Below are 126,703 nucleotides of genomic sequence, written 5' to 3'. Positions count from 1 at the left end.
AGCAAGGGCTGATTAAAGCCGACATAAAAGGAGTCTGAAGGAAAGGAGAAGGAGAACGGAATCTGCAGGTGACAGAGACGGACGCGCTGCCGGGGGAGATGCAGGCGGGGTCCATGCGCCAGGAGGGTGCACAGATGGCCCAGTAAGGAGTATTAGGGCAGAGGAGGAACCTCGCCTGTAAGTAGCGCTCCCCCTCGCTTAAAGCATAAACAGGAATATATCTTCCGAGGGGGTTTTGGCGCGTGGATGCTGGCGTTCTCCTTGCTTCTCTTTTTAGCTGGATCGGTCTGGAAAGGGGTTTGGCACGCCAGGGAGTGGAACAGTGCCGGAACGCCGCAGAGTCAGCTGTGGATCAGCCAGTGGGTGCTGCAGGCTGATCACTCGCACCAGAAGCAGCATAACAAGCCCAACTTCCAGCCTCTGATTTTTAAGGAAAACTCTTGAATTTTAGGTTTTATCAGGAGAAGAAAAAGACTGTTTTATTATGCCACTTTTGCTGTGGCTTTTTGTATAAATAAAACACTTGAACTTGGTGCTTCACGGTTTGGGTCTTTGAGTTTTTTGGGGTTTTTTTACCTCTTCTGTGTGCGGGTAAGGCGAGCGGCGATCAGTCAAGTTAGTAAAACAAAATAAAATATTGTTCACAAGTCGGAAATCACGAGTCTCAGTCGAGTCTGAAGTCCTTTAAATGCAAGTCTAAGTTGAGTCTGAAGTCATTAAATATGCGACTTAAGTGTGACTCGAGTACGAGTCACAAACTCGAGTCCCCATCTCTGATGTTAACAGAGAAAAAACAACTTTAAACAGAGGTGGTGGACTCAGATTCCAGCTTCAAAAAACTAACAATTCAGTAATAGAGATGATCCCTTCCAGATATTACCACAACCCCCACCCCATCACACAGGAACAAAGCACCTAACCGCTCCAGCCGGTGAACAATACCTCCTTAACGACCGACCCTTAAAAAACATAGACAGGTTTCAAATATTACAGGCTAACAATGGAACAAAACGACCCACTCATCGGTTTCCATTTGCATGTTTCCAAGCAATACAAGGCCTTGTCTGTATAAGGCCCCGTCCACACGAAGCCGAACCCTGGCCTAAACGCAAAAATTTTTCACCAAACCAGCCTCTCATCCATACGAAGCCGGCGTTTCGGGGGTCTGTAAACGATCTTTTTTTTATTCAGCCTTCAGAGTGGGAAGATTTTGAAACGCTGTTTTCGCGTTTCCATCTTTAAGCTCTAACCGCATTTTTTTTTACACGCATGCGTCATAGCGTCGCCTCTAAACACGCATGCGCGACACAGTATCACAACAACAATGGCGCCGTACTGTGTTGAATGGTTGCTGCTCATGCTACTCACCCTGCTGTCGGGCTTACAACAGAATCTTCTTCTTCTGGAATATCTCCAGGAAGAACAGAGCAATATCGACGACATAGTTCAGCACCTGAATTTGACTGAACCACAAAAATGGACCCGCAGGGCAACCATGTATAAATATTAGTGCGCATGCCCAACATTTCGTCGCCTATTTTTGCTTTGGCACCACAGCGCCACTTATAGGCCTGGCATACATTTTGCAGCGTTTTCATGCATTCGTGTGGACGATCACATTTATTTTACGTCTCCGTCTTTGCGACAAACGTTCTGGAAAATATTACCGTTTCGTGTTCGTTTTGACTTCGTGTGGACGAAGTCTGAGAAAGCTTTCTGGAGAGGGGGCGAAACATCTTCAAATCTTCGAAACCAAGTCCAGTGGATTTTTTTTTTTACTTTTACGGAATAACAATGACCTGGATGACTGCGAATCTTCATCAGCAATTTCATTATTCATGTATGAATTCATCATAAGGAGTTAACAAGGTCTACATCTTTTCCACATCATGGAGAAATTATATAAATCAGATTCCAAGTATTTATGTCATTTCTACACAGGGTAAAGAATTAATTTTGAAAATCTTGTTTATTTATAGAGTTTTATTCACAGATAACTGGTCCATAGAGAATGAGATTAGATGTGAAATTGAATAAATTCCCAGAGAAACAGAAGCTACCCATTGATGGAGGAGGATAGGTACAAAGAAGTAGAAAATCCCTAGGTAAATATCTGCCTGCATAAATAGTCTAAGTGACGTCTAATATTGATCTTATTTACATTTCTATTTATTCACGTCATATTGATAACTGCTTATGAAATATTTTTTGTGAAAGTGTTACTACACCAACGCTGATTAAAACACAGAATAAAGAAATGTGTATAATTTTTAGTTCATAAAAAACATCACACGTGCAATTCAAAGTGCAAAAAAACAACAGATAAATCCGTTGATGTTTTCCTGCCGGGATCACATCCATCTCACAATCAGTCACTAGGGGTCAGCAGTTTTACTAACTTCCAGTGAGCCGTTGCTCAGCAGGTGTATTTTTATATCAGGTGGCAACCCTTGTTTAATCAGTTGTTTTTTGAGCTGCAGAAAAAAAACACAAGATGTATAAGAGACAAACCAGTGGTGCTTTTTGGATATGATGAAAAGCTTCTATGATTAAAACTAACATCAACAGCTGAGCTAAATTGCATCACTGAGACAAAACTTTTGGGTTATTGTTTAACATTATCAACACATTTGGACTAAACCAGTTAAAAACATCACTCACCGCTTTTACAATTTTGTCCTGATCATCTTTCAGTGACAGTTTAGTCGAGATCTTCAGTCTCACAACAGTAAAATAGCTGGAAGCACAAGAGATCAACATGGTTTACAGGGATACTTTCACTTACTTACCGCTTTAGTTCTACTTACAAGTTTTTGGAGGAGGATTTAAAGTTGTCAAAGGGACAGTGGATGGGACAGTGGTTGAAGTCACTGTTCCTCCTTTGATAGCAGCAAAAGTATAGCTCAGAAAATAAAAATGAAGATTAAATCAAATATGAAAAAAATATATGTATTAATTTACCATTTCCAACTGTTGGCATCACGGTGGTGGGTAGGACAGTGGTGGGCAGGACAATGGTAGGCAAGACAGTGGTGGACGTGACATTGGTGGTTCTAGTAGTTGTTGGTGTGACAGTGGTGGACGTGACAGTGGTGGGCAGGACATTGGTGGTTCTAGTAGTTGTTGATGTGACAGTGGTTGGAGTCACTGTTGGTCCTTAGATAGCAGCAAATACATAATAAAACCACTAAATAAAAAAGAAGATTGAATCAAACATGAATAAGAATTAACTTACTGTCTCCAACTGTCACTACTACACATCGAAACTCAGACTGATACGTAGAACTGCTGATACTGTGGAGGCAGATTTGAAAAAGGAAATTTATTGTTGTTTTAAATTTACAATATAATTGCTTTTAAAAACACATTTGCTGATTTTAGCTGTTTTTAAAACCCTCCTTCAGTTTGCTTTGGGTTACGTTATACTACTGGAGAAATAACTTTAAATGTAGTCTAACACATTTAAAGTTATTTAGCTCATTTACAGCTATGATCTGATTCTTTTAAACCCCCAACTGTATTTTAAAACTGATACAAATTTAGCCCCCCTGCACAGGTAAATAATAAAATGGTCTTTTTATCTTTAATCAGAGCAAAACTATTGCCAAATGAATCACATCTTCTTCCTCAGAATAATGCCTGAAAGATCAAGTTACATGAAATAATCTATTAAGTAATTGAAATGTAATTACAAAAAAAAATATGTCAGTTTGGCCTTTTCATGACAGATATTCAGACAGTTTTGTTTGCATTTTAAAAAATTGTGACCATCAGATCAGATACAGACTTTGCCTGAACAACAAAACAGATGGGGTGGCTCTCGTTATAATCATCTTCAGATGGAGTCCATCTCATGGTGAAATATCCTAAACTAGATGAATTCTTGACCACACCACGCTGAACAGGAGCTCAGTGGTCCTTCAACAAACAGGAAACACATAAAGTCTGTTTGGTGATAATGGAAAAAAAATCCTGAAACCACAAATCATTTCCTGTGACACGCCAGAAATATTACTGCTGGAAAACTGTAAAGAATAAAAAACAGCTTCAATTACATATTATTTCATATTTACATCCCCAAAAAAACTAAAGCAATGTTTTTGCTTTATAGTAAAGAAACCATCTCCTTCTCTTCCTATTAGACGGTATATTTAGTTATTACTTACAAAGCCTGAGTTGCCTCTGCTTTGATGGTGATTTCCAGAGTCTGATGAACATCAATGAAGAACTGAACTCCTGGAGTTGGAGGCATGAATTTGGGCAGATATTCCCCTTCTGTGCAGGATGGTGCTGCAGGATCCACTGGAAAATTGCAGGAAAATGAAGTTAGACATGCTGATATGAACCTCTGATGGAAATTAAATTAGAATGGACTGCTTATAGGATTATGTCAAATAACTCTACAGTTACTGTAAATAAATCTGTCGCTAGTCACTGATTAAAGTTGTTTGATGTATTTTTACTTCCTTTATCATAACAAGATTAAATTCCATGTTTTAATCTGTAGAGGGTCACTGACAGACTTTCTTCGGATACAAAGAAAAAGACAGGGAATTTTCTTAGCTCACCATGGATGTGGAAAAAATAATTAAAGAGTGTAATTTTACCTGTGAAGACAAACTGAACAGGTACAGTGCTGAGATATGAAGTGGTAGATTTAGGACTCTACACCATTATTATCAGTCATAATGATTTCCTCTCTGGGAAAGTCCTCCATCTGCAGCTGCACTGCATATGAACCCTCTGCACTGCTGCTGGTTGGACTGAATGTAACATTACAGGACTGCAAGAAGACAGAAGAAGAATGGTCTAGATTTGGTGAAGGTACTTTGTTAACTTACTTTTTTTTACATAAAGTTTAAATCTGTTTATAGACAAACATCCAGTCCTGTAACACTGCATTGCTGTTGCTGCTGTGCTGTACTGTTATACAATCATTAACTTGATGTACTGTATAAACATTTAAAAAAACCTAAAAAATTCAAATTAAAACTTCATGTCTTTCCAATTTTAACAACTACAAATTTTCTTGTTATATTGTTAGTTTTACAATAATAGAATAAACTGTTGGAAAAAACCTTCAGTTGGTTTTGACCTGAAATTAACTGATATTCAGCTCAGTTGGAGAAGCATCAATATATTATAAACAGATGTTTCTAACCAATAATACTCCACTGGCTGGGAATATCAAATGTTTCCCTTCTTATATCTACCTATTTACTGACCTGACCTTTAATCCTCATTACATTAAAAACATTGTGCTTCAAGTTCCAAACATTGAATCAAAGTCATAGATCAGAGACTTTAGTCCTTAACCCAATAGTAGCACCATGTGGTGGGAAGGAGGCTGAAAGGACAATGGCCACTAATACCAGAGTCACTATTTGATTTGTCTGTTCATTTACAAGTAAAATCAAATAAGGCAAAGTGGAATAGTGGAGCATTTTCCACACCAGATTATGTTGTTTAATCAGGGAAAAATAAATCCACCCTGTTAGGAATCCAGTTTGTGTGGATTGTTTTTTGTGTTTTTCTCTCCCTCCACCACCAGGTGGTGCCCTGTCCTCGTTGGTCCTCATGCACACCTGCGGCTGGTTGGTTCATCACTGAGGAGTATTTAAGCAGTGGACTGTCACTACCTCGACGCCAGAGTGTTTGCCAGTTTTTGGGTACTCTAGCCAAGCTGAGATTAGCTAAACTCTAATCTGAGTTTTGTTTCACTGAGTCTAACGTCTTTTTTGTCTTTGCCTTTCAGCAGGAGGTCTTCCTGCATACTTTTTCCCTGGTTCTCTGAATGGTTCTCTGCATTTGGGTCAGATCCTTAAACATTCATGACACACCCACTAATTATTAGTCATTTATATTCTCTTCCAACAGCATTTTCTCTGCCCTTCTTTCCTCTTTTGTTTCAGTTCAATCTCAATGGATATTTTTAAAGCCTAAGGTCATGCAATAGAGCAGGCATCCCCAAACTCGGTCCTCGAGGGCCGCTGTCCTGCAGGTTTTAGATGTTTCTCTGCTCCAGCACAGCTGATTTTAATTGATAGATGATTAACAGGCTTTTGCTCTACTGCAATCATTATAATCAGCTGTGCTAAATAGGGGAAACCTCTAAAACCTGCAGGACAGCGGCCCTCGAGGACCGAGTTTGGGGATGCCTGCAATAGAGTCTCAGCTTGGTGTAAAGATGTAGACCATAAGTTTTATGGTTATATAATTCTATTTTTTTATGACTTTCTGTCCCTGTCCTCTGATGTGTAGCAATGAAAAAAATCAAAACAAGGATGGAAATCATTATTTGACATCATTCTACTTCTAAAAAAAAACTTATAAAGTTGGTATAAACAACTATTCTTGCTAATATCCATTAATATTTGACATTAGAACTGTTGTTTACAAAAGCAACATGAACTTTTAAAAAACTTGTCTGGTTTTAATGAAAACTGCAGATTGAAAGGTTAAATAAAAACAATGGTGCTATGAAAGATCTTTTTTTTGCCCTTTCACAGACAGATTGATCAGAAATGTGCAGATTGTAGAATTCACCTTTCCAAACCAGGGCAACAGATTAAGTAGGGGAGCTAAATTGTGCAAAACACCAGCAGAGCATTTCAAAGACGAGCCACGCTACACAATACAGTGGCCATAGACAAACAATGGAAGCTTAGTGTCTACAAGGGATTAAAACAAGGATTAAAACATTTGAAAGATTCCTGGAAAGTGACAATGTTAGTCCTGGTTCCAGTCCTTTCTCATAACTTGATGCCCATCCTAACAACAAGAACATTGAAATATCAATCAGGCTGTGGAAATGTAGCGGGATGTTGACAAAGAGAGGAATGGTTATCCACAAAAAGGAATATTACCTTCTATAAGGGAGAATAAAGAGGAGGGGAAGTGTCATACTCTCTGGTCTGGGCACAGGCCCAGGTTCTCTCTCTCTTCTCTGCAGGGCGTGACGGGCAGGTGATCCCCATCACCGCTAATTAAAGCCTTGCTTAAGGAGCAGAAACCAGGAGGAAGGCATTAGTTCTTTCTCTCTTCCAGCATGGTATTAGACTGACCAGCTTTATTTCGAGTAACCACTAAGCCGTTTCCTAAATTCTGTGTCTCTGTTTCCTTTCTAGAAACCATTGATCCAAGCCTGAGGACCTCCAATCCTGGACCCCTTAGGTATCAAAGAAACCTTTGATCACCAGTCTGCTTTGGTCCTCCTACCTGAGCTCACCTGCCTGTCCACCCTCCAACACCATCTGCACAAAATAAATAACCACCGGATTCTCACCAATCTCCCGGACCCCTTAAACCACCCTCTGTGGTCAAGCCAAGCCTCAGCCTCTGTGAGTTTAACCTCCTCCACTCTTCTCATTCAGCATCTTGTTCACCAGTGCTTTCTTTCTTCCCAGCAGAACTAGACACGATCAGTCGGCCAGCACCGTCTCTGATAAACTGCACCTTATCAATAAAACTTCCTGAAACTAATTTTCTGTCTCCATGGTTGCCCTAAATCAGAGTCGATCTTTTCTAAACATGACACTATAAACCTTACCACAGGCTAATGGCAGCTATGGAGAAGGAAAGCAGCTACAGCCAGACCCCTGCAACAAATAGGTAAGTAAACTTTATTTGTATAGCACTTTTCACAGACGAAGTCACAAAGTGCTTTACATGATAACATAAAAACAACACAAGTAAAAACAGATAAAATGCAATAAAAGCTATAATAAATAAGGGAATAAAACAATAAGCTATGTGCTTTGGAAGGCTAGTGAAAACAGGTGTGTTTTTAGCTGCTTTTTAAAGATATCCACCGAGTCCAGAGAGCGCAGGGACAGGGGGAGAATAAGGCCATTTCTGAGAGGTCACCTCAATACTGAGAACAAGGTCTGGGCAATCAGTTATGCTTTTAGAGTAACCAGTTTATTCCTGCTCACCTGGTTACTAATTTACTATAAAAAAATCACCCTTAATACATTGACTGATTAAATTAAATTAAAAAAAATAGATTCTCTGTAGGAACAATAACCTGAACAAAGACAAAAATTCAGACCACAGATTTTAAAGTAAGAGAACTGCTCATCATGTATGATGGTCACTGAATCCAGTCTCCTCAAGCTACAGTGTACATTAAACACAGGGAAGGAAGCAGAGGCCCAGTGACCATCAGACTCATTATCAAAGATGAAACATCCAAACTCCAAGAATCCTTCAGGAATATAATGGCCCCTAGAGATGAAGAGCTCAGTGAATTGCTAAGATAGTGGAAACCTGGAGAGAAGAAGCTTGATGATCCATGGGAGGAAAATGTGCAGGTTTTTTATTGGTTAGTTATAATATCCAAGTTTTCATATTAAACCTGATTGTTTACCTTTGCTGACCGCATGTTGCTTTCAAAAGTATCATGACCGCCATTTTATACTTACTGAGGAGAGGTTGAGGACTGATGGTGTTGTGCAGCGGTCGCACACATAAGAATAAAAAGAAGATGCATATCTGCATTTAACCTCGTCTCCATCAGGGTCAAAGGTCAACAGGTTGATATCTCTCTGACAGTTTGAAGGAACTCTGAGGAAGCAGGAGAAAATATAAATGTTTTATCCTTTGCTACTGAGCAACAGATAATCACTGTCTGGAAGCTCATTTCCATTGATCTAAATAAAATTGTTTTTTTTTTTTTTGCCCTTACATTCACAAGTCAAATATTTCTGGTGTTTATACCTGTTAACTTTCAACTCTGACAAATATCAAAGTTTTCTCCAAAGATTAGCGTAATAAAAAAATAGCAAAAAAAAAGAAAAGCTGTTGTTTGTTTTTAGTAGATGGGAAAAGGCTTAACTTATGTGACATAAAACTGGCAAAATGACCTTAAAACTGGGATGATGGTGGTCTGTGGTGATGAGTTAGGTTTGTTAATATCAGATCGGTTTCTCTTGTCATAGAAACACCCAGCCTTCCAAGATGTAATGCCATTCCTGTTAGTTGTCCAGTTTTGAGAATTCCTGTAAATGAACATATTCAGAGGGTTAAAGGTGTTGTTCAAGATCTCTAATAAAGTGCAAAGGTTATCAAAGTCAACTTGACAAAAAAGACAATTAGGATAACTTATAAAATCTTTATAAGTCAGCCTAATTATTATTTTTATATTATTTTGTTTTTAAAATATTAAAAAACATTAGATCTAAAATTTCTTCGGGGGGAAATTTATTCGTGAAAATATTGCATGAAGTTTATGTTCACTCACTCATAATATGATGAATACATAGAACCACTTAAGCTAATGAAGGTGAACTGCTTCTGACACCATTCACCTCTGCTTTCCTCAATCTTTATACAGCTGCTGTAACAATACACCAAGGAATCAACCTCCTCACATGAACTGAAGCTAACCTTAAATCGATAGATCACCTGAAAATTTAAAACGAAGAGATCAATATATTTTGTAATTAACCAAACTCTTTTTGTAATGCAGAAAAAAAGAAATAAAAAAGAAATGACTTACTTAAAATGTGTCATTCACTAAATCTTTCGTAGTAGAGGTACGAACAAAACCATAATAAGCTGCTTCAGTGCCGCTGATTAACAGCAGCAGCACAGAGAGGAACATGATGAATGAGTGAAAGTCTTGACAAAGTTTAGACACGAGTGAATTTATATCTTTGCAGACAGACTCTCTTTCATTCCCTCTTCGTTCTGCTTTTAACATGGATTATTTTTATTATTATTATTTAAATTAAGGAAGAAGAGTTTATTTGGACATGCAAATGTCTGTTGGCAGAGATGATACATTTAGGTGGAAAAAATGTCCTATACATAAACATTTGGGTAAAAAAAAGGAAAAAAAGTTTCCTAAAGTTACATATATAGTTACATAGTTTTATAATCTGATTCTATTTTAAGTTACTAAATAGTCTGCAGTGATTAATGGATAATTATTTTAACCATATTTCCTGATTTTCTCATTATATGGAAATATCTTGTGTTTAATATATCAATTTTACAGCACTACTATGTAATACCACTAAACAAGAAACGTCTTTGCTGTTTTTTCTATGGTTTGAATAGATGAAATTTGTCAGCTTCAATAATTTTTCTTCCTGCATATTTTTATGCCTTTTATTTAGGTTGTGACTAAACTAAATTTAAAGTTGACATTTCCTCTGAACCTGCAACTTTTCATTTGGCAGTTTTGTCTTCAAGTCTTTTCTATATTGAGAACAAATAAAACCTCTAAATGCAAACATCAATATTCTAATTAAAATCTCTCTAACTTACAATCGGTGCATGTGAGCAGGTAACATAAATATCACTCACATCACTGTTATTTTTCTTTAGTAAAGGGATGATAAACATGCATCAATTTGTTTATCTAAATTGATGCATGTTTATCTAAAGTTATCCTTCTTGATATCAGCTGGTGTGCAGAAACCTCCATTCTCCATCAATGCACACACTGTCCTGCTGCTTTCACTTACTCCTTCTTAGTTTGAATAAATTCATATTTTATAATCCCTATAAGTGATGTGTCTCCCTTGTTTATGGCCTTTGAGACAGGTTGTAATTTCTTTAAACTTTTTAATGTTTGTCTCATCAAACCAGCAGATTTTCATTATGGTCTGAGAGACCTTATGTGTCTTTTGGTAAACCTAAACCTGGGGTGATTTCCAGGGTCTGATGAACATCAATGAAGAACTGAGCACTATGTTCTGGAGTTGGAGGCATGAATTTGGGCAGATATTCCCCCTCTGTGCAGGATGGTGCTGCAGGATCCACTGGAACATTGCAGGAAAATGAAGTTAGACATGCTGATATGAACCTGTGATGAAAAGTCAATTAGGCTGAACTGTTCATAGATTTATGTCAAACAACTTTACTTCAGTGATGTATACTCACTGACTATACCACTGCAGTGGTTGTAACAGTGGTTGGCAGGACATTGGTGGTTCTAACAGTTGTTGGTGTGACAGTGGTTGGAGTCACTGTTGGTCCTTAGATAGCAGCAAAAACATAAGAAATTCACTAAATAAAAAAGAAGATTGAATCAAACATGAAAAAGAAAGAATTAACTTACTGTCTCCAACTGTTACAACTACACATCATTATTCAGACTCATACGTTGAACTGCTCATACTGTGGAGGTAGATTTGAAAAAGTTGCTTTATTGTTTTTTTAAATATACCAACTATAATTTTATAATTTTATATAAAATTATATAAGATTATAAATTATAAATTTAACCCCCTTTGCAAAGGGGGATACATTTATAATTTATAATAATTATTGCTTCAGGTTAGTGTCATGTTGGGATCAAGGTTTCTAACCCACATGCAGAACACACGGACTCAGAGGAAAAAGTTCAACAGTTTATTGAAACACAATGTGAATAAAGTACTGATGTTTGGAAACAGATCCAGGACTGGTCACAACAGGGTTCTCAGCAGAGAGGGACAGTTCGGTTTGCTGAGATCCAAATTCTGTTGCTAGTAAAGTAAATGCAGGTCTGTACCTGTTCAGTGATTTTGGCTGAGCGGCAGAGGGAGGGAACCAGTAGGGTCCAGAGGCAGAAGGTAGGCAGAGGGCTTGGCAGAGGCAGGACTTGACTTCAGACTTTGCAGTGTTCAGATCAGAGTTACTTTCCAGTTCTCTTCTTGAGAGCGGGCAGGCAGGTTCTGATAGTTTGACTTTCCAAGGTTCTTCGGAGATCAGACAAGAGTTCCAGGGTTCAGTCAGGTTCTTCCTAGGAAGCAGAGAGGACAAAACAGGTTAGATTCTGGTTCAGGTTTCAGGGGAATCAGAGAATCAGACAGGTTGGTTGGCTCAGGCTTGCTAACCGTAACTGGCTTAACACTCTGGCACTTGAGTGTTGCTCTGCCACTGCTTAAATGCTGGTCTCCTGATGAGCAAATGAGCCGCAGGTGTGGTAGTCAGCTTCAGCTCCAGGAGACCTAGGGCGCCCTCTGCTGGAGAAAGGTGGACAGACCTCCAGATCCCAACAGTTAGTCCAAATCTCCTTGAGAAACAGAGATCACATCTCTCCTATCCTAGCTTCTCTTTATTGGCTTCCTGTTAAACCCAGAATAGAATTTAAAATCCTCACTCTCACATATAAAGCCTTAATTGGCCAAGCTCTATCTAATATCTATTGTACCAAATGCCATGATCATGGTTTTTGGACATTAAGAACCAGTGTCCATATTTCATCTTGACATGATCACCGGAGAAGAAAATACAGTTTTGGTGAATAAACAGGCAGAGATGTGATTGTCACCCCCCTCTGTGATGAGGACAGTGAAAACCACAGAACACACAAGATGTCTCTTTTTCCCATGAAGCTGCCTGTGGTGCACATCGGAAGTGTCTCCACCAAAATAGAGATCCAGGCCCAGAAAGATCAAGATCTCCAAAATTATCAAGGATAAGTCATCACAGTGACCTTTCAGAACCAAACTGCTGCAAAACAGAATTTTTGCAACACATGTCTCTTGAGTTTCAGAACTTATAGAGCCAGACTGGATGAGAAAGCCTGCCTCGTGTAAGCCACGGAGACAAAGAAACCCTGTTTGCTATGTTAAGATGCTGCTGGATGAAAACTCAACCTTCCAAATGGACAAGGACAAAAAGGTTTGCAGGTCCAGCACAATTAGGGACAGAAAAAAAACATGTCTTTTGATGATTTTGATCATTTCATGTGTTTACTGATGCGTAAATACAAAGTTAACAGGATGAACTGCATGCTACGCTATGCTACACTAAGGATTTAAACACTGATATAACATGAGTGTTCATGTGTTCCTCAGATGCTCATTACATTTCCATTACCAAGTATGACCAAGAATCATTTCATGGAATCCTGATGTCTATTCGCTGCTAGCTATTTCAAGGACGGTAAATAATCATTTGACTAAAGGTTATTGGTTCCCTATTAAGCAAATCATTTAACAAAATATTATTTGGCCAAATAATGTTTTATTCACATCATGGATTTACATTGTGAATTGCTCCGAAAACCTTCCAACTTCTCTAAATTAGTGAAAAGCTCATTTGATCATATCCCAAATTCTTCCAGATAAACTTTGGTTTCAAACTCAAAATCCATCTTAAACTTTAATATAGTTTTCAACCATTTTTCCCCTTCCTCTTTGTACATAGTAGTTTAGTTTAGTTGAGTTTCACTAGTTTTAGTTAAGAGTTTTAAACTGAAATATGTTTGACTTGGAGCTGAATGATTTTTGTTAATAAACCCTTATGTTTTGAACAGAAGTTGTGTATTTATTCCATGTATGTGCAGAATTAACTGTTTGACCATGATTAGTGCTCGAATCACTCTTTCATCTATTGTTCTAACACACAGTTAGTAGGGCTGTGTGTCATAAACAGTATATAACAGCCGAAATAATATCTGATTAAATAAGATATTTACCACCTCTACCGGGGAGGGCAATAAACATGTTAAAGTACCAGAAATATATATTTCCAGCTAGCTGGGAATAGAACACACACAGTCTAAATGCATTCCTGAGGCATTTTTCATCATAAAACCGAAAATTGTACTGTTTTCACTGTATTTGACATCTCTGCGTCAGGGTTTGTTCACATTTATCTGCTACTATTTCAATGCTTTAGAGGTCAGAGGTCCGTAGGCAGAAAATGCAGGAGCTTGCAGCGGTGAGAGTGGCTGCCAAGCGGAAGGAGGCTGGTCGGTAGAGGGTCAGGCAGGGCTCGGCTGATCAGTCTGTGGGGTGGCGGCAAGTGACAACAGCTGGGCATCACACTGATTGAACACTGGCGTGACGGCTTGTATCTCTGAGAGGCTGTGGAACGGACCAGAGGCTTATCGGCTCGGCAGAGATCTGTGACTTGCGGAAGGTGCTCCGAAGTGGAATTCGGAGATGAACAACCACGTATGGCTAACAAGAGAAAAGACTGCGTCGGGACAGAAACCAATGCAGCAACCCGAAAACATTGAAAATACTAAAAAACATATTTTAGATATTTTACATCCAGGTTTTTCTTTCAGCCAGAGGCAATGAATAAACTCCTTTCTATAAATCACTCTTGTTATTCTTCAGGCAAGATCCCTTTCTTGTTTAGAGCAAAAGCCTTAGCTCCAGGACTCTACAAGAGCCTGGGGCCATAAAGCAATATTTTCTTCCAGGTCACATGACCTGGCCAATGAATGTCCATCATCTCCCAACTTACATAGTCGGTGTTTTGAGAGGGGAGACCCGATAATAGTCTGAGGAATAATTTAAAATAACTCATATGCGTCAACTCTTTAAGTAACAAAGTCAGAGGTTGTTTTGAGAAAAAAAAAAAAGAGAAGTTGGCTAGAATTAATAGATCTCATCACATACATTATTCAAATTAAGTTATTTAAGTGGCCCTACATTTTAAACAAGAAACATATTCAGATTATTCTGGATTAGCAACGACTGCCATTGCCTTTAACAGGGAAATAAATTTAAAAATAAGCTGAAGTATCTTACCCATTGGTATCTTACCCCTTTGTTATATGTTCATAGAATGATCTTCATTTTTCTGTGCAAAACTTACTCATGTTTTCCTTGTTCGCCAAAGATAAAGTAAAATATGTCCTTATAGATTTTATTATCAATTTCAAGAGAATTCAGACAAAATAAAAAAAAAACTCAAGATGTTTTGAATGCAGACATTTTCAATGTTAAATTCTCTAAACAAGTTGCTGCACAGTAGTTGACGTTATAAGCGTTGGACTGACCCATGGATACACTGAGTTTTCAGTTTCAGTTTAGCATGGCTCTGTCTGGTGATCCTTATCTGCTCAGATTCTCGCCACAAACTCCGAAACAAAAACACCCAACAAAACAGCTATACATTCTAGTCAGCGGTTAAAAATCAACATTGGAGAAAAAACACATAGGTTTGAATTTGTTTTTGGAAAAACACAAATGATGGTACAGAAATCATTTCCTTGTTCCTTGTGGATTTTTTATGTTTTTGTGCTGAAAGAGGCATAAGTACGATCTTATCAATGTTGTAAATACCATAATTTACATAAATATCCTTTCATACATGATCACAACCAAACCTTTGTTGTGAAAAACTTGGTCTCACTTTCATTAGTCCAGTTTTTAAAAAACAGGGAAAACAGGAATCTGTAAAGCATTAATTCCCAAAGTTTAGGTCATGACCTGACTTGGAGGATCAGCAATTATGGGGTCTTGACATCCTCTTTCTTAATTTTAACTGATTCAGAAAAGATAATGATAAAGCATGTTTAATGGTTTAAAGACATAAAAACGTTACTTACTACATTGGTTGTTAATTCTGACCTTGGCAGTAGGGAACAGCCCAATGAACAGAGGTGCCAGCTCCCTGTTTTTTATCCTCAGGGCAGGTCCTTGGTGGACAGCCAAACCCTTTGACCCTCCCGGTATTCAGGTGCCGAAATCAGCCTGAATCAGCATGAGTTGATCCACAGTTTCTATATATTAGAAAAACATTTTTATTCTTCATCCTCACCTGCTGCCAGAAGAGTTCACCTAAATAGATACATTGATTTACTACCATTCAAGAAAGATTCCCGTAATACTTTCACAGTAACAACCACAATGGGAAGCTGTTTTGATATGTACTAGTTTTACTTAATATGTGTTCCTGTTATATGAAAAAAAAAAACATTTTTTCTTTGTCTACATGAACAGCATTTGTATTATTTTAACTATGAAATAAAGCTTTTTAAATATCATAAATACATTTTCATGTAAGCTGATAAATGTCAGAAGGGCGACTTAAAATGTGTAATAATTTTTAGATATATAAAACTTAATTCTTGCTAGTATATGTTTGTTTTTTACTTTCTAAAATGCAATTTGTGCTTCAAAAATGTAATTTAGAGAATATATTATTACAGTGAGGTCTAGGAGTTTGACTTTGATCAAGAAGAGTCTTATTTTAGTAATGTACAAATGGAACAACTGAGAAGAGTGCTTTTAATTAATTTTAAAATGGCCTGCATAGCCTACTTCATATGAACTTACACAATAACTTGAACATCTTCCTCTGCTTTGTAGCTGTAGCTTTGTTTCTCTGTCATCAAAACACATTCTCTTTTTTTATTTTATTTTTTGCATTTCTGCATTCAAATCTCTGGTTCCAGTGGGGTAAATTAGGCACTTCCTGTTGCCTTTTGTCATGGTGGCTCGTCAAATTGGTGCTCCACTGATAATGGCTTTTCATACCTTACGTTACGCACGACTTTAACTCTGAGTGGACCTAGTTAAAATTGATTGATCTAACTGATAGCAGTCGTTGTGAACCGAACACTCAGAGTTACCGACTTTTGGCTATATCAAATTAGCGTTGCGGATTACAATCTGAATTTGTTGCACCTGCTTTATGAAACGAACCCCAGGTCTTAACGTTCACTACGTCCCCAGAGGGTGAGGTTGGTTCCAGGCTGTGTTGTGAATGTTTACGAGAAGATTATGATTCATCTAATTATGATCATATATATGATTATTATTGTCATGTTTTGGTTCTGTTCAAGTTTTATCTGAATTTTCATTGGACTTATTTCCATTCTTGTGTTCTGTTTTTTTTTATTTTATTTAAGTTTTTAGATATTTTGTCTAAGTCTCCTTTTCCCTAGCTCCCTTCTTGCCTCTGTTCACACCTGCTCCCAATCTGCTAATTAGCCTGGTGTGCTTCTCTCTCCCATTTATTCTCCTCCTATTCAGTCATTCTTGGCTGGTTTGTCATCATTTCTTTGCCCCATTGTTGTGAGTATTCCTGGTCTTCAGTATTTTTTTATTTTTTGGATTTATGTTTTCGATTTTTGCTTCTGTTACCCTTTTATGTTATTAAAACTTCAAATAACCACCTCAAGCTTTTCTGTCTGCATTGGGGCCCTGTCAAACCTCCACCCCTTTGTGACAGTTATGATTAAAAATTATAATGATGATTATATATTAAATTACTAGAACTGGAAGTTATAGTTAATTAATAGGTCTTTCAAATTGAGGGTAAAACTTAAAATTATTAGCAGTTTAATGATTATACCTGTAATTTGCTTAGTAACCAGGGTTCTTAGTCTCTTACCAAAAGGTTTGGACTCCTGAATCTGGCTGTAAAAAATCCATTTGTATTTCACCAATTTATTAATTTAGAATATGGCTCTCAGCAGAGTTACTACGCAGGCGGTAAACACTGCAGACGATAAGCACAAATAAACAAATAAAAGGGGAAGAGGGGTTTAAGAGTTTCTGAGGAATATTCGAGTTTTAATAAACAATCTTAAATATACTCCACCGGTCTCCTCAGTGTGCTCTGCTTGTACGTCAGAAAACAAGGGACCATGACAGATGTTGAGTAGAAGTAAAATACGGCCAGTTACAGGTCTAGCCCCCCTAGTGGCCAAAAGTTACAGAGTGTGGCTTTAAAGGTATAGTGATACTTCTAATTGTCAATCATTCTGGTTATATGTTCCCATAAGGCCGTGTTACGTGCTTGTCCCCAGTTAGCTATGTGTTTCTGCGCATGCGCACTTTCAGCCGTATATCTGTGGTGAGCTACGGTTTCAGACAGTCATTAAATCTCACCTTTTTCACTTCGGTTCTTTGAAAATGGCTGAGGGACATAAGAGAAAAAGTGCCTCTGAAGTGTATGAGAAGAAGATAAAGGCCTCAGAAGAGGCAGATGTATCTTGGATTGCTTTGCGCAGAGAGCTGTCCTCGCAAAGCATTATGGAATTTGCTGTCACAGCGGCTCACTGTTGCTATAGTGGTCCAACAGCAGCGACTGATAACAAAGATGCAATGGCACCGCGCAATGGAGGAGGAGTTACATGACCAACGGGAAGCTAAAAATTGTGATCATCTGTCTGAACGGTCAGTTAACTGAGTTCACTATAAAGTCCACTATATACTCCTTGCTCTATATAGTGATGTAAGCAGAGCATGCATGAGGAAAAATGGGCTTGTGCATGCTCTCGCACCAGTTTAATAGGTGTCTCCTCTAGGGAGCGGGTAGAGGGTTGTACATGTGCTTTTTGATGGTGGAGAGGACAGGTCTTTTTTTTTTTTAAATGCAAAAATCATCCACTATAACTTTAAGTGAAAGAAAGATGTGCTCGTATTTGATTTGCATTGTCAATAAATGTGCTTTAGGAATGACGGTCTAATATGTGTGTGTAATTGTATGAATAACTGAATTTAATATGAGGAGATAATCAAGAGGATCTCCTAATTCTCTCAGTTCCTCAGCACAACTAGAGGAAATCAGGGCTTTAAACAGTGTTCTAATGCCCTGATGATCAAACTCTCCAGGTTTGATTTCAGGGATAGAGCTTAAGGAATTCAACTAACTGTTACTTTCAAAGAACAAAAAAATAGCACATTCTACGCTTTATTGAGGCGGGGCTGACCACATGTTTATCACTGTGATCTATTTCACTCTCATTTGCAAGACAGTCTTTTTTTGCTGTGGTGCAGCGCAAAAGCACAGAGGGAACAGGTTGGTGCAGATGGAGCCGTGTTTGATCTGACATCAGCAAACAGTGGATTTGTAAACACTATTTAATTTCAGAGTGACTTTTTTTTATTCTTTGCACTCATAGAGCACAAAGAACTCTTCTTTTCAGCCCATCTCTGCTCAAACAGCTCCACTGGGGATGAGGAAGAAACAAAACATAGTTGGTGTCATCTTACAACATTTAGACAAGGTAGACAGCACTGTGAGAATCATGTTCTTTAATTTTTCCAGTGCAATTAACATCTAACATGATTAAGCATGCTTTGTTTTGTCAGAAACTCCAGAAGTTTCAGGTGGAGGCATCAACAATGACCTGGATCAAAGACTACCTGACAGACCACAGCTTGTGAAACTGTGTCAACAGTGTCCACAGTGGACAGTACCCTTATTATTCCTTTTTTCTCCGAGTCCCAGTACCAGTGCATCAAAGATGGACAATAAGCTGAGTGCAGGGAGTTAGTGAACTGTGTGAAAATAATAATTGGATCCTGTATGTCAGCAAAACAATGGAAGTGATTGTAGATTTCAGAAGAAACAGGAGTATAAATACCTTAAAAGTTCTACTGGACAACAAACTAAACTAGAGAAGCAACTGTGATGCCGACAAATACAGACAGAGCAGATTTTGCTCCCTCAGGAGGCTGCGGTCCTTTGGCGTTTGCAACAAGTTGTGGAGAGTGTGATCTCTTCATCATCTGCTGTGGTAACGGTTTTAAAACTAATGACTTAAAAAAGCTCAAGTTGATAAAAAAAGGCCAGCCTGTGGTCTAGGAACTAGAGCCTCTGGATATTATTTCACAAAGAATTCTTAATAAAATGAAGACTATGGACAACAGTGAGCATCCTCTTCAGAAGATTTTTAAACATGGTGTCTTGAGTCAAAGGCTTCTCCATGACAGGCCAATAGAGATCATTGCTGCCTACAGCTACTAACATCTACAAGATATTAAGAAGCACAGAGAAGTTACTACATTTAAATTCCCTTTGGACTTAATCAAGTATTTTTAAATTGAATTAAACTTGATGTGATGCACTACTGATATACTGGTATCAAATTATTGGACTTAAGTGTTACCAAGCTCTGCATTCATGGTCATTTTTTAAGCTTAGGGAATTTCTCATTTATCAGTGGCAGTGCCAAATGTAACAAAAACTATATTCTTGAATATGTCCAATTAAGGCTTAAAAAAAAGTTAAATCTTAAAAAGCATTTAGTAAATCTTAAAAACTATATTGAGACTCATTTTAAACAATCTAAAAAATACTGATCTACAGGTAAAGTAAGAGTGCAGTATGTCCACCGTACAAAATAAACACAACAGTAACTGATTATGTCACAGAAAATCCTTTTTTAATGTATCCATGTACACCAGATAAAACATAATACTAACCTCAACTGATCATTAAACTTTTTATAATCAGATTACATAAATAATCCAGTCTAAAAGTAAAACAAAAACAAAGTGAAAACAGTAATATAAGGTAAACAAGAGGAAAATTTTAAGTGGAAAAGTTGTTTTCACTACTTTCCTAAAATGAACCCATCATATATCTTTTGTTCAGCGTTTTCATTTATATATTAAAACTAGCTGGACTTTGGTACCTCTACTCAGGGTTCTTGCAAATCTTTCACATTAAACCTCCAGATTTTTAAAAACTCAAGCTCCTCATGTTCTTGATCCTTTGATTTCAGGTGGAGATGTGGAACACTAAATCTCTCCTTGAATATATGGTTGATATCTCTGGAATTGGCACTTTAAATATGGAACCTCTGAAATTATGAAATGAACAAGGAACGCTACAGGTGGTAGCACGCAAGGCAGTGCAGAGGAACAAGGAAGACAAGGTGGTTAACAACGGAGGAGAAATAAAGGATGTTATATAGAAGGAAAAAGCAGGGAATAAATGCAGGAAAATGACAGTGGAAGAAGAAAAGATAATATAAAGCAGAAATAACCTTAGGAATAAAGAAAAAGACACTGGGAGGGGTAAGGAAGAAATAAATGTAATGCATAAGCTAAGGAAAAGAATGAAGAATACCAAGGAATAAAATAAAAAATTAAATTAAAACAACAGGATTAACAAAGTCTGGAAGTCTTGATAAATACAGACATATAAAACTTAAGAGCAACAAACATCTCTAAGATCTTAAAAATGTAAGAAAAATGATCTCCAAGACATCTCTTCTCCACTAATCGATTCCATCATGACATAGATGACTGAAAACATGGCAGAAGGAAAACCTCTGGTTTCAGATCTTATAGAAATATTAGGTGTAGTTGATCAGTCAGAGCTAATCCTGGATACTTTGCGATGTTGTTCCTGAAGTTTCCTGTTTGAGCTTCTGGTAATGTTTCTGAGAAAGAAGAAGGAATAAAATGAGAAACCAAGAATGAACCAAGAATTCATTATCTGAGTGTGAATGTCTTTGTCCTTTGTGCGTACCACCAGGTTGTTGTAGTGTTTCTGGCTGCTGCAGTGGATTTTCTTGGCGGAGTTTTCATTCATATAAAACATGGAGCAGAGGTTACAGAAAAATCCAGATTTGGGAACGACAAATTCCTCACCTGTAGAGGAATAAAAGAGATGAAAATAGTAACTATGACTTCACTTTTCCAAATGCTGCCTCTTTTTTTTCCAACAAATCAATTCTCACCGAGAGGGTTTTTAGGATTGAATGGTGGCAGCTGGAGGTCAGCGGAGACACATGGAGATTGACAATGTGTTCGCTTTGCATCAGGGGTAGTAGGCTCCTGGTTTTCCTCCTTGACAGCTAAAGAAGAGCAAAGATTATTTAATTTTCTCAGCTTTCTCTTATCTCTAAGCAGATAGTTGCAGTGGAAACTGACTTTAACACACTACTGCTGTAAACGCCCTTAACTAAAAACATAAAGACTAGAATAAATGTGTCTGAGCCCTTCCTTTCATGTGTTGTTTTGAATCTCAAATTATCTAGTTAAGTAAATTAACTCCTATTTCATCTAAAATGCAGTTAACTGTTCAAATATTCTATTGCAGAACATCTCAATCCGTCTAATTTCTCTTTAGTTCCAACCAAGCATATTTTAACAAATTCAGCTCAACTAGTTACTTAAAATCAAACTTGTCTATTATTGCTTTTTTCTGAAATCTGAAGTCAGCACACATCTAAGGTAATACTTTGCTAAAACTAACAATGTAAGTGAAAATCAGATTTTCTTAACCTCATGGTATTGAAGAAACACCAGCTCTAATGCTAACAAATGACACGTCATGTCTTTAGACATCAGGCAGCATGTCACAGCCTTGTTGTTGACCTGGATAAAGTGTTTACCTCTGCTGATCATGAGCCTTTGTTAAAATAGACCTAAAACGTTTCCTTTCAGCAAAACAAAGGAATTTGGAAAATGGTAAAGTGTGTTTTGCAAAAAAAAAATTAAAAAACCAAAAAAAAACAGAAGTCTAGTTTGAAAGGTGTTTCACAAGGCTCAATGTCAGGCTATTTTATATTACAGTTTTATTCTGAAGAATGTGGAAAATGTCCACGGCTTCAATTCAGCCTTAAGAAAAATAGACTTTAGCTTAAAACACATGTTTTAAAGGACACTAAAATTTAACTTTTTTAAACAGCCGTTTAAGTGCATTTGGAACGAGGTTTACATTTGATAATGACATAAAACAAACCTGTGTTATCACTGTGTTTGCGTTTAGAAGGGTTGGACATTTGTATGGTTTCCACTTCATCTGCCTCCTTGGCCTCATCGTGACCAGCTTCATCCAAAGCTGGCAAACTCTAAAATGAAACACGAGGTTGGTGAGATTAAAGCAATAATCTAAACACTTGTGACAAACAAAAGAACAAAAAAAAAAAAACAACCCTTATTGGTTTGTAGTTCAACCACACCTCTGGCTTTAGACGATCCCCCTGATTGACGTTCCCTAGTTTCTCTTTCCATTATTGTTTTATCTTTTTATTTTTTGTTTTCGTAGCAGCAACTTGCCTTTTCTTCAGTTCTAATTCTTTAAAGATATCATCAGCATAATTTTCCTCCTCTGAGCTCACTTGATCTAGGTTTGATAAAGCACTTTTCTCTGCTGTCGCTTTATTTCTTTGATAAATCTTTCCTATTTTCTAAGAATTTCCGTCGTTCTTTATATCTGTTTTGCATGTGTTAATTTCTAAAAAAAATAATAATAATCTCTGTGATCTCTTTAGCCTCCCATGAATTACCTGACAATAACAAATTTTCATTGTTTCCGTTAGATTCTATTGGTGAGAAAACAGACAAACTAATGTTAAATTCTGCAATCACCTTATCTTTCGTGTCACTCTCTTTCTTCAAACTGGATGCTGGTGACTTATTCTCAACAAACGTATCTTCTCCAAGAGCATTTATAATCTGATATACAGGCTCTTCTTCACTGGTTTGTTTTGTACTTGTCTCATTGTCTTTCCCTAGTCTTCCCTTCCCTGGTGTACTTTCCTTCAGAGAAACCCCAACATCTGTTTTCGGAGATTTCTCTGTGTCTTTTTCCTTGGAATCTCTGGCTGGTGTGCGTCTTCTCGGGGTCTTATTGTCCCTTGTTTTGGCATTTTCTTCTAACTTCTTGGTTGCGTTTTCTTTTCTTCTTCTAGTAGATCTTGTTGTCACTGCTTTGTCCTCAGGTCTCTCATCTTCGACAGAGTCTAAAACTGTGAATATTTCCTCTACTTTCTCAGATGTTTTAGGTTCTTCTACCTGAGCTAAGATCTTTTCATCCGTTTTCTTTCCTCTAGCTGACCGTCTCCGACCTGTATTAGTTGAGGTCTCTTCAACAGCATCATCTTCAATAGAGTCCAAAACCTCATAGACCGGCTCCTCCAAATCTTTAACACTCATTTCCCCTTTTTCCGTCTTGCTTGTTGTCGTTGTAGGCTTCTTCGTTGCCTTGTCCAGTTGCTTAGTTGTTTTGTCTTTTTCCTCACTTTTAGATGTTCTGCTCCTTGAGCGACTCTCTCTTGTTCTGTAATCTCCAGATCTGGTTGTTCTTTCTTTCTCCGTTCCTTCTTTCTTCTCAGTTTCAGATTCTGCGGTGGCTTTTGTTGGCGGATCTTCAGGTGAGTCTATGGCTCGATAAACCTCTTCCTTGAATTTGTCCTCTGATTTAGCCAGTTGGTCAGTAGGATCTACAAGCTTCTGGTCTTTTAAAGTGTCTTTGCTGGCACCGGTTTCAAGAGGCTGGTCTTCATTAGATATCTGACCAACCTCTTTGGAGGTTTCACACACTTTCTCTGATAAAAGGATTCCTTCCTTTGGTTTTAGGGTTGATGCAGCACCACCACTATTTGGAGTTGGATTGGTGTCTTCACTTGTTTCTTTATCTCTATCAGATGTAACACTGACTGATGATTCTTCAGGACTGTGGATTTCTTTAGCCTCATCCCTTTCAGACACCTGAATCACTGTGGGACCTTCATCTCCATCATCAGCTGTAGTTGCCTGCTCTACAGATGTAATGTCCTGCGGCTTGGTAGACACATCTATTTCCATTTTATCAGCCCCTTCCACAACCTCAAGACCACACTGATGAATGGTCTGGTCCTTCTCTGGTCCAGGTATTTGGGTTTTAGTCATTTTGCCTTGGTCATCCTCCTTGTTTTCCAGCTCCATTTTGTCACTGACAGAACCGGGGGTTTGTTTACTATTATTGTTTCCTATAGTTGCCTGCTCTACAGGTGTACTGTCCTGCGGCTTGGTAGACACATCCATTTCCATTTCATGGCAATCATCTAACTTGTCAGTATCAGCCATTTCAACAGCAGTGCAGTCCTGCTCTGGTCGAGGTATTTGGGATTCTGTTTTTTTTTCTTGATCCTCCCCATTTTGCTGTTCATCAGCCTCTTTATGAAGGAAACCTAGGACTTCTTTTTTCACATCTCTACCATTCTCCTCTTTGTTTTTGCTATTGGTGTCATTTTCATTTTCTTCTGCTTTCTTTTCAATCATCTCTTGTATGGTTTCATCTTTCAGATCTTTCTCCACATTCCCCTGTAAGATCTGTCCCTCTGCAGATATATCCATCTGTGATGATGCATCAGTAGTAGACTTGGTAACTACAGTATTTGCAGCAACTTTCTCTAGTGACCCCTTGTGGTCTGGCTTTGTTACTGTACTTTCTGCAGGTTTTTTATGCTTCTGATAACCTTGCTGATTTTTTATTGATGTCTTCTGGGCTGTTGCTGATGAACAGTTATTCCCAACTGAGGATGAGGGTCCCAATGATCTGCTAGGAGGCTTCTTCTTAACTGTCTGAGCTTTCTGACCAGAGGAAGATGGCGTTTTTATAGACTTTACAAAAGGGGAGGAAGGAGAAGTTTTATCAACCGTTGCATTGGTTACACATTTCTTAAGTTTTGAGGAGCTTTTTGTGTTTGGGTTTACACCAGCAGACGTGGAACCAGATTGGTTGCCTTTTGCAGATTTGGATGAAGAATAGGAAGACAAGGTCTTTCTGACACCAGTATGAACAGCAGAACCCCCTGCCTCTTTCTCTTCGGATGTCGGCTTAGATGAAAAGGAACGATTTTCAGTTTTGTCAACCATGTCTTCATTAACCTCATCAACTGTCACAAAGTCTCCAGTGCTAAAGTCGAGCTCATTAAATCGTCCTGAGGAAAGCTCTCTCTCTTTATTTTCATCCTGTATGGAAATAAAATTCAACAGGATTAGATAAAAACATGTAAACTGCTGTAATTAAAATAAAATATACTGGGAACACTTTGTGGAGGAAACAAAAGGGGAGAAAGAACTTAAATTTACTTTTAAAATATTTGTATTTCTGTTTAGTATCTTTAAGGGTGGTCCTGCTGTGGTTGGTGCTCTACAAAAGATCCATATTCAACTGTTAGAACCAGATTTTCACAATAAAAACGTATATTTATCCAAGTTTAACAGCTTCCAGTCAAGCTCAGAGAAAATGTGTTTATTGAATGTCGGTTACCATTTTCACAGCTAAGGTTAAGATTTATTTGGAAAACTTCAGATATAAATACAACATCTGGATGAAATGTTAAGCTATGTCTTTCTTTCAGATGCGCCTCCTTTAGTGAGACTGCGCTTGTTAACTGCTGTCCTGAACACCTTGAAAACATTTTTATCCATCTGAAGATATGCAAAATCTTTGCCAGGACTCTTGACGTTTTGGTGGAAATGGATCCAGTAGAAGTGACTGTATCTCTTGGTGACTGCTTGTTCTTTACAGTCCTTACCAACTTTCAAGACATCAGGAATCAATTAATGGTTAAAAAAAAGTTAAAACTTAAAAATATACTGCAAATGGAAGCTCATGTCATAATGCATCTAATATTACTCATCCTGTGCGGTGAAAATTTAGCTTATTAAAGATGAATATTTTTCTTCAAAAAGAGATAGAGGAGATTCTGAATTCTATCTGCTTTAGGTCCCATCATGGCTGACCCTACCGTACCGAAAGAGCTTAAATTCATCTAGAGCTTGATTGTATGGATCCACTATAAAAACAAAAGACATGTTGCGCAGGCTTAAAACATATAGAGTGGGGAAAATAAGTATTTGAACACCCTGCTATTTTGCAAGTTCTCACACTCACACAATCATGGAGGGGTCTGAAATTGTCATTGTAGGTGCATGACCATTGTGAGAGACATAATCTAAAAAAAAAATCAAGAAATCACAATAAATGATTTTTTAAACTATTTATTTGTATGGTACAGCTGCAAATAAGTATTTGATCCCCTGTCTATAAACTAGAATTCTGACCTCCAAAGACCTGTTAGTCTGCCTTCAACATGTCCACCTCCACTCCATTTATTATCCTAAATTAGATGCACCTGTTTGAGATCGTTATCTGCATTCATCCCATACAATCAGTAAGAATCCAACTACTAACATGGCAAAGATCAAAGAGCTGTCCTAAGGACACTAGAGGCTAAATTGTACATCTCCACAAGGATGGAAGAAGCCAAAGAGGGCTGTCATTCTCCCTCTGACTGGGGCTCCATGAAAGATCTCATCTCGTGGGGTATCAATGATCCTGAGAAAGGTGAGAAATCAGCCCAGAACTACACGGGAAGAGCTGGTCAATGACCTGAAAAGAGCTGGGACCACCATTTCCAAGGTTACTGTTGGTATACACTAAGACGTCATGGTTTGATCATGCATGGCACTGAAGGTTCCCCTGCTTAAACCAGCACATGCCAAGGCCCATCTTATGTTTGCCAATTACCATTTGGATAATCCAAAGGAGTCATGGTAGAAAGTCATGTGTTCAGATGAGACCAAAATAGAACTTTCTGGTCATAATTCCTCTAACTGTGTTTGGAGGAAGAATAATTATGGGTTCCATCCCAAGAAAACCATTCCTACTGCGAACCATGGGGGTGTTTTTCTGCACACAGGACAGGACTGTACTGTATTAACGAGAGGATGACCAGGGCCATGTATTGAGAGATTTCTGGGAACAGCCTCTTTCCCTCAGTTAGAGCATTAAAGATGGGACGAGGCGGGGTCTGCCAACATGACAATGAATCGAAGCACACAGCCAGGATAACCAAGAAGTGGTTCTGGAAGAAGCATATGAAGGTTATCACTTGGTCTAGCCAGTCTCCAGACCCAAACCCATTAGAGAATCTTTGGAGGGAACTCAAACTCCATGTTTCTCTGTGACAGCCCAGAAACCTGACTGATCTAGAGAAGATCTGTGTGGAGGAGTGGGCCAAAATCCCTCCTGGCGTGTGTGCAAACCTTGTGAAACACTAATGGAAATTTTTGATGTTTGTTAACAAAGGCTACTGTACCAAATATCAACATTGATTTTATCAGGTGTTCAAATACTTATTTGGAGCTGTATCATACAAATAAAGTTAAAAATAATTTATTGTGAATTCTGGATTTTTTAGATTATGTCTCTCACAGCGGATATGCACCTACCATGACAATCTCAGACCCCTGCATGATTTCTAAGTGGGAGAACTTGCAAAATAACAGTGTTAAAATACTTATTTTCCTCACTGTTGTTTCCACTTAGCCTACATTATATATTCCATGTCCCATCCACAGTTAGCTTGAAGTTTCAACTACAGAGTGACGTTTCTTCAATGTAAATCCTCCTACAAAAAACACTGATAGTAGATAGACAATGTAAGTAGGCATGTATGAGATTTGTTTAACTGTAGCCATTTGGCAAGAATTACATTTCCAGATCTTTGACTCCATCTATGGGGCTCTTGCCTTTCTGACTTTTCTTTCTAAATCAGAGTAGCCTGATGTATATCTCCCTCATGAGGCTAGGTCTGGTGTGCTGCAGCTCAACAGAACCATTGCAGTCGTAAACAGATTCAGGTCCCAGCCCCGATCCACGGAAAAGAACTGCGGTGGTTGTGCATTTTTTGGGTTTAGGGATGACAGTGCGAGACATCTCGTTCAGTGTGAATGCACCTTAACACCAGCTTCGCTAAATCCACCAAAACATTGTTGGTGTTCTCAGGTCAGTTGAGGTTTTTAATCATAAAACGCCTAGAACCGTGAACTACATTATTAGAATCAACCCGTGGAAGCTTACCATTGATGACTTCTCCTTTTTCATCAGCACAGAATCTGTAAAAGAGGTTAAAAAGTAGAAGACTAAATGCATCAAGAAATCTCACGCGGAAAATGATCTAAAGCATCTATAAACTATTTGTTACTGCAGCAGTTTTAGCCTAGGAGATTTGAAGATGTGATTTGAGATGTGAAGCTTTGATACAAAATAAATAAGGGTGGTATAGACCATGCATGGAGCTTCCAGTGTTGCTCTGACAGCATCAGTATCAAAAGGTTGTCCTTTTATCATGCAGGAATTTATTTTCTGTTGTTTTTTTTTTTATTTAGACTACTCCAAAAACAGATTCTGTTTTTTATTCAAACATACTTCCCAAACATAGCCTCTTATTCATGTTTCTATTTCACAGGCTAACGTGACGCAGCAGCAAAAAGTGAAGAAGGTGAAACTATTGAGCAAAATTGCTGATCAATGTGCAAAACACTAAAACAACTTTCCAGTTTTAAAGCGTCAGCAGCTCATTTCTATGAGAATTAAATATCTTTAATTACTGTAAGAAATTCACAACATGAAATAAAATTTTAAAAAACACATTGCATTAAGATTTTAAAGGGTGTAAAAAAAAAAAAAAAAAGTATATGTATATTGGTTGTTTTGGTAGAAACTAACCTTGTAGTGTCTTAGTTTTCTTTGTCGGTTGTTTTTGCTTTTCCACTGCATCAGATTTGGACTCTGAATTGGACGCTGAACTTTGCTGGAGTTCTTTGATGGTGGTTTGGGCCTTGGCAGTTGATGTAGTCTTTGACTGCTGCAATGTCCTCACAGGTTTCGTGTTCTTTACTGTTTTTATCTTATTAGCTTCAGGTTTCTTTCCAGCGGTAGTGGCTTTTGGGACCAACGAAGCTGCCTGTTTCACTCCGATGGATTTAACGCCAGCGCTCTTCCCAGCTGAGGTGGATTTCTTGACAGTTTTAGGTAACTGTTTGGTGGAGATGCTTTTCGCTTTGGAAACCAAGACTTTCGCTTTTGTGACAAGTTTGCTTGTTGCTGTACTTTTTGATATGGTGTGAGAGGTTTGGGATTTGGAGGATGTGGATTTTAAAGACAATCTATAAAGAAGATAATCACAAAGAGTTAGTTCAAAAAGAAGAAACTGAAAATTTTTTGCTGATTTTGATAACCGGCCTTTAAAGAAGTGAAAGTCATTATATACTTGAACTAACCATCAATCAGATCAAACTGGGTCCCCTGGCTTGTTTGCTTTTAAGTACCTCTATGCTTTTGTGTAACCAGAAAGCTTTAGAGCTGCTCATAGTAAAGGTTCAAATATAGGAACATCTCAAAGAAATAAAATATCTGCAAAACTTAAATATTTTTCACTACGGGTGTGGTGGTGGCACATGGGTTGGGCATGAAACGTGCGGAGGTCTTTGCCCTACACGCAGCTCTTTGCAGATTTGTTTTCCAGCCTGTCGACTTTACTGAATTAGCTTTTAGCTAACCTTATAAATATAGGATTTGTTTAAAGACACGTTTTTAATAAACCTGTATATTATATGGATTAAACATTGAGATTATTATTTCAAGACATTTCTCGTAGTTTTGATGATTCTCGTTTCCCAAACACAAAATTCAGAACGTCAGCAAATCAGAATGTTATTTAACATTTAAAAAAGTCAGACTTATGTAAAGTGGGTTATAACCAATGCCCTCAATGTTTAATTGGGACACCCTTTTTGAGAAATTAAATGCATCAGTAGTGTGTGTACTTTAGGTTATCTGCATTAGTGAAGATGGTATTTCTCATCTTCCTCCTGGCAATACTCAATAGATTCACTACGGAGTTGATGTCAGGTCAGTTTGTGTTGGTTGTTCAATCTGTCACTGAAAACAATCACTAAAGGCATATTTTAAACTTTCTAAAGATTTTCAGCAGTTTTTATCTATATTTATGAACATATTTATCAACTTATTTTTAACTAAGACATGAAATCCATACATTTTAAGTAGAACAAGTATTATAGAAAAAGATATTAAATCAAGATCTATATATATTTATATATATATTTTTTTTTACTTGTGGTTTTAACACTGGGTTATACTTTTCAGTCCAGCATGTAGTAGCAATCTGCCCATTTAATCAGCTTTTGGTACTTTTAGCAGTAGAACCACACAAAGTCCAACTAGAAAATTAAAGGAATAGTACACCCAAAACATGATTAGCCTTCATTTTCTACTCACCCCCATGCTGAACAACACTCTGGAGTACTTTTTTGATATCTCAAATGCATCTGGAGATCTGGGAGGCTTCTTGCTGTCTGCTGACATTCAAATAATGGAGGTCTATGACGCCCGAGGCGGAAAGGTCCATAAAAGTCCACAAAAAACGTGTCAATATTCCTCCATACTGCTCGTCCAATTCATTCCAAGTGTCCTGAGTGGGTAGCGTCCATAATTTACTCGAAACGAAGTCATTTAGAATGTTTTTAGAGCATAAACAGTAGTGTATAGGATTTCCTAAAAGCGCGTTCATGAGTCTACGGAAACCGCGGCAGACTAAACCAGATGAAAGTGCGCATTCAGCGTCTGCTCTGCCGATAATGCAAGCGTAGAAGAAGAAATGTGCTGTTTACCTGTGCAAAGAAAGAAAAAACGAAAAAAAAATGTCTGAGGACTTCAGTGTTGAGGAAGAGCATGAGTTCTTTGCCGAGCTGAATGCGCACTTTCGTCTGGTTTGGTCTGCCGCGGTTTCCGTAGAGTCGTGAACGCGCTTTTAGGAAATCCTATACACTACTGTTTATGGTCTAAAAACATTCTAAATGACTTCGTTTCGAGTAAATTATGGACGCTATCCACTCAGGACACTTGGAATACATTGGACGAGCAGTATGGAGGAATATTGACACGTTTTTGTGGACTTTTATGGCCCTTTCTGCCTCGGGCACCATAGACCTCCATTATTTGAATGTCAGCAGACAGCAAGAAGCCTCCCAGATCTCCAGATGCATTTGAGATATCAAAAAAGTACTCCAGAGTGTTGTTCAGCATGGGGGTGAGTAGAAAATGAAGGCTAATCATGTTTTGGGTGTACTATCTCTTTAACCGATAAGTCAAATCAAATTCTTGAGCAGTCTTCATAATCCTCTCAAGGCTGCATGCATCACTTTTCCCTGCCGCAATTGTTCCTTCTTATCAGCTATCAAAACTAACGTTTGGTCACAACAGTCAGTAAACAACCGCCTGGTTTAGCAGTCCTCTCCATAACTGTGTCCGCTACTGACCATTTACAGCCTCAGATTACCTTTACATGCGTTTTGAGTTAATCAGCTGTTTGAAGTGCGACATCCTTCTTTTCTTTTTTCTAACTGCTAACAACCTTCATTATCATCTTTAATCCATACTCAACAAAATCACAAGAAATAAAGCCCTGAAATGTTTTAATCAAGGAGAAATAAATTGTTATATTCATTAGTTTCACAAAAAGGCAATTGACAAAACAACAAAAAAACTGACAAATGTTATGAACTCTTTTTTTTAGTGGGGTCCCCTAAGAGAAAGGTTTTGGAGAACCAGATATTATCCCAATAATCCAAAGAGTAGAAGTTCAATGTATAATAGCTGCCTATTAGGAAACAGTACTGGGATAATCAGACAAAAAAAAGGTCCAAGGAACTTTGTTTTTGCCTCCTCTTCAGGAGAAACACTGGATTTTATGTTAAATATGGGCCACAAATCAACTAACATACTAACGAAAAAAATGTTAGCTTAAATGTGTAATTCTGTTTTTTCCCTTGCCTTTATTATCTACTTTTCTATGGGTTTTTTCTGAAGCAAATAAACTTGTCTTGCCTTTCTAGCAGTTCAACTGTCAAGGTTTTAATATTATGCTTAATCAGTTTATACATGTGTTACAAAATACATTGCAAAATACTACTAAATAATAATACAATATAGCAACCCTTAATCTAAGATGCATTTTCCATTTTCCAACTCTTATTACTCCACATGGACACATTTCTAACCTTGGGAGAACTTTGAATCATAAATATAACTACTTGTAATCTTAATTTATTTTATCAATATCCTCCTAGTACAGCAGCTCTAACAGTTAAACCTTGTGCTTTTCTGAGGTAGAACTTACTTTTTTGGAGCCATTTTCTGCTCTTTTCCTTGGAGTGGTTTGATAGATGCAATACCCTATGAATTAAACAAAAACATTCTCAGTGAGCTGCTGAGAGGGCAAAGTTAGCATAGCCCAGGACAAAGTGAAGTACCGTTGCTCCAGAAACACTGAGTGAATATCCCTTTATATTGCATCCCCCATAAGACACCAGTTTCCTTGCATCTTCTTCTTTCTCAAACCGCACACGTGCCTACAGACAAATTAATAAAACCTGCATGTAAACCAAACATTGATATCCCAACAATCGATTTTGTGGTTTGATCTAGATCACATGTGCAACATTATACAGATTTTCTGCAGGTTAAGGAGATCCCTACCTCTAGTCTGGATCTGAACAATGTCAAATTTTTTACTTTCCCGATTTTCTCCATGGCTTTAAGGATGGCAGAGTGGGAAAGATATTTCAAAACGCCAGAGAGTGTCACTTTGTTGAATCCACTCTGAACAAAGAGGATAAGTGAATGAGAGGAAACATGAAAACCAAGACAAAGTCAGATTATTTTCAAACATGCATCAGGAATCAGGGTTATCTGATTTTTCATTAGTTACATCTGCTCATTAGGCTTGCTAGCTGCCGTAAATGCTTGTTAAATCAAATCACCAACCGAAGAGCTTGTCCTGGTTCTTTGACTGCTGGAGGAAGCTTTTGTTGAGTTGGAGGATGACTTATTTTCTGTCCTCGACGTGGACGAAGATAAGGCAGCATAGGATTTTAAATTAGCCAGCTCAGCCAGTAAGACAGGGGCCAGAGTTTTAACCATGGCCTCCAAGTCCGACTGTGTGGACCGAGAGTGGACAGCTAGAGGTAAGAAAAGAGACAATGGAGTATAACTTTACTGATTATTTGAAATGCTGTAGGGTCAGAAATGTCTTCCATTTATCTAACCAGTTTCTTCCAGCAGCCTCTTAGTCAGTCTGTCTGCGCTTCTGGACCTCTTCTGGTGAGGTTCTGATCCGTCTCCAGAAGACCGCCTTTCATAGTTCCTTCTTGTTGACGAGCGTCTCTCTTCGCTACTCCTTGGAGACGGTCGGTGTTCGTGACTTCTCCTCGGTGAGGACCGTTTGGCCTCCCTCCTACTGGGAGGGGACCTCCTCTCATGACTCCTTGAACGTGAGCGGTGACGAGACGAGACGAGGCGTTCATAGGACCGAGAACGGGACCTGAAGGCAATCATTCAAAAGTTTAAAACCACGGATTTTTGGTCAGTACTTCTTGTAAAGAGTCGTTTTTTTCTACAAGACCTGAAAGTTTGTCTGGAGGTCTGTGATGACTGTGATCTGCTATCGCGTCTTTCTCTTCTACTGTCAGAGGCACGATGAGGATGTGGACTACGGGACCTTTGAGGGCTAAGCCGTCTGTCTCTTCTGTCCTGTCTTTCCTTTCTGTCCTCTGACTCATTTCGGCGGAGAGGGCTGAGTGAACGGGACAGATTTTCATGTACGGACCTCTGGTGGCGGTGTTGCAAATTCTGGCTGGTTGAAGAGGCAGGCTGGGTATCTTTACCTGGACCACTATAGAGAAAGAAGAATGAGTAAATAAGTTAAGCCTTGGAAACATAGATAATACATATTTCTCATGACTACTGTTGCATCAATATGAAAATTTAGGCTCTCACTGATGTCACACATTAATACTGTTTCTATGGACAGTAACCACTATTTCCCTATTTTATGTAATCCCACCTTTTGAGAATGAAAATCAAACATTAAGCTGGAAAACAATCATTAAATACCCCAAGGCCAGCCAAACCTTCCTCCCAAAATGCCAAGAAAATGGAAACAGGTTGGACATACACCGGATGGGACTAATATTACTATGTAAAAGGAAAAAAAGGATTAACATTGACCAGTACTGAGGTTAATGCTGAATTATTATGCGTCCAAATCTACCTCGGGAACTCTGGAGTCTGCCCATCCCACAAAGGGTATCTGTGGAAAGAAAACAAAGCGCACCGAATAAAACCAGAACTTCTGATGGCGGACAAGAACATTTGACACCAAGCCGAGCAGAAAAACAAATATTTCAGGAGCCAAATCGTTGAATTACAAACATGGTAACATTTAACAAACTGCTCCACTTGAGCAGACAAGTAACAATGGCATAAACTTATTTGAAAGAATACCTGTCTCTGATGAGAAAACCTGAACCTTCAGCATCTGGATTGTCTTATTATAATAGACTTTAAACGTATAGTGGAGGATGTTCTATTTTGGGGTGGATCATCAAAATAAGTGGTCCTCCTAATTATCAATCATTCTGGTGATATACGTAACGATATGTTTACGTAAGGCCGCTCTACGTGCTCGTCCACATTTTCCCTTACCGGTGTTTTTTGCCGAGAAGTACCTGCCTGCCTCCCCTCTCGCACACTAATGAGAAAACTGATTAAAATAAGAATAAAAAGATAATTTTTAAACATATCCTTAATGTTTTTTCCATTTCTTATGCATGAATGCCCTAAAACTGAGTTTTGTTGGACAGATAAATTCAAATGAATACGATTTTTACTCGTATGGAGACACTTTCTGTCCGATCTGCTCAGTGGATAGCACTTTCCACTTGCTATTAACACGACTCTATATCATTTCTGACAAAACATTAAGAATATATATCAAAAAAAGTTCCCTTTCACTTCATATTTAAATCCGTTTTCTCATTAATGTGCAAGAGTTTAGGGCGCTTTACGCTCCCGTGATGGAAGTTCTTAGCAGGCAGGTATTTCTCTGCACTTATCTGTCCACCAAAACTCTCAATTTTAGGGTAACCATGCATAAGAAATATGAAAGCATTCAGAATACGTTTAAAAGTTCCTTTTTCATTCATATTTCAATCTGTTTTCTCTTCAGTGTGCGAGAGGTGAGTTAATTATCGGCAGGCAGGTATTTTTTGTCATAACTCCGATGGTGACCCTTACATAGTGATAATTGCAAATCTTCTGTTGGAAAGTACGCTTTTATGAGCGATTCAAACAGCAACTTTTAAATAGAGCATGCACGAGGAGAAATGGGCTAGTACATGCTCTTGCACTTGTTTAATATGCATAAAAAATGCATATGTGCATATGCATTTTTTTTATAAAGTGGAGAGTGCGGGTCTTTTCAAAAATTCACAAAAATTTAGTAAATTATACACATGGGACAGAAAAATTAGCAATTTAAATAAATTGGATCTGCATGGTAAGATAATATAACATGTACATTAACTAATCGAACAACTATGTATCCTGTGTTGATCCAACTCACTATTTAATATTTTACACAAGTTAAGCTCATTATACAGATATAGTCTTTGAAATTTAAAAACTGACCTTTGCCTTAGCTTTATGCAGTTATCAAGATGAATGCCAGTGTTCCAGTGGTACTGCCAGTCCTGATCAGAACAAACATGTTTTATAAACAACATGAAAAAAAATTGAACAGCAAATCCTATAAAAAAAAATTCACCTTCTGTCAAAGGTCAGACATCAGGAAACAAAACCACAAGAAACTTTTAAATATAAAGAAAAGCAAAGCAAACACCAACAAGGCGGTGTGTCATCTGGAACGTAAAGATAATCACATCACCTTTGATGCTAAATACAACTTACAAATGTTGGTCATTGCAACATAAAAACATTTACAAAAAGAAAAAAAGTTTCCTTTTAAGGTTATTAAACTTAAGGGTCCATTTTTAGTCTTGTTGGTTGTCAGAATTTGGGTTTCCAGCTGTAATACAATCCAAGTCGGATCATGACCAAAATATACCAGGCACTATTGTAGCTGGGGGGGGGGAAACCTGAGCCCTGCTGTCAGAAAAGGGAGAAAGTCCATCCGTCCAGCATCTCTCTCCACTTTTCCTTGCGGTTCTGGTGCTCATCATCTTCAGCTGTCCTTTGGGCCAGATGAGGGGTACATCCTGGACAGTTCACCGGTCCATCACAGAACAACACAGTCATACAAGACAAACAGCCATACACTAACTCATACATAGGGGAACTTTGGAGACCAATTTAGAGAATAGGTTAAGAATTTAAAGTACCCAGAGAACCCGTGTATGTGCATTGAGGACATGTAGACTCCATGCAGTCACCCTGGCTTCAGGATTTGGACCAAGCATCCTCTTTCTTTAGGAAAGCAGTCCTACCAACTGCACTGCCGTGCAGCAGAGACAGCATTTCCATTTCAAAAATAGAGTCCCTTGTCCCACGATTCCTCAGCTGTTCCATATTGTTGTTGTTGAAGTCCAATTTCAACAGCCAAGTCCGAACTTGGTTCCACGTCAATTTAAATGTCATTGTAAAAGTCACAGATCATCTGATTAACATTTGTTTCATGGTTAATAAATATCTCTATAAGTCCGTTTAAAGAGCATTTTCCGACAAGTGTAAATCCATCAAATGCAGTGAGCTACATTTTTGTACAAAGCCTCAAGTTTGGAGCACGGTTATTAGCAAATAAGGTTATACAGTAACTACTGAGACTTCATATTTGCATGAAACAGTGCAGGTTTCATTACCATCAGCTTTGATCAACTGATGCCCGATTAGAGAACCATTTCTTAATCAAAAATAAAGGGAAAAAAACTGTTTGCTCAACAATAAAAAGAGATTATCCACAATACATCAACAACAACAGGATAAAATCTGCGGCCTTCCACTCACCTTCATACTGGTACATTCTTTCATACAAAGACAACAGGTATAAGGGAATACTCTTGGTGTTGCTCCAGCGTAGTCTTGCATCATGGCCCATGTTGGTAGCTTCTTAGACGACCCTGAACAAGTCACGGCATCCCTCTGGCTAGGCTCTCGTAGCTGCCGATGCCTCTGGAGTTGCTGCTTTTGTTGAGGGTTGATCTTTTTCTTATCCCTCATTTTAGGGTTATTTGAAGACTGCTCTCCACTTCTTCTCCAATCGCTGTTGTCAGTCTCAGCATTACTGCCGATAAGCACGAGACCAGGACGTCCAGGGTGGACTCCACGCATCAAATTAGAGGATGGTTTGGACGGCTGGGTTTTGGAGGGTTCCTGGTGAGCTGGTGCTGATTTCTTTAATGGATTAGTTTTGGGGGCATTGGACTTGAGTTTTCCAAAACCACGGTCCTTATTCAATGATCCAAAAGAGGACAACTTGGATTTTGAAGTATGTCCATAATCGATCACTTTACTTGATGAAAAATCTTGGGAAGTCACTTCATCTGGATCCGGCACTGAGCTCCTGGGTGTGATCGGCATGTCCAATTCTCCCATACTTCCGATAGTTTGAGATTCATCGTAGGGATTTGAAGTTCTCTTTACCTTCTCCAGATGAATTTGCCTTAGGATGAAAGGAAGGTTCTGGGGAGTCAGCTGGTCTTCCGGATAGGAGGACAGTTGATCCAAGTCTTCTCTGTGAAGTCCAAACTGCAGCAAGATCTTTGTGGCAAATTCTGAAGTGTAACTGGGCTGAATCGTCTCCTGAGGAGTCCCACGTTTGTCCAAAAAAGATGTACCATAATCCCTCAGGCTTCCCGTTGTTTGGATCCTACTGCTTTGAAAGCTTGATGAGACAGCAGGTGAGTGCGCTTTTGGCAACTCTCTCTTTGATGATGTTTGGCATATTGGTAACCAGTCCAGATTGCTTCCACCACTGTCCATATTTAGGGGTCCCACTTGAGCTGGAGCAGACATCAAAAAGGAGTTTTTCCCTGTGAAAGAGGAAGAAAATGTGTCCTTTTGAACATTAGTAAATTTGGGACTCTGGCTGGCAGAATATTGCATCGCTGGCTCCCTGGCTCTGCTGATATTCAGGTCCACATGTCTTTCCATGTCCTTATCCACTGTTGTCCCAATCTTCTCAGGTCTGTATTTCACTGGCAAAGATAGAAGGGACGGTATAGGTCTTCCAGGGGGCCCACAATTGCTGGAGGAAGATCCAGAAGAGGTATAGCTGGAACCAGAGCCACAGTGAGGCTGTCCCCTTTGAGGATCTCTCTCCATTTGTCCACCAGAGGGTCTGTATGGCCCCACGAGGGACATCTGGTTACCAGGGGCAAAGGCATTATACCTCGGATGTGACATGGTGTTAGCAAACTTTGGAAAGTCCAAGAGATTGATGGCCACAGTCAGTAAAGGTAGTTGTGTGGATAATCCCCGAGCGGGTCTGGTGGGAGTTTGCTGTCAAGGTCACAGCACAGCCACAAGCAGCGAGAACATCATTTATATGAAGATGGAGCCTGCCCTCCCGTGACAACCCCCCGGGAAGCCCTCCAACATAGGGGGGCTCCTTAGGTGCGGAGGAGCAGGACACGAGGTGCAGTTCTACAAAAGTAAAAAAAAAAGCTGAAAAGTTTAAATGGACAAAGAATTGGGTTAGTGACTGGAACTTAACTTAAGCTTTGCAGCAAAAAGAAATCCAACATCTGGAGGGTCAAAGCAATTAGCTAACTCCTCTGTTAGCTACACAGATTTCTTTCCACACAAGTTTTAGGTCTTCATTATTAAGAGGCATAAGGGGTAAAGACATTAAAAATAGATCACTGAAAGACTTTCAGAGTGATTAATACATCACTAATTTTTTTTATTTATTATTATTTCAACCCTTTCGGTGGAAAAAAAAACCCTGACTCTCCTAAGGGGCAGTATAGCTATATAAAAAGTGATCTATGGCGATCAATTTCCCTCCAAGGACTTCCTCTCTGGGAAAGCACTAGTTAGACTTAAACTCATTCCCAGCTACATAATTGTTTGAATTTGGAAGTATGTTCTCATTAACGTGTAATTGGGAGGTCAAATGTCCAGTAGCATTGGGCTGTTTGCATGTTAGTTGGTTAGCAAGTTTACAGAAAATACGAATGGAAGAATACTAAGAATTTTTTTAACCAAAAGTGCATCTCAGCCCATATTAGAATACTTTCAATTTTGGGAGGCACTCTTCATTTTCATTACAGATTAAAGTATTCTCCTCGTATCAATAATGGATAAATCATGAGAAGTCGAGATGTGGATACTGACTATCCTGAGCTATCTCTATAGTTATGCTGCTATAGGCTCAGACTTCTGGAGGACATAGGGACCCCTATTTCATCATTCTATCTCTATTCTCCCGCCCTGCAGAATCTGCAAGTTCAATCTCTAATAGGGGTGTGGGAAATAATCGTTTTGGCGATATATCGTGATATTCGGCTGCCCAATATAATATCGATCTTTCACTTCTTAGTATCGATTTTCAAAAAAAAAAAATGGTTACACAAAACATTGATGGGAAAATGGGCTACCTCTGCACCACCACTCTGGCAGAAAGCGCCGTGGAGCCCTTTAACTGTGCGTGCAGCACCAAATCTGTATTTGAGGCAGTCACAGTGGAAGAAAACCCCAAACAACATGGATAATAATACCTAATCAATATTTTCTGATGAAAATATACAGCACTTGCTGTTTTATCTCATCATTTGATTTTGGTAGCTAGGGAAAATATGGCAATATATAGTGATACTGCAATATCGTGATAATATTGTATCGTGACCTAGGGCTGGGCGATAATTCAATAACGATATATATCGATCGATAGACATGTGGCGCAATAGAAAAAAAGAGGGTCGATAAAAGTTCGATAAAAAAGAAACGCAGTTTTCCTTTCTTCTCATTGTAGCCTAGCATGTAGGTTTATGCTAGTCACTGCTTCCTCCCAACCAATCACAATCGCGGACCCAGGCATGCCGTCACCAAGCGCCGCCCTCTCAAACCACAACACAGAGCACATGAAGATGTTGCAGCAAGGAGAGGTGGAGGAAATTGTTTCAAAGAAGGGTTTTTGTAGTTCGGCAGTCTGGCAGTATTTCGGTCATGGCAAGTTGGACAAAAACAAACCACAGTCATCTGTAAAATGTGTCGGGAACCAGTGAAAACGAAGTCTGATAACACAACCAACTTTTTTTTTTTTTTATTATCATCTCAGCCGCCCACACCCGCAGGAGTACGAGCTGTGTAGGCCCCGACGCGGCTCTCCTCCGAGGAATCTTCGGAAAATATATATATATTTTCAGTTCTGGGCAGTTTCCCACGTAGTTCTAACAATTGAGATAAAAATGCTGAGGGGGCCAGAAACTTCAAAGTAATAACTCAGGTTAAAGCAGGAAACGGGGGTGGCGGCGGCGGTGGGGGGGCATTTATTTATTTGTTATATTTATTTTGGTTACTTTTCTGATCACTTTAGTTTATTCTTTGTCAGTATTTAATAACATAACTCAGGTCTCTTAAGTTATTTTTCCTTAAAACAATTCTGTTATGGTTAAAAAAGTTGGTTAAATAAAGATTTAATTCGAAGTCTGTGTTTGTGTTTTTTATTAAAATTAAATCATTTAGCAATATTATAAAAAGTCCAGGCAGAGCTGCACATAAAATATGGTTTCAAATCTTTTCAATAATTATCGATATCGATCAATATGCATTTTTTTTTTAATCGATAAGCTTTTTTTCTATATCGCCCAGCCCTATCGTGACCCAGGGCTCTCTAATGTTCTGCTCTCTCTGCTTTTTCTCATCATAGTAGCTATGCCTCATCTTTTCCTGTTTGGCTGTGACTCCATCGTGCTGAGAAATATCAGCTGTGCTGCTGCCATCAACACCTTTGTTTAGATGTTCGAAATTCTCCTGTTTTTCAGCGTAGCCCTGTTTCTTTGACTGTGACTGGCTGGATGTGCTCTCTTCATCCTGTGACATGGGAGCTGACTCGGAGCTCGTCTGCCTGGCTGTGTTTCCTGCCTTTTACAGCTGCCTCTTGTATCTCTGCTTCTGTCTCCTTGAACCCCAATCGGCCTCAGCAGATGACTGCTTACACTGAGCTGCTTACACTGCTACTCTGCTGGAGGTTTCTTCCTGTTAAAAGGGAGTTTTTCCTCTCCATTGTCACCAAAAGCATGCTTAGTTATAAGGGACTGTATGATCTGGTGAACTGTTAAGTGCTTTGAGATGACATGTCTTGTGAATTGGCGCTATTTAAGTAAACTGAATTTAATTGACTCACTCTGGTTAAGACTAAATGCTAAAATTAAAATAAAAAAGTAGTGGCAAAACTAATACATGTTCAAAAATAAGAACAAAAACAATTAAATTAATCTGTACAGTAGAAGAAAAAAGAAACCCTTTCCTTGAAGGAAAAAAAAATTGTGCAGTCGTTAAGAAAAAGGGCTTTTCAAAGTAAATTAAAAAAATGGACAAAATAGAAAAAAAATTGTAACTATGCTGTGCAATAAACACAGTTATTAATTTGAGGCTGTGTGGACTTAATGTAATTGTGATACTTTTATTCTGTAATAATTTTATCATAGAATAAAACTGTGTTTTCAGGTAAACAAAACAATGTATGTCCTCATAAATAATAAAGGTGTTTTAAAAGACTAAATTGTGGTCATATTTTGCTGAAAATTAGAAAAGAAAAGATTTGGTTGTTGGTTCAGTCTTTTGATCGCCATTAGCCTGATGTCTGGTGAACTCTGGTTTTTCTTTATCCTGGAAATGTACCTGTGGATTCTTTACCACTTGCTAAAAACCAGTACTGAAAGTTTGGTACATTTGGCATGATCACACAACTGCTCTTTGAAATTTCAACAGGCAATGAAAATTGATCTTTGGGGGAAAAAATAAATAAATCTCATGGCATTTTCAAATACCTTGATTCCTTATTATATCAGTATTTTTTCTGTGTAAACCTCTCTCTTTAAGGTATTAATAAGTAACCGGTTTAAAAATGTGAGAAATGCTTTTGTTTTTAGTTGTTTGCTAAATGATAGTGAACGGTATAACTAACACAAAAACAAAAATCGAATTAATTATAGTAATTTCTTCTGTAACGCTTATTAGCCATTTCGTTGATAGTGTTATGTATCATTGGAGGTCTTTGTTTTCCAGGTAAAATATGAAGGGAATTGTTGTTGGGGTTTTTTGGGCAGGCAGCACTATGGTCAGCTAGATGGGTCCTCATGTGACAGGGAGAAGAAGAAGAAAAAACAGGTTGGTAATCCCCTGTATCAGCCCAGTGCTGTCGGGGAGCACCGAGGAAGAAATAAAGCTCCGGGGTTTATGTTAAGCATCACAAGAGGCTGTGTTAGAAACCAGTCGATGTAATAAACTCTATTCGGCAGTATAAACAACTCTCAAAATATCAGCAAAATTACCGAGAAATGCGATAAAAACAAATACAAAAAATAAAAACAAAAATCACGCAATCCAACGGAAATGTCGCATCATCTCAGTTTTAAATTGCAGTAAGAACGGAGTCATTTCCCTTCGGTTATATGGTATATGCACCAATGTTAAAAATGTATAATATATTAAGCTTAAGACACAAGCTAATGCTAAAACTTGTTTTAGCAACTGGTCTAAAAATCGTCACATGCAAAACCGATGACTTCTCATCAATCCCAGCTTTTACATCCACGTTAGTTACATACCGCTCAGCCTTTGGGTAAATATTCCACTTATGGCCAACTAAAGCAGCTCCAGAGGTTGATTAAATAGTTTTATTAGTAGCTCCTCAGTTAGCTTCCTCGGTGGTTAGCTTCCTGACACAGATGAACCCAAACGACTTCCCTGTATTTCCGGTTTGGGAACCTTCACTGTAAAAGCCCAAATGATCGAGTTCAAACCATTTGAATTTATCAATTTCTACTGAGTGGTTTATAAAGCTGAACAAACAGTCTTTATCTTGTGTACGGAAGAGGATTATGGCCACTGAAAAAAAGAAAAGTGAACAAATTTTTAATATACAGGTGCTGGTCATAAAATTAGAATATCATGAAAAAGTAGATTGATTTCAATTCAATTCAATTCAGTTTATTTATATAGCGTCAAATTCACAACACATGTCATCTCAAGGCACTTTACAGTTCAACCAGATCAAATTGATACAAAGTTTTCTATCTAAGGAAAACCAGTTGATTGCATTGACTCATTGACTCAAATACAATCCCCCACACTAAGCATGCTTGTAGCGACAGTGGAGAGGAAAAACTCCCTTTTAACAGGAAGAAACCTCCAGCAGAACCAGGCTCAGTGTGAGCGGCCATCTGCCGAGGCCGACTGGGGTTCAAGGAGACAGAAGCAGAGATACAAAAAGCAGCTGTAAAAGGCGGCCCCGTCCAGGAAACACACAGCCAGGCAGACGAGCTCCAAGGCAGCTCCCATGCCAGAGGACGAAGAAAGCACATCCACTCAGTCACGGTCAGAGAAACAGGACCACACTGGAAAACAGGCCGATCTCCAACATCTATAAACAAGGGTGTTGATAGAAGCAGCACAGCTGATGTTTCTTTCCAGGATGACGTCACAGCCAAACAGGAACAGACGAGGCAAAGCTACTCTGAGGAAAAGCAGAGAGAGCAGAAGGTTAGAGATTGAACTAACAGATTCTGCAGAATAGGAGAACAGAGAGAGAATGAAGCAGAATGATGAAATGGGGGTCCCTATGTCCTCCAAAAGTCTAAGCCTATAGCAGCATAACTATAGAGATAGCTCAGGATAACCTGAGCCACTCTAACTATAAGCTTTATCAAAAAGGAAAGTTTTAAGCCTAGCCTTAAAAGTAGACAGGGTGTCTGCCTCACGGACTAAAACTGGTAGTTGGTTCCACAGGAGAGGAGCCTGATAACTAAAAGATCTGCCTCCCATTCTACTTTTAGAAATTCTAGGAACCACTAGTAAACCTGCAGATTGAGAGCGAAGTGCTCTGTTAGGAACATAAGGAACAATCAGATCTCTGATATAAGATGGAGCTTGGCCATTTAAGGCTTTATATGTGAGAAGGAGGATTTTAAATTCTATTCTTGATTTTACAGGAAGCCAATGAAGAGAAGCCAGGATAGGCGAGATATGATCTCTCTTTTTAATTTTCATTAGAACTCTGGCTGCAGCATTTTGGATCAGCTGAAGGCTTTTAACTACAGTTTGTGGACTTCCTGATAGTAAAGAATTACAATAGTCCAGCCTTGAAGTAACAAATGCATGGACTAGTTTCTCAGCATCACCCCTGGACAGGATATTTCTAATTTTTGCAATGTTCCTCAGATGAAAGAAGGAAATTCTAGAAACCTCTTTGATGTGGGATTTAAATGACAGGTCCTGATCAAAAACAACACCAAGATTTTTTACTTTATTATCTGAAATCAGTTTAATCCCATCCAAATGAAGTGACTGGCTAATCAGTTTCTTTTTCAGAGACTCTGGTCCAAAGACTATAACTTCTGTTTTGTCTGCATTCAGAAGCAGAAAGTTAAGAGTCATCCAGGTTTTTATGTCTTCAAGACATGCCTGTAATCTATGTAATGGGTTAGCTTCATCTGGATTTATAGACAGATATAGCTGGGTATCATCAGCATAACAGTGGAAATTAATCCCATGCTGTCTAATAATTCTACCAATTGGGAGCATGTATAAAGTAAAGAGAATTGGTCCTAGCACTGATCCCTGTGGTACTCCACAGGTAACCTTTGAGCGTGTTGAAGATCTATCATTAACATGGACAAACTGAATTCGATCAGATAGATAAGATTTAAACCAGTCTAGTGCTGTTCCTTTAATTCCAACAAAATATTCAAGTCTTTCTAAAAGAATATTATGGTCAACTGTATCAAATGCAGCACTAAGATCCAACAGGACGAGCACAGATACAAGTCCATTATCTGAGGCCATGAGAATATCATTAGTGACTTTCACCAGAGCTGTTTCAGTGCTATGATGAGCTCTAAAGCCAGACTGAAACTCTTCAAAAAGTTCATTATGGTGGAAGTGATCGCAAACTTGTTTGGCAACTACTTTCTCAAGAATTTTGGATAAGAAAGGAAGATTGGATATAGGTCTATAATTGACCAAGTCATCTGGGTCAAGAGACGGTTTCTTAAGCAGAGGTTTAATTACAGCAACCTTAAAAGCTTTAGGTACATATCCCTGTAACAGAGATAGATTAATCACATCTAAAATGGAGGAGGAGATCAAAGGGAATACCTCCTTAAATAACCTGGTTGGAACTGGATCTAACATACAAGTTGAAGGCTTAGATGAAGACAATAATTTTGCTAATTCAGAGAGTTCAACTGGATCAAAGCAGTCTAAACCCAGTTCAGATTCCATGACTACCTCAGGTACAATCGCGGATAGAGGAGTGCTTATGATCTTATTTTTAATAAGATCAATCTTATTTATAAAGAATCCCATAAAGTCATTGCTGCTAAGAGCAGGTGGAATGGACGGTTCAACAGAGCTATGGCTCTGGGTGAGTTTGGCAACTGTATTAAAAAGAAATCTAGGATTATTCTTATTCTCCTCTATTAATGAGGAGAAGTATGCTGCTCTTGCTTTACAAAGGGTCCTCTTATACAGCAGTAAACCATTTTTCCAGACTAGGAAGGACTCTCGCAGGCCTGTGGAGCGATATTTTCTCTCCAGTTTCCTAGATTTCAGTAATTCCATTTAAAAAGTGAAACTTGTATATTATATTCATACATTACATACAAACTCATATATTTCAGATGTTTATTTTGTTTAATTTTGATGATTACAAATGACAACAAATGAAAATCTCAAATTCATCATATCAGAAAATTAGAATATTGTGAAAAGGTTCAAAATTGATGGCCCCTGGTGCCACACTCTAATCAGCTAATTAACTCAAACCACCTGCAAAAGCCTTTAAATGGTCTTTCAGTCTAGTTCTATAGGCTACACAATCATGGGGAAGACTGCTGACTTGACAGTTGTCCAAAAGACGACCATCGACACCTTGCACAAGGAGGGCAAGACACAAAAGGTCATCGCTAAAGAGGCTGGCTGTTCACAGAGCTCAGTGTCCAAGCACATTAATAGAGAGGCGAAGGGAAGGAAAAGATGTGGTCGAAAAAAGTGTACAAGCAAGAGAGATAACCGCACCCTGGAGAGGATTGTGAAACAAAACCCATTCAAAAATGTGGGGGAGATTCACAAAGAGTGGACTGCAGCTGGAGTGAGTGCTTCAAGAACCACCACACACAGACGTATGAAAGACATGGGTTTCTGCTGTCGCATTCCTTGTGTCAAGCCACTCTTGAACCACAGACAGCGTCAGAAGCGTCTTGCCTGGGCTAAAGAGAAACAGGACTGGACTGCTGGTGAGTGGTCCAAAGTCATGTTCTCTGATGAAAGTAAATTTTGCATTTCCTTTGGAAATCAAGGTCCCAGAGTCTGGAGGAAAAGAAGAGAGGCACTTCATCCACGTTGCTTGAAGTCCAGTGTAAAGTTTCCACAGTCAGTGATGGTTTGGGGTGCCATGTCATCTGCTGGTGTTGGTCCATTGTGTTTTCTGAGGTCCAGGGTCAACGCAGCCACATACCAGGAAGTTTTAGAGCACTTCATGCTTCCTGCAGCTGACCAACTTTTTGGAGATGCAGATTTCATTTTCCAACAGGACTTGGCACCTGCACACAGTGCCAAAGCTACCAGTACCTGGTTGAAGGACCATGGTATCCCTGTTCTTAATTGGCCAGCAAACTCTCCTGACCTTAACCCCATAGAAAATCTATGGGGTATTGTGAAGAAGAAGATGCAATACACCAGACCCAACAATTCAGAAGAGCTAAAAGCCACTATTAGAGCAACCTGGGCTATCATAACACCTGAGCAGTGCCACAGACTGATCGACTCCATGCCACGCCGCATTGCTGCAGTAATACAGGCCAAAGGAGGCCCAACTAAATACTGAGTGCTGTACATGCTCATACTTTTCATGTTCATACTTTTCAGTTGGCCAACATTTCTATAAATCCTTTGTTTTTATTGGTCTTCAGTAATATTCTAATTTTCTGATATGATGAATTTGAGATTTTCATTTGTTGTCATTTGTAATCATCAAAATTAAACCAAATAAACATCTGAAATATATGAGTTTGTATGTAATGTATGAATATAATATACAAGTTTCACTTTTTAAATGGAATTACTGAAATCAATCTACTTTTTCATGATATTCTAATTTTATGACCAGCACCTGTATTTCAGTTTAATATTCTGACTTTAACCTCAGAGTTCTGAGGTTAAAGTCATGTCTAGAGACTAAATTGACTGCTCTTATTTTAATGAAATGGCCTCAACAGGGACCCCTCAGGCACGTAAAAAGTGCCTAATTCCATAATTTTCATTCAATGTTACTGGCCCTCCCAAACAACTCGCATCTTTTTAGTGAAGCTGAGTGCTCCTACGTGTCTTCCTTCGGGATTCCCTTTAAGATTAAGATCCAAAAATATGAGATTAAAGTCAACATTCTGAGATTAAATTTAGCATTCTAAAATTATAGTCAGAATTTTGTGAAAAAAAGTCAGATTTCGGAATTCTGAGAGAAAAAAAAGACAATTCTGAGATTAAAGTCAGAATTCTGAGAACAAAAAGTCAGATTTCTGAGGTTTAAGTCAGCATTCTGAGATTAAAATCAGAATCATGAGATTAAAGTCAGAATTCTGAGATTAAAGTCAAAATTCTGAGAAAAAAAGTCAGCATTCTGAGATTAAAGTCAGAATCATGAGATTAAAGTCAGAATTCTGAGATTTAAGTCAAAATTCTGAGATTAAAGTCAAAATTCTGAGAAAAAAAGTCAGCATTCTGAGATTAAAGTCAGAATCATGAGATTAAAGTCAGCATTCTGAGATTAAAGTCAGCATTCTGAGATTAAAGTCAGAATTCTGAGATTAAAGTCAAAATTCTGAGAAAAAAAGTCAGCATTCTGAGATTAAAGTCAGAATCATGAGATTAAAGTCAGCATTCTGAGATTAAAGTCAAAATTCTGAGATTTATGTCAGCATTCTGAGATTATAATCAGAATCATGAGATTAAAGTCAGAATTCTGAGATTAAAGTCAGAATCATGAGATTAAAGTCAGAATTCTGAGATTTAAGTCAGCATTCTGAGATTAAAGTCAGAATTCTGAGATTAAAGTCAAAATTCTGAGAAAAAAAGTCAGCATTCTGAGATTAAAGTCAGAATCATGAGATTAAAGTCAGAATTCTGAGATTTAAGTCAAAATTCTGAGATTAAAGTCAAAATTCTGAGAAAAAAAGTCAGCATTCTGAGATTAAAGTCAGAATCATGAGATTAAAGTCAGCATTCTGAGATTAAAGTCAGCATTCTGAGATTAAAGTCAGAATTCTGAGATTAAAGTCAAAATTCTGAGAAAAAAAGTCAGCATTCTGAGATTAAAGTCAGAATCATGAGATTAAAGTCAGCATTCTGAGATTAAAGTCAAAATTCTGAGATTTATGTCAGCATTCTGAGATTATAATCAGAATCATGAGATTAAAGTCAGAATTCTGAGATTAAAGTCAGAATCATGAGATTAAAGTCAGAATTCTGAGATTTAAGTCAGCATTCTGAGATTAAAGTCAGAATTCTGAGATTAAAGTCAAAATTCTGAGAAAAAAAGTCAGCATTCTGAGATTAAAGTCAGAATCATGAGATTAAAGTCAGCATTCTGAGATTAAAGTCAAAATTCTGAGATTTATGTCAGCATTCTGAGATTATAATCAGAATCATGAGATTAAAGTCAGAATTCTGAGATTAAAGTCAGAATCATGAGATTAAAGTCAGAATTCTGAGATTTAAGTCAGCATTCTGAGATTAAAGTCAGAATTCTGAGATTAAAGTCAAAATTCTGAGAAAAAAAGTCAGCATTCTGAGATTAAAGTCAGAATCATGAGATTAAAGTCAGAATTCTGAGATTTAAGTCAAAATTCTGAGATTAAAGTCAAAATTCTGAGAAAAAAAGTCAGCATTCTGAGATTAAAGTCAGAATCATGAGATTAAAGTCAGCATTCTGAGATTAAAGTCAGCATTCTGAGATTAAAGTCAGAATTCTGAGATTAAAGTCAAAATTCTGAGAAAAAAAGTCAGCATTCTGAGATTAAAGTCAGAATCATGAGATTAAAGTCAGCATTCTGAGATTAAAGTCAAAATTCTGAGATTTATGTCAGCATTCTGAGATTATAATCAGAATCATGAGATTAAAGTCAGAATTCTGAGATTAAAGTCAGAATCATGAGATTAAAGTCAGAATTCTGAGATTTAAGTCAGCATTCTGAGATTAAAGTCAGAATTCTGAGATTAAAGTCAAAATTCTGAGAAAAAAAGTCAGCATTCTGAGATTAAAGTCAGAATCATGAGATTAAAGTCAGAATCATGAGATTAAAGTCAGCATTCTGAGATTAAAGTCAGAATTCTGAGATTAAAGTCAAAATTCTGAGAAAAAAAGTCAGCATTCTGAGATTAAAGTCAGAATCATGAGATTAAAGTCAGCATTCTGAGATTAAAGTCAAAATTCTGAGATTTATGTCAGCATTCTGAGATTAAAATCAGAATCATGAGATTAAAGTCAGAATTCTGAGATTAAAGTCAGAATCATGAGATTAAAGTCAGAATTCTGAGATTTAAGTCAGCATTCTGAGATTAAAGTCAGAATTCTGAGATTTAAGTCAGCATTCTGAGATTAAAGACAGAATTCTGAGAAAAAAGTCATAATTTTATTTTTTTTCCCATATTAGACAATTTAAAAATCTTTTTTTTTTTTTTTGGCCCTAATACTCTTCCCTACTTGTGAGAACAACATTTCTGCAAATTTTCCTGGAACTGTAGTGTAGAAAATGGGGCAAGCTGTGGCAATCCGTCTTGTCTAAAGGGTCAAAATAACTTTGGGGCAGGTTTTATCAAAGTGGTTCTACCTGGTGTTTTGTTATTCTGGTTTTGATAAGACACAACTGTCATCAAAACAGTTTTACATATAAATTAGCGTTTCTTTGAGCACACACACCTTTTAATAATGCATAATGGCTATAGATATGTATGCAAGTAAGCATAGACTGTAGGAAATTGCTTCACAGAAAAAATACAACCTGCTGAAAGCAAACTGGAGGGACCTGCTGCACTGCTGGTTTTACAATAAATTAGATGTTCAATGGCAAATGCATCCGCTCTTCTTAGAGGTCTCCTATTCTCACCACATGGTCTATCAGATATTTTTTACAAATATTTAACCAAATTGTATGTTTTCCTCATACTGTATTTTTTCCCCCAAATCCAAAAATAATATTAAGACTATAGAAGATATCAACCGAATCATATAACCAGACTTGGATAGAAAGCATCATTTAAGGAACGTCTACAGACTACTGCATAAACCATGAGGTTACCATCAGCCTTTAATGTTTATAATAGTAAATAGCCAGGATGCAGTTATACAATTATTTTATATGAAAGTAGTATTTAGGCAACAGGTAATATTTGATATCTTTTTTAATTCAACCATTATACACGTTTTATTTGCAAGGAAAGGGATATATTGCTCCCCCACCTTATAATCTGCAGCATCGTTTCAATTGGAAACCGCATTCCTCCAGTCGTATGCCACAGTTTTGACAAAGGTCTTCTGGGTTGAGGAATAATAGAGGCTTAAACTCTTCCAAAAGTAGCAAAAATAAATAACTCCCACTACATATAAGAAGTAACTTTAAAGGAAAGATATGCATAGCGCCAGTACAGACAAACCTGTTTTTTTGTTTTTTTTTTTACACACACTGATGACATTTTAGACCCATTTTAATCCATTCCCACCATTTTTAAATAATCTCCGTCATCAACAAAACAAACAAAATGTTTAACGTGTTTAAACCTTTACTTTATCTCACACTGACAGCAAAAAAACAAAACGCTTTGTATAAAAGCGTCTGCTAAATACATAAACATGGATTTCCTTAGCTGAAACTATAAATTTTAAATGTAAAGAAATTAGTGAAACAACACATTGGACCCTCCATTAAAGAGAAAATCGACCGTATGAACAACCGAAAGGACTCAACACAATTACTTCTCTCTAAGAAACTGAATATTATCAGTTTTCTTCATCAAATCAAGTACCTTTTGCATTTTTATGTTATGCTAACAAAGCTGAAAGTATTTCAACAGAAAAGTTAAGAACTACTGATACTCTGAGCATCAAATTAATGTGGAAAAGTTAAATCTTAAAGTTGTAGAATAAAGCCATCAGTTTAGCTCAAAAGAAAATATCCCACATTCTGTTTGTGTAACTTAAATTGTCAATAATTATTTGCACAAGTAAGGAACAAAATTAGTCTATATTTGCAACTCTTGTCAAATATAAAACTTAAACCCAAGAAGGCACGAATACTAAAGAAACACAGAACAGTTTAAGACAAAAAAAAAATAATAATTAAGGATCTCAATTTTCCAGCTCAGATATCGATACCATCATGGCTCATTCCAGTGATAGGTAAAGCTTTAATGTTTTCACATAATAGGAAAGTAATCTGAAGTCTAAGCTCCTCAGTCAGAGAGGGAAGCTTCCACATCTTGAGCTGAAGTTAGCTGAGGTGTCTGTTGAAGTCTTTGATTATGTTTCTGGGGAAAAAAGAAGAAGAAGGAAGAATAAGGGACCAGATATGAATTGATATTATGAACAGTGTGAAGCCAAGGACATGTTTGTTTGTACCAGCAGGTTGTCATAATGTTTCTGGCTGCTGCAGTGGACTTCCATGGCAGTGGTCTCATTAAAGTAAAAGATGGAGCACAAATTACAGTAAAATCCGGACTTTGGAACCACATATTCCTGACCTGGAGAGAAGGGAAAAAAAACCTGTATGAATAGGTTTACATTTTGGTTTGGCGTCTTAGTTTTTAATGGCTTTTTTTTTGTAAAATCTGTGCGTTTCTCACCACAAGGGCCTTTGGAATTAGAAGGCGTAAGATGGAGGTCCACAGGGACACCTGGAGACTGAGAACGTGAACGCTTGGCTTCAGGTCCAGAAACCTCCTGCTTCCGTTTATCCCCGACTAAAAAAAGAAAAAGGGAATGAAGACACTGCACCATTTTGCATAATTTTCTATAAAATGTATATCTAATTAGTAGGGTTGTCACGATACTAAACTTTTCAACTCGATACCGATACTAAGGAAAATATTCGATACTCGATACCATTTTTCGATACCACAAGAATAAAAACAAAGACTCTAAAATTCAACAGAAATATTTTCATTAATAAATAAAATACAATAAATAAATACAATAAACAATAAGAACAATATTTTGAGGTTGTTTGCTGTGCACAATATTAAGCAAGCTTGATAAAAACTTACAAAACTAAAATTAAGCGTTCCTTCCTTGGCTATGCTTTGCACACATAACAATGGCACCTCTTACAAAAAACAGTCTGAAACTGAAAAGTGCGTAGAATTATTCAATCACAGTGTTCTGAAAGTGCATTGTGCTCTAATCTGCACTTTAGATCAGTGGTTCTCAACCGGTGGGGCGCGCCCCCCCGGGGGGGCCCCGACACTCTCCCGGGGGGGCGCGAGTAGGCTACAGGATGGGAGTGGAAAAAAACTGGAAAAAAAAAAATTTACACTTTTTTTTTATCTTTTTTTTTTATCTTTTTTTTTTAACTTTTTATTTCATAAAAAGTTAAAGTTTTGTATATACATAACTCCTGAATAAAAATTAAAATGTGTTTGGACTGATTAAAAAAAAAAAGTTTTGAACAAATTTGATTGTTTTGTCGATAGTGAGCGCAAATGCGGTGATAAGCGGGTGGTTGATCATGGCGCCGAGACAGGGCGCCGTAGCAAGAGCTCTCCTGTGTGCTGGCTGTTTTATGTTTGTTTTTGTCTTTGATGTATTTACCACTTTAAATTATGGCCGTGAGACACTTCTGAGGATCCGTGAGGAAGTTTGTGGTCTGTCTTTTGCCAATACTGGACTGAGGTGTGCTGATTTCGATGCGTGCCCCACTCGAGGTAAACAAGGCCAGGAGTCGGGCCGCGGAAGTCGGGAGCAGAGCGAAAGGACTGGGCGGAGGTATCGCCACATACGCCGTACAGCTGAGCCCCTGAGTGGGGACGCTACAGGCTTCCAGCGGCGTGCTGGATTCTTCTTTCCAGCCGCCGGGCTTCTCTGTCCATCGCTCGGACAGGGTGAAGGAGCGTACCGGAAAATCGAAGGGTGGAGGTGAGTGTTTTTTAATTAACGAACTTTGGTGCACTGATTGTGTCATCGTGAACAAAACTTGCAACGTCAACTTGGAATGTCTTATTTTGAAATGCCGCCCCTTTTTTCTCCCATGGGAGTTTTCGGTGATGTTCCTGTGTGGAGTTTACACTCATCCTCGGGCGGACATTTCTGTTGCCTTGAGTGAACTAAGCGACATTGTATACAAATTATTTTTTGTCAAAATATCCCGCGACTTTTACTGGTGTTTTTGGAGACTTTTGTGGTGTTTGGAGACTCGAAAGCACGAATCACTCTGCAGTTAGGCATACTGTGCTCAACGAGCAGCGGGTGCTGCCATGAGCCCCTCTCCCGTCCAAAGGCACTCACAGGCGGTCAGTCTCTCAGTAACCTCGCGCAGCAGTCCCAGCCTGCAGCAGAAAGGAGACACACACCCCTCTGTGTCCAGGCTGCAAATGAATCGCGCATGCGCATGGTCGCCGCCGTTCCCGCCTTGACTTACAGAGCGGGGTGTAAATGTTCACTCACTCTCACAAAAATAAATCACTGCATTTAAATTGACTCACGACATAGCTCTCCATTCACTCTAGTCTAGTCTCTTGCCAAGTTCGCTTGTGCCAGCTCTCGCTAGTCTGTTATCAATCTCGATTTACATAGGCCTTTACTACACAAACCCCAACAGTCTTTTTAAAGACTAAACCCAGAAACATTCTTTAAGATTAGATCATATCTCAGCCCTAGCCAGTAATTTTGTTAAACTGCTAGGCAGTAGTTACTTAGCTAACTACCCAAACGATACACACACACACACACACACACACACACACACACACACACACACACACACACACACACACATACGAGGACTACAATCGTTAAGAATTAAAATAAAATCTGAATTGTCTGCAAAATAATTATTTTGTTTGGTTTTAATGAAAGATTGTGCCTAAGTCCTGACTGATTAGCCCCTGATACGTCTCTCAACATACACCACACATAGTTACATATTGCCATAGTTTAAACTTTATTGAAAACAAATTAAAATGGAGAAATTTCTTGTGAGGACCAACAAGCCAACCAACGCACCACCAGCTGCAAAAAAGCTTCGCAAGTACGATGAAGCATACCTGCAGTTTGGGTTTACAGTCACGGCTGAACTGAGACCTCAGTGTGTCGTATGTGCCGAGGTGCTGGCAAATGACAGTATGAAGCCCTGCAAATTAAAAAGACACCTCGAAACAAAGCATGCTGGCATTAAAAATAAACCGGTCGAATATTTTAAAAGAAAGCTTGATGGCCTCCATCAGCAACAGGCAACCATTTCAGTGCACAGCACTGTGTCTAAACAGTGTTTGGAGGCATCATATGTAGTGGCCAAAAGGATCGGTAAACTGGGTAAACCGCATACAATCGCAGAGACTCTCATTTTGCCGGCAGCGCAAGACATGTGCAGAATAATGATAGGCGATAGTGCAGCAGCCAAACTCGGTGCAGTACCACTGTCCAATGACACAGTCGCTAGGAGAATTGTAGACATGTCCAACGATATCAGAGAGCAACTGATAGAGTTTGTAAAAAAGAGTCCTTACTACGCGCTGCAGCTGGACGAATCCACTGATGTTGCTGGGCAGGCACAGCTCCTCACCTATGTCAGGTATCTGCGGGACAAGGTGATTGAGGAGGATGTCCTGTTTTGCCGGCCTCTTCAGTCACACACTACAGGAGAAGCCATTTTCAATGTCCTTGACATTTTTATCCGCGAAAATGGTTTGGCTTGGGACCGATGCGTTGGCCTATGCACGGATGGTGCGCAGGCAATGACGGGGCATGAGCGTGGCCTAGCTGCTCGCGTTCAGCAAGTAGCTCCACTTGTGAAATGGACACACTGCATGGTCCATCGCGAAGCACTAGCTGCTAAAAAAATGCCGGTTCTCTTTGACTCTGTGCTGAACCAATCCGTCAAAATAATAAATCTCATAAAATCACGGCCGCTAAACTCTCGCTTGTTTGGGGTCCTCTGCCAGGAGATGGGGTCAGGGCACGAACAGCTGCTTCTGCACACTGAAGTTCGCTGGCTCTCCAGGGGGCGGGTGTTACAGCGGTTGTATGAGCTGCGAGAGGAGGTGAAGTGGTTTTTGACAGAAATTAAATCAGATCTGGCGAAGCATCTGGATGACACTATGTGGCTTGCGTCTCTGTCCTATTTGGTCGATATATTTGACCGCTTGAATGGCCTCAACTTGTCTTTGCAAGGCCGCGAAACTCATATTTTGCTCCTTGCAGACAAAGTGCAGGCCTTCACACAAAAACTAGACCTCTGGCATGGCCGCATCAGTCGAGGGAACTGTGACATGTTCCCCTGCCTTACAGACTTTATAACTGATGCAGGCGCGTCACACGATTTCTCCTCCCTATTTCAATCAGCGTCTGAGCACCTGTCAGCAATGAGAAAACAATTTGCGACGTACTTTAAAGAGGATTATCGCTCTTTTGCATGGGTTCGAGATCCGTTTGTGTGCACAGCAAACGAGCTATCAATTGATTTGCAGGAACAGCTTATTGAGCTGAAGAGTGACAGTAGACTGAAGGAACTCTTTAGCTCCTGTCCTCTTTCGTCATTCTGGGCAGCATTGATGCAGGAATACCCGGAACTCTGTGACGTCGCCTTGAAGATTCTCCTTCCTTTCGCGTCGACATATTTGTGTGAGGCAGGATTCTCAAAAATGACTGCACTCAAAACAAAACACCGCAATCGTGCACAAATCGAGGATGATTTGAGGCTATGCTTATCAAACATTGAGCCAAGAATTGAGGATCTTTGCAAGGCAAAGCAGGCTCAGGTCTCACATTAACATCACCTAATTATATAGCAATAGCCTAGTATTGATAATAGGCCAACTGATGATAATAATAATAACAACAACAATAAAGCATGTAACCTCATAATTATATAGCAATAGCCTTGTAATAATGATAGGCATATACTACTCATAATAATAATAATAATAATAATAATAATAATAATAATAATAATAACAATAATAATGCCTGCAAGCTCACATTAGAAGTCTGGTGCTACTGCCAATTATAACAATAGCCTAGAAATGATAATAGGCCTACCTACCGCTACTGATGATGGTAATAATAATAATGTGGGCCTAAAAATAATAGCCTAGGGCTATCTATCTATCTATCTATCTATCTATCTATCTATCTATCTATCTATCTATCTATCTATCTATCTATCTATCTATCTATCTATCTATGCAAGGTAGAGCGGGGCGGGGCGGGGGGATGGGGGATCTGGGCGGGGGGCACTGGGGCCCCAACTGCAATGAACCAGCTTTGGGGGGGCCCAGCTTGCAAAAGGTTGAGAACCCCTGCTTTAGATGAATGACTGCTTAGGTGCCACTGGTGGTAGCACTGTATCGATACATTTAAAAACAAGTATTGTATCCGGATACAACGTCTCAGTATCGATACTTTTTTGAGTATCGATACTTTTGACAACCCTACTAATTAGTAATACGCATTTGTTATTAACTGGGTATACCAGGTAGCTGCAGATTAACTCGTCTAGGGTAAAAAAAAACAAAACAAAAAAAAACAAAACAAAAAAAACAAAACAAAAAAAAAACACATCTACAGGGATCGAAGTATCCCAGCTCATAGCGATTGCCTGTGGGTTAAAAAAATTAAAATAACTCGAAAATAAATTGACGGAAAATAAATAAAAAAGACAATCGAAATCCCTCTTGCGTTAGACAGCCAATGGTAGCAAAGCTGTGCTCTGAAACTAAATGTTAAATAGCATGTACTTATATAGCGCCTTTATTCAAGTTAGGAGACTTGACCAAAGCGCTTTACACTACATTCATTCAACCATTCACGCACACACTGATGGTGGCAAGCTACATTGTAGCCACAGCTGCCCTGGGGCTCACTGACAAAAGCGGGGCTGCCGTACACTGGCGCCACCGGGCCCTCTGACCACCATCAGTAGACAATGCAGGTGAAGTGTCTTGCCCAAGGACACAACGACACTGAAAGTCAGAGTCGGGGCTTGAACCGTCAACCCTTCGATTTCAGGGCAAACTCCTACATCCAACGCCACTGTCGCCCTAAACTGAAACTAACAGTATTAGCCAATCAGAAGAAGAAGGGGGTGGGTCTTAGGAAAGCGTGTCCCTCCTCTCGTTTCTTGCTCAAGTCGCCAGATAGATTGTGGTGCAGCGCTGATGTTCTACACTGAAAGTCACCTTGCGCCATTTACGGCTCCATTCAATGGAGAGACGTGTAAAAAGTCAAAGAAATTAAATAAATGAAACTTTGTGTTTGGAGAGAAGGAAGATGGAGTGAACAGAATTAAATGGAGTGGTCACAATGCAGTGAACTACGGAGAAGATGCCACAACCATAAAGATAAAGGTCTCAAAATAAATGGCACAGGGCACGGCTTGAAAATACACACACATACATATATATATATTTATTTTTTTGGTAGTAATTACTCAAAGTACCATTATGATAACGTAAAGTTGTAAAGTTAAATAACTTGTATTTGAATAGTTCTGTTTCTTTCTAGCAATGTGTGGAGCCTTATTGACAATTCATTCATATTCTATAGATATATTTCTGAGTAAAACCTCTTAAGTTGTGTCCATTTTATTTTTGAATTATCAAATTAAAGACCTAGTAAATCTGAGTAAATCTAAGTGAATTGTTCGATGTAAGAAAATTGAGAAACTTCTAAGAGTGATACTTTACAGCATGAACGTTTGCGTAATAATAATAGGAATCTATAGAACAGTACTCTGTGGCGTTTATAAGACAACACAACATATCACAGATATATCACCACTGCAGCATGCAAATATTATATCTCTCAAATAAATTGTTGGATAATATATATTCTGTTTTATGAACTTGGATTTTTCATGTCAATATAATACTAAGAGTGAGTAGGGAGCAGAAGCTCACCCAGACACTTATGTTACCCAAAAGGTGCACGAGGGAAGAAAAAAAGCACAACTGATGTGGTTATAGAAAGCTTTTCTTATATTATGCAGTCCCTAAAGTTGAGCTTTTTGTGTACCTTTAACACTGGGTCTGCTGTGCTCTTGCTTCACTTCCTCGATTCCTTCTGCTTTCTGTCCATCAGGACCGTCTGTAAGGGGCTGAGATTCTGCAGAAGCAGCTTCGGAGTGATTTTCCTCATCTATGTTCTGGCTCTCAGGCTGATGGTCACCAGACGGACCAGGCGTGGATTCTTCCACAATTGGGGAGGAATCCAGTGAAGCAGGTGGGAGGGATTTGTTTTCTTCTTCTTGCCTATGATGTTCTTCCTTCACCCCTTTTCCTCTGGTAGATTTTCTACCTATTAAAACAAAAACAGAAAATGAATCGAGTTTCATATTTTAGGCCCTGATGAAATAATAGCCTTCTATTTTCTGCTACCAGGAGTCTGTCGACTTCTCTTCCTGGGTCGACCTCTTGTTACTGTTTCCTTTTCTTCCTTTTCAACCTCTCCCAGCTCATCGACAGTCACAAAGTTGCCACTTTCCTCTAAAACGAAAGAATAAAAACAGCTTCAGGCTCCAGTTCCGACCATGTTCTTGCCTGTACACACCGTTTTGTCCAAAAATGTAACTAAGAACAAAATTTAAATTAAGAACAAAGTTATATGAAACAGTAATAATAGAAGCACTTGATTGAATGGCACAGATTTAAGAAATATTACATTGTACAGCTTAAGATAGAACACAAGTAGGCAGTTTTGTCAGCAGTTGTGATAGCTGTTCTATCATGAGGCAATTAAACCTCACTCCTTCAAATAGACTTAGGTTTAAGTTAGACTTTATGAATAATTAAGATATTATACCAAGCCAGAGCAGCACTAATACAAAACATATTCAACACAAACCTAAACCAAAAGACTGAAGATAAAGTCTAAAGTGTTTGATAAAGTATGATACAAACCTGTGTTGTCACTGTGTTTGCGTTTAGAAGAGCTTGGAGGTTGTTTTGTTTCCTCATTGTCATCTTTCTTGTCCTCAGTTTGGACCGTTTCTGTCAAAGCTGACAAGGTCTGAGAGGAGACAAGCTAGTGAGATTCGATATGCTATCTGTTAAACTTAATTTGAATTTGCTCGATCTCAACCCCACCTCTGGCTTCACAGAGTCCACTGGCTGGTTTTCCGGACTCTGAAGCAGGGTTTCAACCTGTCCGTCCTCTTCCTCAGCGATCTCATCCAGGGTAACCAGCTCCAGCAGTTCAGCCTCACTGATCTCCCTGTGCCACGTTGTAGCCTCTGGCAGAACCTCCTCTCCGACCTCATCCTCTCCCACCTCATCCAGAGTCACGAGATCCTGCTTGTCTAAATCCACCTTTTCCAGATCCTCCTGACACTTCTTCTCCGTTTGACTGCTGGGTTTCCCGCTCCCTCCTCCTCTGCTACTGCTGCCGCTGCGACTTCTTCGCTCCCTAGCTTCTCTTTCCCTGGACCTTTTCTCCTCTCTGTCAGTTTCTCGTTTCCTAGCAGCGGCTTGCCTTTTCATAAGTTCTTTTTCCTCAGCGGCATCATCAGGATAATCTTCCTCCTCTTCGCTAACTTGATCCAGGTTCACAAGAACATTTTCCTTTGATTTTGCCTCATCTCTCTTTGCTGACTTTAACATCTTGCCTGATGCTCCAAGGTTTCTATCCGGCTTATTTAAAGGTGGCCTGTCTACTTTCTGAACATCTGCTTTTGATGTAATTCCCTTCTTCTTGGTTTCAGGTTTTTTAACAGATGGATCCTCTTTAACTTCCGATGGTTTGTCGGGTGACTGCAGCAGCGTGTTCTCCCGTCCACCAGTTTGTTCTGATAGTTCTACAGTTGAGCTACCAGACGGTAAGTGTTCAGTATTCTTTACCATATCGTCCTTTGTCTCGCTCTCCTTCTGCATGGATGTTTCCGTCATCAGCCCATCTTGGAACTGCTCTTCTTCCAGTGAATCTACAACCTGGTAAATTGGCTCTTCTTCCTCCTCATTTAAAGGTAACCCTACTAATTTCTTAGCTGTGTCCAACTGAGGAACATCTGATTTTGTTGCACTTTCAGACTCGTCTAGACGAGTTAGGTCATCAACCACCTCATCCTCAACAGAGTCAAGAATTTTAAATGACTCTTCTTCAACAGTGTTGATCGGTGAGTCACCCTTCTTCAAATCCGCCGTTTGTTGTTTAGTTGCGTTATTGTCTTTCTTCGGTCTTCCTCTCCTTGAGGTTTGTTTCTTGACAATCTCTTTCTTAACAGCACCCAATGTTTTATGAGCAGTGCTCTCTTCACTTTTGTGCCTTGTGTCGCTCATCTTTGTCGGTGTACTTTCCTTCGAAGAAACTCCAACATCTGTTTTCGTGGATTTCTCTGTCTCCTTTTCCTTGGAATCTCTGGCTGGTGTGCGTCTTCTCGGGGTCTTATTGTCCCTTGTTTTGGCATTTTCTTCCACCTTTTTGGCTGCATTTTCTTTTCTTCCTCTAGTAGATCTTGTTGTCACTGCTTTGTCCTCAGGTCTCTCATCTTCCACAGAGTCTAAAACTGTGAATATTTCCTCTACTTTCTCAGATGTTTTAGGTTCTTCTACCTGAGCTAAGATCTTTTCATCCGTTTTCTTTCCTCTAGCTGACCGTCTCCGACCTGTATTGGTTGAGGTCTCTTCAACAGCATCATCTTCAATGGAGTCCAAAACCTCATAGACCGGCTCCTCCAAATCTTTAACACTCATTTCCTCTTTTTTCGTCTTGCTTGTTTTCGTTGTAGGCTTCTTCGTTGCCTTGTCCAGTTGCTTAGTTGGTTTGTCTTTTTCCTCACTTTTAGATGTTCTGCTCCTTGAGCGACTTTCTCTTGTTCTGTAATCTCCAGATCTGGTTGTTCTTTCTTTCTCTGTTCCTTCTTTCTTCTCAGGTTCAGATTCTACAGTGGCTTTTGTTGGTGGATCTTCAGATGAGTCTAAGGCTCGATAAACCTCTTCCTGTAATTTGTCCTTTGATTTAGCCAGTACGTCGGTGGGATCTACAAGCTTCTGATCTTTTAAAGTGTCTTTGCTGGCACCGGTTTCAAGAGGCTGGTCTTCATTAGATATCTGACCAACCTCTTTGGAGGTTTCCCACACTTTCTCTGATAAAAGGATTCCTTCCTTTGGTTTTAGGGTTGATGCAGCACAACCACTATTTGGAGTTGGATTGGTGTCCTCACTTGTTTCTTTATCTCTATCAGATGTAACACTGACTGATGATTCTTCAGGACTGTGGACTTCTTTAGCCTCATCCCTTTCAGACACCTGCATCACTGTGGGACCTTCATCTCCATCATCAGCTGTAGTTGCCTGCTCTACAGGTGTAATGTCCTGCGGCTTGGTAGACACATCTATTTCCATTTTATCAGCCCCTTCCACAACTTCAAGACCACATTGATGAATGGTCTGGTCCTTCTCTGGTCTAGGTATTTGGGTTTTAGTCTTTTTTCCTTGGTCATCCTCCTTGTTTTCCAGATCCAATTTTTCACTGACAGAACCAAGGGTTTGTTTACTATTATTGTTACCTCCCTTTTCCTCTGTTTTTTTCATATTGGTGTCAATCTTCTTACCCTTCGCTTTGCCTTTCTTCATCTCTTTGACAGATTTTTCCTTAGGATCAGTCTTCAGATTCTGGATTTGTAAGCCTTCTCCCTCTGTAAGCTGATTCTTCTCTGATGGTTTTATTTCCGATTGTGACTCAACATTATTTGCAGCACAGTTCTCTGCTGACACCGTGTGGTCAGACTTCGCTACTGAACTCTCTGCCGGTTTTGAATCCTTTTCATGCACCCGATGAGGTTCTACAGATGATTTGATGGCTGCTGCTAATGAACGGGTATTTTGACCTGATGAGGAGGGTTCTGATGATTTGCTAACAATCTTTCTCTTGTTTGACTTAGCTTTCTGACCAGAGGTAGAAGGAGTTTCTACAGATTTGGAACTGGTGGAAGCTTTACAGCTATTAGCAGGTGAAGTTTTGGTTTCAGATTTGTTGGATTCAGAGTTTGTTTGTTTGTTTGCAGACACAGAGCTGGAACTCTGGGATACATTCTCTTTTTCAGACTTGGATGAGGAAGAGGCTGAGTTGGATTCTTTTGAAGACTTTGAGGGTTTTCTAATATCAGAGGACACATTATTTGCCTGACCTTCTGTTTCACTCAAGGTAGTTGGCTCTAATGAAGAGGAGTAACTTTCTACAGTCACTTCATCCATTTCTTCATTAATTTCATCAACAGTCACAAAGTCTGCAAAGTCGAAGGGAAGCTCATCATAAAAATCAGAACTATCATCCACATCTTGGCTTTCATCCTGAATGGAGAAGAAATGATGACAGTTTGACATTTTATTCACAATAAGAGAAAGTCGAATATATAATAAAAAAAAGAAAAACACAACTGATTGTAAATTTTTTTTTAGTAAAATGATAATCAAAATATTAGGCAGAACGTGAGGAAGATTATTTCAGCAGTAGTAAGCAGTGTATTACCTTTGTGAGTGGTGCCCTTTCCTCCTCATCACCTTCAGAGGCAGTTCTTCTGAATGTAGCCCTCTAAAAAGTAAAAGCTTAATTATTTTATCAATTACTTTAGGACTTTTGAACCAAAATTATTTTAAGTTTCCTGTTGGGTTGACTAAAAAAGCAGCTTTACAGTTCTGTACTAAGAGAAAGTATTCTAATATGATACTTTTAACTCAGTGTTTCTTATTAAAGTATAATTCTACTACAGGATTGCCAAATTAGCTGTACGTAAGTAAACATCTAGATGGAGTTAATAGCCTCACCTCCTTTTCCTCGCTTGTCTTTTTTTTGATAAGTCTGTGTTCTTGAAGTGCTGTGGTGAGTGCCTTAAAAATCTCTTCATCGATATGAGGAAGTTCAGCAGCAAGTTCCTCCGATTTGCCAGATTCTATGACTGACATGGTGGTCATGGAGGGAGCAGGCGTGGCTTTCTTTGAAGCAGTGCTGACTGGAGTACTTTGTGACCGCCTCTTCTCTGTATTCTTATTGGGCTTTTGAGACGCAGTCAAGAGGGCAACATTCTCCTTTAAGTGTGTTTCAGCCTTTGAGTCTGAAACAGTTGATCCTACTTTGACAGGATGTGATGAGCTGGGTTCGGTAGAGACTACTGGAGATGGAGAAACTGGGGCGGGGGTTTGCAGCGTAGGTTGTTCATCAGTAGCAGAATATTCTGAAGGAGGCTGTAAAGAAAACAGGAAGCTAACATTAACAATCCAAAGATACAAAGGGACAAACTAAACCTTTAAAGTAACTAAATCTGTCTAAAATGTATTGTTAAGAAAACCTATTAAGGTTTACCATGAACACATATGGTGAAAGAGTCCAGATCAGCTTTACGTCATACTTAAATATGTCCATTTTATCCACGTAGAAAGGCTATTGAACCATTTAGAGCCATGAGGCTATTATTTTGGTATTAAAACCTTACCTGTTTCACAAACACTGTAACTTTTGAAATAGGTTCAGATGTCCTTTAATATTTGTGCTTTTATTTACATATGTTGCTAATAAAACCACCTGATCAGGGTCTACTGGTGACTAACTGTAACGCATCTATCCATTTTACAAATGGTGCATCGTCTCTAGCTAAATAAATATCCAATTAGTCATACTGGCAAATAATTTCACTATAAGCATTAAAGTTGACATTATTGATCATGTACAAAATGGAACCTATGATTTTTAAAATAAAACAAATGCAAACAACAGTTGGGTGTTCCCTTCCATGTGTTTCGTAAACACAGTCCTAAAAAACGTAAAATAAAACGCTTACCTTTGACGAAGCGCCAGTTTCCATCGGTGTGCATTCTGCAAATTAAGTTATTTAGCAAAATATTAAATACAGTCCAAACTATATAATGATCAAATGTAGGAGTTATTTCATAGGGATCCTACTTATTTCTTCTAGCGGCTCCTGCTTTTCCATCTTCACCACGACTGTTGGGGAGGAAACGTCGGCTTCTGTTTCTGCTGCCTCTGCAGGGTTTGCTTCAGCAGGTCTGGGTTCATCAGACTTCACAGCCTGAATGTTGCCCACAGGTTCTGGTGCTGGACGGCTTTCTGCATCTGTTAAAGAATTTAGAAAATAAAATTAAGTCAAACAATGATATTTTCAGACCATACTGCTAATAATTAAGAAAACAAAAAAAAAAAAACCCAAATTAATATTCAGGAACATGTTTAACCTTTTTTTAACCTTCCGAATGTTTTCCTCTGTCTACCTACTAGTTTGGTCGAATAAAGCAAAGCTTAGATCCACAGCAAATAGATCCAATAGAACCATTCATTTACAGATATTTTATGTAAATAATTCATTTTCTAAATTATCTTTATTCAAGCAGAAATGCTAGAAAAATAGAATTATTGAATATTTAACCGTATTATTATTTTGTTTTCTTTTTCTACAAAATCTAAGTGTTGCAAAGAACTGTTTTGGGGTTTCCTAGAAATGCTTTTTTTGATTAGCAATTAAAAGGAGATTTGCTAAATAAAGCTACGGTAAATCAAAACAATACAAAAACAAAGATTAAACCATTTGTAATTCCATTCAGTCCTTCGCAATTTAATCATCCAGGTAAAAAAAAATAAATAAATTAATAAAAGTTTAGTAAGTCTTCTAAATGGGTTCCCCTTTGTTGGAATAGTTTGTCTCTTTTCCAAGTAAAAATGAACCAGTTTGAAGCACCGCGCAAAATGTACGGCTTCTAAGGATGAATTTACTTCTAACTCCTCAGACTGAAGAGGATTCTTGGAGAAGAGATGTAACTTTTTAACACATAAAACCCATCCAAAAGACTTTCTAAACCTTATCAGATAAAAGTACATACATGTCCTTTTTTAACAATCCCATCTTTGTGTCACTGGGGGCACATTTAGAAGAAAATTACAAGAAATCTTTAAAGTAACCGTTTAGAATCTACCCACCCGTCTCTAACATGGCCTCCTGCTTTGTCTCCGTCCCGTCTGATGACTCCTGTTGCTCAGTTTTTGTCTCTATCTTCTCTGTGGGGATCTCCGACTCCTGGACCTGAGGCGGGTCCTCCACAGCCATTTCTTCAACTTTAATTGAAGTTTGAGGCACCTCAGGTGGATCAGTTTCAGTTGGAGAAATGGAGGGTGGGCTTTTAACGCCAGCTGCTGGTTGACACTCTGTTGGTTTTTGCAGAGCTTCTGAAACTTGGTCTTTGGACTCGGCAGAACTAATAACCTCCAATTGCTCTGCTGGTTCAGTTTTATCAGGTTCAACATTTTCGATTTGTATTCTTTCCGGTTCCACTTTTTCACACTCTTCTGGCTGCTCCTCTTTAGAAGCTCCTTCTGCGTCCACAGTTTTGGTGATGTTCTCTGGAACTGAGGTTTGTTCTTCACCTTCTGCTACGGCATCAACAGGCGGTTGTTCAGAAGCTGTAGATTCAGGTACCGACTCCTTTTCAGTCAGGGTGTCTGGTTGGGTTCCAGCTTCCTCAATGTTTGGTGTTGGTTCTGCTTCAGGAGCTGCATCCATAGGCTCAGCAGCTATGTTCTCCTCTTGAGTTTTTTCAGCAGTTTTATCCGACTCCTCCGCGATTTCAGCTGCTTTGCTCGGTGCAGCTGCAGGTTTCGCTGCATCACTTTCAGGTTTTGTCGTCATTTTGTCTTTAGGATCATCAGATTGGGGTACATTTACTGGACGTTGGGGTTTTTGCACCGCTGGGCCCTTCTTTTTAACTTGAACAGACGTCCCAGCATTTTTTCCACCTGTGTTGGATTTTACCTGCTTGGGGGCGACACCCTTCCCTGTAGTGAGAGGTTGTCCTGTTGTGAGGTTTGTAGCCCCAGATGATTTAGGTGTTTGAACTTTTTTAGTCAGGGGGGATTTTTCAGCCGGGGATTTTGCACTGAGCTCTGGAGACTCTCTGAAGAAGACATTTGTGGATTTTGGAAGAAAGAAAGAAAAGCTTAAATAAGAAGGATGATCCTTTTTTTCAAGCTCAATTAACAGATCACAAGCCTTTTTATGATGTAATATCAGGTTTAAGAATCTGGGTGTGCATTAGAGACTGAAATTTTTTCAGGAATCCCACGGGTCACGGGATTCCCGTGGGATGGGAGTCAGTATTAGTAATGATCACGTGATTGGGACGGTACAGGATTAAACATTAACGGGAGCAGACGGGAGCGGGAGCAAACCAATAGTAACTAAAAAAAACTAGGATCGATGCCAAAAAATAAAATAAAATAGAAAGAAAAAAAAATCCAGTACTGGCGCCGCCAATTTTTAGTTTTTTTCCTTGAAGCCTAAACTATAATGCGAGTCAAAAAAACTACACGACCCAAAAACCAACAGTGCTTCCGCTCTTAGTTTTTCACCCAAGCTCAAAAACAATGGAGGGACCAACAGTTACTACAGTTAGAAACAGGAACTTAACTGACCCTTCATAGAAATTCAGATTCAATGTTTTGGCAGAAATCTTATTGAAGACAACAAGAATGGGAGTGGTGCAGGAGCGGGAGTCATTCTGAATGGGAGCGGGATGGGAGTGGGAGTAATTTCACCAGGAGTGGGACGGGACAGGATTTAGATCTCTACTCTCGCCCGGGATTGGGACGGGACACATTTTTTTTCTGTGGGAGTGGGACGGGACAGGAGTGAAAATCCACTCCTGTGTCAGTCTCTAGTGTGCATTAGGTTATCTATAGCATTAATATTTAGACAAGCAATGACAATCCTTCTGGCAACAACTAACAATTGAAACAATGAACAAATGCTTTGATTAAATACGAACATTTGCAAGTGTCCTAGACTCCCCTTTTCAATAGGATTGCTCTTATTATTCAAGAAATGGTTTCCTTTTTCTGTCCCATCACATCTGAAAGGTCCTCAAAAGGAAGAGATCTAGCGACTATGGACCATATGTGAGATCATCTGGCTCTCTTTAATGGAGCAGTAACCTTTAGGAGGTAGCATCAAACAGCACTGCAGTCAGAAGGGGATCAACATATCTAGCAACAATACTTAGCAGTATGTTAAATTTGAACTGCACTATTTGCACTTTAGGGAAGCTCACTATGAGAATATATCTTAATCTATTAAACCATCAGGATCTCTAAATCTTTTATCAACCAGGTTGGATCTAGGGCTGAAACAATTCATCGGATGAATCAATTACAGAAATTATCGTTAATGATTGATTAATCATTAACTGGAGTATAGAGACATACCTTTAGCTGACAGCAGAATTGTAAAAATTTAGAAACATTTGCATTTAAGATGAAAAAAAAAAGTGTTTCATCTGTAAATGTGCTCTATCCAGACCCCTCGGGTGGAAGTTTTAGTTTCACCTGGTTTGATTCTGTTAAAAAAATGTTCTTTAAGGAACCTTTTGCTTTCCGATTATTACTCAACTGTATAGAAAAAAAAAAGAATTTAAAAAAGATAAACAGATTAATTGATTAGCATCAATTGATTAGTGGAACTGAGTCAACCACAGCATCAATCCTCAGAGGATAATGGGGATGGAAACCAGTGTGGTCTAAGCTTCTGTAGCTCATCTCTGGATGGTGCCTTAACTATAACTTTAAGCTACTCTGGTTTCCTTATTAGGTCCTAAATCCGCTGCTCATCGGATACTTTCTCATTTGTAAACCCGAGAAAGGTTTACAGTTCAATCGCTAGTAATACTCAGACTGGGCCATGTTTGGATGCCTGAATTTCTGCCACAAATAACTAATATATTTTATTAGTATATGTTCCCCGACCATAAAAGAGGGTATCCAAGTAGGTCTGCAACAACGAATCAATAAAATCGATAAAAATCGACTTTTAAAAGCGTTTGCAACGAATTTCATCATTGATTAGTTGTGTCGCGCGATTAATGCGTCATCCGCCTTGACTGAAACAGGGGAAGAAAAAAAAATATGGCAGAGCGAGCCAGCGCTGCAGGTGCAGTGTTGCCAACTCAGCGACTTTGTCGCTATATTTAGCGACTTTTCAGACCCCTCCAGCGACTATTTTTCAAAAAAGCGACTGGCGACTTTTTACGGTGTCACTGGCGGCTTTTGGAGACTCTTACGTGAAAGCATGCTGCTGCCGTGGGACGCCTCCCCCATCCTAACCCCGTTCTCCCGCAGGAGTCCCTCTCAGCGCTGCATTCAGAGCCGCAGGATGTTTACCCTCAGCGTCCAGACTGCAAATGAAGCGCGCATGCACCGGGATTGACGGCGCAAATTGATCACAATAATTAAAATATATAAATAAAAAAAATAAACATTAATGGACAGAAAAAAGTAGCTCTATATATTGTACAGTAATATGTCAATTATATGCCACATTCCCATGTAAATATCTGTCTTTGGAGGATGTGTTTTTTAGCACCCCTAGTTCTCTCATTTTTATTCCAAATACAATTTATAATTTGAATCACAGGGCTATTTTTATCTCTATGGTTCAGTATTTCCTCAAGTAGCATCTTTAACTGCTATACTTTCCTGTCTTAAAAGGCAGAACTCTTCTAGTCTAAAAAAAACCTCATTAGAAATGGGGGGACCTATTGTTTGAACCCCTTAGGGGCTTTTAAAAACAAAAATGTCTTTTTTTGCGCTTTATGAAACAAAGTACCCTATATTTTGTGGATGTACAGCTACATTTCTCATGTAAGTTTGCGTAGTTTTAACAAACATTTATTTTTCATATTGCACCAGTACAGTTAATGAGCAACCTGTACTTGTGTGCTTGTTTGTTCTGTCTAAAATGTTTATTTTGGAAAAAAGTTCATATAAAAAATATTTTTTGTCCGATTCATCGATTAATTGAAAAAAATTATCGGCCGATTAATCGATTTGTAAAATAATCGTTAGTTGCAGCCCTATATCCAAGTACTTTACTGTAGTCCAGCTGATGTTCCCTTATATTTCAGCAAATTTTAAGCAATTCTTGATTTTGATACTAAAAAACTAACTCAATTAGTGTAAATCAACAATCCAACCTATAAACTAGCCTTCAAACTTTACAATAGTTTCCCCACAGTAATACTGCAAGCAATGCCTTACTTCTGGGAAGCCGGTTTCTGCTCCTTCTTCGTTGGAGGCTTCTTGGTGGCAGCAGTCTATAAACAAAGCAAATGCATTATGATCCAATGTTATAATCCACTGTGTGAAGTCAGTGTAGATAAAAAGCAACTTACCGGGTTGTTTTCAACAAAGATGGGCAATCCCTTCACTTTGAAGCTTTTTAAGCTCCTCAGTTTATCTGCGTCTTCCTTCTTCTCAAAATGCACGATGGCCTATATTTACAAACAGAAATAAAAAATAAATCAAGCCCACCTGCTTAATTATCATCACTTATTTATGTATATCTGACCAAAACATGCAAAAGGAAAAGAAGACTGTTAACATACTTCTAGTGTGGATCTGAATAAAACCAAGTCCTTGACTTTTCCAAATTTCTCCAAGCTTTCCATGATGATACTGTAGGAAAGTGAGGAATAAACACTAGACAGCCTCACTTTGTCCAGAGGTAAGGGCTGAAGAAATGGACATGAAAAGATTAAAACACAGGAAGATCCGTTTGTTGGTCTTTTTAACAGATTAAATGGGCTTATGGAGTTAAACCAACCGGTTTTGGTGAAGTGGTTATCTCGCTCTTTGGACAGCTGGATGAGGCTTTAGCTGATTTAGAGGAAGGAGTATTCTTTTCCGTCTTTGAAGAGGAGGATGACTTCATTTTAGCCAGCTCAGCCAGCAATGCGGGGGCCAGAGTTTTAACCATGGCTTCCAGGTCTGATTTTCTGGACAGAGACTGAACAGCTAGAAGAACAATGAGATTTTCTAATTAACTAGAGCGATTACTCGTTTAGCACAAATTGAAGGGAAAAAATTTTCATTCTTCAAACCTGTTGTTTCCAGAAGCCTCTTAGCCAGGATGTCTGCGCTTCTGGACCTCTTACACTGAGGTTCTGATCTCTCTGGAGGTGACCGCCTCTCATGGCTTCCCCTCTCCTCACTTCGCCTCTCCTCACTTCTCCTCGCTGAGGACCGCCTGGCCTCCCTCCTCCTGGGCGGGGACCGTCTCTCATAGCTCCTTGAACGTGAGCGCTGACGAGACGAGGTGGGGCGTTCATAGGACCGAGAGCGGGACCTGAAGGCAAACATCAATCGTAACTAGATAAGGTAAAACTGTTGTTGCATTTACCCCAATAAAAAATTAAAGTTGTATTTTTTTAAAGACCTGCGAGAGTGTCTGGAGGCGTAAGGCGATTTGCTACTTCTTCTTTCTCTTTGCCCTTCTGAGGTGTAACGGCGCTGTGGGCTACGGGATCGAGAACGGCTGATGCGTTTCTGCCTTCTACTCTCTGCTCCGTAGCGGCGGTGTGGACTGCGCGATCGTGAGCGGCTAACCCGCTTTTCCCTTTTATCTTCCGATCCACGCTGGCGCTGAGGGCTGAGCGAATGGGAACCGGTATCAGGCGTGGACTTCTGCTGGCGGTTCTGCAACTTCTGGCCGACGGATGTGGGCGAGGGTTGGGTACCTTTATCTGAATGACTACAGAGAATCATAGCAAGGAAAATAAGGTTAAAAATAGAGCTCATAGGGTGACTGAATCATAACTGGATATAATCCAGCAGCAAAACCCAGAGGTACCTCAACAAAACTAGTGGATTCCCATCCCAATCAGGGTATCTGGAAAGAAAACACAACCAATTACTAATTAAAACCAAAACAAACCCTGTTTTCTACTGTTTTTCTGTCACATAGAAGCAATTTAAAAATCTGATGTAGGTTTAGGGAAATGGTTTCACTATTCCTTTAAGAGGAGATCATACGTTTAATTTGTACCTTTATTATTCACCTCCTTTGATTTATTGTTATACTTCCTGTTTTATAATTATTTCTGTTAAATTAAACACATTATGTTTAGATGCACAACAAAAACTAAGCATGTTACATGAGCAGCATATTAACAATGAAGGTCTCCTTAACTTCGACTAAGATAAGACACTAGTTACTTTTAAGAAAGTTACTGAAGTTTAAAGTTCATTAGTGAAACATCATATAAACGTAAACCATTTCAAACTTATTAAAGTAGTGCTGGTTAAGCTATGGTGATTTGTTTAGAGCCAGATCTTGTAGTTATCAGGCTCATCCCCTGTGGAACCAACTACCAGTTTTAGTTGGTGAGGCAGATATCCTGTCTACTTTTAAGGCAAGGCTTAAAACTTTCCTTTTTGATAAAGCTTATAGTTAGAGTGGCTCAGGTTATCTAGATCGACCTCTATAGTTATGCTGCTATAGGCTTAGACTGCAGGAGGACCTAGGAACCCCCATTTCATCATTCCATCTCTGTTCTCCTACTCTGCAAAATGTGTTAGTTCAATCTCTTAACGTAACTCTCTCTCTGCTTTTTCTCATCATAGTAGCATCATCTGGCTGGTTTGTGTTTGGCTGTAACACCATCCTGGAGAGAAATATCAGCTGTGCTGCTGACATCAACACCGTTGTTTATAGATGTCAGAGCTTGACCTGTTTTTTAGTGTAGTCCTGTTTCTCTGACTGTCACTAACTGGATGTGCTCTCTTCATCCTCTGACATTAGAGCTGGCTTGAAGCTCGTCTGCCTGGCTGTGCGTTTCCTGGAAGTGGAGTCTTGTGCAGCTAGTTGACAGTTGCCTTTTGTATCTCTGCTTCTGTCTCTTTTTTTCTGTTCTGCTGGAGGTTTCTTCCTGTTAAAAAGGAGTTTTCCTCTCCACTGTCGCTACAAGTATGCAATTGCCTTTGAGTCAATGAGTTGATGCAATCAGCTGTTTTTTTTTTTTTAGATAGAAAACTTTAAATCAATTTGACTGTATAATCTGGTTGAATTTTCTTTGTAAAGTGCCTTTGTTGTGAATTGGCGCTATATAAATAAACTGAATTGAAATTAATTTAGACGTTTGTCTCCGAATAGGAAAAATGATTCTCACTTGGATATTCCTAAGAAAGGACGGTCATTTATACCTTATAGGCTACAGCAAATTATTTAACAAACACATGGTAAGATTATGCAAATGTAAACTCGGTAAACTGATAAATTAAATGTCTATTTTTATGCACTCACTTTTGGGTAAGAATTTGTCTTATCTACTTTATAACTGAACTGTTTGTTTTTTGGGATGTAATTTTTAGAAATCCAGAGGTGAGCAAACCCAGTCTACAAAACACCACACATTTATGATGCAGCTGGTGTTTAAAACATGGATTCCTAAGTAAACAATGAGGTGGAAGCCAAGTTAAACCAAAACTCACTGCCCTCTCAGCAGTCTGCAGCTCTCCAGATGAAGGCTGGTGTTCTGGTGGGAGAGCCAGTCCTGATCAGAACAACAAACAGGGCAATTAAAAAACATGCTCTTCAAATTTTCCTAATTCCTCAGACAACCACAAAAAAATAAAAATAAATCATGTGTATATATATATATATATATATATATATATATATATATGTACACACACACACACACACACAAATAGCCAATTTTAAGGCATTTTTCTGAACTCAAATAAATATATCATTAAAGCTGAAATAAAATGTTTATGACAAAGAGGGTTTTTTACAGGATTGATACAAAAAATAATGTTTAAGAAGGTTCCAGCGTCGAGCTCTTCAGTCTTTGTGGTGTTGAAAAAAATCTGAGGTCTTTCCTGAATGCCGATAGGAATCTAGCAAGGTTGAGAACAAGGAAGGAAGAAAATCCAACAGAAAAATCAAACTTGATTCTATCTGAGGAAGCTTTCAATTTAAAAAAAAAAGGTACATCATGAAAACTGTAAAACAACAACAGAAATTATGTGTACCTTCCTCAGTTAAAATCATTTCATAAAAAAAAAAAACTATGTCTCCAACAGGTCCTATAAAAAAATAAATATGTTGGGGAGGGGATGGGGTCAGCATCTCATCATGTCCGGTCGATCCTTTATTTCTGCAGTGGCCCGCCTCGTTCTTTAAAACGTCCAATAATATTCTTATTACCCGAATATTCAAGAGATATCGCATACAACGGTCATCACACTTAAATACCTTTACCAATCTAATACAACACATTTACTGACTAGTTTCAGGTCATCACATTAGTAGCAAACCCCCCAAAAAAATATTGAACTGCAGTTTAGTACATAACCTTTAGTTCTAACATGGCTGTTAGAAACCTGAACAATGATTTCCCAGAGTGGATATTCACAAAACCTCATGTTTGATTACAGTCTATGTGAAACAATTAATTAAGGTTTGTATGTTTTTAAAACACAAACATGTGAGTTGAATTTATATTGAAAATTAGGACAATTATGTCCAGGACTCACCTTCATACTGGTACATTCTTTCATACAAAGACAACAGGTATGAGGAAATATTCTTGGTGTTGCTGCAGCGTAGTCTTGCATCATGGCCGGCGTTGGGAGGACTTTGGACGGACCAGTCTTCGCTACTGACGTCTGGCCCTTGAAAGCTGGAGCTGGCAAACGCGGCATGGCGTGCATCGCGCCGGGCGCTGGCATCGGTGGGGCGGGGCGAATTGTGATGAGAGCCGACGGGGTCGTATTTGCAGGAGGGACGGCTCTGGGTTGTGTGGGCTGTTGCATTTGTTTAAATGGTGGAAATGGCTGTTGATGCATCTGGGGCTGCTGCTGCTGCTGCAGTGTTGGCGGCGGCGCTCGCTGTTGGGCCAGTTGCTTCGGCTGTTGTGTCTTCTGCATCTGATCAGGCAGTTTGTTCGTCTGCTCAGGGACCTTTAAGCCTTGACCTTGAGTGTTGCTCTGAGTATCATTTCTGTTAATAAGCACGAGGCCAGGCCGCCCAGGGTGAACTCCACGGACTAAATTACAGGCTGTGTTGGATGGCTGGGCTTTGGAAGTAGCTTGGCAGGCCAGTTCTGGTTGCTTCGGAGGAGTTTGAGGGACTTCTGACTTGAGTTGCCTCATCCCAATGTCCTTGTTCAATGCGAAGGATGGGAAGATTGATTTTGAGGTCTGGTTTATTTGGACTTGGATATTTTTAGCCGGTTCACTGCTGGATGGAGCAACAGAGGTTCTCAATGAGTCAACGCTGGAGGAAGAACTCACCAGGCCACGTGACGAGACAGGCGATTGGGTCTTCAGCTCCGTCATCCCTCTTTGCGGTGGCTGTCTGCTACTTTTGAAAGCATCCGTGTGTAGCACATTTCCACTCGCACCAGTCCTCGCTGAACTGCCCATAGCTCTTCCGGCCTTGTCTCCGACCGGAGCGGTATATTTGCCAGTGTGTCCATAATCGATAACTTTACTGGGTTTAAGAACCGCGGATGATATCTGATCTGGAGTCAATGCTGGCTCCCTGGAGGTAATCGACTTGTCCGTTTCCCCCTTACTTCTGTTAGACTGAGCTTCACTGTAGGGTTTTGACTGAACTGTAGCTGAGACTCGCTTTTCCTTATTTTGTCGGATCTGCCTTAAGATAAAGGGCAGGTTGTCAGGTGTGATCTGGTCCTCTGGGTATGAGATTAAGCTTTCCAAGTCTTCCTGTTCAAGACCAAAGTGCAGAAGGATGTTGGAAGCCGATTCTGAATTGTACTTGGGGCGAGTACTCTCCAAAGGAGGCGTAGGCTGAGGTGGTGTACCCCTGGCGTATTCACCCAACCCTGGAATGGATGACACATCACGTTTTTCATTACTGGAGGTACTGAACCAACTGTTGCCACTGCCCTGAAAGGTGGAGGAAGCAGGTGAAAATGTGTTTGACAGCTCTTTCTGTGAAGCCCTTTGGCAGATTGGCAACCAGTCCAGACTGCTGCTAGCACTGTCCGCAGTGAAGGAACTCTTCTCCTGAATGGGGGTAGAAGTCAGATATGAGGGCTGGCTTGTGTTTGAGGAACGAAACGTGTCTTTTTGAAGATTGGTAAATTGGGAGTTTTGGTTGGCAGAGTTTTGCTTTGCCTCTTCTCTGGCTCTGCTGATATTCAGGTCCAGACATCTGTCTACGTCTTCGTCCACTGTTATGTTATTCCTCTCAGTCCTGTAGTTCGCTGGCAAAGACATAAGGGATGGCATAGGTCCTCCGGTGGGCCCAAGATTGCTTGAAGAAGGTCCAGAAGAGATGAAGTTTGAACTAGCGCCAAGCTGAGGGAGTCCCCTCTGAGGGTCTCTCTGCATTTGTCCACCGGAAGGTCCATAAGGCCCCTGGGGAGACATCTGGTTACCAGGGGCAAAGGGATTATACCTGGGATGTGACATGGTGTTGGCAATCTTCAGAAGATTGAGGAGATTAATGGCCACAGCAGTGGGCGAAGGTGGTTTTCCAGGTAACCCCTGAGCAGGTGTGTTTGGGTTTGCTGTTAAGGTTGCAGCGCAGCCACCCACAGCGAAAACATTGTTCATCTGCGTAAATGCTAGCTGAGCCTTCAGCTGGGCTAACTGCAAAGAAGCAGCCTGCCTTCCTGTCAGTGACGAGCTCCCAGGAAGCCGGCTGAGAAGTGGGCTCGTTAGGGGCCCTGGAGCAGGACACGGGCCACAATTCTCCAAAAGCAAAGAAAAGCTGAAAAGTTTGAAAGAACAAAGAAAGAGGTTAATGACTGGGGATATTTGGCTTTGCAGCCCAATGACTCCATCACTTGGAAGGTTGCTGTCCATTAGCTTCTGTTCTGTTAGCTACATAGAAACTTGGACAATACATTTTTAAGGTTTTGCGAAAATAGAGAAGCCTCAACATCAAACAAATGGAAGGAAGTCATATGTTGCAGTAAAAAATATATTTGTTTTCTGGGGATCATGTCTGTAGCAGAATACAAAGCAGCAAAAGGCAAAGCTCATCACTACACAAGTAAAGAGTAGGAGGAGGACAAAAAGTTTCATCTTTTCTTAATTCAACACAAAATGCAAAAGCAAACATCCTATGTTTATTTTCCATCGAAGGGGAAACCTAAAACCCACAGGAAACGGATCAAAACGTCCAGGAAGCGGATTTTCAGAGTAAATGCTCAACGTCACAGAAATATACAGACAGCAGGGTTGTCCTTAAAAAGTAAAATACAAATTTAAATTTGTTTCTTTCAATTATATTAAAGCTCATCTAAAAAGAACAAATACATACATTCTTGATCTAAATCAAAAATAGGTCTCCTGAAGCACTAGACATTTTGAGGATATAAATTAAAAGCGGCTCTGAAGTGTGGATGCCCCTCATCGATGCTGATGATGACGTGCCATGTCCACTTCATCTTTAGGAGCTCAGACGTCAAAAAAAAAGAAGTTTGTGTGAACTTGGAGAAGTAGGAAAGTGGATTGATGTCCTTTCTTCTTTGGATCGCCACGAGCCGCATTTCGGATGCCATCTTCACCGTTTCTTCTCCATCTCAGCGATGTATCTGCAACTCTGTTTCATTCACTAAATGACAACAATGGGCACCCTATGGATAACAGTGCAGGTCAAGGACTCGTAGGAGGGCTACTTTGGCTAGAATTGCTTTATCTCATGTAATGAATTCAATTAAATTAGCAGCAGAAAAACTGCAGCTAGGCAACTCCTCTCACAACCGATTGACGCCGAATGGCACATATTATCAAACAAATTTGAAATATTTGTGAATTAATTTATTCTTTTTTTTAATTTATTTAACTAAGCTTTTAATTGTTGTTACTCAAGCCGTCCTGTGGGGTACTGGAGTATAAAACAAATCTCACTAAACTAATAGAAGTTGTGTTTACAACAATAGTAACAGCAATAAATGAATCAATATTCAATATATATTCAAATAAAGTGTCTGTATTGTTGCATTCTTTCACCATTTCAAACACGTTTTGGTAATTTTGTGTATTTATTTATGCTACAAAGATGGGGAAAAGGTCTGGACAGTTTTGGCAGGGGTCAGTGAAGAGTTTGGTGGTAAGATGAAATAGGAAAACTGATCTGCTGCCATGGTAACCAGTGGCGCAGCATCGAGGGGGTCAGATGAGGAAAGCAAGGAGTTGTCACACGGGTGGTGGGGGAATCCGGGTCTGTATTTTAGTCTCCACTGAATACAAATACTATAAAACAATATTTACAGCACTAACAAGCGACACTTTGCAACAACAGCGGAGCAAAAATACCTGCCACGTTTAGAAAAATAATAATAAACCACTGGGAAACACTCGATGCTACGTCGCAACGGAATCAGTTTTTCCCTTAAACCTTATAAACAAATCGATGTTTTTTCCATCTCCTAATCAAGAGTCATCGTGTTTCGCTGCTAACCTTTGATAGGTTAGCCGCTTGTACAGGCTACTAGGCCTGTACAAGCGGCTCCAGTTCAACGCGGAGCACAACGACTCCCCGTCGTTCAACATATTGTCATCAAAATGAGGTACATACCACTCTTTATTGGAGTACAGTTCCCACTTTTTTACGAACTTAAAACGGGTTCTCTGGTCGATTTATGCGTTCACTTTAGCATCTTCCGTTAGCATTCCCGTCCATAACAGACAAGCCAACTGCAGCCAAGAGCAAACGGACATGCGCAGTACGAGAAACTTCCGCTTTGGTGGCCTTCAGAATAAAGGCAAAAAAGGACATGCGCAGTACGAATAACTTCCGATTTGGTGGCCTTCAGAATAAAATAAAAAAAATATTAATGAAGACATTAAATACAAAAATCAGACAATCTTTTACAGAAAATGGTTTGATAGGGGAATATTACTTGTAATGCAATTACTAAATCCAAATGGTCATTTATTGTCTTATTCTGACTTTATGTCCCTTTTCCAATTTCCTTTTTACCCCTAAAGAATATGCTGTTGTGTTTTGGCAGAATTCCCAGTGGGTCATTAAAGCTTTTATCATCTTTACCCACACGTCAAATTTACTCAGTGCAAAGTTTTGATCCAAACTCGAATTTTATTGATTATGATTGTCTTCTTATATGTATGAAAACAACCAACAAAAGGTTAAGAAATATTCTATACCGAAATTTTTTTTCACCAGCCTGTATATTTTATTGGTCCAACACTTTTGAAAATATAAATTGGAATTGGACTTGGTTGCTCCTTAAAAAAATATTTAATGAACAATAAAATAAGATAAATCTCTTATAAAATGTAGCATAAGCCTCGGTCTATTGATGTAAGCAGTGAGAAAGTAAAGCCCTGACTGGTTAACACGCAAAAATACGTCACTTCAAGGCTAAACCAGGGGCTGTTGGTGAAGTTGCTTGATGCCGATTGGGAAAAATACTAAGGATTTTTGACAGTGCTAGGTGGTTTTCATCATCATCATGGAGTCGAGAGGGAGAAGTGATCATTCAGTCAGAACAGCCATCTTGTGCTAAACTCTGGAGTTACTGGAGTTTATTATTTTATTTTATTTCAGTATACTTCACAACAGCCATTTACATTTAAAATGTAATTTTCCCTTTGGGATCAATAATATTTTTGAATTGAACTGAATTTAATTTGTTATATAAAAACCTTAAATGCCTTAAATGCCTTTCTGTTCTCAAATTGCATCTTTCAAAATAACCTAAAATTTGCAAAGGCATTTCAGTCTGATGCACTTTGCTGTGGATTCCTTTAAGACTGAATAATTTTCCTCTAAATACGATTCCTCAAGATTCAACATATTTACACCTGAGCCACCTGTCAAACATACGATATATGATTCGACTGGTATTAAGAAAAATAAATACACACATTTAAACAGTCACCTACCCAAGGAATAGTTGTTATTCTTTATTTCATATGCTGTTAGTTTTACCCTTTTTTAGTAAAATCAAAGCCCTGAGGCTAAGCTTACTAAGATGGCTGAACATACACAAAAGTAATGTCTGTTAAAAACAATCTGGTTTAATCCAATAATACTAAGAGACAAAGAATAATATTCATTATCTATATTATGTAACATGTTAAGGTAAAAAAAAAAACAAAAACAAAGCATGCTGTCACTAGAACCATTTGGCTGAAAGTATATTAAATTAGGTTTTCCTGGATTTAAAGCTTTGAATTAGAGGAAGATATTGAAAAGCTTGTGTTTTACACGTTAACAGTCCTTAAAGTTACGATGTCTGACTTGTGGTAATCCAGACACTTATTAATCCTCCAGACATTGCCAGATTTCCAAGCCGTATTTAGTAACACATCAAGACATGTGTTGTACCCAGGGCCCGCCCTATGAGCTTCATATCTTTGAGAATTAACTGCTATCCACTTTATAGACTGTTGAGTCATCAGTTAATCAAAAGGTGTTGATGAATATTTTCATTAACAGATCGTTCGCTGATGGGTATTGCTGCAAATTACTAATATATCCCCTTCATCCCCTCTCCTGGACCACAGGGCTTTACACCTGACCACAGAGCAACAGCTGACTGGCAGATATCCTGCAGTGTGTGCCGCTGTGGGTCTGGAAGGAGAGGTGGAGCCAAGAGAAGCTGAGTTTATTTTCAGCTGTCATCGCTACTCTGACTGAGGTTCATATCTGTGACCTCAGAGCAGGCTGCACACATGTATGGACATACAGGCGTGACATACATCGAGTTGGACTAATCCGTCCAAGTGGTAAAACAGGCATCAAACCGTTTTTTGTATCAAAACTTTCCTCACAACATTTTCCAACATTTGCATAATATTTACCTAAATAAATCACTCTAGGTATCTGGTTTATCTTCATGCAAAATCATACGTGGTTTAAAAACTCTTTACCACATAAAGAACATTTCTAGGATTAAAGAAATAATGTCCAAGCAGAATCTAGAAAAACTCATTGATGTATTTATCTTTAGTAGAATTGATTACTGCAACAGTGTCGTCACAGGTTTCCATCAGACAGCTGCAGCTGATCCAAAACGCTGCTGCCTGTGTTCTCACTAGAACTAAAAAAGTAGAGCACATCACTTCTGAAGTCCATCCACTGGCTCCCTTTAGCTCAGAGAATAGACTTTAAAATCCTTCTGCTAGTCTATAAATCACTGAATAGATCAACACTTGAATACATAACAGATCTGTTGTCAGTATATCAACCTCCCAGATCGCTCAGGTCTTCTGGTTCCAGTTTACTCTGTCCACCAAGAACTAGAACCAAACATAGAGAAGCAGCATTTAGTTCCTGTGCTCCACTGATCTCATCAAACTCCAAGAAAACTGTAAAAGTGCTAAAAGCCTGAGTTCTTTAAAGGCATAGAGGGTGATCTATTATTTCTTGGTGGATCATCTAAATAAGCGGCCCTCCTAATTGTCAATCATTTTGGTTACATGTTTACATAAGGCCGTCCTGCGTGCTCGTCCCTTTAGCTATATGTTTGTATGCATGCGCACTTTTAGGTGTATATCTATGGTGAACTATGGTTTCAGACAGTCATTGAAGCTCACCTTTCTCACTGCGGTTCGTTGAAAATGACCGCGGGTCGTGAGAGAAAAGGTGTCTAACCTCTTAAAACCCACCAGGTCGCCGGCGACCCGGTGGGGGTAATAATTCAGAATGCATTAAATTCTACCGGTAAAATCTTTACCAGCAGGTGGAGCCATTGCACTCAGCTCCAAGCTGACACCAAAAGTTCCAAATCCTACAGCTCTGGAACTGTTATAGCTAAAGGTCTAAAATTTTGGTTGACATGATGTAGAACAAATATAATACAATAAAACCTGCTTTTTCTCAAGAATGTCTTAATTATTGCTGTTCAAAAAAGACCTATCAGATCCGAGAATAAAAAACAACAACTTTGAGTCATATTTGAATTGATGCAGGTTGGTCTGTGTTCTACTCACCCAATTTTAATTTATATATTAGGAAACAAGAGGGTGTTAGCTTTCAAATATTGTATTGCACATGTAATTTGGGCTTACAGTTCATAAGTTATTTGCTTTTCCATTTGGGTATGCAAAATAGGCGAGGAATACCCAAAATGACATGGATGTTAAGAGGCTAAGAAGTGTATGAGAAGAAAGGAAAGGCCTCAGAAGAGGCAGATATATCCCAGAATGCTTTGCATGGAGAGCTCTCCTCGCAAAGCATTATGGGATTTGCTGTAACAGCGGCCCGCTGTCGCTATTAACAGCTTTCAATAAACATTTTGATAAATCTGTTTGTCCGCTTTGAATACTGAATCCTTTTGTTCAGCCTGACACTACATTCATATTTCAAGCCTGAGTGCTAAGGTTGTGGTCCAAAAATGATCATTTCAGTTTTGATTTGTTTCAGCTGTAAAAATATATTTGCATATCCATGCGTTGATTTCTTCTAGGCTTTTACTCAGCACTTTGGTGACATCCTAATGTACAGTAGTGAGGCATCTCCATATTTATGTGACTTATATCGTCTTCGTTCAAAATCTGACTTTAGGAGAGCATGTAGATATTGATTACGAAGGACCCTACAATGGACCCCTGGGGAATGCCACAGGTGATTTTTTTTTTTTTTTACTTTTAGTTGTTTTGGGTTTTTTTTGGCTGCCTACTGACTCAAAAACAAATCACTGTCTTTCAAGTTGGATTTAAACCAGTCCAGTTCTGATCCAGAACTGTAGATAAATTAAGTAAAATTCTGATAAAAAAAATATGTCAGAGTCTGCAAAAGAGTAGGATATTACCACCTTTTTTTATACCTAGAAGTATAGCAACCCTTAACATACGTCCAGAGCTTGATTTGTAAGGATGGCTTTTAAGTTCAGATTTAAATCTCTGTGGCTGACTGAGTTTGAGCTATTTTACATAGAGGAAATGGCCAAAGCCTGAATTCTCAGAGAATGTAAATTTACTTACTTTTGCATTAGAGCCAAAGGTGTCTAGAGGTTATTGACTCATGGAATTAAAGAATACAAAGAACTATCTTTGGTTGGTCAAACACGTCAAATGCTAATTGAATACATTCAAATGTGCGGTTGTTAATTTAATAACATACAAAAAAATAAAGGAGTGTATGTGTAACTACATAAAGAATAGTCAAATGTTGTTTTTTGAGGCATTTGAGAAGCAAATGTCATGTTGGGACAAATTCTTAATTTGCATAAAGGATATTCCCTTTTCTATGGACAATATACAGCTAGTATTTAAAAAAGGAGATGATAAAGATGTCAGCCACTGTGCTTTGGTGGTTATATTATATTTAACAGGTAATGTTATGGATATACAAATAATAAACACGCAAAGTTTGCATGGATGCCATCCAACTCATCACAGTTCCACTTTTGTTGTTTTCTCTACCCATCACACCCTGCCCCAAGAGTTCCCAGCTCATGTCCCATGGGTATGTTGTTACTTCAGCACTTTCTTGGAGTCCACATGCCCAGCAACAGGCAGAATGGTTTAAATTGTCACGCAGTCAGGACACAAAGTCCAAACTGAAATCCAAACCAGACCAGCCCTTCTGCTACACATGTCTTTGTCGTAAATCTTTCTGCGGCTCTGGCAGTTTATCACCCACCCTGCTTACATATTCTTGACAGATGACTGGAGAATATGCATGTCTAATTTTAAATTATGGATTGACAGTTAAATGTGGAAATATAAAAGTGAGGTTTGATGGGTCCCGCTGAGTAGTCTAACCCTCACAAAGCCACATAATGAAGAATATTTAGCCTTTCGGTCTAATCAGTGCTGATGAAAATAAATCATGTCTGGCTCAGACATAGAGCTGCAGTCACTCAGCACCATAGTGCCTCGATATACAAGTCTGGATCAGATGGAAACTGTTTATTAGCCCTTTGACATCACAGTGATAAATCTTTATGAATTATCAATTAATCATTTTTTATTATTATTATTTGTTTAATGTATGTCTTTGTTTAAATTTTATTTGACATTGCTATATGAGGACATCAAAGGTTAAGATGTTGAAACTAATAGAAAACACTCAAAGTTTACATCCAAACCTGAACAATAAATTAAGGTGAATATGTTTAATTTATTTGAATATAAATCTAAAGGTCAAGTGTTGCTACATTCAAGTCAAAGTGACATTTCCAGTCCTCTTCTCTGTCACAAGGCAGCATCTCTGGGGCTGTATGTGGCAGCGGCTCAGGTTTCACTTACAGTCCAAGCCTTTACAAGGCGCAAATTTCTACTGCACCAAAAAAAGATTCATCAAATAGTGAAAGTTTTACATTAAGATGAACGCTGGTTAAATAAACATACCAGAGGATATTTGGACTACATTGTTGCAGCCTATCTAAATTGTTAGCTAAAGTAGCTAACAGGGCTATTCTAAACTAGCTAAAGCAGCTAACAGGGCTAATTCTAAGATACGTAATGTAGCCAAAAGTGTTATTTCTAAGCTAACTAAAGTAGCTAACTAGGCTAATGCTAAGCTAGCTACAGTAGCTAACAGGACTAATTCTAAGCTACCTAAAGTAGCTAACAGTAGTGTCAATACTAAGCTAGCTAAGTAGCTAACAGGGCTTATTCTAAGCTGGCGGGTAGTTTAGAGCTAGGGTAAACAAGAGATTGCATTGATTTTAAAAACAGGCATACACAACAGGTACACTGCTAAGCAATAAATACTGATAAAAGCTTTGACAACATTAAAATAATGTTGGCAAAAATTGCAAAAGCATGTAATAATAGTTATTTATATTTATTAATTTGTAAATTTCGTGGACACAACTTAGCAGTTTAACATGCACACATAGATCCTCTATAATAACGTGAAAAAAAAAATTTTAAGATTAAATGTTTTCTTGATCTTTAAAGCATTGAATTTCCGTGTGTCGTTTAAAAAGAAAATTAATCTTAACATAAGCCAATTACAAACACCTGATCCTTTACATCTTTTTTTTCGTTAGCTTTATGCATACACTTCAATTAAATAAAACACACCACTTACAACAATTTCCATCAAAGTGTTATTTTGAGGATACAAAATATATTGTTTTTTGTTTTTTGTATTTTCATCTCTTTTTATTTATTTTTTTGTATAATTTGTAAAGTGACCTTGAGTGTCAAGATGGCGCTGTTAAATAAAATGTATTATTATTATTATTATATATGCCAGCTGCTGAGCCTTTTAAATCAAAATTGCATACAATGTGTTAAAAACAAAAATATTTGGTTGTGTGTAATAGGACTTAAGCTTTTTTTTATTTTATGTATTTTGTCAAAAACTACCTTTAAACGGAATAAATTCTTGATTATATTGAAATGATCCACAATGAAAATTGGAAAATATAATCAAAGCTTGAAAATAATATCAATCAATTGTCCAATTTTTATTAAAATAATGTATCTTAAGTCATCAGACTATAAACACTTTCCCCAACAAGTCTTCACTGCTGAATATATTTATTTATTTATTATTACTATATTGAGAGGACAAACTCTCCCTCACTAATGACAAAGAAAAACTCCTATCCAACTTCACAGGGAGCTAGAATGATGTGTACAGCGGAAAATGAGAGTCACACACGATAACGTAACGGCAGCTTGTGCCTATTTGAGTTACATCATCCAGCCAGAGCTCTGCTTACAGCTGAGACTTTTCATCACATCCAGCTCCATGTCATATCTCAGACACACTGACACTCTTAAAATTGTTTGGACTGATATGGTGAGGAAGTCTTTAGACATTTGATATTTTAAGAGGCTAAAAATATAGATGAATAAAGGAAGATTTTATATTCCAAATGAGGCTGTCGAGCATTAAACCTATCTCTAACTCTCTTGTCAAATAGTCTGACACAGAGTAATTCTTTCAGATAACAGAATCAAAACATGATTAACAATCTCCTTTTTTTTCCTCATCCAAGCACCATTTTAAAGGCTCTGTTATAAATATTTGCATGGGCAGTTCTAGACCGGGGCCAACAGGGGCCAGTGCCCCTGTAGATTATGTCCTGGCCCCTGTTAAGACCCCTGTACTGAAGACATAATACTCAAAGAAATTCTAATTATGATATGCGCTGGAACAGACATGGGTACTGATAGTTCTTTTGGATCTATTTCATTTTTTTCCTTACAAATTCTGTTTTACTAATTAAAAAAAAAAGGTGATAGCTTTAGTGAAATTGAGATGGGATCCTCGTTTTCATCTGCTAAAGGTTTTTTCAAAACAAATTGCTCTAATTTTTACGGCTAAATTTATCGGTTTTTCTTGAGTTTTGATTCTGATTACCGTAAATTCTCTAATATAGGCCCGGGCCTTTATTTCACTCAAGTGCATCGCGGTCCAGGCCTTTATTGGATAGAGGCCAGAATTAGAGACAGGCCTCTATTGCTATTTGAGCAAAACAGACTACCAGTGGAATGAATAAAAATGAGATTTTGTGTCTATTTGAACCTATAAAACACTAGGTTCATTTATTGAAAAAGTACAGTTACCATGTCTCGCTTGGTTTGAAGTAAAAAAAAAAAAAAATCCTCCAATTCTGTTTAATTCTCCTCCTCAGTTTCCTCCTCCTCTTCATCTCTCCCTTTAATCTCCTCATCACTCGCGCTCCTCCTCCTGTTCTGCTGCGTGTCTGTTCTCTTCCTCGCGCAGACGGGCAGCAGTCAGGGCCTGTCGTCCAGCTGCGCAGGGCTGTGGTACTTGTATGTTACTACCACAAGTATAATGTTGAGGTATGCCCAGAAAAAACGTTTATAGCCCCGGCCTGTATTAGAGACCGGCCATTATTTACCTCCTCTGACAGCGAGACCGGCCAATGTTAGAGTCCCGGCCGCTATTGGAATACAGGCCAATATTAGAGAATTTACGGTATACAGTTTGAACCAGGTATAAAGGTTCAAAATTGATGGCCCCTGGTGCCACACTCTAATCAGCTAATTAACTCAAACCACCTGCAAAAGCCTTTAAATGGTCTTTCAGTCTAGTTCTATAGGCTACACAATCGTGGGGAAGACTGCTGACTTGACAGTTGTCCAAAAGACGACCATCGACACCTTGCACAAGGAGGGCAAGACACAAAAGGTCATCGCTAAAGAGGCTGGCTGTTCACAGAGCTCAGTGTCCAAGCACATTAATAGAGAGGCGAAGGGAAGGAAAAGATGTGGTCGAAAAAAGTGTACAAGCAAGAGAGATAACCGCACCCTGGAGAGGATTGTGAAACAAAACCCATTCAAAAATGTGGGGGAGATTCACAAAGAGTGGACTGCAGCTGGAGTGAGTGCTTCAAGAACCACCACACACAGACGTATGAAAGACATGGGTTTCTGCTGTCGCATTCCTTGTGTCAAGCCACTCTTGAACCACAGACAGCGTCAGAAGCGTCTTGCCTGGGCTAAAGAGAAACAGGACTGGACTGCTGGTGAGTGGTCCAAAGTCATGTTCTCTGATGAAAGTAAATTTTGCATTTCCTTTGGAAATCAAGGTCCCAGAGTCTGGAGGAAAAGAAGAGAGGCACTTCATCCACGTTGCTTGAAGTCCAGTGTAAAGTTTCCACAGTCAGTGATGGTTTGGGGTGCCATGTCATCTGCTGGTGTTGGTCCATTGTGTTTTCTGAGGTCCAGGGTCAACGCAGCCACATACCAGGAAGTTTTAGAGCACTTCATGCTTCCTGCAGCTGACCAACTTTTTGGAGATGCAGATTTCATTTTCCAACAGGACTTGGCACCTGCACACAGTGCCAAAGCTACCAGTACCTGGTTGAAGGACCATGGTATCCCTGTTCTTAATTGGCCAGCAAACTCTCCTGACCTTAACCCCATAGAAAATCTATGGGGTATTGTGAAGAAGAAGATGCAATACACCAGACCCAACAATTCAGAAGAGCTAAAAGCCACTATTAGAGCAACCTGGGCTATCATAACACCTGAGCAGTGCCACAGACTGATCGACTCCATGCCACGCCGCATTGCTGCAGTAATACAGGCCAAAGGAGGCCCAACTAAATACTGAGTGCTGTACATGCTCATACTTTTCATGTTCATACTTTTCAGTTGGCCAACATTTCTATAAATCCTTTGTTTTTATTGGTCTTCAGTAATATTCTAATTTTCTGATATGATGAATTTGAGATTTTCATTTGTTGTCATTTGTAATCATCAAAATTAAACAAAATAAACATCTGAAATATATGAGTTTGTATGTAATGTATGAATATAATATACAAGTTTCACTTTTAAATGGAATTACTGAAATCAATCTACTTTTTCATGATATTCTAATTTTATGACCAGCACCTGTATAGAAAACTGTAATTTTAACTTAAATTAAGTCCAAAATATGTAAAATTCCTAAATTATTAGTGTATATTGACCTAATAAGTCATAGAATTTTAATTAGTCCTAACTGAGTAGATATTTCCCCTCATGCAGCTATTTTAATATAGTTCAATACCTTGCACTGTTTTTTATTTTATGCTTTTCTGGGCCCCCATTAAAACACGTTGGCCCCCTCCTGGCCCTCTGGTACATTTGGTCTAGAAACGCCACTGAATATTTGGCTTCATAATATTAACAATTGTCCAGTTTGATCACACTTTACAACATAATTCTGTGGTTGTTCACATTGGTTGACCCGGAAACCCTTTTTACAACTGGATGAACAAATGTACTAAAACACAAAGTGACCAGTTCCCTGTTGCATCACTGAACTTCATAGTCATGATATTCTTGTATGGATTTGCTGTTTCTAATGTTATTCATTAACCTTTAAAATGTTCAATTATGTTTTTTTTTTTTTACATAGCAAGCACAAAAATAAATCCTTATCGGGGTAATGTACTCTTGTGACTTTATTCTTTGGTGTGACTGAAATTTATTGGTGTTAAATGTAAAAAAAAAAAAAAAAAAAAAATAATAAATTTTTTTTTTAGATGTAGAAAGGATCTAGCCACCGAGAGCATTATTCATAGTGAAGACGTCGAGCTGGTCTCCACTTTGCGCAACCAGCATAAGGTTGATGTTACCGTAATACTGCAACTTTTGTGAAACAATCTCAACAAAGAATGTACTTTCTGAGAAAACTAAACTCTTTTTTTCAGTCATTCAGTCATTTTCTGACCATTTCATGAAGACTATGGATTGCAGCCGGCTGGTGAAGGTAAAAAATGTGGAAATGTTTGACTAAGGTTTTGCTTATAAAACAATAAATGACGGTTTGATGAATTTCCAGAGCAATGTCAATTTCTTCACCTGCTAAATAGAAGGACTTAGACAGCGTTTACAATCATTACTATCATATAGAGTGTATACAAAACAAAATATCGTTGAGTACAGCTTTCAGACACTAAATGGACATTTCCTTTTCTTAAAGTTCAGCAGTGATCAAATGTAAACATTATGGAAGTAAAACATGGTGAAAAAAATGCATTGATATGCTCAGTTTGATGCAGAGTCTGTGGAATTATCAGTCAGAGGGCAGCAGGGAGAACAGTCCATGGTCGGGGTGTGAGGGGTCATTGATGATTATTAATTAGTTATTAATTCAAATAAATTATATAAGCATCCAATCAAAGTCATGTACTTTGTAAATCTGACCTTTCACTAAAGTGACAATGATCCCACTGTTGAGGAAAAGTCATAATCAGTCCAGTTTGCAACAAACCATTTAGGTTTTTCTATGTACTTTTTGCCACTGTGACGACCAAAATGCCCATTGCAGTCAACTCTATTCTATTCTTTTCTTTTCTATTCTATTTTATTATGTTCTATTCGATTCTATCCAAGTCTATTGTTTTCTGTTATTTTCTATTATGTTCTTTTCTTTTCTGTTCTGTTTTATTCTTTTCTATTCTGTTCTTTTGTATCCTATTCTGTGCTTTTCTGTTCTATTCGTTTGTATTGTATTCTGTTCTATTCTATTCTAATCTGTTCTGTCCTATTCTGTTCTATTCTATTATTTTCTATTATGTTCTATTCTGTTCTAATCTGTTGTGTCATATTCTGTTCTATTCTTATCTTTTCTATTCTGTTCTATTCTGTTCTATTGTATTCTGTTCTATTTTACTCTTTTCTATTTTGTTCTGTTGTATCCTATTCTGTGCTATCTTGTTCATTTCTATTCTGTTCTGTTTTATTCATTATATTCTGTTCTATTTGATTCTATTCAAGTCTATTCTGTTCTGTTATTTTCTATTCTGTTCTGGTCTATTCTATTCTGTTCTATTCTATTTGTTTTTGATCGTACCCGCTCCTGAGATGTCCCATTAACCATTAGCACAATGCCATGTTACCTTTGCAAAAGAATAATTTCTGTCTCTGCTATATTTAATGTCTAATGCTCCTGCTCTGACACCCAAAGAGATTATTATTAGGCTGTGATAATGTTGTCACATCAGAAAAAAGATCCAATCAGTCAGCTGACCAGAGCCCTTCATTAGGCTCTTATGATGCATGATGCTAAACTTAAACCAGTCTAACCAGTAACATCAGCCAGGCTGAGCGAAGACCGCCAGGAACGCCATGCTAAGGTGTTTACGGTCGACAGGTGGAAGACGGCGAAGCAGCAGGAGAGAAACAGGACACCTATAAACAATGGTGTGAACTGGAGAAAGAAGACTTGGTAGATTAGGGAAAACAAATTGATGAAGTTATTCAATTTCAAGCAACCGGAATTCAAAAGGAAGAGCAAAATGAGCAAAAGTGACTTTTGCTCAGCTGAATTTATGGTTACAGCTGCTCACTAGCAGCCATGGAGGTTCAACCGAAACCCTATAAAAACTTTTACGAGCTGAGCGGTCATATGTTGTGTGTAGGCTAAATGTGTGAGACAAGGGCAAAGTCATTTCAATGTCAGGGACTTTTTAAGATGGAGTAACCAGTCCTCTTTAATTACAATAAACCCAATTAAGGTACCAATAATTATATATAAATAACAATAATCAAGCACAGTTTTAATATTTTTAAAGTTGTTTTTATATTTTGTTTTTCTCACCATAACAGCAACAGCACACACACCAGTATATATATCTATATATCTATATATATATATATATATATATATAGATATATATATGTAGATATAGATATAGATATAGATATAGATAAACGATACAATACTCTACTGTAAAGTGTTTTAACAATATAAAAACTGCGCACCTGGAGAATAAATAACCATTATACAGCTATGGACATTTTTACAGCAATGGATATTTGAAAATAGCAGCAACATCAGAGATGTGCAAAATGACAGCAGCATGTTATTTAACTAACTAACATAGAAACTTTGGGAAATCAGCATGAATGTAAAAACTTATTGAGGTTGTTGGAAGCAGTGATGGCTGCTGGGAGGGAGGATCTGTAATAACACTCCCTGGTGCATTTAAGGTGCAGCAGTCTGTCTATAAAGGAGTTAGGATCCTTTTCTTTCCCACCTCCTGCACTGAGTCTAGAGGACATCCAATCTTATATCCAATCCAAATGTACATTTGTATATCTTCCACCCATGATTTAGCATGGTTTACTTATTACAATATCATCCGCGTATTCATGACAGAATACATGCAGAAACTGTTCATATGCCGTTCCACTGAACGTACACTATAATAGAAACTACACCTGCTTTGATAATCAGATTACACACAAAACTTTTAAAGATTAGGCCCTTTGAGTTCTATGTCAGCCCTCTATGTGTTAATAAGGGACCCTCTCCCAGCTTCTCTGTATTCATTCTGCCATCTACCCCTGCTTCAGTATTAAATCTCCTGTTTTCCTTTATCCTTCCTGAATTCTTCTGATATGCTGCTGTAATGTTTGCCCAGTTCAAGACCTGCAAGTTCATGGTTTCATTTTGAAAGCATTCAACAGACACATTCCCATTTCCTGTGTTAATGTTGGTTTAATTCACAATCCACAGAACAAAACAACTAAATATTGCTAGTGATTGAAAGCCAATTTACTGTAGCCTCTCCATCTGTTGGCCATCAGCACCTTACATGTATGTGGCTGGTTTGGTTTCGCTGCTCCACTGGTGTAAGTTTAGCGCCATCAATACGTTTCAGTTTCACTCCACGTGTTTTGGGTGTGAAAATGTAACGTTATCCTTCTGCAGCTAGAGAACATAAAACCACCTCCAGGAGTTATGGCTGCTTGTAGTTTGAGTGAAAACAGAAAGAATCCCATCACACAATTAATCCAGTTTTATTGCTAAAAATATACAGAGTTAAACCAAAGCATTACATCAAACATTTATATATTTAACTCTATTACAAAGGCCAGTTGTTTTAAGCAGACAGTGACAGTAGATTTGTTTGTATTGGTCAATTAAAGCACTTCTTCTTGTGTTTACTTGCCTTAATACTTTCATCCCCTATGAGGCTAAGGGATGATGACTCCACCACAGTCATAAATGCCTTTCTAAAGCCCTCTAAACCTACAGAGAATTGCTTTGGGTCTCATACCCCACATCACGGCTTATACCTGCACAGAAATCAGCACCCTAAACTAAATCAGGGCTTTTACTGTTAACCTTTTAAAGCCTGGACCATAAAATAATTAAAAGAAAATTATATTTTCTTTATTACAGTTGTCCTTGAAGTTTCTGACAAATGGAATATGCACCATACATTTTGTATAAGTTAAATTAGATCATTTATTTCCATAAATTTTGATAAATTAGGCATTTCTGTATAACCTTTAATAGGCTTTTTGTTCTGATTGTGTAAGTAAGGGTTTTCAAGAACATCAACATCAGACCTATGATGCAAAGGTCTCAAAAACCGTTTATTAAATATGATACATTTGGCTCTAAAGGGTTAAAGGTAGGATGATTTCCACCGACTGTGAGGCGACTTCATCTCATCAAATGCATGTCTTAACAATTATCAATATCATTCATACATTTTTTGAGTGGAAAACAAGTGAAACAGTAACTAAGATTATTGCAGCACTTTCAGGAAACAAAAAAGTGGTGCTGATGTGAAATTTCTTAACAAAAAAGTATAAACAACGTCGGAACACATCCAAAATATAACTACTTAATGTAGATTACAGCGATTTGTATAGCAGTCAATAATACAGTGGCCCACTCATCCACTCTCTACCACTGACCCTCCAACAGGTGAGTGATATCCCCGATTACAAAACTCCACCCTCATCTAGTTGATCCGTTTCTCTACAATCAACCAAACAAACAAAAAACACAAATAAAAACAAAACCAAAACAAATGAACATCAAAACATCTTTTCATGTATGGCTCCTACAAAGATGCATGAATAAATGTATAGAGTTTAGATTGATTTGGTTGTTTAATTTATGGGTAAATTAACAGGGGAATGGATGAACAAATGGACTGACAGATGGGTGATTATAGGGTGGAAAAATCCATGGATGGACAGATGACAGACTGATGTGTATTTATTTGTTTTGTGTTGAAATAAAACTGATTTATTTCTTACATTAAATAATTATTTAGGTTGAGGTTTTAAAAAAAAATCTGCATTAAGTACAGAAATTTTGACTATCGGACGATCAGTTTCAAATCATGAGGCTCTTTCGGTCTAAACCATGACAGGTTTATCCTTTTCCCCCAAACTAGTTCAAATAAAGACAAAAATAAAGCAGATCTGGTCAATTTCTGAGACATTCAACAGGTTTAGGAAAGGAAGTCATCCATTTTCAGCTCATTGTGTGACAGCAGCTGTTATATTATTTGACAGTTTAGAATTAGCTGATTCGTTCTACTAGTTTTCCACGCTGCACAGCAGCAGTAATGGACTCTAAAACGCTTTGTAAAAGCAAGCTGCATTCATGCATTCCTCCATTTTCCTATAAGAAATACATTTCATTTCTCACCTCTGTGGAGGATTGAGCCCGTTGCTGTAGGTTGGTGTGCTGGTGCGCTCTGCTATGGAGCTCTGGGTTTGGTTTCTGCTAATATTGGAAGCTTTGCTCTGCTGTGGTGATCCGGGTTTCCTCTTTTCATCCAACATTTCCAAAAGCCAAGCAGAAAGATTAACCCAAACCAACACGGACGTCAGGTTATTTCTGCATTTAGCTGTAACCTTCACACCTCTTCAGTGTTTGTTTGGCTGAAGCAGATATTTACTTTAAAGTTTGAATGAATCCTGAAAGCCCAGAACAGGTAAATACAGGAAGGATGTTTGCTGGAGCACCAAAGAAATTCTTGAATTAATTCAGTCATAAAATCCCAAATTTAGTCCAAAAATGTCTCCTACAGAGAAGAATCCAACACTTTAAGAAGGAATGAGTAAAAAAAGCACTACTCTCCTAACTAAATGATTAAATCTCTACACATTTACTTGCATTATAAGTTCAAATCCTTGTCTCCCATGAGCAAGGCTCTTCTAAAACTTCAGCAGCTCTTTTGGAGGAACTCAAAGCAGTCCAGACCACAAGAGGCAACTGGGAAAACTGCTTCTCTACATTACAGCCATCCCTCTGAGGCAGCAGCTGGATGGGGGTGGAGGTAGGTGGGGGTGGCTGGGTGGAGTCAGGAAATAGTCTTGGAGAAATTATATTTAAAACAGACAAGTTACAATCATAACAGAACTAAGTAAATTCTATTAAACAAGAGAGAAATATGTATGGGAGATCAAATCAATAGATGAAGGTTAAAGCATTATCTATAATGGAGTATATCTGATTTAAACTAACAACAAAAACTCCAAATCAACCTTTACTTTGCTGCTTTCACCATCAGTCTGGATGGATCAACAGTTTCATGCATGTTCAGTTTTTATAATTAGCAGGTATTGCAACATTACTTCTACATTATGGAAACTAGAAATAAACCAATATGTCGTCTGGCCGATATTTTTGGCCAATTTTAGATTGTTTTTCTTATTGGTATCAGCCAACATGTGCATGTTTTCACTGAATCACAGCAGCTGTGCCTTAAGGTCATGTGAAGCGCGTGGATTATCGCTTCCATTTTCTATTCATTGTTAATGTTTCTTTTGATCTATTAATAAATGTTTCATTTATACTTAAATTAAAAGGTTTAACATGTGTTATCGTGTAATTTTTATGATATAACTGGAGAAACAAAACATAATATTGGCTTAAAACATCGACCCCAAAATGTCCACTGAATATATACAGTATCGTCATGAGCCTTAAATTAATAAAAAAAAAAAGGTGTATTGTTTGATCTCTGATGGAAACCATATTTTTCAGGGGTTTTTGCTAAACAGCATCAAGGTGTAAAGCAATAAAAAAAATTAAAAATAGAGAGGAGTTACAGCACAAAAACAGAAAGGGATTTTTAGACAGAGGCTTATGATTATATACAGTTTATTCTAAAAAAAAATAATAACAATATTACAAAATATTAAGAGAGTTGATGATTATTACTTATTTTGGAACATGATCAATTTGGTTATCCAATCTCTGCTTTCCCGAAATTCTCTTAAAACTAAATCTTTTTCTAGATAAAACTTAATTTCTTTTTCTAGAACATAGCTACTCAGATTTAATACGCCTTTTTTATTAATTCTTATAAACCACATTTTTGATCTAGATGACATTTTTAGTTCACTCGGCGCAAAAAATTGGTTTCTTTTATTTTCTACTGAATGTTTTAACAAGTTCTTTGATAACAAACTTTAGTAAAGGATAAAATGTGTTTGTCTACAAAACAAGCCCATTGAAAGATCAGATATGTTGCATTTTAAATCTAAACACAATCGTTTCCATAATAATTAATAGGCCTAATCATGAGAATGACTCCACAGATGATGGAGATGAGGTCAGCCCAACTTCTATTAAAACAAGCAAGAAAAAAGAAGACATCAAAGTGAAAAATTCAAAGCAGTAGAAATAAACTTTACCATTTATGCAAAAACAAATAAACAGAGGCTGGTGTGATGGCATAGATCAATCATTTTATAAAGGGATCAAGTGCATTTAATAATTTACTATAACAGGTCTTAATTTTCCTCCTCTCTGCTGACCTCTTGTGGCTATGAGAAGTATAACCTCTGTAGATGTTACTGCCATGGTAAAGCTTTCCGTTTCATGTGTGCAGGGATGGTTAAATAATCAGAGCCTCTGTGATGAAACGCCTCTTGCTCCATGACCGATGAAGATAGAAACCTTGACACTCTGTGCTTGTTTGGACCTGATTATGAATGAATTACTGCATCCAGGTGACGTAGCATCAAGCTGAGGAGTACTAATCCCAGGTTGTGTTAAGAATAATCCTAATATATTAGGATTAAATATACTTGTTAAACCCTAAATACCTAAATTGTTTATAATATTGAGGTTTATTCTTATCTTTTAGTGATATCGTTTTTTTTTTTTCTACCTGTTGTATCATATATAAATTCTAATGTTTTATATCATCTTCCACAGAAGTCAGATTAGTTGCAGCAGAGATCCATTTTCTCAGTAGAAATGCAACCAAATTCATTGCTAAATCAAAGTTAGGAGAATAGAATGGGAGGATACTGAGCAGCCAATGCAGATATACCAGTCTATATAGATAATAACAGTTACTATTCTAGGCTTAATAAGGGGGTGTGTATGTCAGTGGCTGGGATACTTAACAGCAGTTATCAGTTCTACACCAACTTAGTGTGACACTTTGTTCACTGAGGTATAAGAACCCACATAAAATGTTTTTCATTGTTTTGTGACGCTGGTGAACACTTCCAATTATTATATGTGTATATATATATATATATATATATATATATTTTTTTTTTTTTTTTTTTTTTTTTTTTTACCAATCCTCTGCTAATCTTAGATTAAATCATATTGTAGTTTAATGCCTGGTTACAACAATTTCTCTGCTTTAACAAGAAATGCTATTAAAAGAGTGATCACTCCAGGCAAAAGAACTGGAAATACAAGCCCTGAGGTGTGACTTCAGGAAGCAGTAACCTTCATCACAGCTCCTTCTAGGTCATCTAAATTTGTTCTTATGTCATCTCTTCTATACACTGGGGGGGGAAAAATCTAAATCTAGATGTCATTTTTTTCCCTTAAAATAAGTGCATTTGTTCTTGTATTGAGGAGGTAAAAGAAAAAAATTGCATATGGAATAAGACAATTTACATTTAAAAGAAGAAAACACAACTGTATTTTCTTATTTCAAGTGCATTTTATCAAATTATCGTATTTTAAGAGTAATAAAAACTCATTCCATTGGCAAACTACCTCATTTACCAACACAAATTAAGGGCAAATACCCTTAATTTAAATTTTTTTTACTTATTTTTCCAGCATGGATTCTCTATATGCAGCTGAGATTAGCCCAGTTTCTGTTGGAAAATCAAGTCATCATCACTCAGCTCATCAGCATGAGGCACTCCGATGTTTCCTGGTAAAGGAATTACTGGATTGGACTTCAAGCAACATTGCTTCTGCTCCTCTCCACTCCAGGACGCTTGATCTCTAAATAATAAAAAAAATAAAAAAGTACTTTCTTTTGGAGAGAGGATTTTAGATCACTGAGCAGCAGTCACTTCATTTTTCCCCCTCCTTAGCGTAGGGACAGATAGTTTCTGTTTAGCGATGGCTTGAGAAGGAAAGTTGTGTGTGTGGGACTCTAGATGCACCGACTCCAGCCTCAGGCCAATACTTCCTTTAAATCCTACTTACCCTCTAAAGGCTGCAGTTAACCCAGAGACACTTTTCCATCCATTCATCTTTCTCTAAAGATGCATAGATACAGCACTCTGAACATCCAGCTTCTTTAGCAATGACCTTATGTACCTTATCTTCTTTGGTGGAAGGTTTTAATGGCTGCTGAACATCTATTTAGTCAACAGTCTTCCCAGTTGTTGGCCATATCGCTGGCTGTTACATAACACCTGTATGTTAAAATACTTTTAGAATTTATTTTATGAAATCTCCTGAGCCGGTAAACTTTATGTTTTCATTGTCTGTGAGCTTTAATTGTGAATATAAGGGCTATACATAAAGGCTCGGAATATTTCATTCTATGTGTAATTAACCATATGGATTTTTACTTTCTCAATTTAAAGACCACCCAAAGAATACTAAATGTTCATTCTACAAAATATTTTTTAAGATATCTGGATTCACCCTTTCTTTGGAGAATTGTATTTAACTCCAGAAACTGGGTTTCCAAATTACTTTGGTGTCTCTGTTTTCCGACATCATGAGGTTTTTAAGTTTTTTTGTTTTGTTTGAAAGCCTCATCCTACAAATCTGAAAAGAATTAAAAACGGTAACAACTAACTGAAAAAACTGAAAAAAGAACCTGAAAAAAAGAAATGGAGAAACGAGTAAATGTACAAATTGATACTATAGATGTATTTTAAAACTTGCCACGGAATATAAGACTATTTTTTAAACTTTAAGGCCTAGAATTTAAGAATTACATTTTTTAAGATCAGGAAGAAATCCTTGTTTTCAAAAACAGACCATGAGAGAAAAGAAATCACGTTCAAATGAGGGCTCTGTTAAAGATATTACTTTGTTTCACAAAATGCAAAATAAAACATCCATCCACCAAAAGTACAGTGAAACATCCAAACAGCAGTAGTACTTCAGTACAATGTAGTGCAACATGTCACAGTCAGCAGGTACATGTATTAACCAATCACAAGGAGGCAGCAGAAACCTCTGGAATATTTACATTTTTATCCAAATATAAGAGGATTTCATTAGATTCCGGGATGTTTATAACTAAAGCGATTTCAGCAAAATTCAAAAACTTATAGTTGGGAAGTTAAAACAAAAATTAGGTTTGTTATTTTACAAATAAACAAATGCACAATAAAGAGGAAAAAAAGGACAAGTAAATCAGATATGTTCGAAAGTCCCTGTATGATTCTGTCGCTGACATGCTAATCGACACAAAGAGATGATCAACTTTAAAGCCTCGCAAAAATCATTCACCCATAAATTATCCATCTTATTTACACATTAAATAAACTGTGATTGAAGTAATATATATATATATATTTATATCTCATAGGCACACTCTAAACTAAGCAAGGCCTTCAGTTGGAAGCAAAACGTTTTATTACTCTTAACCCACAGAATAAACCTGTTTCCATGGTTACACGATTAAAAACAATGCCTCTAAAGGGAATGCTTCATGCTCAAAATGTTCGTTTAGGCTTCATGAGGAAAAAAAAGATGCTTCTATGGTTTTTATTTCAGACATCATCTTGTTATTGTAGAAGCTACACCCGCAGGTGGAGCTGGTGGATTCAAGTCATCTGAAACTCATTAAACCTTCACTTCTTTAAGTTTGACTCACAGTGAGTCGTCTGACGCTTCTTAGATTCTGGATAAACAATTGATGATGCCATTTCATTAATTCTGTTTTAAAACTAGCTGTAGATCTGAAATGAAGAGAAACATAGACAGCTTAAGTCCATTCAAAGCCAATAATAGTGCTAGAAAATAAATGCTTTAACAACCTGTAAGATTGATCCATTTATATTTCATTTTTAGAGCCATTTCACTTTACTGTTTGTTTGTTAGCTCTTTTTATTGCAATTAGACTCTGATGCAGAGTTTCATAGAGGTACAGCATAAAAAGATCGAAATAATTATTTTAGGAGTGGAGTAATAATCCAAATTTGATCTCCCAGATATTGAAGTTAGGATTAAAATGTTGCTTTAAACATGATCGATTTTAAAACGGATAAGGATAACGAGTGGACTGCATGACACGCCATCAGTTCCAGTCTGTCAGTTCTAAACAATGGAGCTCAGCAAAACTTCACTTAGTTCCTATTTTCAGTTCATTTTTCCTTCGAAGTCCCAGCAGTCTTGCAGGGGGAAATACTGCTGACATTTTAACAGACTCCTGGCTTGTAGAAACAGTCCAAAAATGGAGCAGAATGGAATCTTACTACCTGTAGCACTCAGTAACCGCAAAGCAGGCTCAACAGATCTGCAGTAAGTGGCTACATTAACATGAACTACTCAGATTTGAGAAGGTTTAACCACCAGCTGTCCGCATTAATAGATGAGTTGTGGATCTGAGGCCTCATATTCATTAAAAATATAACCCTGATCTGGGAATCCTTTGGTTTTAGGAAAGCAGAGGATTCTGTGGAAGAAGGAAAACTGGGGAATGAAATGTGAAGCTGATCGACTTCTGAGCAATTTCCTCCCCTAAGCTCGCCTGTATCTCCTCTTTCATGATCAGCGATTCTTATAGATTCATTTACTGAACCTCATCAAGAACGCAGGAAAAAGTGTTTGATCTCATTAGAAGTGCAAAACACTACATAAAAGTGCAAGTTTATGCAATGCGTTTCTTAGTCATTTTAAAAGCATTTTAGAAGATTAAGAATCTAGTTTTACTTAATGCTAAAAAAAAAAATAGAAAAGAAAATCTTTATGCTTTTTTTTTTATAGACAAATCAAAACCCTTCAAATGCTAAATTGTTGTTATCTCCATTTAGAAGTTAATGCCATATAAACACAGATTTATGCAAAGAATAGTTCAATTTCCAAACCCGCTCTGAGCGGGTCTATAGAACAGATCAGGAGCTGGAGACGGTCTCCAATAGGTTCTGAGCACCATGATTAAACTCTGTCGGCTCGTATTTATAAATGCTGACATTATAAACACTGTCAGCTGTTTATAGATTCAGCTTGAAGCTGTATTTCTAACAATATTTTGTTTTGCTTTTTAAAAAGAAATACTAACAGGATGCTGAAGATGCTTGTTTCAACTGCCAGGAACATTTATAAATACAACTGTTGTTTAAAACTGTCTTTATAAAGTTTGTGAGTTTAAGACACTGAGATTAAATTATAAAGCCCTTAATAGAAACGCAAACTGCAACAAAGACAGAATGAGATGTTTTTTTCCAGGGATATAATGACATCGGTCTGACATGGCTTTAGCTGAGGAAAAAAATAAACACACAGGTACTTTGCTGTGTCTTCAGGAAATAAACCCAAAATTGGTCTCAGCTCCAGTCATAGTTGGAACTGCTTTGGTCCAAACTTGGTGTTTAAGCAGTGATCAAGGATTTAGCTTTGTTGATAGTTTTATGGCTTAAATCTGTGATAGTAAAAAGCTCTGAGCCACCTGAGGTTAGCATAACAAGATGCTGATTCTGCTTTGTGGTTCAGATTCATTTTGCTTCGCTACTAATTTTTTTTTTTTTTAAACTATAGGATGGAAAAGAAAAAAAACTCCATAAGATCTGAGTGTTGCTTTTGGACAACTAGCAGCTGTCATTTCTTTAAATCCAGTATAGAACAGGAAAAATATTTATTTCCTTCTATTAGTTTTCCCTTCTGCGTAACTTCTGAGGTTAACAGACCAACTCTCAGATCGTTTACCAGATCTCTTGTGTGCTCATATTCATCTACTTGATCTCTGACTTTCTCTCTTTTTTCCTTCCATCTGTCTCTCTATGAGATGTTGGACACGGGGTCACTGATCCTCAGACATCTCCAGTACAAGGTTCTTATCAGGGCGAACAGGGAGAGCAGGATCAGGAGAACCCAGGAAACATAGATGCCTTTTGAGTTCTGCGCCGGTTTCCATGTTCCAACCTTTAACACACAGACACACACATTTGTTTAATCCAGATACGTAATCATAAAAGATTTGTATAAGTATGATTATGTTTTTTAGAACATATAAAAACAACCTGTACTCAAAAAAAAAAAACTTAACCAAATAGACAAACCATTTCTGTTCATCTCTTACAGGAGTATCGGACATGGAGTTCACAAGCTTTAGCAGAGATGTTTATATTAGCTTTTCAATTATTGTTAGAATTTTAGCCTACAATACATACATTAACTCGCTATCAGATGACTTAGCTCATTATTTAATTGTTTATTCTGTTGGTTCAGCAGCATCAGAGAAGTGAACTTAAAGAAGCTCAACAGAATATAAATCATTCCAGCAGTGTTCTAGAAACTCCTATAAAACCACTAGAAATTCTTCATAAAACGAAAAATAATACTCTTCTAAAGACTGTGGAACAACACGGTGTCTTCAGTCAGAGGCTCCTCCAGACCAGGAGACAGACCACTACAGGAGATCCTTTCTTTCTAAGGCTACTAATATCCACAATAAACAAATCAAATGGATAAGGAAGCACCTAGAAGAGTTGGAAACACATTTTAAATTACCTCTGAGAGTTTTTTTTTTAAAGAAATTTTGCATTTTAGATTAATATAACCTAAAATTAGGATATGAACATAGTTTCCTAATGCGAGTTATCTTTCTAGCGTTAGCAAATGTGCATATATGTGTGTGTTTTAGCTAACAAACCTTATTAGCATTCTAAAGTAATGAGATCATTTAGCCAACGGTTTATCAACATGCTAGCAATAGCATAGAGGCAAACGTTTAAGTTTCATTGTAATGAATTAAAAAATCCTCTATAGGAATACTGGCTAATTTATGTCAGCTAACATAAAATAGTTGGCAGTTAGCCAAAGTTAACTTCTTTACAAGTTGAAGGAGGTGTGGATTTAGCCCAGATTACATGAAAATACAGCTGCCATTATTGTTTTAACCTAGAGAAACTAAATCTTATCAACTAAATAAATTCTTTTGATCTCTCTACGCCGGTAATTGTTACAATAAAAATCCTACATAATTGGAAATTGGACAAATTTATTCATAATCAATAAATTAGAATATAAGTTTATTTACTTCAGGATCTTAATTAAGTACATAAAACACATGATGTAGGTTAAACATATAGACTGATCTTCCAAAACTATAATCATCTTAGCAAAACATATTATCTGCTTACAGCTAATAAAAACAATATTTATAATTAGAACATTAAATCAGAGCAACTGCTGGCGTATTCATATTCTATTTTTGTGTTTTGTTTTGCTCCATTTGTTCGTAAACTCAAGCAAGACAACATGACCAGAGGTAGGATAGTTTTCATGTTCACCATGAGTAAATAAGGAAGTTATGGAGCGAAGCACGTCAGCATTTCCCCAACAGAGGCGTTAGAAGAAAGAGGTGAGTCTAAAATCAAATGTAAAAAGCAAAAAAAAAAAAAAAAAAAGATACTGAATGCCCTGACTTATCAGAAAGGAGTAGTAGCCATGAACATGATAAATGATAAGAACTTTGGTGTTCACTACAGCAGGAGCTACAGCTGTGGAAGCTGGTAGGATGAAGTACTGCCAGCAGATGGCGACAGAGTACAAATACCTTCATGTCTGTTGACAGCTAATTTTCTGGGGTTTAAAATGACTTTGTTGCTTTGTTTGCATACATGGCTTTAAAGGGACACTATGCAACATTTTTCAGTTAATTAATGTGTTCCATAACGTTATGGATGACTAAATGAGTCATTTCAGGTTGAACAAAGGTATTCTCGGCCGCCCTGGTGGTCTGTGGGGGAAATACTGCACTTGCAACTGCAGGAGCACCGACCCGCACCCACAGGCTCAGAAGTCTTGTGAGAGTCAGTCTTGCTTTACGGCGAGAACTGCTACACCCCCCAGTTAAAAGCATTCTCGTTGCTAGCACAGTGGCAATCTTTGTGCAGTTATGCTACGTTCACGCAGCAAAAGCAGCAAAATTGCGTCTGCTGCTTCCTTTTTGCTGCTTGTACCAGTTAGTTCTGACGTGAGGCTGAAGCAGCTTTGCTGCTCTGGCAGCGGGGTGCAAAAGTGTGTCTGACGCGCGTTGGGCGGAGCTTCACTATCCTTTCTCTGCCTTGTAGCTATATTTGCTGTGAACAGTGGGAATAAAGTAGTTTTAATATGTGTTTAAGTGAGAAAATACACCTGAAAACGTAATCAGTGCAGTCAGTTCATCCAGATTATTATCCTGCCTTCAATATTTTTTCTGTCGGAGCCGCTCAGACCCCCACATACCAGGGATGCGCCGACAGTATGGATCCCTTCATCAGCAGCGGTTCACCGCGGCAGCTGGTAGGTGTTTTTCATCTAAATAATCCAAACTGCATATTCTGCCGGCAGATTTCTGCATTTTAAGTTAATTTAGGCGTCAATAAACTGTTTAAGAGGAGTGATCATCAGCGCTGTGTCTCTCTCCCTGCGTTAAACGCACCCGATGCGCTGCTTCAGCTGCTCAGACGTGCTGCGCCTGGTGCTCAAAACGCGCCGCGGGACCTTTTGCTGCGCCTTGACGCGCGTCAACCATCGACTTTGCATGTAAACTCGCTGCTTCTGTCGCGCCAGCTACGTCCAGTGTGAACGCAGCGTTAGTCATTCGCTGCTAAGCTCAAAACAACCGCGCCTGGCTTGACGGAGAAACCAGGAGAACAGCTGTGCATATTTACGACAGTGCACTTTTACTTTCGCCCTCTGGAGGGAGCCTCACTGGAAAATCAACACCGGTTGCATAGTGTACCTTTAATAAGCACAGTACTCACCATGCCCCCTTTAAAGTTTGTTTAAACCCTCAATAATTACTGCCGTCACTACTTTTCTGGTTTCCAGTTTGTATTTGATCAAAGCTATGATCAGCCCCATCATGTTTAATTATTTTTATTTCATAGTACAATGTACAATAAGTCATCAGTCAACCATAAATGTTGTTTTCCAGGATTTTTTTTTGTTATTTTCATATAAGATTGTCAAAGATTTTATCTGACTAACTTTCTAATTTAAACAATATAAATGATTTTGGATCCCACAGAAATGTGTGTCATGTCCCCTTTAGGATGGCATGACCCCTTCAGATGAGATCAATGTTTAATGAAAATAACCAGGGTTTATACAGGAATGAGTAACTCTAATTTAATGCTGTTAGAAATCATCTTAATGCCATCAACGAGTATCCATGACTTCCATATATAACACGGTAAAATCCTTCATCATCTTTTCTGTCGACAGGATGCATTAATGTCCCAAATTCCTCGTTTTCCAGTCATTTTTGTTAAAATTAGCATTTTCCCCATTCTCTAGCTTGTTCACTTCTTTTCCGAAAATACGGCTTTACGATCAACCTGAAGCAGTTCTGCGCAAATATATCGCGACATATCTGACAAAGTTGTTTTTATAAACTTTCTTTTTTAATAAGACATTTAAAATACCACAATAATCAAATTTTAATGAATTTTAATGCCAATTCAGGCCTTAATTAAAAAAAATAATAATTTATTGACTTTTAATGATCTGCGGAAACCCTGACAACAAAAGAACTCTATCAAAAAATCATAGTCTCCTTTAAACAAATCCGTCACTCAGACATCAGTTTCAGATACAAACTCACCAGAAGTCCTGCAGTGGCTGCTACCAACACAACAAAGAACAGGAAACACAGCAAGCTTCTCCTCCTCGGGTATCGCCGACCAACTGAAGAACTGATGAGGAAAGCAGGAAAACAAAACTTAACCCCTTCAACAATCAAAGCCACAGAGGTATGGATCAGTCCAACTCTGATACATAGAAGGGCAGAAATGCTTACACTTTTCGACAGTGCGGACATCGGGCTAAAGTCCGGTCTGAGATCTCTGTCCACTGGAGGAGATGAATAAAGAAAGTAAAAATCTACAGAACTGGAAAAGTCTGTGCTTCCAGTAACAGTGAGAGTGATTTCTGCTTCACCAGGAATGTGTTGGAGCAGTGTCCACAGATGACCCTGAGCCCCACAGGTTGGCGCTGCGGTTCTGGACTGTCGCTGCCGATGTGGACCGGTCCCAGGTTGATGATGCGTTTACTGCAAGAAAACATTGAAACATCAACAGAAAGCCTCCCAGAACCTCCTACAGTGACATTACCCAAATCATCCCTCTGTTTGCTCATTTTCACAGCATAGAAGTCTATTCTAATAAATCAGTACATTGTTAAAATTTATTTTAGTAACCCAATACACTTTACTTTTTACTTTAGATATGATTTTTTTTATTACAACTGCTGAAAAAGACCACTAAAATAAAATTTCAATAAAATATGAGCTTAATAAAATTATTTTTAAATTCGTAGGGAAGCAGCCGTTCCAGCCGTTGCATTTCCAAATTCTCCCGAGTGGTGCCTGAATTTACACGAGTGAATAACTTGAATGTGATTGGTCGATTATCAAGGGGGCGGGGTTGTTGTGGTGGAAGTTTTGCAAGCAGGTTTGGTTGTGGCCGGTGTCTCTGAAGCATCTTGCTAACCAGTTAGCAACTTAGTGCTAGTAGGTTCCCAATGGGAATTTACATTGGGACCAAGTAACACTTCGCAACGACACCATCAAGGAACACTATGGACAGAGGAAACATGCAAGAGGAGGAGAGTTTTGTGTCAGAGGTCGTGGATGAGTCTCCTCCGTCATCCATTTTTTATTTAGAGGAGGAAAGCGGGGACGAAGATGTTGTGTATTCGTATTTCTTATTTCAACCGCTGCATATATTAGATGCGACATATGAATCAAGATGCTATGACCGAATCAATTTGATTGACAGATGACCGTTGATATGCATGTTTTTTTAAATAGAAATGTTCTAAACTTTGGGACAATATGGTCTGATAAAGAATACATTTATATATTTACATGTTTAAGCCAGAATGATTTGAAATTTAAATATGACTTCTCTATGACTTTAATAACTACTCAAAGGATTTTATTTTAAAACGGTTAATTTGATCAGAAAAATGAGCCACATTAGGGTGCAAATGCTAACTTATTGAATGTTACTGCATACTACATATTTTCCAGTCTTACCAGTAGGGCCTGGGACAGGCGATCCTCTGGGATGTCACTTTGCAGATCAGCAGACAGTTACAAGGGCAGCGGACATACTTCTTCCCGACAGGAGCGTTCTTTATCGGCTACGGACAAAAACAGAAACAAACTGCTTTCATTTTGACCACATCAGCAGAAACCAAGAGAGGTCAGATGAACTCTGCCTCCATGGCTGTTAGGGACTAACAGGCAGTCCTCCAGCTCCACATGGCTCTTATGATCAAACATGGGGTTAAATTTGCTCCTTTATCACTTACTGTAGCTTCGTTGCAGATGTTGCATTTCACCACATGTTGGTGCGCCTTCCCCTCCACAGAGATGGCGCTCTGACAGACCCGACAGCTGATGACCGGGGCACTGCTGCTGTCCGGGCTGCCCTGAGGCGAGTACGGAGGTGGCGCTTCATTGGGTGCCACAAAGCTTGGGAACGGCACTATACCTAAATACAAGAATAAAGAGGCACAAATAACGTTTAAATTACTAAGATGTGATTGCTTTTTTTTTTTAAACATTAAAATATAACAGCTAAGAACACCAAAGTGGACCGTTTTCTTTGTGTTTTAACACACTACTTGTATAGTAAATCTTTACACAACGGGGGAAAAAAACGGCCCACTTGCTTAGCATTAAACATTGTTATATATTACATATACTGTTGATGACTGCAAGAAAAAATATTACTATTACTTGGATAAAGCACTGCTCCTCCCACGATCACACAGTACGTACAGAAAATAAAACATGTTCATGATGATATGACTGCCCAATTACAGCTAAAAGTACCTGTTTTATGAGAAGCTGGACCCCAGCTACTGAATATCTTGCTTTGGACTCATACACATATTATATCCATGTATTATTATTGTTATTACCGCTTTTTCTAAATCTAAAATATCCTTTTTTGCGGTACAGAAATAGATAAGATATGTGCTTTACCCTTTATTTCTGTTGTTTCTATTTGTGTGACACATTAGATTCAATTAGTTTTTTGGGTTTTTTTTCTCTGTCTGTTTTGCCCAATTTTTCTTTGTGATGCTAATTGCCTGTTAATCTGAATTTAAGGCAATAAAGTTCAAAAAAAGAAAGGCAAATGACAGACAAATTGTGACTACAGCCTTCTGAAAAGAACTAAAAAAGCACTAAGTTAAAACAGCTGAATCTCTGTTATAAAACCAAAAACATTTGTAAGCATGTACATTAGCATGTGATGAATGTGTTTATTTTTGTTCATTTCCTTAAGGTGGGCTGCGCCTGTATGTCCCATCATGCTAAGGATTGTGGGAAAACCGTATAGCTTTTAGGAACCAGATGCTGAATGAACTATGATAGGAAACCAGGCCTTGACTGGTCTTTGGGCATCCCAGTTATATATCATAATGTATTCCAAATTATATTTATCATTAATTATGTTATATAGTCATCTATATAATATAAATCCATGAATTTACCAAATGATAATCAAATTAAAGGATTAAAAAATGAATTATATTATAAAGCAGCACATGTTTTGTTTAGATGCCAAACCCTCCTCAGCTCGGCCCTCCCCTCACTGACTGAGCTAATCAAACCTTTGAGGCGTCCAGATTTGGAGAGGCCAGCTTCTTTTACCCTCTAAAAATATAATAAACCATATGACACATGGAAAATCTGACAGAAAAGTAAAGAAAGGCTCCAAAGCCTTCAAGCAGCCCGCCAAATATTTCAAAATAACACGTTTGTTTTGTTCCACAGGTACGACTGGAGCAGCAGGAAGGAGCAGAAGGCTAATGCAGGTGGATTTAGAGGAGGAGGAGAGAGGAGTGACCCAGCAGGGACAGACTGAGCAGATCAGAATAGCTACTAAGAGTCCAGTAAGAAACATTTGCACTAGTGAACACTCATTTGCCCCAAAAGAGAAATTTCCCTCTTATAAGCAAACTAGTAAGAAACAGGAAGGAAACGGAGGCAGTGCTGGAATGCTGTAACAAAAACATTTACATTTCCATAAAACATGCAACTTACACTATTTTAACTAGTCATTTAGTTTGGTTTTTTTTCAATAACATGATATAGTTAGCATTAGTAAGACATTGCTTTGGCAAAATGAACAACTTAAAACATAGTGGGGTTTAGTAACTAGTTACATACTTGACTAATCATTAGAAAAAAATATGTTTTTCTGCACCTATTATTAAAACAAACACAAGTATGTCTCTAAAAACAAATATATTACTGTAGGAATGTGTATTCTTTGGAATACTCCCACTTATAGTTAAGTAAATATCCGGTTGATCATCAGTAGCTTTGCTGAATGAAGAACTGACTGATATAAACAGAAATGCTGACATCTACACTTGTGTTGAAATGAGAAACAGTGAACACAAGATTTTTTTGTTTAACTTTTTTCTATCTGCTCAGTCTACATCAAGTTATTTTTGGTATATTTTCTATTTTGGTTTTAACATACCAACAGTTTTATATCTGGTTGAATACATATTCTTAATATTTAAGTAACCTATTTACCAATTTTTATGTAATGTATTTTCTATCCCTGTGTATTCATGTTTTAAACCACACAATGTGACACATGTCCTCTGGTATGCTGAATGTCTCTCCGTATTATCGAACTAATCATGATGCCAAAAATGCCCAGGCCATTTTTTCAGACACAGTCCAGCTCTGTAGGAAGCTTCCTGTTTCCTTCATCCTACCTGCCCACTTACTGCCAGCACACATGGCCAACTCTGTCCAGTTCCTAGGAGTCTTAACCAATTTGCTGCATTGGGATTAAGCCTCAGTCTCAATACTGTGTGAAGTGATGCACACAGCAGAGACCCAGCAGATGCATGACTACCAGCAGTCGACAGAGTTTAATAGAGGTCACACTGGGGCTTTGTAGAAAGGCGGTTGATCAAATTTAACGAGGTTTGGTTGTGGCTGGTTTCTCGGAAGCATCTTTGCTAACCAGTTAGCAACTTAGTGCTAGTAGGTTCCCAATGGGAAATTCCATTGGGACCATGTAGCAATAAATTGGTGACTTAGCAACGACACTTTCAAGGAATGTTATGGACAGAGGAAACATGCAAGAGGAGGAGAGTTTTAAGTCGGAGGTCGTGGATGAGTCTCCTCAGTCATACATTTTTTTATTTAGAGGAGGAAAGTGGGGACAAAGTTGTTGTGGAAGAGGACGCCAGGGCAGCAGAAGCTTGGTTTGGTGTAGAAGGCTTACAGCCGTACATGTTTGAGCCCTTGCCTCGCAACGCTGCCAGTTTTGTTAGCTCTACGCCTGCTGAAGACACAGACGTCCATCCCCGTGAACACTGGGATGAAACTCAATGGGAAATTATTCTTATTTATTATTTCAACCGTTGCGTATATTAGCTGGGACATATGAATCCAGATGCTATGACCGAAAAAATTTGATTGACAGATGACCGTTGATATATGATTGGCCGAATTTAGATGTTCAGGCTGACGTATAACTAACTGGCTATATAAAGATAACGAAAGAAAAACTGATTTTAAGACAGGATTTTTTTTTAAATAGAAACTTTTGGGACAATATAGTCTGATAAAGAGTACATTTATTTACATGTTTAAGCCAGAAATGATTTGACATTTAAATATGACTTCCCTACAACCAGCTGACTGAAGCAATCGTTATCACTATAAATAACAGTCATATATTTACGGATAATAAAACTAAAGTCTTGCGCATTAACAAAAGCATTTTTTAGGTTTAGATTTTTTTTTTGTTTATGTTTACCTTTTCATATGATGCCATCTGCAAAAAAAATGTCAATTTCACAGTTATCAAGAATGAGCTCCCCAACACAGTTATATCTTGAAAGTATTAATATCAGTATAGATGTAGGCTCCTCTTACTCTGTTGTTATCTGTCATTTAGTCATATACTGTACTTAACAACATGGCGGAGACAACCAGAGAGCCGGAGCAGAGGCCAAAACACAACTGAGAGTGAAAGAGGAAGTACAAACATGAAAAGTAGTTTTGCAGACAGAGAAAATGAAAGTTTTGGAGTATATATATTAAAAGAAAAAAAATTACATATAAAGCATTTAACATAATCTACCGCTAATTGCTTACCATTTTCATAAATAACAGAAATGTACTGCTATTTTTATTTTGTGTTTTAGCTAACTGAATATTAGACAATTTGTTTCTTGCTGATAAGCCAGCCAGATGACCTGCAATACACAGCAATAGGTGGAGGAGGGGCTGCAGTTACCTTGTAGTAGCTGCTATTTGTTTGGGCACTTTAAAATGAAGAGGTTTAACTCTTTGTAATGAGAGCGACCCTGGTTTCAGCCCTGATCTCATCCATCCAGGAGATCCTGCATAAAAACTTGCTGGACTTTCTATTGTGAGATCAATAAAATTCAATTATAATTTTTTTATTATTATGATTCCCTGTTTAACAGCGGCTCATGCATACCGTAAAATATCAATAGGTGGGTTTAAAATGCTGCTTTACTCTCATTAGTACATGAGTTACATTCATTTAACAAGATACTACAACATCAAAAAGCAAAAGATAAATAATCTCTGATGTCATAAATTCAAAATATCTAAATGTCACCTTACAAAGTTAAAATAACCGTTTTTAATCACTGTCACTTTAGTGTTGTAGCTTTAAGAAGTTGAAAAGCATCTAAAAGGAGACATATGTGAATGCTAAGGGGTTTATCACATGTGAACCCTTTGCTAGGTGTGTCTTCACTATAATCCAAACTCAAGGCTACAACGGTTATAAGCTTGCTAGCACGTTCAAGGCTAATACAGGCGCGTGAATGTTTTAAAGGGATTTAAATTGATTTAACGCACATCTTTGAATCTGGCTGTGGTAGCTAACATAAAAACAAGGAACTGTGGACATACTCTGTGGATATCCATCCGAGCCTTCCCGCGGGAAGAAGCCGTTGGTCCCATATTGCTGCTCTGACAGAAGCGGTGACCGCTCCTCGTCCGCCATGGCTGACCGCCTTGGAACCGGAGTCTTCTTTCTCAGCGGCCGCTGGAGTGACCTTAACAGCGGAGGGGAGTCTCCTCGATACCGATAAAGATTCTGGGGTTGTTTAAATTAACCCCGGAGTTTTTTGTTCACATGACACTGCGAAAATCGCTCCCCGAATGCGGAAACGACTCAACAAAACATTGGTCACATGACAGGGATTTGAGTCACGAATGTGTTAGGCACAGAGCTCGACCAATGAAAACACTCGCTGCGCAAATGGGCGGGTTAAAAGAAAACGTTCGAGTTGTGCGGCATTCACGTTACGTTGATGAGACGGATTTTTTTAAACGGATAGGAGATAAATTAACCCGCCGAAAACGGGTGCTCTTTTTCACCACGTTTAAAATACAGACTAAATTTTTAACTCGACTTAGTGTTAACCACAGTCCGATCAAGTAAGACGGATGCATAAAAATAGACAGCAAAAAATGGGGTAGCTCATATGTCGTAGTGGCCTTGAAAGCAGCAGATCACCTCTTATTTACATACATTTATTGGGAATGCAAATCCCATCCGAGGATTTGCAACACTAATATAACATTGAGCCATCTCTGTCTTTTTCTATAAGGCATAGACCAGAACAGAATGTTTAAAAGAACAGAGTTAAAGTAAATAGAATACTCAACATTAGCTGAAATGTTTAGAATAGAATATAATAGAATAGAATAGAATAGAATAGAATAGAATAGAATAGAATAGAATAGAATAGAATAGAATAGAATAGAATAGAATACAAATTCACTATATTGTCCCACAATGGGGAAATTTTGGTCTTTACAACAGCAAATTTTCCCGTAAGCATTGTAATCACTGGTTTCGTTAAACTGAATGTAATTAGTAATTATTTGTACTGCGTCCAATACAATTTTAAGTAACAACATTCCCAATTTTTCTATCCTAAAAAAAATAAAAAACAACTATGTTTTTTTTATGCACTAATTCAAGTAAAATACACCGTTCATGTACCGTTCTTAGTGTGCAGATTGTTGTATCCAATAATTAGCTATGTTGAGAGATGAGATTTTTTTCACTTATTTAAACCAGATTGTTGTTGCCCAGCTTTGATGACACAAAAAAGTGGAAATCCACAAAGGCCACAGATTCACCATGGACTAACAACACCATTATCATCCAGTGTTTTTATCAATAAATCATAACTACTGTCAACAGTCTTTTTTTAAGCCCACAAAAACTCCAAGAGAAGTTTTATCTTTATAAATAACATTTTATTTCCTTTAATGTAAGGAAATATGTGGGAAAGGGAATTTTCCTCATCAGCTGTTCCTTATTATTTAGCTTTATCTACATTATTAAAGAGTTTATACAGTTTTACAATATAGAGTAATTCTTTTCAGTTACATTGAGCCTGGATATCTGGTTAGTACTCTGATTATGTTTTTACCATATTCAGATATAATCAAAAATATTAACTATTTCACTCATGTTGTAGTTTTCATTGTCTCTGAAATATTTCGGTTACACTTATTTGTGCATGTTGTTTTTTATTTGCTTTTAATCATATGAGAGTTTGTTTACTGAGCACAACAACCTTCTGGTTTTTAGTGCACCTTACTAGGATGTGATTACAGACCAACTCCGAATATAGAAAAAAATATATCAAAAAAGAAATCACAAAACATTATCTTTTAGACACGATACCAGTCATATTTGGAGCTGGTACTCACTGATCTCTATTCACTGGATTGCTAATAGCCCATTGGTAGCACTGGGTGGAGTGAAGCCGCTTGCCGTCATATTGGTACTGGTAAACAATATGTGCGCTACAGCATAAGAATTAAAATAAAGAGGAATTAATCACCTTGACACACACTTACTTTTTCATAGCATAGGCACGTCACATTACATATTCAGTATGAAGTCCATGAAGTCTATAAATCATATGTACGGTATTATGAAATATTATTCAAATCCATCACAACAAAATGAGTGTGTTAGTGGAGTGTAATAATAATTTAGTCAGATATAAAGAATATTACACATGCACACACACACACTGATGATAAAAAGTAAAAAGTACTAAATTGATGATGTATACGTAGTATACCGGTACATGTATTGATTACATTGTCATGGTAATTACATATTGAATTACAGGTATTTTCATGGTGTGACTCCGTGAAAGTGGGGAGTACCAAGATGGCGAAAGGTGACTTCAGTTTCTTCGGTCTATCTCCAATCCAGTGAATAAATAGTAATCAGTGGCTGTACTTTAGTAGTACGACGGAGTATTAGAGCCAGGCTAGAGGTTGTTGTTTTTTGTTTTTGTTTTTTGTTTTAGAATAAAGTCGTAACATTACAAGAATAAAGTCATAACATTACGAGAATAAAGTCATCATACAACAACCCGTTTTAGAAAGAAAGCTTTGAGCTCTGACCAGCAGATGACGGCTGACCATCAATCAGCAATCTGAGCCCACTTTGACATGCTGCCCAATTTGATGCTGGTGTACTAAAAGATTTCCTTATTTGTCAAACCATAGCCAAAGTATAACTTCACATAATGCTCGACATTCTTCATTTTAGTGAAGAAAGTGCTTCCTTTAAGAGCTGTCATAAAATACAACTTTATTCTCGCAATTCTATTACGTTATTCTGTTAATATGAATGGTTGAACTCTAAAGTGCTTTGAGAAGACTTCTGTTGTGAATTGGCGCTATATAAATAAACTGAATTGAATTGAATTAATATTACAACTTTATTCTCATAATTTTACGACTTTATTGTCATAATTTTACGAATTTATCCTTGGAATTTTATGACTTTTTTCTCTGAATTCTACGACTTTATTCTCATAATTTTACAAATTTATTCTCTGAATTTTACGACTTTTTTCTCTGAATTTTACGACTTTATTCTCATAATTTCATGACTTTATTCTCGTAATGTTATGACTTTATTTTCGTAATTTTACGACTTTATTCTTGGAATTTTACGACTTTATTCTCGGAATTTTATGACTTTATTCTCGGAGTTTTATGACTTTATTCTCTGAATTTTACGGCTTTATTCTTATAATTTCATTACTTTATTCTCGGAATGTTATGACTTTATTCTCATAATTTTACGAATTTATTCTTGGAATTTTACGACTTTATTCTCGTAATGTTATGACTTTATTCTCATAATTTTACGAATTTATTCTTGGAATTTTACGACTTTATTCTCATAATTTTACGACTTTATTCTCATAATTTTACAAATTTATTCTCGGAATTTTACGACTTATTCTCTGAATTTTACGGCTTTATTCTTATAATTTCATGACTTTATTCTCGTAATGTTACGACTTTTTTCTCATAAGTTCATGACTTTATTCTCGTAAAGTTATGACTTTATTCTCGTAATTTTACGACTTTATTCTTGGAATTTTACGACTTTCTTCTCGGAATTTTATGACTTTATTCTCTTAATTTCATTACTTTATTCTTGGAATGTTATGACTTTATTCTCGTAATTTTACGACTTTATTCCCATAATGTTACTTTATTCTCAAATAGAAGAAAAAATCTCTACCCTGGCCCTAAAACTCCGGCGTACTTTAGAGATCAGAGGCGTAGGCAGAAAATGTTTCTACTGTAAGGGTGGCCAGGCAATAACCAACGTACACTGAGGGGTGGCCGAAAGCGGATCGGCACCAGAACCTCAGGGTCAATCTACGCTGTTCCAACAGGAAAAGTAACAAGAAAAGCATCCATATTTTCTAAATAAAGACAAACTATACTTTCCTACTAGCATGACGTAGTCCTACTCAATTCTAGTCAGAATATGAGTCTGATACTGCTCCATAGAGCTGTGATTATGGGGCGTGTTTTGAACGAACCAGGAAAAAAATGCCTCTGCACTCAATTGGATAGACCTACAACCAATAAGAGCAACGGAGTGCGTGACGTATGTTAAGCCAGACACAGTTGTTGTCAACAAAAATCAAAGCGTGCAGTTGCACGCCTAGAATAAGATCGCGTTTCTCTGTTCCTCTTTTAAAATTAATTTGCTGTCGATATCTTCTAGAACAGACCTAATAGCAGAATCTACACACCTCAACTCTCCAGCAGCAGCCATTGTTGTTGTCACCCATGCGCGCTTTGGTCACATGGTTGATAACGTTACTGTTGATCATCTGTCCATCATCGTATAAAGCCCGCCCTGACAATTTGATTGGCCCGCCAGATATTGTGCGAGCATACTCGCGCTACTACTGAGCAATGCCAGACCGAACTTCCCGACCTCAAACGTTGTGGGCGGGACTAAGTTCGGAATGGCTCCCAGGCTACTTTCCTACAGCCTTTGCTAACAAATAGACACATATATCTAAACATCCGTAATTTATAGATAAAAGATATAATGGATAAAACTCACTTTTGAGTTCGTGGGTGTAAGTCTTTTCCATTGTCATTACCTACCTACCTGCATCAATAAACATTCTGCATAAAAATAATATTTACAACATTAATATCTACATAAATTGATTATTTGATATTTTTTATTAAAATTGTTATTTATCTTTAAATTCACTGAAGACACCCAGATAACTTGCAGAGACACATATTTTTCTCTTTACCCCATATAAAACAAAATTTTACTCTAAAATGAGCATGAATTCTGTACTTATCATCTTTGATGTTATTTTATTCATGTGTATAATTAACCACAAAAAATTAAAATGTTTTGAATATTCCACTTGAGAGTATTACTGTTGCCACCATCTGTATTAAAGGGGAAAAAATGGTAGGGGTGGCCACAGATTGGTGGCCGAGGGCCAACCCAGGCCCCCCATCTAGTTCCTTCCCTGTGAGACATTTCGATTTACAGATAGAAAAGTGATGCACCATTTCCCCCTCCATCCAGGCGGTGGCAGTAGAGAGGCATTCGTTCCTTTCAATTTAGGCGTAGAAGAAGACAATGCCTCGCTGCGTCGCTCAAAGTGAGATCACGCCTTCTGCAGGCAGCGTGTGCCTACAGCTCCACATGAACCAAACAAAACACAAGGTAAGACACAACCAAACGTCCGAGTAAAACAATAAACGACATTAAAATGTTTGATTCTCAAGCACTTCTATAACACTTTATCATTGTTTTAAACGTCGTTATATTTGTCCTGTATTATTAGTTGAGAAATCCATGAAGTTTGTGAAAAAAGTTTGTATTTTAACCATGTAAACAGCAGATATGTCCCTCGTGATTAGTTTTTAGAGGATTTGTTGCACGATTTTGTTGCATTTTTACAGGTCAGATCAATGCATTTGAGAGTAATGTTATTTTAATGGTTGTATGTAGATTTACTCATTTAAAGTGTGTTCTGCAGTGAAACATACTTCAACTGTATCACCATCTGCACATAAAAAGCATGCTCACTGCTACTTAACAAATGCAACCTGCTCCTTTTTTTAATGAAGGGTGAGCACAAACTATATCTCTGTTTTGCAGGATATTTTAGTGACCATATATAGTGTTTATAAAATCAATTTCTGTGTTTTTGAGAACTTAAACATTTGCAAATAGTCAGCTTTTATCCCCCCCCCCCCCCCCCCCCTGTGCAGTAAACAGTGGGGGTGGGGTGGGGGTAGTTGCTACTTAGATCAGCAAAGGTATGTAGGTAAAGTTCCTCGGGTTTTAACAATAACTGTTCAACACCTTACTATACTTTAGCTCTGACAATGTACCGAATGCTTTATAGGTGATTATATAACCATCTTAATGTTCTAGTTTGATTCCTTTTCTATTGATAGTTTCTCTCGAACAAAAAAACCCAAAGTGATCTCAGATTTATCTTTATACAGTAAATGTAGCCAAAGGCTCTAAGCAGGGTTGAAAAGTCTCCGTCTAAGGGGTCAAGGCCCTGCCTTCAGCCATTAAACAGTCATTTTCTAGAGTTACCGCCTCTTTTCTGATGGTTTTCACCTCCAACAAGAGTCTTCTTAATCACTCATTCATATGCACAACTGTAACTTATGTGCTAACAAAAATCAATATGAAAGAAACAAGAAGAAGCAGGTTTAAACACAACGTGGATAAAATCCGAGGCTCTGCATCAGTGTATGTTTTAAAAACCTGCCCTAATAAAAGAAAAAAAGGTGAAATTTGATCTAAAAAAAAATAATAAAAAATCGGCTATTGATCAAAAATCTGTGTCTTTTTACAAATCAAGTGTATTGCTGGGTTCGAGGTGAGGCCGCAGTAAAACCTCTATCACCACAAGGTCGTCTGTGGAACGGTAAGAACATTTTGTCCTTCCGGTCTCCAAGCCTGGCTACGAATTGGATAGATTTGAACATTTTGATACAGATGGGAATCAGCTTTAGTTAAAAAAAAAAAAAAGGGGGCACATTGTGTTCCTGTCTGGGAGCAGCTGATACAGCTTTTAGTGCACTGGTTAGTTAACTGCACAGGAACTGTCTTGTTTTAACAAATATAAGAAAATTAACAAAGAAGGCAAAGTTAAATTTCATTTAGACAGCATAAGTAAATGTGAGGATTGCAGAAAATGGTGTGTTCTTAATTTGAAGAGTTATAAAGTCTTTACGCTCCTGTATTGGTACTTGCATAATGCAAAAAGAAAAAACTGAGAGCTCTCTCATTTTAAAACCTCTATTTTCATCAGCAGTTATCTAACTCTTTGATGCACATTGTGTTAAGTTCACAAAAAAAAAAAAAAAATCAGAAAATGATTAGTTATATAGGTTTTAAATGACAATCATTTAGTCAAATCTTATTATCTCTTATATTAAGAAAGCAAATAATTCCAAAAAAAATCTATTCTTTAGGCTAAATGGCTTTAACGACCGACCCCTAGAATCATAGACAGGTTCAGGTATTACAGGCAAACGATGGAACTAACGACCCATTCATCGGTTTCCATTGCATGTTTCCAAGCGATACAAGGCGTTGTCTATATAAGACTCAAACTCACTGCGGATCCAGACATTTGAATTGAGAAAGCTTCCTGGAGAGGTGGCGAAACGTCTTCAAATCTTGAAAACCAAGTCCAGTGGATATTTTTTGAATTTTTACGGAATTTAGGCTAAATGCTGTCTAATTTAATTTGGTGCAAATTTTTATGTTTTTAGAATGAAAAAACATAAAAACCGTACACAGTTATTCAACTTTACCTTTTACTTGGACTGGACAATTAATTGCATTTGCAATATAATCATAACTCAATGCAATTTTCAAATTGAAGAGGCATTTAATGTTGGTCACATTACATTTAACAAGAGAAAGACACTACAATTATCTCTGCAGACATTTAGGTATTACACTTATAGTGGGTTTGCCTGCACACAGAAAGATAGAAAGAGTTAAACAAGCAAGCACCTTTTCTTGCAAAGTCTTTAAATAATGGGCTCTGGATAAGCAAGCTTTTTCCAAAGTCAAACCATAGAAATAGTCCTCTACAAGCTTGTGGTTAGTGCAAAGGAAAATCAAAGTTAAAAGGCAATGGCAATACTGGTTCAAATAATCCCAATTTATTTTTTTTGTCTGCAAAATCTTGCAGTCCTACCTTTTACCGCTTTTCATTTCCTATTGGAAGTCTGACTAAATTTTGATGGTTTAAGCTTTGTTACAAGGAAACCCTTAGTGGTTCTTAGCCTTCCTCTTTGTGAGAACATTTAGCCCCTTTTTAGGAAGCCCCATCCATTACAGATTAACAACTAACAGGGGAAAGAGCTACAGTAAAACAATGCAAATGTGCACAACAAAAGAATCCTCCCCTAATTTTTACTAGTGCTGTGTTTGTAATCCTAGAAGAGCAGAAACGAGGCAAGGTAAATGCAGATTCAGTTGCATCACAGGAAGCTCTGCATTTCTTCCTCTTTTTCTACCAGTCCTTTAAAAAAGAATAATGTTGATTTGTGCTTGAATATTACAATACAGAAAAGAAGTTGGTACAAGCCTGAAACTACAGAGAAACTGTCTGTTTTTGTGGTTAAATTGTCCGAACATCAGTTTTATTGGGAAGAATAAATTGTGACCAAGCAACATATCTTGTATAAATGCAGTTGGTTAGTGCTGAAACTTAGCTATACTGTGCTGTTCTAATCTCTGTGGAGGTTTAATGTTTGGAAAAGTAACAATCATCAGTCACAATCATTCATCTGTGAACAAATCAGTAAAAAATATTACTATGTTTTTTTATTTCTTATGTTATTCTCTTTTTTGCTAGATGAGTTAGCTGATCAATGAAGATTATTTGATGTTGGTACTTAGTCCTATTTAACAGCCATTCTTTATTCCTTTGTTTTCAGCCTTTCCTGCTGATGGAGTACGATGCCTCCTGTCTTACCTATTGAGGGAAGGTAAAGGACCACTCTATGGGCCACGCAGGCTCATCCGTGGGTTTTGTGGAACGGATATAACCTTTTACCCGACTCATCTGAAGCCTCAGCCTGCACTGGCTGCAAAACCACGTCAATAAATACTGTTGCCATAAATCTTCCTAAACATCGGACAAACATCTGTCTCCCAATGTCTTATGTCATAAACAACTCATTTGGGAAACCCAGTGCTGCCCAGGGGCAAGATAGATTCTTTGGTGGGCAAGCTGACATAGATAATTGGAGGACGGCACAAAATCTTGGACCTGGGACTCATGCATCATATTCCGGAAGAAATACTGAATGCTCTTCTTTATCGACTGCAAACGTGCCTGAAAAAACTTTGACAACTATGGATAACAGCTCGCAGAATACCGTCAACATTCCCCCCAGAGAGGTGGTTGGACATCAGCCTGCAGACCCGTTCTTTACCATCACTCAGAAAGACAACCTTTCCATTTCGGCCCAGAAGGTGACTGCCGGTCATGTCTTTTCAGCTTCCTACGAATATCAACACTCAAGCACCGGCAGTAGCAGTAATTTCTACAACTGGTTGTCAGGGCAGAAAACTACTCCTGGAGATCTTTTGAAATCTACATCAAATGCACCCACGTGCGGCTCTGCCGCAGTAGGCCAAAGACTTCCTTCTGAGCCTAGTTATCAAAGTCGTAATCCTCAAATGGCTGAAAACATCTTAAAAAATTACGGACTTGAAAAATCAGACTTGGAAGAACTTCTAAATTACTCTGAAGAACAGACCACTGCTCAGAACTTGCCTTACCTCTTAAACAACCTTCGTATGAAGAAAGCTATGGGTGCTGCATCTGCAGTTCAGTCTAACTCCAACCCAACAAGCTTAAGTGGAATAGATACATGTGTTCGCTTTGGACACCCGGGATTATCGCAGGATAAGATGTCAGCTTCTCTTCAGCCACTTAAAGTGACAAATTATGAAGGCACTGCGGCATGCCCTGCCAAGGTTGATGCCATAACTGGCAGGGGTACTCTGAGTAAAGCAGTGAGCTGCATAAACTCCTTGCAGACAGAAAGTTTTACAGGTAGCAACCTAAGTAAAGATTTGCGTTCTTCAGATGATCAGATGGGGTCATCTCTGGTGGTGCCTTCTTACCAAATTGGACAAAGTATAGGACTTCAAACCCAACTAAATCATACATGCCCAAGTGGAATTACCCAGTTTAGTTTTGGGCAAGCAGGAATGCCTGAAGATCAAAGGCCCAATAATAATTTCCAACCAGTTGAAGCGATTGGATGTGCATATACAGGAGAGCATATTGCAGAGAAAGAGAACATTCGTAATACAACCTGGATTCCTGAGAAGTCTTTTTCTATGGATAGTTTTCAGAGCAGTGGCTTAGGTGAAGAAGCAAAACAACAAAGTTTGACAACGTTAAAGAACAGAAGTTTGGTCTGTCCAGATGACCAAATGGTATCTGTTGCCAGTCTAAACTCAGTCTGTAATGTTTTGGCGCGTCCAAGCAGTAATCCAGCTGAAAACATGGATCCCCAGCAAAAACATACGTCTCAGCCATTACCTCCACAGCATAAAAAAAGAGCTACCATATCTGGTGGTGAGAAAACAGCCCAAGAGCAAGGATCGAATATTGAAGACCCAATAGAGAATCAGCAAAAGTCCCAGAAAGCCAATTTTCTCAAAGTATTGCAGATTCTTCTAAGTTTGCAACCCCCGGAGTCTTCTGCTGCAAAACAGGATTCTGCATCTTCTTTAAATCCTGCAAAGCCAGTTGTCTCAACAGTTGTTTTGCCTGATCCGGTTACCTCTAATGATTCTGTCTCCAACGTGTCTCTGACTATCATAAATGATGACAACACTACTAAGGTGTCACCTCCTAAATCTCAATCCCCAGCCAAGACCGAGTCCTCTAAGGACCTACCATCTCTGGCTATGATGCGTGATTATGCCGCACATATGCCAACAAAATTTCCACACACCTGCATTTTATGCAAGAAAGAATGTGCTGAATTTAAGGTGAGTTGGTTAATGTAGCATTATCTTATTTTAGAGAAAACGCTTTATTTTTTGGCTTTTGAGGCAGCAGTTTATTATAGATCTTGAACTTTTTAAGCTGAATTTGTGAAGATAAGACATTAAAATTGAATAGATAATTTCCCCGCTGCATTTTCAGTTTGTGTAGCCAGTTCTGATTCTCTGTTTTGATAATCAAATTTAATCCCGTCATTTTTCCATGCACCAATCATCACTGTTAGTACATCCTGAGTTTAAGAGAACCTACATACATCTAAGTTAGTGTCTTTGCTTACAGTCCAGTTTTTTTAAAACTGCCATACATTGAAGTAAATGCCCTTTAAATATTAGCTTTATTTTTTCCATTATATTTACATTTTAATTTTATGGTTCAAAAATGTATTGGTCTTTCAAAGAGACCCTTTGTTTCCTGTAATTAATTTAATCATTTTTTTTTAGGATTGGGTTGACCACCTAAACAGCACCTTTCACAATGTGAACTGCCTACGCCTTCAACACCAGTTAGTACATTACATTTCTTTACAAGATTTTTTGTATTCAACTATAATGTAATGTTTTCTCTGTTAGTGTACATAATGTAGTTTAATCAATAGTGGTGAAGCTTCAAAAGGGAAGAAGGCAGTTTAAGAAAACTCTTTTTCGGAAAATTTCTTGCTCTTGAATTACACCTTAGAAATCAAAGTTAAGTTAAAGTTTTTATAACGTTTTTTTTTTTTTTCTTGAACCTGAAATCAGACTGGGCTTAATGGACTATATGTTGCTACAAGAAAGGGATTTAATGTACTTAAGATATTTAAAAAAAATTTCTACAGATACCCTAATTGGGATGGACAGGTACCATCGTTGAAAAGGTAAATTACTGTCTTCCAAATATAAATACTAATAGCAGGTAGATGCAAATAGTCTTCTCACTATTACCAAGTTTTTTTTTTTTTTTGGGTAATTTGTTTTTCTCTTATTGTTCAATGTTCTTTTCAGTGGTTCAACGATAAGGGATAAATCCCTGCCCCCAACCTCCTCTAATCGTCTCCAATACACCATTTGTGATAGTCGCTCCCGCTCCAACAGCTCCAGCTCAAGAGGGAGAGTGGAAAGATCCCGCCGTCAGACATCTTCCCGCTCTCGTAGTCCATGTCATCGGAGCAACTCAAGAGATGGAATGAAAAAATCCAATAGTAGCTCAAGAGATGCAAAGCACAAATCAAGCAGTCGTGTTGGTTTATATACCTCATGCCACAGCAGACCAAGACATAGTGAAAACGGATCCAGCACGAGCTCGTTGTCTCATCGCCATTCCCCTGACCACCACAGCTCTAGAGATGGAAAAAATAGATCAAACAGTCCTTCCTCTCGGCACCTCCAACACCCTGTCTCAAGGTCTAGGTCAAGGTCTTGGTCCCAGTGTAGTGACCATTCAGCTCTCACCCGTTCAAGAAGCTATGAGAAGCACTCTTCACCAAAGAGAATTCATAAAAAAAATGTTTCACCAAGGAGGAATCGCAAGCCGCAACTGTCAAGCGGAAGCAGCCCTGTGCGGCGGTCATCATTGAGAAGCAGCCCTGTGGGGCGGCCGTCATGGGGAAGCAGCCCTGTGCGGCGGCCATCATTGGGAAGCAGCCCTGTGCGGCGGCCATCATTGGGAAGCAGCCCTGTGGGGCGGCCGTCATTGGGAAGCAGCCCTGTGGGGCGGCCGTCATTGGGAAGGAGCCTTGTGCGGCGGTCGTCATTGGGAAGGAGCCCAGTGCGACGGTCGTCGCGGGGAAGGAGCCCGGTGCGACGGTCGTCGAGGGGAAGGAGCCCAGTGCGACGGTCGTCGAGGGGAAGGAGCTCAGTGCGACGGTCGTCGATGGGAAGGAGCCCAGTGCGATGGTCGTCGAGGGGAAGGAGCCCAGTGCGACGCCCGTCATTGGGAAGGAGCCCTGTGCGCCGGTCATCGAGGGGAAGGAGCCCTGTGCGCCGGTCGTCATTGGGAAGGAGCCCTGTGCGCCGGTCGTCATTGGGAAGGAGCCCTGTGCGCCGGTCGTCGAGGGGAAGGAGCCCTGTGCGCCGGTCGTCGAGGGGAAGGAGCCCTGTGCGCCGGTCGTCATTGGGAAGGAGCCCTGTGCGCCGGTCGTCATTGGGAAGGAGCCCTGTGCGCCGGTCGTCATTGGGAAGGAGCCCTGTGTGCCGGTCGTCATTGGGAAGGAGCCCTGTGCGCCGGTCGTCGAGGGGAAGGAGCCCTGTGCGACGCCCGTCATTGGGAAGGAGCCCTGTGCGCCGGTCGTCGAGGGGAAGGAGCCCTGTGCGCCGGTCGTCATTGGGAAGGAGCCCTGTGCGCCGGTCGTCGAGGGGAAGGAGCCCTGTGCGCCGGTCGTCGAGGGGAAGGAGCCCTGTGCGCCGGTCGTCGAGGGGAAGGAGCCCTGTGCGCCGGTCGTCGAGGGGAAGGAGCCCTGTGCGCCGGTCGTCGAGGGGAAGGAGCCCTGTCAATTTTCAATTTTCTCCGAGTACTGACTACAGACGGTTGTCACCAATAAATAGCCTCATGAGTCTGTCTGTCCCACAAAAGTATTGTAGTAAAAGATGGTCACCAACAACAAAATGTAAAAGACTGTCATCTCCAAGAAATGGTTCTGATAAGAGATGTTCACCACCAAGAGCAAATGATGACAAACAGTTGTCGCCAACAAGAACCAGTGAGAGATGGAGATCTCCCAAGACTGATGACAAACAGGGGATGCCACAAAAGAACCACAGACCACAATCATTACCAAGACGAGATGAGGAACAATCATTGCCTAAGAAGGGAGATGAAGAAATTTCATTGGTTATTAGAAAGCGCAAAAGAAGTGCATCCCTTGAAGAAGAACTATATTCTCAGAAAAAGAAGTCTGGCAGTATTCAAATTCTGAAAAAGCAGCTGCTGGATGATTCAGGTTTGATCTGGGAAATTTTCTGAATTTCTTTTTTTTTCTCTAAACATTACATACAGTGAGGAAAATGAATATTTGAACACCTGAGAAAATCAATGTTGATATTTGGTACAGTAGCCTTTGTTTGCCATTCCAGAGGTCAAACGTTTCCATTAGTTTTTCATCGGTTTTGCACACACTGCAGGAGGGATTTTGGCCCACTCCTCCACACAGATCTTCTCTAGATCAGTCAGGTTTCTGGGCTGTCACTGAGAAACATCGAGTTTTAGCTCCCTCTAAAGAGTCTCTACTGGGTTTAGGTCTGGAGACTGGCTAGACCAAGTGATAACCTTCATATGCTTCTTAGAGAGCCCCTCCTTGGTTATCCTGGTTGTTTGCTTTGGGTCATTGTCATGTTGGCAGACCCAGCCTCCACCTATCTTCATTGCTCTAACTAAGGGGAGGAGGTTGTTCCACAAAACCTTGCAATACATGGCCCCGGTCATCCTCTCCTTATTACAGTGCAGTTGCCCTGTCCTATGTACAGAAAAGCACCCCCAAAGCATGATGCTACCACCCCATGCTTCACAGTAGGAATGGTGCTCTTTGGATGGTACTCAACAATTTTCTTGATTTCATGATTTCAAACCATGAAGTCTTAGTGTATTACAGTAACCTTGGAAACAGTGGTCCAAGCTCTTTTCAGGTCATTGACCAGCTCCTCTTGTGTAGTTCTTGGCTGATTTATCACCCTTTTCAGGATTATTGATACCCCACGAGGTGTGTCCTTGCATGGAGCCCCAGTCAGAGGGAGAGTGACCGTCAAGTTTGGCTTCTTCCATTTTCTAATGATTGCTCCAACAGTGGACCATTTTTTCCACCAAGCTGCTTGGCGATTTCCCTGTAGCCCTTTCCGTCCTTTTGGAGGTGTACAATTTAGTCTGTAGTGTCTTGGCACAGCTCGTTGGTCTTGGCAATGTAAGTAGTTGGATTCTGACTCATTGAATGGGGTGGACAGGTGTCTTTACTCAGCTAATGACCTCAAACAAGTGCATCTAATTAAAGATAACTAATGGAGTGGCGCTGGACATTTTGAAGGCAGACTAACAGGTCTTTGAGTTTCATAATACAATTACTTTAAAAATCATATATTGTGATTTCTGGATTATTTTATTTTTAGATTATGTCTCTCACAGTAGAAATGCACCTACGATGACATTTCAGACCCCTCTATGATTTCTAAGTGGGAGAACTTGCAAAATGGCAGGGTGTTCAAATACTTATTTTCCTCACTGTATGTGTCAGTAACTTTTTATTTTGTGGAATGTCTGTATGTTGTGCTAATAATTTACTCCTATTTTTTATCTTTTAGCTGTCCAATCGTTGTCAAGACAGTCCAACATTGAAGAAGTTGTAAATTTGGTGGTTCCTGCCTTACTGGCAAAACTAGCCGAAAACGAGGATTCGTCAACGAAGTCTTCATTACCCTCACAGGACAAAAAAGTCAGAAAAGTTCTAAAAAAATTATCTGGTAGAAGCACTTCGTCATCTTCTTCTAAACAGGCAAAATCTTCTATAAGACCCAAGGTTGGTATGCATTTTGAGTTTAACTTTCAGTTTCTACGGTATATTGCAAAACCCAGAAACCTTGTTTCTAGGTTTTGCAGTGGGGAGTGGTGGCTTAGTGGTTAGAGCAGGGGTCGGCAATTCCAGTTCCTTAGGGTCGGTATCCTGCAACTTTTAGATGTGCCTTTGGTTCAACAAATGTGAATCAAATAAATAGATTGAGAGGACGCTGGAGGAACTGACTGCATACTGAGAAGGTAACAGCTATTTGAATCAGGTGTGTTGGACCAAGGATGGATCTAAAAGTTGCAGGATATCGGCCCCCAGGAACTGGAATTGCCCACCCCTGGGTTAGACCATAGAGCCTGGAATTCTGAGGTTGTGAGTTCGAAACCCACTACCAGTCAAGGTCCCTGATCAAAGACTTTTAGCCCCACACTGCTCCCGGGCGCCGCATACGGCAGCCCACTGCTAATTTAAGGGGATTGTTTAAATGAGAGGGTGAATTTCGTTGAGCATGCTTGTGAGAGCGTAATGACAATAAAACGCTGGGGAAAAAATAAACTTTGAAGCCCTAATAAACTGCTAAAATGTTAGCTGTAATGTAGATCTTTTAAACTTAAGGAGCAGAGATTTGGTTTTGCCTGTTTCTATTATCTCAGAGTATAACTTCATTTTCCATCAATGCATTTTCTTCTGCTTTATCAAGGGGCCGGGTCGCGGGGCAGCAGTCTAAGCAGAGATGCTCATACTTCCCGATCCACAAGATTTGAGCAAACCTAATTTCAGTCTAGTATGATAACCAGAACAAATGCTGATTACCATGAAAAGGAGTTGTGCTTAAAGTCTTTCTCTGAATAAGTTATCAGTATGAAATTGATAAAACAGATTCAGCATCATGAATTGATGGAGAGAGGCTCAGCTGTTGTGATTATAAACAAAAACTGATCCCACATTTGCACAACTTGTTTAGAATTAGCAGCAATTAGGGAAAAAGTGTATTTGCACACACGGGGAGAATGATTTCTTGATTAAGAGTAAGATTTATTGTAGGATTTCAGTGTCCTTTTCCAGATAAAAAGGACAAGGACACTGAAATTCTACAATAAATAAAATGAAAATAAAAGCTTGTATGTTAGAAATTACTGGATCCATTTCACTCAACCTGTGATTGGCTTCCAGT

General features: G+C 38.4%; 4 protein-coding genes and 1 long non-coding RNA gene across 7 annotated transcripts; 1 reads left to right on the top strand and 4 right to left on the bottom strand.

Moving 5' to 3' along the window:
* Positions 1–3,070: 3,070 nt before the first annotated feature.
* LOC119784402 lies at positions 3,071–3,887 on the bottom strand. Its single transcript, XR_005280930.1, has 3 exons — positions 3,788–3,887; positions 3,236–3,294; positions 3,071–3,156 (listed from the first exon to the last, which is right to left on the bottom strand). It is a non-coding gene; the product is annotated as an uncharacterized LOC119784402 (long non-coding RNA).
* Positions 3,888–19,833: 15,946 nt separating this feature from the next.
* On the bottom strand, positions 19,834–42,785 carry LOC119784417 (zinc finger protein 638-like). 3 transcript variants are annotated; one of them, XM_038286462.1, is made up of 19 exons: positions 42,636–42,785; positions 36,868–38,505; positions 35,536–35,597; positions 34,118–34,156; positions 33,470–33,739; positions 33,114–33,388; positions 32,833–33,026; positions 32,545–32,667; positions 32,319–32,417; positions 32,186–32,241; positions 28,714–29,153; positions 28,066–28,100; positions 24,192–25,166; positions 22,898–23,966; positions 22,800–22,843; positions 22,171–22,279; positions 21,164–21,280; positions 20,953–21,074; positions 19,834–20,863 (listed from the first exon to the last, which is right to left on the bottom strand). In XM_038286462.1, exons 2-19 carry the CDS (start codon positions 38,263–38,265, stop codon positions 20,801–20,803), a joined length of 5,490 nt encoding a protein of 1,829 aa, XP_038142390.1. In that variant the 5' UTR covers positions 38,266–38,505; positions 42,636–42,785; the 3' UTR covers positions 19,834–20,800. The 3 variants fall into 3 exon arrangements, with proteins under 3 accessions (XP_038142390.1, XP_038142388.1, XP_038142389.1); XM_038286460.1 differs by having other exon boundaries at positions 22,898–25,166; positions 42,636–42,784; XM_038286461.1 differs by lacking the exon at positions 42,636–42,785 and having other exon boundaries at positions 22,898–25,166; positions 36,868–39,417.
* A 7,681-nt stretch (positions 42,786–50,466) lies between these two features.
* On the bottom strand, positions 50,467–93,452 carry LOC119784404 (zinc finger protein 638-like). Its single transcript, XM_038286441.1, has 22 exons — positions 92,895–93,452; positions 73,595–75,800; positions 72,545–72,606; positions 70,905–70,943; positions 70,491–70,805; positions 70,156–70,400; positions 69,879–70,069; positions 69,661–69,786; positions 69,448–69,546; positions 69,314–69,369; positions 65,210–66,180; positions 64,181–64,351; positions 64,059–64,093; positions 63,049–63,465; positions 62,753–62,815; positions 59,374–62,574; positions 59,188–59,296; positions 58,666–58,773; positions 58,304–58,585; positions 51,922–52,038; positions 51,698–51,819; positions 50,467–51,606 (listed from the first exon to the last, which is right to left on the bottom strand). The coding sequence occupies exons 1-22, from the start codon at positions 93,029–93,031 to the stop codon at positions 51,532–51,534; spliced, it is 9,147 nt and encodes a 3,048-aa protein (XP_038142369.1). The 5' UTR covers positions 93,032–93,452; the 3' UTR covers positions 50,467–51,531.
* A 6,657-nt stretch (positions 93,453–100,109) lies between these two features.
* LOC119784408 (type I phosphatidylinositol 4,5-bisphosphate 4-phosphatase-B-like) lies at positions 100,110–110,876 on the bottom strand. The gene is made up of 7 exons (XM_038286449.1): positions 110,572–110,876; positions 105,951–106,132; positions 105,673–105,779; positions 104,574–104,685; positions 104,434–104,486; positions 104,239–104,329; positions 100,110–100,568 (listed from the first exon to the last, which is right to left on the bottom strand). Exons 1-7 carry the CDS (start codon positions 110,663–110,665, stop codon positions 100,425–100,427), a joined length of 783 nt encoding a protein of 260 aa, XP_038142377.1. The 5' UTR covers positions 110,666–110,876; the 3' UTR covers positions 100,110–100,424.
* A 5,974-nt stretch (positions 110,877–116,850) lies between these two features.
* On the top strand, positions 116,851–123,556 carry LOC119784415. Its single transcript, XM_038286455.1, has 7 exons — positions 116,851–116,939; positions 118,972–121,048; positions 121,505–121,566; positions 121,879–121,917; positions 122,045–122,190; positions 122,306–122,469; positions 122,558–123,556. Exons 2-7 carry the CDS (start codon positions 119,192–119,194, stop codon positions 123,554–123,556), a joined length of 3,267 nt encoding a protein of 1,088 aa, XP_038142383.1. The 5' UTR covers positions 116,851–116,939; positions 118,972–119,191.
* Positions 123,557–126,703: the final 3,147 nt, after the last annotated feature.

The sequence above is a fragment of the Cyprinodon tularosa genome, unplaced genomic scaffold (genome assembly GCF_016077235.1).
Source record: "Cyprinodon tularosa strain WSP-4 unplaced genomic scaffold, ASM1607723v1 ctg225, whole genome shotgun sequence".
NCBI classification, from domain to species: domain Eukaryota; kingdom Metazoa; phylum Chordata; class Actinopteri; order Cyprinodontiformes; family Cyprinodontidae; genus Cyprinodon; species Cyprinodon tularosa.
The sequence above is the reverse complement of the archived record's forward strand: the minus strand, read 5'-3'. Positions and strand labels throughout refer to the sequence as shown.

Bases quoted from the DNA above. Each gene is read 5' to 3' on its own strand.
- LOC119784417 (XM_038286460.1), bottom strand. From the start codon at position 38,265: ATGTCACATCCGAGGTATAATGCCTTTGCCCCTGGTAACCAGATGTCC. The intron at 34,157-35,535 runs GTCAGTTTTTAA...TTCTTTCCACAG, and splicing joins TGCATAAAGCTAAGGCAAAG to ATACCCTTTGTGGGATGGGC. The intron at 33,027-33,113 runs GTTAGATAAATG...TCTTACCTCTAG, and splicing joins GAGGCTGCTGGAAGAAACTG to CTGTCCACTCTCGGTCCACA.
- LOC119784404 (XM_038286441.1), bottom strand. From the start codon at position 93,031: ATGTTGGATGAAAAGAGGAAACCCGGATCACCACAGCAGAGCAAAGCT. The intron at 70,401-70,490 runs GTCTTTAAAAAA...GTTTGCCTTCAG, and splicing joins GCCTCCAGACACTCTCGCAG to GTCCCGCTCTCGGTCCTATG. The intron at 62,816-63,048 runs GTGAGGCTATTA...TTTACTTTTTAG, and splicing joins AGACAAGCGAGGAAAAGGAG to AGGGCTACATTCAGAAGAAC.
- LOC119784408 (XM_038286449.1), bottom strand. From the start codon at position 110,665: ATGGCGGACGAGGAGCGGTCACCGCTTCTGTCAGAGCAGCAATATGGG. The intron at 106,133-110,571 runs GTATGTCCACAG...TCTTGTATTTAG, and splicing joins CTCGGATGGATATCCACAGA to GTATAGTGCCGTTCCCAAGC. The intron at 104,686-105,672 runs GTAAGACTGGAA...GTTTTCTTGCAG, and splicing joins GCCTGTCCCAGGCCCTACTG to TAAACGCATCATCAACCTGG.
- LOC119784415 (XM_038286455.1), top strand. From the start codon at position 119,192: ATGTCTTATGTCATAAACAACTCATTTGGGAAACCCAGTGCTGCCCAG. The intron at 121,049-121,504 runs GTGAGTTGGTTA...ATTTTTTTTTAG, and splicing joins AAGAATGTGCTGAATTTAAG to GATTGGGTTGACCACCTAAA. The intron at 121,918-122,044 runs GTAAATTACTGT...TGTTCTTTTCAG, and splicing joins CAGGTACCATCGTTGAAAAG to TGGTTCAACGATAAGGGATA.